We start from the raw sequence: 127,795 nt of genomic DNA on the forward strand, positions 1-127,795 counted from the left end.
TAAGAAAATAAAAATAATTACTTGTAAAAACATTTTAATGATAATCTCATTTTCTTCCCCCAGTTATGGAAAACAGCATCAGATTATTATTTAAAAGTTTGGGAGCTAATGAATACACACTGAACTGATAATTGCATTAGCGTCTCTTGCCTCTGTATCTCACCATCAACACTGCTAAAAGCCCGCAATCCCTTCTGCATTTCTAAGACTTTTAAAAATAATATTAGAAATTCAAACTGAATTACTAATTGTGCCTTAAGGCAAATAAAATACTAAAATGCAGTAGCATAGTTAAGTCATAGACTTCCTGGTCAGAAAAAGTAACGTACATCAGGGGAGGAAGCCTTTATCTGTTTTAAGTATCTTTCTCCTTCCTCCCACTCCATCCACCAACACTCGTATCGTATATGGGCAGTGACTAATAATCCTGAAATTAAAACATGCCAAAGTACTGTCATGAAAAGTATGATTGCGTCGATGTATTTTGTTAAGAAGGACAATGGCAGAAGAATGGTTTGCACTGACTGCAACTTCTATCACAGAGGATCAAATATGCTCTATTTATTCCTGCCATTCAACCACAGCCTTAAAAAGGGACAGCCGCTAAATAACTGGGACAAATAATTTGATACCCATCAGGACAATCTGGAAGAGAACAGAAGTAGTCATTGCACTGAACACGTTCTTGGTGTTCATTCAAACCCTGGTTAATGCTCAAAGAGAAGACGACTCAGATCCCAGCAAGCACAGTGGAAATCAAACCTCCCAGCACATGGCAGCAGCCTGACAAATTGTTGTTTGTATCACCTACACATATCAACCCACAACTTCAGAGATATTAAATAATTACACAGATGCCACAAACACATACATTCCCAGTTTCATTGGAAAAGTCATGTCAGTTATATGGGACAAGAAGAAATCCAAATTCTTTTTCTCACCATGGCATCTATCATCTTTTGTGCATTGACAACTGCTCAAAAAAATCAGTTGCCACACTGGGGAAAAAACTTTCCGGTCAACTGTTAAAAAGAAAACTCTAGAGCAGAGTCAGCTTTGCGTAAGACAGAAATCCTGAATGCTCAGCTCGCCTACAAAATCAGAAGAGAACCTCTATATAATTGATGGAATGATTAGTTTAATTTATATACACAGCTGCTTGTGACTACCTGAATCAGATCTGCTCAATCGTTTGCATTTCAGCCACTAGAGGGAACACAAGAAGAGGGACAGCAGGAAGAAGGGTGAACTAGAAAGCTGGCCTTTTTGCTACCCATAAACATTCCTGCAGAAAGTGGGAAGCTTTGCCAGAGAAGCAGCCACTACTCCTGCAGCTACCAGTTATGACACTGACAGAAAATGATTCCTCTAAACAAGAACCAAGTGTGGTCTGATACTGTGCTGTGGTCCGAAAGCAGTAGGTAGGTCGGTCTAGTGGGCTTGTTGCTGCTGATTGTGTGGCCAGAGCCCAGTTACCAGGAACCGGCCAGAGCCTCTTCCATTTCTGGAAGCTGCCTGCAGGGATCTGAAGGTCAGATAGCTGACGAAAATCAGGATCATTTTATCACAGCTGCTTGGTCAAACTATAGGCTGAGTCACTACTCACAAACTGAAGCAATTCTCTTTAGAACATTATTTAAATAACTTGGGAGGAAAAAGAGGAACAGTACAGTTGTTGCCAGTGCTCCCACTCAACAGCTAAAATACAAGTCAGGCTGAACTGCACAATAGACAGTCTTTGATGCCCAAAGACAGCAGGGTGAATAGAAAACCAGAAAAATAACTTTCCTTCTCCTAAGCAGAAAATATATGATATTTTCTAGCCACCCATTACTAAATTAATGAATTGAAAGATGGAGTCCCAAACAGGGTAGAAGAACAGCATCCTGGAAAAAATCCAGCATTGTCTTTTCCAGCTGCTTGTGTGAGGTTAACAGGAGGACTGACTTCTATTGTGGGAAATGCCCCACTCAAATCTTTTGTATTCATTTTTGACCAACAGCTTTAGTCACTGGGGAATTATCAGCAGCCTGGTAAAAGTTCAAAGCCCTTTGTGTGAAGAAAGATGGGTAAATGGTTACGAGAGGAGGGTAGGGCAGGGTACAGAGTGGGGGAAGAAAGGAAGTGCATAGAGATGGATGAAGAGGAGAAAACGGCAAGAAGATCAAGAGGAGGGAGGGTACATGATACATGAAAAAGAGGAAAGAGGGATGAAAATAAGAAGGAGAGATGTACTACAACCTATTTTAACATAAGTTCTCAAACAGACATTCATGGAGCTCTAGCTGATGGTGATTAAGAGAAAGGTAAAGAGTAGTTACTAAGAACTAAAATATTAAAAGAAGCTGAAATAGGAATAATAATTCTCCTGGTAGGACTTTTGTCTTTGAGCAGTTGCAGTTACAGTTACAATAAGGAAATTACCAAATCTGAGTAGAAGGTGCATTTCATAAGACAGGTCTTTCATGGTATGCTCTATACTATGAATTTGTCTCTGTAATCCATGCATCACTTACAGATAAGAAAGAAAATTAAAATCAAGCAAGGAAAGGAACAAAGATGTAATATGAACAAGAAAGCAACACACAAAAATACCTAAACCTGCTGAAACACATTAGATTAAGTTTTAACATCAGTTACATGCATGCTTGCTAGTCCACACTGTTTTTAGGTTCAGAGGTAATGCTACTGACCTGTAGACCTCAAATGGTTTAAAGTACACCCAAAAAACATCTTTCCCCAGCCCTCTTTCAGTCAAAAGTACTTTATGGTTCCTTTAGCATGAACTACAGGGAACAACTGGGAGAGTGTTTCCTGCAAGAGAACTTTTACTGTAGAATTTGTTTGCAAGTCAGTCTGAAACCGCCTAGCTTTACTAACCTGCCAGATAGATACGTAAGGCGTTATCATCTCCTAAAACACTGAATGAAAGGAAAGAGCAAGAAAGAAGCTGAATGATTGATTGTTCATTCCATTGCTTTGACTGGCTGGTTTGAGGCTTGTTCTGACATGTCTGGACCCTTTTATTGTTCTTTTTAAAGTTTATTTATAATGTCATATTTTAAACTGATAGAAAGGCAGCAACAGTGCTTTGGAAATTCCAGATAAACTGTACACTTGACATTTTGAATTCAAAAGAAATTGGATTACAATTCAGTTGCAATTAAACATACAATTGTGTTATTCCTTTAAAAGGCACAAGCTCTAGCAGCAACATCATCTTGCTAGTGGCCTCATATATCACAGGAGAAAACATAGGGTAGTTTTCAACCCTAAACAACTGACTTATAACTACTTATTGATCTGGTCTGACATACTGAAACAGAAGGAAACCTTCATATTTCTCTCTTTACTAATGCAATCAGCCTGTCCGAGCAACCAGGAACTTTTACTTAAAGGCTCTGTCAGCACAGATCCATAAACACCTCAGTGACTGTAACAGGATCAACCCAGTCAGCACACAGAATCCTATCAGATTTCTGTAAGATCAGGATCAAAGATTGTCATGGTTTAATCGCAGCCGGCAACTAAGCACCATACATCTCCTCGCTCACTCCCCGGCAGTGGAATGGGGGAGAGAATCGGAAGGGTAAGAGTGAGAAAAATCATGGGTTGAGATAAAGACAGTTTAATAAATAAAGCAAAAGCCACGCATGCAAGCAAAGCAAAACAAGGAATTCATTCACTACTTCCCATCGGCAGGCAGGTGTTCAGCCATCTCCAGGAAAGCAGGGCTCCATCATGCATAATGATTACTTGGGGAGACAAAACGCCATCACTCCGAATGTCCGCCCCTTCCTTCTTCTTCCCTCAGCTTTTTATTGCTGAGTATGACATCACATGGTATGGAATATCCCTTTGGTCAGTTGGGGTCAGCTGTCCCAGCTGTGTCCCCTCCCAACTTCTTGTGCACCCCCCGCCTACTCGCTGGTGGGGTGGTGTGAGAAGCAGAAAAGGCCTTGACTCTGTGTAAACACTGCTCAGCAGCAACTAAAACATCCCTGTGTTACCAGCACTGTTTTCAGCACAAATCCAAAACATAGTCCCATAGTAGCTACTGTAAACAAAATTAACTCTATCCCAGCCAAAACCAGCACAAAGATACATACCCCAGTGAGCAAGATGTCAAACTTGCTACCCTAGTATGGGTTCCATTATTAGCAGCGGGATTACTGGCAAGGGCTTCAGTTCAAGCAATGGAGCATCCAGATTCTCACAATGACTGCTCAATTCCGATAGTGCAGTCCAACCTCCAGACTTCTGCTTAGCCATTCAAGCCATACCTCTTCTTGTTTTCTATCACAGTACCCCATTGCCTCTCACTCTGCCCAGCCTTTCTCTGCTCTTAAAGTGATACTCTCATCTTTTGAGGTGTTGCAATACCCCTAACTTCCCTATCTCCCCCCTTCCCGCATCCCTACTGAAATACCTTTTTCCCTTGTCCTTACCGCAGTACACTCCCACAGTACATTCTTATGTCCTCTACCTCCTGAAACATCCATACAGATGCAGTCCACTGCCATGCGTTCCCCAAAACCCACACACAGGTACACAAGTGCTGCCAAGGTAGTCAATACTGAATAGCTAGCTAGCAGTACACTGTAGCTCTTAGGTGCTGACAGGACAAATTGTATTGTGAACCTCCCATGGCTTGTAGACCATATTCTCTGCCTATTTAGTTTAGAGTAGAAGTTTCAATTTCTGTATCAGTGTGCCCAGTTGAAAAACATGGGTCAAAGCTCTTTACAACTACGAATCATTATTCCAGAGAAGGGGCCAAGAGCAAAACACAGCTCTGCCACCCAAAAACATTGCTGAAATCTGCACTCATTCAGTGATCACACAGGCCATAATCCTGAAATGCCTCTAATGCCAGCAGGGATAAAAATTCCCCTTTGGCACCTATCCCTATACAAAATGAAGCGAGGCCATGCTTAGGTGACCGGAACTAATGGAGCAGAATGGGTATGAGTACCCTGTCAGCTGCCTTTATATTACAGATAACAGAGGAAAGAACTACCACCAGCGTGAATATATTCATCACTACTAAGGGAACAAGAAAAAAAATACTAAGCAGCACCAAACCCCAAACATATTTGCTTCCATATATGCTGTTTTCTCTATTGAAAGCTGATACAGATTTTTTTTTCCTGAGACACTGAAAGGTTTGCTCTACAACTTATGTTTCAGCAGAGTAAAATAAAAAAAAATATGAAGAGTAAAACTTCCCAGAAAAATCAGAGAAAATGAGTATGTGTTTGTTTTGAAAGACTTCATAGCTTAATTTCCTCAGGCAAATGTAATGTGTAAGGGTTACTTTTAATGTGAGAAATAAAATTCCTACTGGCTACTCTCTGAATGTACCAAATTTAACAGGAAGTGACAGTTATGCCCGTTTTCTTGCCATTGCTTTACTATCAGAGCTTATCTTGTTAGACAGTGTCCTAAAGATACAGACCTAAGATTTCCAGAAGGCAAAAAAGATAAAAAAAAAAAAGAAAAAGGGGGGGGGGGGGAAGGGGGAAGATAGCAGAATACAAATAAAATATTTTAAACTATGCACTCTACCTAAATATTCTTATTAGTTTCAGCCATTTTAAGTTCTTCATCCAGGTAAAACTACCCACTAAAAGGGTAAGACAAGTTTCATGCTGCAACTGACATTGACTCCGTTGATACACCATGAATATATCTAACCAACCAAAAAGTACTTCTATCCATGTTACTAAAATATGGTTAACGACATCAAACATGAAAATAAAACTGTAAAAATTATACTTCCATTTTAATTCTGTCAGATAGATGGCATGAAACTACCTCATGAAATTTACAGCACATTTTGGTGCTTAGGTGAAAAGCCAGTAAAAGTCATGTTGATCCTCTTAACCTCACAAGGGAAGTCCATAAAACTTCACAACTCAGTTGTTTGCTCTGTTCCTCACTCACAGGATGATACACAGCATCACTCCCTTCGAATTAATAAGCAAGCAGAGATGCAGAAAATTACTAAGAATCTTTCTTAGTAATTTTATCCCAGAAAGAAAGACCAGAATGCATCTAATACATGGAAAACCTGGAAGGAAATTCCCAAGAGGTGTACAGCAAGTGATAAAGCTGGAAAAATTAAGTGTCCCTTGCAATCATAGACACAACAAAAAGCCACTTTCAGTTCCTCCAGCCCACCTGTTCAAGTACTGGAGGCAAAACAGGAAACCGAAATCTCCACAAAATGAAAAACGATGAAGCTTTGGGTTTGGTGGGGTTATTTTTTTGCCTTTTTTTTTTTTTTGGGGGGGGGGAGGGGTGTGAGGTGTTGCTTGCTTGTTTGTTTTAAATAGGAGCATGATTCTTTCTTGTCAGAACAGTCAATACAAAGGAGTAGAGTCTTAAGAGAGTCCTTGGATATTATGCAGTTTATTCCTTCCAAAGCTTGCACAATTATTTCACATCGGTTTTCATTAGTCTGAATCATGACATCATTGTGTACAGAACTGGGTTCACTGGCACAATCTGGATCTACTGCTTAAATTGCTCTGAAAGCAGATATGATAAGTCATGTTTTTGAACTAAAGAAATATAGCCTTCTCATAGAATGTGTAAAGAGAGAATTCTTTTGTTAGCTGTCAGTGGGATTTTGCTATCTCTGTTAAATATATAATGGTTAGTGTCATAACAAAGATCAGCCATCGTGTTATGGCATTTATCTTCATGAGTGAAGAGAGGAAGGGCTACTGTGATTTATTCCATCTCTCCTCATGAGACGATTAATGTCATAAGAGATTAGTCTTCAGTACTGACTTGTACACAGAATAAAATACAGGGCTGGAGTGGGATGCTAGGCAGTTTTAATTGCCACAAGTTTGGAAGCCCACATTACTTACAGATGGTACAGTTGACAATTACTCATCTAAGATTTTCAAAAATAGGACAATATTTTGCAGTTCACTAACTCATATCCATTTTGTGTCATTTATTTGTTCAGTCCTTCTTATCAGTCTTTCTACATAGTCCTTTCTCCCATCTCATCACCTAAGTCCACCCACACTTGTTCTGTTAAATACACTATTTACTGCAGAACTGAAGTCCATACTGGTGGTTTATAGTGATGTTTGGTAGCATCTGTTTAGAGATTTGAAAAATACACTATTTAACAACTATTACTACAAAACATTTGTCACAATACAGGCAGATTAGAAAGAACATATAATGGCTCTGTATCTGTGTTTGCATTCATATACATTCATCTGTGTTTTGCATTCATATATCTTCTCAGGATAGAAGCAGCAGCTTTCCTCAAGTTTTGACAAAAGTTACATGCTCACTTCTTCCCAGGGACCTTGCAAAGTAATCTGACCATCCTAAATTTAAGTTAATAATATTTCAAAAGCCTATCACTTCAGAGAAATGCGCACAGAATATTTTGTTTCCATGCTCTCCACTCCTTCTTATGAAAGAAAATACTTCAGATAATACTGTGGTGGAAAAAAACATGATAAGCAAAAGTTCTGCTAAAGAGGGAAGAATTATTTTTCCTCCAAAATGGAACATGAATTGTCCGTATTTTCTTAAATTCTCCTTTTCTGGATACTGCTAAATCATGCCAAGCCAGGTAAACTTTAATCCTCGATACAAAAGTTTTTTTCTGTTAAAAACAGCAATTCTTTACCATTGGTTTACATCAAATAGAACACATTATTAAAAAGCTCTCACCACAAAGAGTTATCTTTATCTAGGCTTCTCAAATATTGACTTAAACATTTTTATCAAGCTGTTAATCACATCCACATATAATGTGATCAGCAACTGAGACCAGCCCTGACAGTGAGACCAGGCAGATAACAGAGCAACATTATGGCAGGGAAGAAGTATCATGAAAGCTAAGGACATTTCATATTGATGGTAAGTGGATAGGAGAGAAAAATCAATGGGTCCTCATCAGTACAACTGTCTACCAGGTGGATGCTGATTTCCCTTAGAGATTTAAACCAATAGGAGCAATCACTTGGCATAGGTAAACAAATTCAATAGGACCTCCAGCCTTTAAAGAAGAAAGGTGAACTGTAACTTCAAAACTGGAGTTCGTAAGGAGACAAAATGCTGATTGTTAAACCAATAGTTTGTAATCAGATCTCAAACCAAAATACAGAACATGTCTTCCCCCATGGGGAGAAAACCTGAAAATGTTCAGGATAATCTGCAATTGCTGTGGAGGCTCCTAACTCCTGACCCTGCTTGAAGTCATTATTCCAAGCTACAAGACTGGCTGACCCCTCCAAGTCAAGCTGGACAAGCACTGACCAGGTTACAGTGAGAAACGGCCATCAGCCATACACATGATGCAACTACCATCACCGAACTTCAGAACCACAACAAAGCAATTGGTCAGCAGAGAGGAATCACAGAGGATTTTATAAAGGAATATAAATACAGAGACTTCTCATAAAGCTAGGCTTCCTGTTCAAGACAAGCTTCTATTTTTAAGGGTCCTTAATATCACAGCATATTTTTTATCCTAAGACCCCTCACTATACACTGAACAGATTCAACTGTTACCAATCAGGGCGGTAATTATAACTCAAGAAAAGCAAACCAAGAGAGAGTAAAACACGGCTGTTATACAGTATATTCAGTGATGGGTTTTATTCTTTTTCTGTGAGCACCAACAAACATACACATGAGGATCTGAGTTTTCCCAAAGTCACATCTCCTCAGCAAATGTAGCAGTAAAAATTGTTAGCTCCTAGGAAATGCTACTGGTAAATAAATTCAATGTCTATGGGGTTTAGGCACATCATTTTAGATTTAATGTTTTAGAAGTTGATAATAATACCTGTTTTAGCTATATCTTCCATTTCCCTCCAAAAATAGCTAGCAATAAGCGAACAGAAAAATGAAAACTGTTTTATGGAAAACTTACACTGCCTCAACTTGGGCTTCCAGTGTAACTACTGAACTCATACTGTATCTTTGAAACAATGAGAATTAATAATGAGATTAGCCTTACAGTTCAAATCCAGGAATGCAATCTTCCTTTAACTGTGCCAGAAAATCTCATCCAAAGACATAAAATTATACTTAGAAGATTTACATGCTATGTCCTCTGAGGTTAAAACAAAAATAAACCAAGGTGTCCAGAATCACAACGAGAAAACTACCACAGTCTCATATTCAAGCATTACGTCAGACAGACTTTTGGACATGGAGATTCTAGGAGATTTATTTTTTTTTGCTGCTCTAGAAATAACCTGGGCAAGATAATTTGAAACCACTTCTGAAAATTCCAACAGGAGATCTTACTACCAAGTGGATGAGAGCGTATTTCAGAAGACAAATCAGTCTTTTCAATTATTTCAAAGGATTACTTATAATTTCAAAAATACTCCTTTGGCTGAGATAGCCCATAATGAAATTTGTTCTAAAAATAAACAGAATGCAACATAATCAAAACATAGTATTTCATTTCCAAGACAAAGGCCCTGTCTTTTACAGAGGAGAGAAGACAGAATTTTTTCCATCTTGGTGTTTCATTGTGATCCTTATACTCCCAAAGTTTGAGAAGGAGCCAAACTTTAAAGATGAAGGTTTGGGGACGTTAGCTGGTTATCCAATTAAGTGAAATGGTAGAAAAATAAATAAACAAACAAATGAAATGCAATTTTATCCTAGAATTCAGAAGGGTTTTTTTTTCTCCTCATTTCTTTCATTGTCAGTCATAGATTTTTTTTCTTCCTCTCTTCAGTATATTTGCTGTTCTACTTCTCATTGGTACAAGAACATCTCCATCTCTTCTTCACTGCTTCCCAATGCAGCACTATCATTTTTCTCCCCAGGATTACATCAGTATCACCCAGGCACGCACTCTTTTCACCACATGACATGCCAACAGACATAAACCCAGTTTCATTCTAGTCTACTAATCCCAGACAACGTATGCAAGTACTAAAAGTAATAAGCTTCATAACTATTATTATGTATGTATGTAGCACTTAAAACCTCATTTTTTTCAGAACATTAATCCTCAGAATGCTTTCCCCAGATCCCTTCCCTCCCCCTCCACACCCGTATTTTTCTATAAAATTAACGCCAACATTTAACAACACTTTAACTAACACATGAAGCTTCTTGCCATAACAGCTCTAAGAATGTTGATAATAGCAAACAGGTGCAGTGATTTTTAAATTTTTTTAAACCTCTTATTCTCTTTGCAACTCTTTCAGAAGTGTTTCCCAACCACCATGCATATATACCAACCTCAGTTATTTAGGCAGCCACTTTTGTAGATCTGGCTCAGAATGAAGACAGGAGCATTATTTTACTTTATTTAACATTCCTTTAAATAGCTTGAAACATTCTCCTACAGCTCAGACACTAATATGATGAGTTAGCGCATGAAAATTACAGTATGAAATTGAGTCTGTCCTCATTAAGGATAGTTAAATTTGACTACACAGGCAGAGATTTTCTTTTTTTGTTGTTTTTTAATTTAATGGAAGTGTTAAAGATTTAGAGAATTATAGTAAGATGAGAATGTTTTGATAATGTGTCAAACAGTCTACCTCCAAGCAAAGTAGGTAACCCTACAAATTAATGGGGACAGAAGTGTTCTCTTTTGCAATGGAACAATTATTTCATTAGACATTAATCTACAAAAAATTCTAACAGGTCCCTGAAGAAAAAGAAAAAAAAAATCCCACTTAGGCCAAACTAATTTGACAGATTAAGATATTTTAGATTTTTTTTGGTTGGTTGGTTGTTTTTTCTCAACAGCTTAAAAGACAATACGACAATGCTTTTCTGATCTAGCTTCCAAAATCCATACAAAACATTCTTGATCAACTGCTTTGACTCTATTACTCCAAAATTTTTTCAAGTTTTCCATCTTCTATTGAAATTTTCAATCCATAGTTCACAGACCAGTTGAAAGACTATCTTTTTGGAGTCCATGAAACACAACAGCTCAAATGATTGCTCAGACACTGACTTTATCCTCAAGGCGTTTCACCCTGCGCACTCCTCTTATTGCTTATCTCTTGCACTGTATCCTGCACCCTTCAGTCAGTCAGACATCTGTTTGTTCACTTCTCCTACGTTTATGATCTCTTTCATTGGAAAACTCCCCAGACAGCCCTATATAAGTTCTGCAGTCTCCTCCTCAGGTTGCTGCTGTGGGCCTGGAAGCTAAATTAACAACCCACAATGGTTACAGTGAACATCAACCATTTACTGTGAAGGGTTGATCATAGCACAGGTACTAAAAAGTTACTAAGAGGTACTTAGTAAATGCAACAAGCATCAGCAATGCATGTATACAGCATGCAGTAACTTGTACGGCCAGACTGACAAAAATCTCTAAATTTACCTTGTGAAGCCACAGTCCTCTCATTCTTAACTGCTTCTAGAACTCTAAAAAAGAGCATGTTTTAACATCACAACCACCTAGTGGGGCTTACCATCGTTGGAACACTGTATCACAAAGAGCAGAAAAGATCCTTCTTCATAAGGTAACTGCAGTGTTCAAGCCAGCTTGAAGCAGTAATTCCACTTTCTTTCAGTATTTGCTCTTCGGGGGCCAATCCCATGCTCTAGAAACCACTGTATTTACTAACAGACTTTTACTAAGGACAAGGAGCATCAGTCCAACACAAAGACATAGGGTTGGTTATCATTGACAAGTTCCACTCAGATACGTAGGTCTCATTCCAAAAGCGATAGGGGAAATTGACAGTGAGTCAGCTGACCCCTGAACACTGACCGTTAGAACAGCATTTTAGGCTGAAGAATTTGATTTGCCAGATGAAACAACCACACAGCTGGACCAACCCAAGAGCTGGGAGCAGTGTCCATTTCTTGCTGTTGCTAACTGTCTACCCAAAGGATGCTGGGGCTCGTTATGGGCAGACCAAAAGTCCCAGGCACATAGACTTGTTTCTATGATTCTCCCAGTCAGTCTCGCAGGGCTGTAACCCAATACTTGACATGATATATATATATAAGATTTGGGCTGCTAAGTTAGGAATTCGAGGGACCACATCAAAACATGCAATCCTTATTCTGTCCCCCCATCAGATACTTCCTACTGGGATACCTGGCAAAAAGCACTTCAGCTATTGCCCAGGAGATCACCGTTGTACTGTGATCTATATTCAAAGTCTCCAGCTGCACAGAAGTACTGGGCAGGGTGAAGTAAATCATCACAAGAATCTCCACCGTTATTTTAAAAGATTAGTAGCCTTTTAAAAGACAGTTCATGCTCTATACCACTGTTTCCCCTTTCTTGTCTGTGATCTGGCCTGATGGACCCAAGCACTTGCTGAACCGTCCAGCCGTTCTGCTGACGTGTGCCTACCAGACAAGAGATGTTTAATAATGCAACACAACTCGACAGCACAGCATCCCGGGAACAGGACAAAAGGAAGACAAACAACCTGTTTGACAAGGATTGCCAATGTAGCAAAATTGGCTACACAGATTTTTCTTATTCTTGGCCAAAAAAAAAAAAATTGTTTCAAATCAGGAGACCTCAGTACAAGAATCCGGGCCAATGCTTGGTAGTCCCCAACATCTTCAGGAAGGTACACACTTGTGGAGCTATGGGTCATCTTGAAACCAGTAACAAAAAGGTATTAACATACCTTCAACAGTAACTTACTCGAAAATGTCTTCAACAGCGATTTACTGAGCTTATTCCACAGCTAGAGAGTGAGCCCCACTAAGTTATTATACTTTTTTTTTTAAACAGAAGATGAGTGTGTGCAAAATGTCTCAAAAACCTGCATTATGAATGAAACAAATTATGAAATAGATTAGAACGCATTAAGCACTACTGCTCTAAGTACGAACCTGCTGCAGCATTGCTACGTCAAACTGACAAAAAAATCCAGAAACTAAGTCCAAAAAAAGCCTTGAAAAAGCAGAGAATGTGAATGAGCACCATTAAATGGATACAGAATTCTCAATCTGTACAAGAAAATTGATGTTTTCTGTCTAGTCACTGTCAGAAAAAACGAGGTAACGATGTATTTGAATTCTAAATCATGCCCATCGGACAACTTTTCATAATCATTTTATTCTCTTAGTTCTCCCATTTTTTAAGTAGGATGTGAAATCCCACAAGACCAGATTCTGGCAAAGGCCAGAGAAGTCCTAGCTCCTATGGGTAATGAAAGTTAGCAAGCAATTTTATTGATTTCACAAAACTAAAACTAATTTGGGGCATGTGACTTATTTTCAAGTCTAAACAGACAAGGTGACCTTGAGGCCCTTTCCAACTTCATCTCCTATAATTATCGGTTCTATGATTATTGATGTATAGCTCTAATCAAGATGCTTTTACCGCTCTAAACACCGAATTCCAAAGAGGTTCTTGTTGGTCTTACATGTCTAGAATTTCTAAATGACAGAAATGCCAAATGAGATGAAAAAAGCTGGTGTGATCAGAGAGTGTGATAATTTTGAGATAGCTGCCAGAATCTTGATCCAGAAGAATGACAGCAGGCTATGGCCAATAAGGGTCTATTTTTCCCATTACCCTTGGTAGGAAATATCGGCAGATAGGGGTAGTGACATGGAATGTCACATGCTTCTCTGATACAGCAATGCCAATAGATATCCCAGCAGCTGGTGGATCACTGGGAATTTTGAGGCATAAAAAGAATTAACATTTATCCAGAAATAGACATCAATAGATGTATTGAAACATCTGGATGTGGAATTTGTTCAGTTAAAATTGATGGAACTGAAAGAAAAATAACTGAAATAGAAAGTTATCACTTAATGAAGGATGAAGTTAATACTTTGGCAATACAATGATAGCGGTAGAGCCTCATCTTTATAAAGAAGTTCATGTCGCAAAGGCAAGAAAAAAATCATTTGGGACATGAAGATTGACTGTGATTTACTAGACTCTGTAGACATTTCACACGGCATCTCATCAACTATAGTGAATCATTACACATAGTTAGGCAAGTTCTCAAGGCTGCTAAGAATCAGCTGAAATGGAGTAAAACTTTGACCTTCAAAAGGTTGATGTACGCTTTGGTTAAGGCTCTTTTCCCTCTCTAGACATCAAGTTATACAGGAAGCTAACCAGGATAAAGCAATATAAACCCTGACTAGAATGACTACTTCACTAAATTCCTGATCCTGTCTATACTTAATGAAGATCACAACAACAAAGAGAGAAAATAGCTTCGGCAATAAGTTCTCCAAACCAAATAAAAGAATCACAGAATCATTAAGGTTGGAAAAGACCTCTCAGATCATCGAGTCCAACCACCAACTCAATACCACCATGCCTACTAAACCAGGTCCCTAAGCGTGTCATCTACATGTCTTTTACATACTTCCAGGGATGGTGACTCAACCTCTTCTCTGGGCAGCCTGTTCCAAGGCCTGACCACTCTTTCAGTAAAGAAATTTCTCCTAATGTCCAATCTAAAACTCCCTTGGTGCAACTTGAGGCCATTTCCTCTCGTCCTATCATTAGTTACTTGGCAGAAGAGACCAACACCCACCTCACTACAACCTCCTTTCAGGTAGTTGTGGAGCACGATAAGGTCCCCCCTCAGCCTCCTCTTCTCCAGGCTAAACAACCCCAGTTCCCTCAGCCGCTCCTCATAAGACTTGTGTTCCAGGCCCTTCACCAGCTTCGTTGCCCTCCTCTGGACACGCTCCAGCACCTCCATGTCTTTCTTGTACTGAGGGGCCCAAAACTGAACACAGTATTCGAGGTGCGGCCTCACCAGTGCCGAGTACAGGGGCACGATCACCTCCCTACTCCTGCTGGCCACACTGTTTCTGATACAGGCCAGGATGCCATTGGCCTTCTTGGCCACCTGGGCACACTGCCGGCTCATGTTCAGCTGGCTGTCAACCAGCACCCCCAGGTCCTTTTCCTCCGGGCAGCTTTCCAGCCACTCTTCCCCAAGCCTGTAGCGTTGCCTGGGGTTGTTGTGGCCCAAGTGCAGGACCCGGCACTTGGCCTTGTTAAACCTCGTACAGTTGGCCTCAGCCCATTGATCCAGCCTGTCCAGGCCCCTCTGCAGAGCCTTCCTACCCTCCAGCAGATCAACACTCCCACCCAACTTGGTGTCAACTGCAAACTTACTGAGGGAGCACTCGATCCCCTCATCCAGATCATTGATAAAGATACTGAACAAGACCGGCCCCAAAACTGAGCCCTGGGGAACACTGCTCATGACCGGCCGCCAACTGGATTTATCTCCATTGACCACAACTCTCTGGGCTCGGCTGTCCAGCCAGTTTTTTTACCCAGCGAAGAGTGTACCTGTCTAAGTCGTGAGCGGCAAGCTTCTCTAGGAGAATGCCGTGGGAGACAGTGTCAAAGGCTTTACTGAAGTCTAGGTAAACCACATCCACAGCCTTTCCCTCATCCACTAAGCAGGTCACCTGGTCATAGAAGGCGATCAGGTTGGTCAAGCAGCACCTGCCTTCCGTGAACCCGTGCTGGCTGGGCCTGATCCCCTGGTTGTCCCGGACATGGCTCTAGCTCAAGATGTTTGTCTGTCAGGGAACACTTTTGAAGTTGTAGTTGTTTAGAAAATGTTGTTATCTGTAAGTCAGACTATGCTCTATAGGATGCTACTGTCACCCAGAGGTTAATGATCTCTAGAGTTGAGCCTCTACAAGCAGTGAGGAGATTCTCATCATCACAGGCTTGGCTAGACCAATCTATGTATATAGGAGGGCAAGTTTTAAAACAAAGTATGTAATGTGTGCCTTCTAAATAAATTACTTTCTGATGCTCCAAAATCATGAACAATAATCTAGGACATGACCTGGAATGTCTTCTACAGAGAACTATAGCCCAATCCTCTTAACGAGTCTGTGAATGCCCCTGATGATTCCAGAGAAACAGACTGAACTGTGGTTGCCAATCCTGATAATGTTGTCAGACAGAAACTAAACTCAATGCTACACTACAAAACAAGTCTCCTCAGACACCTGAGATACAGGATGCCACATCAGACTCAGAACCTGCAATGTAACAGCTGGATCCCATTTGTTAAAAACCTCACCTAAAAGGTCCTCCAATATTGAGGAAAGCCACATACCAGGGCCCACACAGACTTTGTCCTGCTGAGCTCAAGCCATTAAAGAGAGCTGAACTCTTAACATTCAGATCCTTCCCAGTTTCCTGTTCCAGTGTCAGAAACACCAGAGTTTGTGTAGACCAAAGTGAATAGTGCTGCTCCAGACCCCTCCAACACTAAGTGCAGTCCCCAACGCGAATCAGTGCACTGACACCAAAGAGGCTCTAGGAAGAAGGCATGCACTGATTCAGATGGCTTATTAACTGTCTCCTAATACTCATGATGTCTGTACTAAAGTACTATAGTCATAAATGAATATATTTAGGTAGTGGTCTGCTTAAGGTATGATATTCAGAAAGACGTAGGTCATCCCTTCAAACCAAGATTAGCTGCAGGTAAGAAGGTACCTCTCTACCCTTTTTACATTCCCAGCAGGTACATCTCCTCCCAAGAAAGTAACTCCAGCAATAGGATACTATCTAGCAGGACTTCACAAAGACAGAGCAGCCTCAGAGGGCCAGTACATCAATGATTTGGGTTTCTTTGGGGAGGGTGACTGTCATTCAAAGTTGCTAAGAGATTAAATGGGCCACCTATGGCCAATCTGTTGTCCTTGAGCAGCATGGGGATTTGCTACCTGAACTAACAGGATGAGCAAATGGGCTGAACCAGGATGTGTTGCTTAGAGCTGGCTCTATTCCAGGTTGTTGTTCTGCCTTTGCATTGGAAGCTGACTGTTCCAGAGTGAAGACTAAGATATTTGATTCCTTCAGTCTGTAAGTTCCTCAAAAGGAGGATTTGGTCAGTTGCAACAGGAACTCATGGAAACATAATGAAATAATTTCCACAATCACATCTTCTCCCAGGTCTTGATAGCAGAAAAGGAGGCCACTATTTAGTTATTGTTATTTACAAGGAATGCCAAGATTATCATCATCACACCCAAGAAAAGGGAGAACATTTTGAAGCTTACAACATTAAAAAAACAAACAACAATTATTACTCCAAAGCCAAGAGGTCAAGTTTAGCAAATGACTCTCCAAGTGACTGTAATCCGCTGGTCACAGTATAAAGAACAAAGAAAGGCTCCAGCAGGAAGTACAGTGGTCCAGACTAGGATGCTGCAATGACATGGTTTGATCCAGGGAACTGGTGAACTGTGCTAGCAAATCCAAAGCAACCTAGTTGTGAAGGGTGGGTAGGGCCCTGGGTGTGGTTAGTGGAAACTACTTCACTGTGATTCCATCAGTTCCACATGCAACTGACCAATGACAGGAAAATATTGGTTCTTCTACAAAGAAAGGTAAGCCAGGAGCCATTGGAAGCATTGACTATAACAGTGAGCATTAAATCATACCTTAAGGCACTGAGAATGCCTTCACATTGTTGAATGCTCATATTTAGGTTCCTGTAAGGGTTTTCTCCTATGTTACCCTGCTTTGATAGAAATGTGACATTACTGAGAACAGATCCCATTCCTGGGTTGGGTTCCTGCCTTTCTAAAGGTCTGTGATGCCAAGGGTCACAGGGCTGCTCAAGATAAGAGTTAGAATCTCGTTCCTCTCAGTCTGCCCTAGAAGAATGCAAAAGGTGAGCTGAAATAGATTAAATTTATATTTTATCTGTAGATCACCTTTTAAAATAAAAAAATATTAAAACACACTAATTTTTGTATTATTTCATACTAACAAAATAAAATACTGACACTTAAAACACAACCACAGGAGGTTAGAAAAAAAAAAAAGTGCAGGTTCAACCTTGTCTAACAAGTGCAAAAATTACTTTGAATAAAACAAATTGGAGGAAACCCTAGAGCAAACCAAAATAAAATATAGCTCTTCAAAGCAGCATTGATTGTGGATCAAAGAAAAAGGCCATCAAAACTTCCCAAGCCACAATGTTTCTGCATGTTAGAAAAAGAATTAACTCAGAACAAATATGGAAATAAAAGTAGGTCTCTGTTAAGCCAACAACAAAGAAATCCTTAATACCATAAAACAAAGTTATGTCAAATCTCCCATTTTTAAAGATACATGAAGGTCCTTTCACACAATGCTTTAAAATGTTATTTATAGTAACAAAAGCGAAGACTTAAGATAAAAGTCAAAGGGATTATCATCAATGGTCTAGCTACACAGAAGTTACTCTTCTAATTTTTTGTTTCATTTGTGGTCTTCAAATATGAAGATGTAATGTAAAATACTTCCATACCACTATATGATCTGTTTCAACTACATTATCTTAGCAGACCAGATGAAGCAACAATCAGCTTTTGGACAGCCAGCCACATTAAACAGCAACATGCAAGCTAAAAATTCCAACGGGCTTTGGTTGCTTTTCAGCATCTGTTTCCTTAATTAATTAGTATAATTTTCTTAAAGTTTACAGGAGCAAGAGAACAACTCTTAATTAAGAGCTAGATCCTGTCTGGAGACTAGTGCAAGAAATACAAGAATTAAGGTATCGATATTACTCACCCAATATGCACGTCACCTGAACCATGAGGACTCTCCATAGCACCGCAAAGCACATAATCTTCAGTAACACAAGAAAACCTTTTCTTCAGAATGAAATTTGGAGAACAAAGAGAAAAAATACTGGAGAGGAGATCCTACACACGAATAACCCAACAAGCACTACTGTTCTCATTCTTGGGATTTTCTTCTGCTTTATTGTCAGCTAGTGGTAGAGACTTAACTGAACTGTGTTTCAAAACACCTCTTACAGGAAAGAGAGGAGGGCCATAATAAGGGCAAGCTATTCATAAAAAATCTTTTTAAAATGTTACCATAAATTATCACCCTTCATAGGCAGATGTTCTATGCTTCATGCATACATTGAGCTCTGCATTCCCAAAATAAGCAGCCTATACTCATTTTGTTCAGGCCTCTCTCGCCTTTCTATATCACAAATAACAAAGGATTGTGTCTAGCAGTCAAATGATAAAAGTTGGATCACTGCTACCTACTTAAAACTGTTATCAGTTCTTGTGTGACAGAGTATCCTTGGACACCTTTTGTTCTCAGTATTTTTCATTTCAATATTTTTTATGCAGTATCTTATGGCATGAAATTATTAAAAGGCAGAATTCACTATTTCAGGACATCAGCAACTCCTTGAGAGTCCTTGTGAGTTTTAAGAACAGCTGAAACTAAACGGATACAAGTTTTTTCCACTGAAAGGAATCATTACAAATTCTTTAAACTAGTGTTTAACCTTTCTATTCAATTTTTATGAGTTCCACGTATGACCAGAAAACAACAACACAGTTTCATCAAATGAGGATCAACTGAAAGAGTAAAGATAGAATGTTTCTCCTCCTTCCTTTAAAGATTTTCTTTTGTTCTCGTTCTTTTAAGTGTTCTGTCTTAGTCTATCAGACATAAAAAGCAGAAAACTGGTATGGAGATAATGCCCAGGTCGTACATAAGCATTGCTGTAGTGTGCTGCAAAATATAAAGTGAGTTGACATATCAGGTCTACATCACATATATGTCCTTTGGCAGGTTGTAAAGACAGGTTGCAATTTTGTCCATAAAAATGTGTGTTCTACAAAATGGGTTCTGTAACATGAACTGTTAGTGGTATGCCACCATTCCACTGATCCTGCACATGCGTTCATTTCTCAGGAATGCTTGTAAGCTGGGCTATGCCTTGCCCTAAGATAAGCAGACTTGCATGAGGGAGAAAGCAGTGTGTCACAGAGAGAGAGATTCAACTCTCTGCAGAGAGACTTCTTCCACAAAATGCAAGTTCCAATACAGGACATGCCAGTGGCTCCTGGTTTACTCCCTGTATCACATACACAGTATTTACAGCAAGAGCTGAATATAATGGGAGTCCTTTCCTGCTTACGTTTTAAAAATTAAGGGAACAGCTTGAAAAAACACTGCATTGCAGGAACTTAAGTTTTCAAAGACCCTTTAATCAAATACCAAAAAACAGTAAATGCAACACTGACTGTCAGTTTGGAGCCTCACCACTTAGACTTACACATTACAATATATTTTAAGACTGTCATGTAATATATTTTTCTAAAGTACTTCTGCATGTTTCATTGTGAATGTGGGAAATGGAGAGCTGTGTAATGATTTCAGGCTCGAGTCCAGTTTTTGTGCTCCTTTTTATCCATAACTATTACATGGTGCATTATGAGTTTCAATATAGATTGAATATAGAGACATGACCATATCCATTTCTCTCATAATTACTGTGAGAGAAATAGTAATAGAGAGTGAATGAGGAAAAAGTGTAGCCACAGAAGGAAGATGATTTTGTGACTATGAAACAGAACTACTATGGAGACACTGTTGGTATCATAACTGCCTCTCCCACAGATTTCCTGCACAGCTTTGAGTAAGGTACTTAATCTTTCCATGCCTCAACTCTGCATGGGTAAAGCAGAGGTCAAAATACTTAACTTCACAGGCATGTTATAAGTATAGAAACATTTACGTTTGGGAAGCTACTGGGTGTTGCTAATAATAGCTATGTATGTACAATAAAAGAAAAATATATTTTAGCACTGAGTTTGAAAGCTGTATAGAAAATGAAGTATGGCACCTCACATCAAACAAAGAAAATAAAATGAAAAATCAGCAGCTCTCGTGAGCGAACTTAAAGTACTTGGGAAACTAGCATGCAAGTATGTCATTTCAAGTCTAGATTGTAATATATGAACATGCACAACAGAGTGAAAAAGCAATGCCAGCAATGTTACCTCTGTCCTTTCATACTTTTTAGCACTTCATTTTGAAAGCCCAATATTGTTGTAATGTAAGAGCTTTTGTAGAAAATTTAACACCTAAATATCCATACATTTGCTGTATGTATTAATTCAACCTCTTGTTCCTAAAAATAATTCAGCAGCATACAATTTTACAACATATTGATCTAAGTAATTCACGAGTTGTTTTTTGTGAGTAGGTATCAATCACTTCATTGTTTACTTGGCGTTGGAAAGAAATTGATTTAATCAAACCTTGCAGTAATACGTTATTGATGTATCCCAAGAAAACGAAGTCATAATGAACTATCAGGGTCCTAACATAAAACACTGTAAGGAGTGGCAATTTTGGCTTCAATCTTTCATTCTGATTTGCAAACATATGTCACTGTACAAGCAAAGGCTGTTGCAAGACTGTAGTTGGTGTGAGCAGCACTATGTATCATTCACATAATAGACTTGGGACAAGCTCTCCATAACTGGGCAACCCCAGGAGGCTAGACAAAACCACACTGTGGACCTGGTGTATCTCCACCACTTATATACAGCAGTGTATCATTTTTACTCGATTTTAGCAAATCATGACCCTTCGAGTGGGAGCGTGAGGTGATATGACATCATGAAAATAAGAGAGAGTCTTAGTCCTTCTCCTCAGCACTGGCTCAGCCTTTGTTCTGCAGAGGCTTTAAACTTTTCCATATATTGGACCACATGGGAATAGCAATTTTACTCGATACACAATGAAATTCCTTTATGCACATTCGTCAAACAAAATACAGCTTACAGTGGCAACTGCAGCAGCAACTTGAAAGAGTAAAGTTAGAATAGCATTTGATGTATTTTATAGACTTCTGAATACATGTTGCCAGTTTAAAGCATGGAAGAACAAGTACTGTAGCAACACCCACTGCCAAAATTATTTTGGCAACGGTGAGTGTTTTACTGCAGTTAAACTTTTGTTACAATCGTGAGAAATACGAGAGCACACTAGCGACACTGCCATCAGAACATCTTCACTGAAGCCGCATTATTACAAAATGTTGTAGGATGTACAGTGAGCCATATCAGAATTTAGCACTGACCAAGCATAAAAGAATACCTCGGTACAGCTTACAGAGACATCTATAGGTAGTGCCTAATACTTTATAATTATTTATGTGGGAGAGGGAGGGTGAACTTCCTACGTAGGAATTCATACAACAAGGTGAAAACATTTTTACAAGAAATGAGCTTCACAACTAAACAAATAATAGTAATAAGATATCAATACCCATTACGAAGAACAGATGCACCATTAGCACAGACATGTTACTTAAGTAATTAAGTCTGTATCAGAGATGGATAAAGGATAAAATTGGTGTAGATACAAAAAGCAATATAACCAGCAGCCTGTCTTTCTAGCTTTGTCATCTTTCTACGCACTCAACTGAAGCTGAACCAGACACAACTTTGCAGAAGACACACATAAAGCGTGTACAACCATACATGCTGTATTGTGCATAACTGTTTGTTGTAAAATTCCTAGAATAGATAGAACCCATACATACTCTGAAACTGAAAAACAACATAAACAATGTGCTCTATTACACTTAGCAAACAATAATACGGAATCATGAAAACAGATACAGTAGGGTAAGGGAGACAGTTTCTTAATGAAGTGGGAATGGACTAGCTCTCCAGAGCCACAGAGCCTTTCCAGAAGTGGATTCGATTGCCCTGGATATTTCCCCGCTCATTGGGGGAAGTAGAGAGGGAGAAGGGAAATCCCAGAACAGAGTTCTCTCTAACGTCCTCACCCCTCACCCCAGTCCTCCTGTCCGCACTAAAGGGATGAAAAGGCAATTCCCAGATATTTCACTTTTCCCTAGAATTCAAAGGAGGGATTTTCTTGGGATATCTGATGCATGAACTTGCAGAGATATAAACAGTCCCTGGCTATTTACACACACACATGCAAAAGAAGAAAAGAATAGGCATTTCCTCACACATACACCGAAGAAGGGATGTAGCTATTTCTCCTCTCCAGGCGGGGACTGTACCTCCAGCTCCGGCTCACCCACGCCCGGAGCGGGCTGCCCCGGCACCGCCGGGGGGAGGCACCCCCTCACCAACAGCCCCCACCACACACACACAGAGGCACGCCCGAGCTCCCCTCACGCTGGGGCACCCCGGCCTCTCCCCTCACACACTAACTCGCACACGCACAAGCTCCCTCGCACTCTCCCTCCCTCCAACCCCTCGCACTCGCACCCTCCCTCTCACACACACACACTCCCGCGCAGGCACTCCCTCACACTCGCAGACACTCCCTCGCACACACACTCCTTCACGCTCCCTCACACACGCACGCTCTGTCTCTCGTTCTCCCTCTCACACGGAGTCCCTCACACACACTCATTCTCCCTCACACACAGTCTCTCGTTCTCTCTCTCCCCCCCTCCTTCTCTCCCTCCCTCACACGCACGCTCGCCCCAACGGCCCCAACCGCCGGCAACAAAGCGGCGGGCAGCGCGCCGGGCTGGCGGCGGCGGGACGCGCGCGGCGCGCGCGCGCACACACACACACACACACACACACGCATACACACACACAATGCTGCCGCGGCACCTACCAGGCGGGCAGCCTCGGCCCAGGTGCGGTCCTTCTTCTTCCTCTTGTCTTTCATGTTTGCATCTCATTGAGGTGGTTCTGGGGGGGGCGGGGGGAGGGCGGACCGGGGGGGCGGGGGGGCCCGGAGGGGTTCCGCACGGACAATGATACGGTGACACCGAGCTCTGGAGCCCCCGGGGCGGGAGGGGCGGGGGAGGAGGAGAAGAAGGAGGAGGAGGAGGAGGAGAAGGAGGAGGGGAGAGGGGGCCGGGCCGGCTCGGCTCCCCGCAGCGGCGGCAGCGGCGGCGGCACAGCTGACAGCTTGAGGGATGCTCCGCTACGCTCACAACAATGCACTATGACGTCACGCGGGGGAATGGCGCCCGCACCAAACATCCCCGCGGCGGCGGCGGCCGCCCTCGCGAGGAGGCCGCCCGAGAGCGCTCCCGCCGCCAAGCCTCGCGAGAGCGGCCGCGGCGCCGCTCTCCCCCCGGGCTGGGGGCGGTGGGGAGGGGAGCGCGAGGGGGGAAGGGTGGCCGGCGGGGCCGGACTACGACTCCCGTGGTGCAGCGCGGCGGGCGGGGCGTCTCCCCGGGGACGCGGCGCTGAGGGCGCTGCCGGGGCGGGGGCGGCGGCCGGTGGCCGCGCGGGTCGGCGTCGTCGGTTGTTAGTGTCGGCGCCGCGGCTGCGGTTGGGGCCCCCTCCCACGCGTCGCCCGCAGGCCGCTGCGTCCCCCCCCGTGTCACGCCGAACGCGCGTTCGGTAAACCCAGCCGAAAATAGGGCCCGGCCCTCCCCCGGCGTGCGACCTCCTCGCTGGCGCTTACCTACGGCTGGGGCAGCCCGCGGCCTCGGCGGGGCCGGGCCGGCGGCGGGCCGGCTGCGGCGGGCCGCGCTGAGGGGAGCGCCGCGGGGCGGCTGTCGCGGCTGCCGGCGCGGCCGTTCCCGCCTGTGCCCTCCTCGCTTCGTTTCGACCCGCGTGCCGAAATCTGACGAACCAAACCCCGGCCAAATGGGTGCCAGCTCGGAGGGATCCCGCGGTAGCGTTTTAACTCCTTTTCTTGTCGGAACAGGAAAGAACATCTTCTTGTTCCAGTGTAAACAAAGGAGTTGATGTGCTGCGCTCGTAAAACTGCTGAAGGATGTTTTCTTTTATTGGACGACCTAGGATTAAGATACCCATGAAATGCGAAGCAAGGGACTTGGCACTCCTTCCTGAGTTGCAGGATACTGTGATGTGGGTTTTCTCTCCTGTTTCCTCCCCTCCCCCTAATATTAAAGTATATTTGGAATACTCTTGAAATATATCTGGCGTTTGTTGTTCAGACTGAAATGAGTTAAAAATTATCCCGGCTTTTCTGTATCCATCTGTTTGGTCCTTGCTCCCTCCTTCCTCTCCCAGCAACACCCCTGTTCCGCCTTGCCTTCTTGCCTTTGGTGACATTAAACCTCATTTTCCCACAAGTGTACAGTTTACTGGGGAAAAAAATAAAATCACTCCCAGCTACCACAACGCTCAGGCTGTTTTATCTAGAAAAGGACCGGGGGCAGCCCTGAAGGAAGCAGAAGTGGCGACCTGATAGCATTCCCAAAACACTCTCGAAGAGTGCTCAGATGGTGTACAGTGTTCCGGCTGCAGACGCATCCGCCTCTTGCTCCTCATCTTTATGTTCTAATTGGAAATGATACATGGAAGATAGTTCTTCACCATGACACCTTTCCAGATTTCATAATTCATTCCCACTTAAATGAAAATAAAAACATTAACAAAACAAAGTTCTATTAAACAGCTGCTTCTAAATTTAGTTTTGATTCCAGGCTGTATAGTATTAAGAATTTGAGTACGCCTCAGAAGCGTTCTTGAGAAAAATGTTGTTGCAATTGGAATGTTTCAGGTTCAACAGTTAGGTTGTGTAAAAATTTTTACAATCATCCAGTTGTTGAAACTACATATCCCTTTGTTATTAATTGAATACCTTCTTTGTCACCTTAGTAACATTTAGAAAGGAAATGCTTGCTATTAGTATCACTTCTTTGTCTATGTTTTGTTTCTTTGACTTTGTTTTCTGCCTTTTACGTCTCAGTCCTACTTCCTTTTTCTTCCTTTTGCATTTCCTCACCTTTAGTAACTTTCTATTCCTACAACTTACAGGCTTCATTCACGTCTCATCCCCCGTGCTAAAAGCCTAAATCTGTAGTAATTAAGTACCTCATTAACACTGCCTTTGAAATACCCTCATTATTTTCAGTATTGAAACTACAACAAAACAAAAAAGCGTGGGCATGTTTATCAGTCACTCCCATCATAAGTGGCTGTTTTAAGACTGGAAGAAATGTTCTGCATTAGTTCCTCATCTGTTCACAGGTGGATGATGATCCCATTGTTGATCCAGTTGCTTCACGTACATAACGTGAACTTCGATGACTCAGGAAAGCGCTGGTGTTGCAGCGTTGGTGTTTGACAGAGGAGGACATTTGTCAGGTAAAAGAAATTCAGGGAGCCTCTAAAGCTAATCTGACTTTGTGGATTGTTTTTGGTTGGCTTGGTTGGTTTCTACTATTTAGCCTGTTGCAGTCAGGATCAGACTTTCATTTCATATTTCGATGGACACCTGGAATAATCTTTTTAGTATTACATCCTTTCTATTTGGCTGGTGAAGAAATGAGACTAGTGTCTGTGCTGTCATTTAGTTCATTTGCATCATTCCTATAAAGTCCAGGTGCTCCTAAGCTCCTTCTGTTGTTCACATGCAAATGGTTGGAAATCATATACTTACAGTTAACGGCACTGACTTTGCTGGAGAAAGAACACCACTTATGCTGTTTGCTGTATCTGAGTAGAGCGCCGGTGTGCATTCTCTATGCTTTCATGATGAAAAAAAAAAAGAATCTGTGCTCCTGAAATGGATTTTTTTTTTCTGCAATAAATGTTGTAGCTGCATCCAATAAGGATTGCCAGCATACACAGAAACCAAGTGACTCAACAGAACAGTACACTGCTGCTTTAAGGGAGTTAAAAATCATGTGTAAGTCTAGAAGCACAGCAGAAAAAGGTCAAGTTCAGCTTATGGAAGAAAGCATTTCCTATTGGTTATAGACAGTATTTACTGCATGAATTGGACCTGACATTACAAGAGATCATAACCGTTGCTTCTCTAACTGAATTGGCAATAGGAAAATTGAGAAACAGTGAACTGCATTCAAACTGCAGCCACTGAACTATGGCTAAAAGCTCAGCATATGTAACACATATATGTGTGTGTATATATGTGTGTGTATGCGTGTGTGTGTAAATATACTACTGCTGTCTCCACAGCACAGTGTAAACCACATTGGATAACCTGCAAATACTGCAGAAAGATGTTCTATTAAAATATATCATGAATTTCTACCTAAGCAATATTTGTGTGACCTTACAGTGCCAGATGTTACTGTTTTGACCACGGATGGAAGCAGTTATTTATTATGGATGCATTTGTGTCCAGTTACTTTTTCTTGCATCAGAAGAACGGTCATATGCTACTAAAATAACATTGGACACTGGTTTCTGAGCTTCAGTACTCAGTGAATGCATTTACCTGCAATGCTATAGAAGTTTGACACTTGACATTATCTAGTGAGCTACCTGAAGAACATTGCTCGTGTTGTTTCCTGCATAGAAAAATGACTTTTGATATGTACTGCTAAATTTTTTATTGTGTACAGTAATATTCCTGTTAGGCAGAAATCTGTGAACTGCACTACATATGCAAGTGTGTATATATATATGCATTGCTTCAATACAATGAAACACTGCTGCAATACAAATTCCAGTTTCAGCTCTTATAAAAGAAATAGTATCAGCTATTACATGGAAATGCCACATGTGTGCAGAAGGATTTATTCACAGCATGACAATTCAATCTAATGTGCCACTTTTGCAATGGAAATTATATTCTCTACAATTGAATGAGAGATGCTGAGTTACAAGATAATTAAAAAAATAGCCCAGAATGGTACTAATGGAGACACTGCATTTTCTGAATTAGTTTCAGCACAGTGGTGACAAAAACCAAACCAGAATACTTGGTTCTGTGTCGACTTAGGGAAGCCAGACAAAGCCATTGTGATTGACAGTTAACCATTTACAGATACTGACGTCATAGTTGCAGAGTATGTTTTCTACTCTTGATTTAAAGAATGTATTTGCCAAGCATCCAGACAGCTTGAGTTTCACAGCATTTATTACACTTAATGGAACTTTTCTCTTTTAATCATACGCCATATGGACCTGAATCAACATCCAGAGCTTTTCAAAATATGTTAATAATTCTTAATAACAAGCCCGGAATCTAGTATTATCTGGATGATGTTACTGTATTTGGAAAGACTCCCGAAGCTGATGAAAAAACCGCTACAGGCTGTACTTCAACATGTCAATACAGGAGGGCCGAAGCTGAATTTTGCTAAATACTAAATCAGATGCACAGAGTAGTCTTTTCTTGAGCTCGTCATCTCTCCATTGGGATTGGAAAAGGTCATAGAACGTGTAGAAAAGCCCACCCTTCCCAGAAAAAAATAAAAAGAATTACAACCATATTTTTCAGGTCTCAAATCAAGGTGTACCTTGTCTATTCCTAACTGTGCAGCGCTTGCAGAATTGTTAAGAAGAGTACATTGTAAAATCTAAAATTTACCCGAGACATATCTCACCATAGCAAATTTTCAAACAATGAAAGCTTTGACTGTGAATAGCCAGGGTTTATACTGGTGGCTTCAGTGTTCACCACAATTGTCATTACTTTTGTCTCAGACCAGGAGTGGCCAAATACTATAAGCGTAGGGCTATTTCCTTTACTCCCTCCTAGCCCTCCGGCAGCCAGATAAACACTCGGGTCGTTTTTATGGCATTGCAGCTGAACTAATAAACCTGATTGCAGCTAACCTGAGATCCACTTTGCCCTCCCAACAGATGAGCAGTGGTACCCCCAGCGTGGAGAGCTTACCAAGCCGTCACCTTCCAGTCAGACTACCTCCAGGCAGCACGTCCCTCGGCCATGCTGGCCATCTCTTTTTCATACTACGAATATGGAGCCGCTTTTCCCCAAATCCATGGGGACAATTTGTATGAGAAGACCATTGTGTTTGAACCATGAACAGTTTACAAGATACCATAAAAGTGTTGGAAAGAAAACATTTCTTTGTGTATATACTACAGAAGAGTAGGGAACCTGCCTGTGAGGCATTACACTCCAACTGCATACAGATCACACCTCCCGGCAGTTCTGTTAACGACAGAAAGACTCAGAGGAGCAGGAACTGTCTGCAGATGGCTAGCAAGATTACTTTGATTTTTATAGGACACAGTTTAGTCAAATCAAAACCACAGCAGCTGATAGTTTAGCTCATCTGCTCTTTTTTAGATGCTTATCTAGTTGATTGTATGGAAGTTGCTGCATGGATTATAAATATGTTTGCTGCAATTACAGGAGAAAAATTTAAAGCTGTTTGCTTGTAGTGTCTGATTTAACAGAAATTATATATCTTCCTGTCTAGGAGGTGATTCCGGAATTCCAAATGCACGGGTGCTATTCTAATACCGTGTTTCAGCCTACAGAATGAACTTCATCCACAAGATAGCAATGTAATGAAATGTCACCTCAAGTTATATGGAATTTTAAGGAATTGTGACTGTATCCCAAAGGAATTACAAGCAAAATTTATACATCATGCTCATGGTAAGTCTCAAGTTGTCACAACAAACCAACAATTACAGGACAAGTACTGGTAGCCAGAACTCGATATGAAGGACTGAAGCTTAATACTAAAATCACTTACCAAAATTAAGACAAGTGACTCATGCAGTACCATTACAGCCTACCCCTTACGTTTTTTTCTCCATGAATGACTGACATCACAGCCCCTTTGGGCAGTTACTCTAGCAATCTAGCTATCTTTCTGTGATAGACAACATCATAAAATGACCAAACAGAGCATTTACATTGTGTGACATCTGCTGCTATAATCATTCTTGTCTGTTTTCAGCCAAGACTGAAAGCTGGAAGAATTAGTACCATTTAACTTCTTACAATGTGCAATTTTTTCTGGGAATATATATAAAAGGTCATCATCAAGTCACATTGAAGCTGATGAAGAACTAGAATGTTAAGGAGAATTTTGAAAGAGACTTCACAGCTAACCTGGAAAAAAAAACCTTGGAAGACCTTCTGAATGGACTAATTACAAATTTGATGAGTAACATACCATGTAATCACATAAATAATTTCCTAAACTAATGCCTGGAGAGCTACACACACTGAGTTAAATGCTGCTAGGTTGAGGATCTCTAAACCTGCTGTAGTAGCACAGTCAGATACAAAACACACAGTCCAACAGCATGAAAAGTAATAAAGGTCATTGTTGTACTACGGATCTGCAATTCAAATTTGGCTTTGTAAGTGCAAAACCCTGGAATCCTCTGAAGAGGGGAGTCAGCGTTTATGTTGTCTCTCAAGCTCATTGGGGGAAAAGGACTACATTCGTATAAGCTACCTTTGGGATAAGTACACACCTGCTTGCACCTGCTTGCCAAGGGCAATTTAGAAATATTTTGAATTGTTTGCGCTTAATAGGTTGCTTTCCCTCACCCTCTCTGCATTATAAGACAAATGAACAAGATAGAGTGGTCAGCCTTCTGCTAGCTGCAGATAACTATCTGCATGCATCAGAAACTTTTAGACAATTAAAAAAAATAGACATAAAATGTTAGTTTATTAACACCACAGACTTCTTAAAAAGGAGAATGCTGTCGATGCAGTATTGGTGATAAACAGCAGAGGGCATTTTTCAATTGCGCTGATGTGAAAAAGCAAATTCAGTCTGGGGAATCTCTTTGTGTGTTTAGTCTAGGCTCTTGCTGCAGACATGGTAGTGGTTTTTCTCCTTTGCTGCTCCTTATGGCTATGGAAACAACCATCAGTTATACCACACAACATATGATACTTTGGCACAGGTCAATAAATAACTCTGGTTTAGGTATATTATATTACATTTCTCTATTTGCGCTGTGCTGACTCTGAAGGAACAATAACCATCTTCTCTCCTGAAGTTAGCAGAGGAATCCACATGTGCTTGGAACGACTCTGCTGATTAAGGCCCCGGCTCTGCAAGAGACCCTGTTCACACCAATACTTGCAGCATCAGTGCCATTTTACATAATGACTTATATTAGCTATTTAAATCTAAAAATTATAAAAGCCAAATGAAGACCAAATAAAATAGTTAGTAAAATGACAATATTTTCTTATTATCAGTAAAAATGTATGTGTTGTAATCTGGGGCAGGGGCTGATCTTTGGGAGTGTGATTGTAGTAAGGTAACCACATCAAACATTGGTCTGTAGGCATCACAACAACAATAATATATATATTTAAGTTAAATGATGCACATTTGACTTATATACTCTTTTTAAACTGTTAAATAATTTTTAAAATTGCATGAATATCACACAAGAAACTGAGAGTCTTAATTAAAAACATACTAGTCAGAACAATGAGGTTAAAAATTTTAATGTCACAGTATTTGGTGCTTGATTTCTTCAATCGTTCTTCTGTTTTCATTCTCAACTACCCTCTGCTATGTATCTCAGATAAACTTATGCCCACACTAGGACAATTCTATTCCTGTGAGCCATCCATTTTCTATACTCCAGCATTCAATCACAGATCACTTATACTCAGACCTTTAAGAAATAAAGAAAATTAATATTTGATACCACCTTTTGTCTTTTGTAAGAAAGAATTTCCCACTATAGCTAAGAAGTAAAACTTTCATTTCTATTTGTATATACAGTTCATCATGCTCATTATAGGCTACAAAACCAAATTAAAATATAATATCAATACTGAGCATATGACACATCACAGTTTAGTTGGCATGTATTGGCCCAATGATATTTCAAAGTTTAAAGCAAGATGAAGTCTAAAGCCCTTACTGTTCCCAGATCTATACCTTTTTCAATTTAAAATATGTGAGTAGCCCACTGAAGTACATGAGACTAGTTGTGTTAAGGAAATGTTTAAACGTTAGTAGAACCAGGCTTCCAGCATGGCAGCAGTTAATACATGTACTGGAAACTATTTGGCTGGATTGCTGAGGGCACATGGAGGAGACACATACCTGTGTTGTCTGGATCTGCTGTTTCTTTGTAAGTTATTAAAAAATCAGAAGTGAGTGTAGCACTTTTCTAGTATGCCTAACAGATCTTGTAGTAAGATATAGGGATAACTTACAGAAATTAATTTTTGAATTCTCTAATCGCCAGATATTTTTTAAAAGCATCCTTTTAAAAATGTGAGTTTATAAAGTTAATCCTGCCTTAAGAAAGTTAATTTTAAATAAGCATTTAAAAATTAATTAAACACACATTCAGATTATTTTGTATGTTCTTCTAGAAGAATTAGCACCTATGGACGTTCACTGTCAGTTCTATAAGTTACCTACATAACTACACTGGGTTTTATATAGCCATTGTGAAGTTCATGGATTGGAAACACTTTCACCAAATTATGACAAGCTACTGGAAGGCTAATTTGGAAAATTTAAGGATTTTCATGGCAGATGACTCCTTTTTTTAGAGCCTGAGGTTAGAGCAGGGACAGGAAGTAAAGGTTACAAGGCAGATTATAAGTAAGTAAGTATGCAATTCGTAATAAAGGTTTGTGGACTGTGAGCTTTGTAGATCAATCACTTCAAATAGCTGGCTTTTAGGTTATACTCAACAATTATAAGCGGGAAAACCTGTAAAGAAGTTATTTTGGGAAATGAAAGACTCTAACACAAGTTATTAACAGGAGAATATCACTTCTGATCAACTGCTTTTATAGCTGACTAGGTTGGTCTACTCAATTGGCATTTAAGAGACAATTAAAATAATCTTATATTTTCTGCATTCATCCTGCTAGAATTTATTAAAGAGGAAAGAAAATAGTTATGCATAATTACTGAAAATGGTTGCAAAAGAATAATATGCTGCATGTACAGCATCTACTCTGCCTTTATGAAGGCCAGCTGTTTACATACACATGGGAGAAGTAACAAAAAATAAGACTTTTTATACAAAAAGGAGCAATTGCCTTTCTTTATTTGATTTAAAAGTTCTAAATTGGTTATTTATAAAAAACAAGGTAACTGGTACAAGGAGTGCATTATAAGCAGTTTTTCAGAGCATAGGACAATGTTCTATATTAATAAGCATTGTGGGAATGAAAACATCACTTATACAATTCAGATATAATGATATTTCAGGTAGATAAATTGGAGCGTTACAGCTCAGCAGCAAAAGGCATACTGTAAAACTTCCTTAAACAAAACACTACATATGCTGGCTAAATTCTTAGATGGAAATTTGCCATTGAGCAAGGGGCCAGCTCACAACCTATACATCATTTACATGGCGTGCTGCATGGCAGTATACGTTAGCTATTATGCAATAGAATCCTATAGCAAAAATACAAAGATGTGTTTTTAATCTACCACCTGACAGAGATTAGTGCTGTTTTTCAGCTGATCGGTACTCACTCAGCAGCCCAACCACATACACTGCAGCTGCATCCAGTCTCAGGTCCATTCAGCCTATAATTAAGTGTGTCCTTGCAATTTCAAAGAAAAATTGTTCATTTTCAGTTTTCCAAATCAGGAGTCTAAGGTTACTAAGAAGTATACAACACTGTTCCTCTAATTAACTTTTTTGAAGACCAGTTCTGTAAACATTTACATGGGGGATTCATTTCATGCATCCATGAGGTGATCATAAGAAATATTTCTCGTGCTTACAGGCCAAGAAGAGGCTAAGATGCCTGAATTAGACTTAGGCAGAAATGCCGTAATCCAAAGTCACAAACCCTAAAGCTTTTCCCCAAGATTTTCCTTGCCTGGAAATGAGTGAAGTCCCGTGGAGCCTGCCTGTTGTGCTGCCCGTTCCATGCGTGCTTGCCACCCCACTGCTTCTGTGCATGCCTTCTGTGAGCAGCCAGGCAAGGCACCTAAAACTCTCCCTTAGAGGTAATAAGCAGAGTATGATGGGACTCCTGCTTACATTTAGTGATGTACTGACCGTCTACTTGTAATGAAAGAATTTAGCAAGGTGCCTAATGCTCCATCTCTACTTCTGAAAAATAGGAAGGTATTGCCTTATTTAGTAACTGTAATGTTGTAGTTATACTTTTAAAAAGAGTGAATAAGCTAGCTAGAATATATAGATTTTCTTTCATAAGATCAAGTTTCACTTAAAATTACTCCAGCTTTACTCTTGTGGTTATCCAGACGTTATTAAAGCATTTTTTCTTTTGGCATTTCCTCTGTGGGGAAGAGATTGGAACAAGAGTTTCAAGTTCCAAAATAAATGGAGGATGGTTATTCTGGTCTGAACAAGAAAAACTGTGGTCGCTGTAGTCAGGACTGCAAACCAGATTTGGTTTAAAAAAAAATCATACGTGAAATCCCACAAGACATAAAAGAAGGGTAATGTTTAAATTGAGATGCTGCACTATCACAGAAATTGTACACTCAGATCCTGGCTCTGCTGCCTCTTTGAATCCCTGAAGTCAGTTGCTTTTTTCTCTAGCACAGTTCTCCGTCTCTAACTAGAGATATTAATATTTCATTTCTGCCTCCATTTGTCTTCCTTGCTTATTCAAATTGAAAGCTTGTCAGAACAGGGACTGAAAATCTCTTGGTATGTATACATCATGAAATAAAGTGGAAACCTGATCTTGGTTTGGTCTCTCAGGCTACCATATGAAAGAATTTATATATATTTGTACATATATTAAAGTAAATGGCAGTTGTATGATGTTTGAAAAATACAATTTTCCCAGTGTAAAATTATTACCTCACCTTTTTTTCCATAGAGGTATCTAGGGAAAGCCAAATGTTGAAATGTGGCCTGTGAATAGTCCACTCTGTCAGACTGAATGGGAGAAAATTGTCAGCTGGCCAATGACAGCAGTTTTCTGGATATTTTGCACAACTGGAACATCACAAAGATATGAACCAGCAATAATTTTATCAGACTGCAAAACTGACTGAATTTCGCAATTCTGTACAAAGGAGTTTTCAGCACAGATCGAAACATAAGAATAAATTATTGTACTAGTGGCTGTATATCCTTTCTAAGGAGAATTCTCTTCCTCTCTCTGTTTTTAAATAACAAATATTAATTGTATGGCTGGATTTTTTCTTTTCTAATAATTCCATTTTCTGAGGAGTTCAAGACTCTCAGAACAGTGAGGTAAATTGTCATACCTCTGTTCAGTTTCAAAGGGCCCCTTAAACTTAGATCTTCTCAGCTGTTGCAATTTTGTGACTGAAAACCACTAAACCAAACATTATTAAATATAGTCAAAAGGTTTACATTCAGGTGAAGTTGATCAGGTTTAACTTGAAGAAAATTACTCTTCAAAAAGTTACTCTTTACTGGTTACAATATGAGATACTGAAGAGAAATTCAGCCATAGATTTAGTTATACTTTCATTACCAGAAACTGTGGAGCCAACATGGTTTGCTTTACTTATATAACTCCTATACCTCTGCTTTCCAATGTGGAAACCACACAAGCTGATTTCAAAGTCTAGAGGTAATGAATAGGTCTACGTTATTTTTATGTGATTCCAGGGAGAGGTACACAACACTGCTCATGCTGTTTGCTTTGTCCCCAAATAAATATATGCACTTTTACTACGCAAAGAGGTGGGTTTTTTTCATCAGCAGTGAGAGGGAAAAGGTAAGAGGACACTCGCCAGATTAAATAATTTTTTGTGATCAAAAAGGGAGGCATAAAAAAAATTACATGTAAAATGTGATGTCTTGACTCTTTTAGCTGCCATTTTTCCATTTTTTCCAGATTGTTATTCTTTTAAAATTCAAATTCTTAGTATCCTTTGAACATTGGCAGTAGTGTTCTATCTTCTACATTTGGGGATTTCAGCTTTCAGAATATTATTCCATCTGGAACTTATAGGTTTGACCTTTTTTCCTAAAGGCCAGATTTCAATAGCTTTCCAGAGTTCAATAATCCACATGGTATATTTCTTCCATATTTTAACAGTCTCAATGTGTTCCATAATTGGTTGATTAAAAATGTAAAAACGTTGAGATGCAGTACAGTTTGCATTTATGCATCTATGATATTTATACTTCAAATAGTTCCCTGACATTTTATTTGGAAACTGATATGTTCTTCTTCCAAATAAATAATTCAGATAATGTATTACGTTTTTGTAACTCAGGAATGAAAGTCAATACTATTCATAGTGCTGTTGACATGCCTTCTAGTAATTTATGGAATAATTATGACCATATTTGGGATATGTCTATTCCCTACATTTCTGATTTGTCCTCCTCCAATACGTCTTGACAATGTTGTTGTAATTCATGTATATTGTACAGACTGAATATATTTAAAGACAGACAATTCGTTCCAGACAAATACATTAAAAACATAACACAGCTGTTCGGAGCTCACTTTCTCCATGAGACCTTTACAGTAGACATTTGGTTAGTAATGAAGGAATTCTGCAATTCTACCCTTTATTCTTAGTCCATGAGACCACGAATGGTAATTTGTACTGAATCATTATCTAAATCTGTTTAAGCCTCTAAAGAATTCAGATAATACATATATGAAGTGCTTTATTTCAGGAAGTGGGTGGTAGGCAGCATTGTACATATATGGAAATAATTCTTCAATAGCTTAGCCAAACTTTATACAAACATCTAGCCTTACTTATCATAATTTTCTCAGATTTTCATTTTCTCAGTTAAAAGAACTACACAAAGGTATAAACTTATTTCCTCTTTAGTGTTTTTAATAATTCTTCTTATGATTGTATTTTACAAGTGTTTTAATCTTAAAAAAGTGTCATTCATGTTGAAAGAGAGAAAATATTTCAAAGAACAACACAGAGAACTTTCAACTGACGTTAATGCAAATTTAAAAATGGGGAATTAGACTCAAGGGAAGAAAATCGGTGGGAACTTCATGAAGTCAGTTTTTTTTCCAACCCCCACTATATAACCTGGGAATGTTGATTTTACACATCTTGTTGAAATTCATGCTTCTGTAGTACATAGCTCATGGCTATCATTCCATGAGCCTTAGAATTTGTGAGAGCAGCAATATTAACAAGTAAAAAGCACAACTAATGCTTGTCAACGCATGTAACTTTTTATAAACCTACATGCATGTTGTGATTCATTATCATCTAAAAGCAGAGTTCCATCAGAAGTGACATGGCTATTCACTTTGTGAAAACAGCTCGTTTTAGAAATTTCATTAGAAAGTAACAGATTTGTCATGTTCTCTGAACTGAGTAACTGAAAATATAATTAAAATATCACTATTGGGTTTATTAGAGTCATAAACTTAATTAACAAACTCCCTTTTGTTTAAATTGACAATTTTATTCAGGAGACCATTGATAATTTATTTAAATTAATTCCTCATGAAAATTAAGTATTAATTATGAAGTTACTATTTCATAATGGTACCATAAAAAATGCAGATCAGATGCAGATAAAGATTGGCATTTTTAATTGTTTTTGTGTGCTACTCATTTTCTTTCATCATAAATGAACACTGGATTACTTTCAGTGATTAACAAGAATATCCCAATTCTATTAGAACTTTTAAAAACCTTTACTATTGCTAAAATGTATCTTGTCACAGTTAGCTGGTTATTCACAGAATTAAAAGAATAATCAGTCTCTGAATGTTGATCAAAAACTCAGCCCAGAGAAAACATATATAAAAGAATCAGAGGTAGACTACTGTCATAATTACATACTATTTGGTAAGCAGAACTGTTATTAAATCCAGAGTGGCAGAATAGGGAATTTTGACTAATTTTACTGTAATTATTTAACGTGATTTTTATATGGTAGGAATTGTTTATATTTCCTTTTTCTCTCTGGTCAGAAATTTTTCTTGTAGAAAGCCATGGAAGAGACTCTCTGATTTGGGAGAATCTTCATTATTTAAATGTAACAGAAATACAGGCAGTACAGAAATATATCTGTGCTCCGTGCATCAAATATATTAATATATAAGCTTCCTGTACCAGTGAATGTTTTAGATTATTTCCATATATATAACATCTCTAAAAATTACCAGGGACAATGTTATTATGGGAACACTAGCCTTTTTTAGAAACAAACTGCAGAACAAATATTACTAATAAATTGGGAGATCCACAAATGAAATGTGATAGGTGATGTATTTCTTTCTGAATGCTCACATAACCAACAGAGCATTACTTTGTGTAGATTTTGTTTCGTAGACTGTGAAGTCATTACAGAAGAGCTATTCAAAGAAATGAAAAGATAAATTTGGAATGAAATATTTTTGGGTTTTGAAAATATCATCTCGGTGTCGAAGCAAAGGAGGTCTACAACATCAACAGGAAATAATTGACTTTATTAAAGGAAAAGGTTTCAATTTGATACATATTTTTAAATACCATGTTGCTGGAAATATGAACACTGCATTTGTAGCTTCTGATTTAGAATGCCATTTCATTTTATTTGAAATAAAAAATTCAGATTCCAGATGCATCTACTTTCACATTTTATTTCACGTAACTCCTTCATCAACCAAGCACCTCTTCCCAAGACTCTGCTGTGCTTCCTGTAGACTGAATCTTCAGCATGCTTCTGGGTTCTGACTTGTGCTCCAGCAAAGTAGGTCAAAATAAATCAAAGAAAATTCTGCTGCTGTGTTTCTCCACAATGTAACGAAAACCTTCAGAATGCTTTTTCAAAATCTGTTACATATATATTATTCAGTTTTGCGCTCTCACCAGATACTGTACTATGAAAATATACTGCAAATAGAAAAACATAATTTTATTGTTCAGTAATATCCATGGCGATAATGATGTGAAATAAGAATGCCACTTTCTCTAAAACAAACGTTATCAGATGACATGCATTTTAGACTTATATAAAATGTCCACTAGATTAAAAATTCATTACATTCATTGTAGAGATTTCTGAAATTCAGAAAAAAATCTCTTTCATTATTGAATTCCTTCAAACTTTTCCTATGAGGGCTATTTTAATAAGAGTTCAAACTATAAAGTATAATTAAGGGCATAAGAGCATCACTGGTGTGAGTACCTGGGCTATTGTCAGTACGCATGATTTAAGTCTTTGCATTATCTAGGAAACATGCTGACAGTTAGAAAACACAATTGCTTTCTCACAAGTCACTGAAGTGTAAGATGTTTAATCTGCTTTCTTCTTGAAAGCCAATCAAAACTATGCAATTTTAAGACCTTAGACCTTCTGTGACACAGGTTTTGAATGACAGTTCAGATAGGGGAGATGTGTATTTGAGTATATCAGTTGCAGTCTGAAAAACCTGAAGAATGTTATGAAAATTATTCTTTTTATCTATCTTTAAGTGTTTTCCTGAAGTTTCATTTAAGCTATATAATAAATAATTAAAAATATTATCACTTGCCATAAATGAGAGATAAGATGAAATTATTGGCAAGACTTCAGCTTTTAGAGAGCTTCCAAGTTGTTAAACACTTTTTGTTGCCAGGAGTACACTTTGGAAGGTATTTACATTGGCTGTTTTTCTCATTGTTAAGATTATTGTAAATTCTATTAAAAAAAAAATTGAAGAAGCATCTCAAGTTTACACCACTGCTTTCTGCTGCTGTTGTTATTGTATTGTGTATAAATGTAGTAGCAATCTAAGATATATTCAGGAGCCTGTCCTGGTTCAGTATCATCTCACAGGAGTGCTTAGGTAAGGAAGGGATCTTAGGGAAAAAAAATGGAAAGAATACGTATGTTTTTCCGCATTAATTGTAATAGTCTTCCAGGTTAAAAGTTTGTTTAAATGATATGTGGTTTTTTTATGTGTGGAGGTGTGTATACATTAATTCACACATTAGTCTCAACTAAAGCCTGTGGAAGGTTTGTCTTTGTCCTCGGTGGGCTTTGTATGCCTTTTTGGATAAAGATTCATGATACTACATTGTTGCAAAGTAAGAATTTTAAAAAGGGAAGTAATGACACTGAATCAATGGAATAGCAACTGGTAGTGGTTTTGCTAATGGGTAATTTCTAGATAGGAGTGCTGACAATCATGTAGTAACGTACATATTTCTGGATTATGTAGAAACACAGATCCATATTTTAATATTTCTTATATACAGATGTATTTCTTGGGAATAAACCAAGATCCAAGTCCTCAGCTGGTTTAAATCAATGTTTGTTTTTGCTTATTTTCCTAAAATTGATTTTTATACCATTTTTAAGTCTTAGGTTCAGAATTTTCCAGTCCATAACTTACCTTTAAATCAATATAAAGGCAACCATAGTTTTACAAACAGTATTATGTCCTTCCACACAGTGATGCATTTCCATATCTATTATTAATGCTTTGGTTGCTACTGTCTGTTTTAAATTACTTTGTGTATATTATGCCTGTAGCATGTGTTTGTGTGCATTATCTTCACATGCCTCATCTTGTTTTCCTGCTTTGATCTGAGTGAGGAACTTTTCTATTTAAATTCACGGCAGCAGCTTCTGAGTTATTAACAACTCTGTCACAAGAATTTGCATCTCCCACTTCATAATGGTCGGAAGACAATGTCTGTCTCCCTGTACCATGTATTTTGATACGAGATAGGATCTTTATCAGTTGTTCAATACGAACTAACTCGACTGAAGTGAGAAACTTTGTTCCTCTAGTGACAGTTTCTTTTAGGCTTACAGGAATCAACAAAAATTGGTTAGATAGAAAGAGGTATATGAGTATCATGCAGAATTCCTGTTACAGTTAGAGAATGCAACAGAGATGGCATTTATATACATAGACAAGCTAACGCTGTAAAAAAGTTTCTGTTGATCACAGAACGTGCATTTCAGCACACGAAATGTTACAGTTTTGTGAGAGGCCATAATAACTGTCATGTGCAAGGGTATTAGTTTAGGCAGCCAAGACACCATTTCTAAGCATAATATTTGGCTTTCCAGCATTGTCATAGCTGCAGTCTGTTCTAAAGAGAGTTGCATGAATAATTGAATATTTGCCTTCTCAGCCAAAGTGAAAAATATATGTGGTGGGAATGAGTCATAAAAAAACAAATTTGTGGCTTTTCACACTAGGGGAAAAAAAAAAGTTTTATGCTAAATTAAACATACTGTTTGTTCTGTAACACAATTTTTATTTTCAGGCACTTGAAAGAAAAGCAAAGCATAGACATCCACATACACCAAACGGCTTCTATTCAGTAACCCAGTAATGAAGCAGCCAACCCACATGCAAGAAAACCATATCTAGTGTTTCTTTCTACCTGGAGGAGCTCTAACTCGCATTTTCAATCCCATGAGGGATTAAAACTATGCCTCACCAAATCTGACTCAAATACTTCATAATTTCACACAGAATCACAGAATAGTTGAGGTTGGAAGGGACCTCTGGAGGTCATCTGGTCCAACCCCCATGCTTAAGCAGGGCTAAATAGAGCATTTTTGAGATCATAATAAAAAATGTGAGACTTATAATTTGGCGGAAAACCCTCTCCCTCCAGTTTTCGTACGAAGCTCTTCTCCATTGCTAGAGTAATGATTTGAAGTGGCTTGTTTTGATTGCATTTGACTAGTCTTTTTCAGTTATTAATGTAATTTGAATAATTACAGCACATCATTATAAAATTGACAAATACATTTCATAGAATAGTCTATAAGATCCAATAAAACATCCCTCAAAAAATCTTCGTTGTGTCCTTCCACGAACTTTTATAAAACACTCTTGCTGTTAAGTGCTCTTGCCAATGAGACAGCTGCTTTGGGGTGTTATTCATACCTTGCCCTGAAATGTAATTGCAAAAACTGGGGATGGGGCAGCAGTAGTATATCGTGCAGTACACTTCATTTTCTCCCACCCGATGTATCACACGATGACCTATAAGTGTGATACAGGAAGAACTTAAACTTTCCTCCATCACAATAGGAGTTTCTCAAAGTTGCAGAATGGGCAACTCATTATGCTAAATATAATTAATTTTGCACTACTTGGTTTGTAGAAAGCAGACATTATGAAGTGAATCTGGGACACAGATTCTATTTTCCCACACAGGACAATACTGTGTTATTAAAATTTTGCATAAAGGCTGAAAATGTAAAACCTCTTTAAAAGGCAACCTCAGGGTCTGGTTTTGTTCTGAAAATGTACTTAATGAAAATGGTGCGCTGCTAAACAAGTAAATTTTCTACTTGAATCTGCTGATACATTTGTAATGCATATAACGAGCAATTGGGGGCGGAGGTCAGCTTTATATATTCCTGTTAGCATTGCAGGGTGAGTAGGACTATCTTGCTGCTTACACATTGCCAAAATTTGTGTTAAGCTATAGTCAGTTATACTTCGCACATATGTAATTAAAGGCACTACTTGGACATCTAACAATTTATTACTGATGAAGTATGAAAAGGAAGGAAAAAAGAAGGGAATAAAAGCTGGTTTATGTTACCAACATTTTGGTTCAAGGCAGTTTCAGCCACTTACACAAATCACACTGGGCAACTCCATTCCATTTCTTGAGATGCAGCCCAGAGAGGTAGCACAGGAGAAGGGAGGTTGTTCAGTGTAAACTCCGGTGCTGACGTTTTGAGTTGTAGATGATTTTAGGCACCTCGTTCTAAGTGAAAGCATTGGGTTAAGTTCCTGGTTACCAGTTTGGTGTAGAAATAGTGCTATAGATGCTGGCCTGGTACCTCTTCTGATGTGGCTTAACATATCTCCGATATTTGTTCTTTCATCTTCTCCATTAGTGGAGAAGATATATAATGCTGTGTTTGCTTTTTTAATTTTTTTGTCATATGTGTACAAATTTTTCACTTACGTTGCAGAAGGGACGATTAAAGAAGTGGACCCTGAACTTCAGTATCACAATTCAGCATTCAGTGCTAAGAGCTTGGCGTCTTACAGCTTCCGTACGCCCTGGTGCAGTGTATGTAGGCTGGAAAAAATGGCACACTTGGTCCCACATTTTCAAATTTTCCCATTCTGCAACACACACCATGCATACCATCTGCCCTACCTTTATGGATTGATCTAGCATATGTTTTACTGACAATAACAGAGAAAAAAATATTAGCAGTTTTGGACAGTGGAAGAAGCCTACAGAAGAGTAAAATAATCCATATTTTAGAGTGTGGTGCCTTTTTGCAATATCCTCTATTGTGTCTTGTTACATTCTCTGGATTATAAGTTAAATCTGTGAAAAATTCACAAAACAGTGACATATAGTACATCTTCAGGATTTTTCTTGTTCTGTTAAGGTCCTAATTAGACTTCAATGAGCATGAAAGGTTATAAGACAGGTGTAAAGAGATGTTCACTGGAAATACTTGGTTGGTATTGCACTAACTAGCAGTTGACGATCTCCGTGGTTTTTTGCCCGTCTTATATATGCCTATAATTCCATAATTGTAAAACTTAAAAATGTTTCTTAATATACCTATACATGAGTAAAACATTATGTACTTAGTCCAGCTTCTTTTGAGCAACTTTTAAATCCTAACTTTTAAAGCGTTTAACTGTAAGAAGAATCTTCATGCTATTCTAAGAAAAAAAAGGCACTAGACAATGCTTTCTGTGAGATTAATGAATATGTTAATACATTCTTGAAGCTTTATTCCCATTTATGAATAAATTATGCAGCTAACTACAAAGACACTCAACTTTTGGGTAAATCTAGTTTTTACTAACAGCATCTAAATTTTTCAAATGTGTCAGATTAGCTAGCAGCTAGCTAAATGATTTTTTTCTTAATTTGTTTAAGAAATCTACAACTAAGGATGACCACAGTACTCTTATGATAGCAACCAAAAGATTAGACTTTGTTTCACAATAGTTACCAAGATCAATAATAACTACTCCACAAGATCAAACACAGTAATGGTGAAACTTGTCATACATTCGTGACTCAAAAGAGCTCCTTTTATTGCTTCAAGAGTGGTTTCCTTTTTCCTTGGAAAAGCTTAGAAGAGGGCAGAAACTATGTATTGCCAAATAAGTAGAGATAAATCAAAATATGAGAAATACATGCAACAGCTTGGGGATCTGAAGCCGTGGATTTAGCCTGGAAAAGTAAAAATGCAGTATCTATCACCTTTACCTATCTCCTTTCTTCAGTCTTGGTAAAGATAATTATCTCAGGGTTAAAACTGTGATTTCAAAGCCTATAAAATATCTAGGAACATGATATTTCTTCTCCTGATAACTGCTGCCCCACAGCTTTCCTGAGTACCGAAGGGTATTTTTTTGTTCTCTGTAAAAGGGTATTTATTTTGAGATGCCTATTTCAATGCAACATCATTAGAGAGATAAGGGTAGTTTTGAATTCCACAGAGTGCCAATGCTATTAATTCCCCTCATTGCATGAATCACAGAATCACAAAATGGTTGAGGTTGGAAGGCACCTCTGGAGGTCATCTGGTCCAACCTGCTCAACCTAGAGGCATTTGCCCAAGACTGTTTCCAAACAGCTTTTGAATATCTCCAAGGATGGAGACTCTACAGCCTCCATGGGCAACCTGTGCCAGTGCTCTGTCACACTCACAGTACAGAATTATTTCCTGATGTTCAGAGGGAACCTCCTGTGTTTTGGTTTGTGGCCATTGCCTCTGGTCCTGTCACTGGGCACCACTGACAAGAGCCTGGCTCCATCCTCTTTGCACCCTCTCTTCAAGTATTTATACACATTGATGAGATCCCCCCTGAGCCTTGTCTTCTCCAGGCTGAACGGTCCCAGCTGTCTCAGGCTTTCGTCAGGTGAGAGATGCTCCAGTCCCTTCATCATCTTTATGGCCCTCTCTCCAGTATGCCCATGTCTTTCTTGTACGGGGCAGCCCAGAACTGGACCCAGTGCTCCAGGTGTGGCCTCACCAGTGCTGAGTAGAGGGGAAGGATCACCACCCTCGACCTGCTGGCAACATTCCTCTTAATGCAGCCCAGGATGCCATTAGCCTCCTTTGAGGCAAAGGCACGTTGGTTTTACCTGGCCCAGTTTTACTAAAATAAAAACTACTTACATCTTTTCTTCACTAAGATGATATTGAGGAAGTAAGGTGGGGTAAGGTAAACACTTCATCACCCCTCTTTTTTTTTTCTCATTAAAAACATATAGGCTGAAGTTAAACATACTAGAATGCACGTAAAAACACAAAAAAGTGATGAGAAGGACACAGAATGCAGGGGAAAGTGATTTTTGGATTGTCTCCTAAATTTCTCTGACTTTTTTTTCCTGATATGGTACAAGGTGTCAAAAGAGAGAACAAAGGGCAGTCTAAGAGTAAATATCAGCGAGGCACCCTTTGCCTATTTCTCTAATTTAATTTTAACCTCCTACCTTTGAAATAAGAGAAAAGTATAGAAGGCTGAGCATATACTTGTCATGAGAGAAACCGATTTAATTAAGTCCCATTTGAGCCCTCTATGAGTCCCAGTCTCTACTTAAATTTGAGTGAAATGGCTTTTCACATCATTACACCGTTCTGCAAAAATTTCTAGGAGTGGATTGTAATAACCAGGACTGGCAGCAACCGTGGGGACTGGTCTGGACCAGGTTGGTTAGTAGCTAATAATTTATATAGGAAAGAATTAAACAGGCAAGGATTGGCTTTATTCTTCAAGATCCTAGTTCCCAAATTTTGGACCTTGGAGCGCTGTCAACCAGTATAAATTTTCGTTGCACAATCAACCTCAGCAGCAAAGTTTTAACTGGAAACCTGCAGAAGCGGGGTGATTTCACAGCACTGGCCATGCAAGCACCCCAAGTTGGGGAACACCGGTCTGGCAGGTGCGGGGCACGGAGCTTGTTCCGAGTTTCCCCGGGGGATAGAAGGCGATCTTTAAATAGTGTCTTCCCTGGACGGAAAGAAAGACGGAGAGCGTGCGGGCAGCCTGGCACCCCCGCGGCTTATTTAGCCCCCGCAAGAAGTAAGAGAGGTGCGAGGCTGGGGTGAGCGACCCCCCGCCACCCCTCACCCCCACCGCCCTCCGGCGGCAGCTCCCGGCCGCGCCTCTCACACCCCCTCGCCCACCGCCCGCCTTGGGCAGCCGGCGGAGGGCCTCTCCTTCCTGCTTCCCCCGGCGAGAATCGGGAACGGCCTCGGCCGGACCCGCCGAGGGAGCCACGCGCCCCCGCGGCTCGCCCGCCGCCCCCTCCCCCGCTGCCGCCGCCGGTTAGTCCCGCGCGCTCGGCCCTGGCCGCGCGCTGCCGCCGTTGCCAGGGAAACGGGCTAAGGGACTCCGGGCAGGACGCGGCGGCGGCGGCAGCTGGCGGCCTGCCCCCCGCCTCCCGGCCGGCGGTGGCGGGCGCCCAGCCGGAGCCGTGAGTACCGGGAGGCGGGGCTCGGCCGCCAGCCAGCTGTGTTGCCGGCGGCGGGCTCGGGGGGTGGGGGGGCGCAACAGGTCCTCGGCCGGCCCGGCTCGGTGCCGCTTGGCGTCCGCACGGAGGGGAGGCGGCGGGGGGGAGCCACGCCGTTGCCGCCTCCCGCTCAGGGCGGCGGGCGCAGGGCTGCCGGGCTCGGTGCCAGGCGCTCCTAGTGCGGGACAGGTGCCCTGAAGTTGTGCTTTATCGTCCTCCAAGCGAGGGAGCGGCTCGGCGGGTGCTGCTGGCTGGGCCCCGGGCCGGCGTGGGAGGGAGGCGGGAGCCGTGGTGGCGCTGTGCCTGTGGCCTCCGCCGCCGCGGAGGATGTGCAGGGCCTTCGTCCCGTAGCGGCGGGCGCCGCGCCTTCATCGCTCCTTCGGAGTTTCGCTTGCGGCCGCGAACGGCTCCCTGCCGGAGCCCAGGGCGGCGTTACCTTACACAGGGCGGCGTTTGCCACGTCCAGTTCTTCACTACGTTGTGGTGGCAGAATAAGCCAAAGTAACGGTCTTTGTCTTCAGGAGGTTGCACCTTCGGAGGTGTCTGATTGAAGCCTGGGAAAGTACTGAAGTGGAGGGTACACCCCCCGCTGCAGAAACATTCGGGCATCTCTGCTCTGGGAAGGGGTTCAGTTAGAATGGCTTATTGGGGCTTCCAGAATTAATTCACTTTGCATCTTGCAAGGCTTGATGTAGCAGCTAAAGCATCTTTGAGAGATCCGATTTTTCAGCTTATATGCCTAAATAGGCTCTGCCCTCTTATTGCTGAGTTCTTAACTGATTCAAAGAATACAATAAACTTTCTGATATATAACTTAAAAGAGTTTTAAGCCTGCCTTTTCCAGATTTCAAATACATAACAAACATTTTGCACAGGCTCAAGAATGTGATGAGTCACTACTGAAGAGGAGACTGATTAAAAATGAAATTTTTTTCCTCTGCAGAGGGTGTAGTAATTATTCTGTCTCTTTTTTCTCTCTTTAAAAAGCAAAATATATAAGGCTAGAAAACACGGAAGGACTTGGTATGGGAGTTATTCCAGAATTTTACTAACTTCAAAAAGCTCTTGGGGTTTTTTTTAAAGAATAGAATCTCTTAGTTTCACTCCATAATAACACCATGCCAAAGTAGAATAGACTTTGACAAAGATATTTTGAAGACCTTATGGAAGGAAGAGGTGGCTGTTATGACAATGATGATGATTGACCTCTAATTTCTGTCTGTCTTGTTATTTCTTTGGAAAAATAATTAATGAGGAATGGGGGAATTCATGACAGAGAAGGTTTAGTGGACTTGTTCTAACAGCTCATAGGGTTGTAACGTTTTGGTCACAGTCTAGTCACGGGAGCCTAGGTGAATATATTGATGAAATATGTAAAAAAAATTTATGAAGCACTGTAGGCTTGACTTGTGCTTCAGCAGAATATACCCCAAGCAGCAATCCCTTCTTGTTTTTCTGTATTGATCATATTGAGATGTATATTGGAAGCTGAGGGGTTGGTCATGATCCCAAATGAAAATCCAGTATGTGATCATTTTGGTACTGATCGAGTTCTTTCAAACTGCCCTGACTGGAAAACTCAATATGTTTGCTAACAAAATGAGATCCTTTTTGAATATGCTTTCAGGAATTCAGAGATTTACTAAGGTTTTGGAGGTGTTTGATTTGCAGTCCTTTAAGATTATTCCTCATGGAGTTGTAGCGTGGCTACCTCTAGTGAGATAGTGCCACTATTAAATAAAGAAATCTACAAAAGGGATATATGTGTCTCTTAAGCCTTCTTCTGTACTGAGGGGCTCTGAATGTTTGTAAATGCTCTCACCTTTTCAGAGCATACAGCCTATGTGAGATTAGAGTTTTATGCTGGTAAAATACCTGACTTTAAGATTGGGTATTACGATGTAGATATGATGGTCTACTTCATAGGTAGCCTTTTTAAGCTTTTTTGTAAAGAGTTTTCAGATGGAGTTAAATAAAAAGAGGACATGGTAGTAGTAACTGCACTCTAGATGATTGTTTCAAGTTTGATACCTTGCATAATCGGGCAGGTAGGTCTGAAACTGTCAACATGAAGACAGAATGAGGGAAAGTGTCCCCTTTTGAAGGGTGATGTTAGAACTTTTATTTCAATTTGGACATGAGACAGAGAAATTTCCTATTCCTCTTTCAGTACTTCATGCAGTTTTGGATGAAATTATCATTTGGAAGATTGCTATCCACACTAACATCAAAAGTTAATACTGCAATAGTGGTCCAAAATATTTGCTATCATATTTTAAGATCATATTTTAAGAAGTTCTAGTGAAATCAGCCTAAATGACAGTAAAATTATTTTCTGTGATACTTACAAGATGGCTACTTGATGTTAAAAGAGAGTTTGGAGTAGGAATAGAAATCGAATGGTTAAAAATGTTCATTATTTATAAAGTGGTAAAATCTCCTAATACAGAGAAGTCTACTTATCTATTCCAGCTTTCTGTGAGGTTCCTGATTTTGTACACTGTTATGATCTTTGTAATAATTGCAGTATGAAACTATTGAGTTTAGATAGTATGTAGGCAAAATGATTTTAACTGATTTTGAATTCTGTATCTCAAAGTTGGACATTAGATAATTTACAGAATTTTTCTGGTTTTCTGAGTCAGTTGCCTTCACAGTGTAAACAAGAAACAGCTTAACAGCGAGTACTGAAAAAATCTGGATTCTTAGGCTCTTCCTATTTAACTTCAAAGGGCTTGTCTATACACAAAACTTGTGCCATGAACTGTGATGTGGTAGGTAATGCATTACAGTAATTCTCCTAATATTAGGCTAACTACATGCATCTAAAAGGGCTTTGTACTGGCATAGTTTATCACTGCCATTAAGGAGCGTAAAGACTCCCCTTAAAGGATAATAAGGATTATGCCAGTCTGTGCATATGGATAAGAAATTAAACTCTCTCCCTAGGAAAAAATGGGTGTTTATATGACCTTTGAACTGTGTACATGGTGTGAACTATTATGTCTTGAGAACAATTCTGTGGTGAAGCAGAAATTTAGAGACAGAGTAAATCTAGCAAAAAAAACCCCTTTCCTACATTCTTTTTACTCAAATATGTAATAAAATCTCATATAAAATTTTTAAAAAATTATTTATTTATTCTTTTTACTGTGTGATTTTAGCTTTGTTTGAAATTTTAAGTTAATTACTGAATCATGGAGCAAAAACACTGAGTAAAGGTAACGATCACATTTCCTAGATAAAAAGTTTTATGGTTTAGGATGTCTCATTTTGGAAGGTAGCTGGTGTTAAAAAATTAGCTTGAGCAAGCAGCAGTTCCAGTCAGCTTGGGGATATTGTTGATTTTGTAATTGTCATTACCTTTTTAGTCTTTTTTTTTTGTTCTTTTTTCTATTTTCCTGTCATGCAGAGCTTTGTCTTGGAGCTGTCATCTTCTAAGGTTGTATTGCAGGACAGGTACAAGAACGTACTTTTAATGTAGCTATATTGAATTGTATAAATTAGTCTTCCCTTTAATGTTGAATCCTTATAAAAAAGCAGTCTGAGACTGTATAATTTAAAAATATTTTTCTATTCATTTTCTTTTTGAACAAGACCTCTATATAGCATCAAGAATTAATTAGCTGCTAAGATCTGAGCAGTGCCACAAAATACATCTTAGTCCAACTGAACAAGAATGTGTTTATAGTTAGTCAGCCCTTGATTGGGAATTTGGCAAGATCTTCTCTACAAACTAGAAAACACACAGAAGCAATTTCATATTATTTAGTAGTGGGTTGTGTTCCCTTTTTTATTTTAAATAGATTGTATGATCCTGCCAAATTTTCAACTCATTTTGTTTCTCTAATCTTTGCAACTGAACTATTTATATAATATACATAATGGCTAAAATTACTATTTAACTTCAAGTCCCTCTGAAATATAAAGTAATAAAATACATACAGCTTAAAATGGGAAATCAAAGAGAGATGGATCAGCATTTTAGAATGTTTTATCTCCATTTTTTCTCTTTGAAAGAGCATAGTATCGTCATGTTAGGCACAAACCATGTCGTATGCATGGCACTGTAGAACAATGGAGGTACTCTGAATAAAACTGACAGCAAGGGCTGTGTCTCAATTTGGACACAATGTCTTGCTGGGAGGAGCTGCAAGCACTCTGGAGGACAGGATCATTTGGAATTTGAAATGATCTTGAGAAGTCAGAGAATAGGATGTAAATCAGTAAAAACAAGTACAAAGTACATAATCAGAAATAATGTGTACGGAGGAGAAGAAAATGCTAGGTAAGGTAGCAAAAGACTGGTAGGTTGAAGCGCTAAACATGAAAACCATCATCATGCTGTTGTGATAGGAGCAAGGGTTGTATCAGGATATGAAACCAAAAGCATTGCATAATACTTGCGTTCTTCTTAGTACTAGTGAGGCATCAGCTGGAAGGCTGTGGTCTCCTTAGGATATATGCCTGGAAAGACCTGGACCAACTGGTGAGAATTTGGAGGAAGAGAGTGGAAAAACAGTTGGAAGGTATAATCTCTGGGCAGGGGGTGTGTCTGTGTAAAAAATTAGAAGAATTTGGTCTGTTTAGAGTAGAGAAGGAAAGAGATAGCAGTTCTTAGATGCTTAAGAAGTTGTTTACAAGATGAAGGCAATCTGTTATTTTCTGTGTCCATATAGATACAACAAGGAGATTATATCCACATTAGGATGGCTAACTAATGGCAAGGATGGTTAAGTTTGGTTTAAGTTTGCGTAGACATCTGGTAGAAACTGTCACTAAAAGATTTTAAAGCAGATTTGACAAGCATCTGTCAGAAATGGTTTAGATTTAGTTGAAACTGCCCTGGATCTTTCAATCCATGGAGTCATTTTTTGCAAATGGAATCTGTTTTCACGTTCTACTACACTTCTACTTCACTAAAGAGAAAATAAAGTTTCTACCTAGTTGGACCCCTTCTGTTCTATCACAGAACTTTCTAAAAGCTCAATTAAATAATCAATTTCTTTTTTTCTTTTACAGATCCTCTGTAATTTTTACTTATATTGTCCCATTCCAGTTTTGGCAACTAGGCTTTGTTAGTCTTTTTTTTCTTCCCCTTTAGCTCTCATTTACTTTGTCATCTTTGTATCTTTTTACTAACTCCCTTTCCCTACTGCATAATATGTGTTTTCCAGCTTTGCTTTGCAAGCATCTTTCATTCCTTGAATGCCCTATCCCATCTGCTTTTTTTTACCATTGCCAGCACCCTCACACTTTGTTCTTTCACTTGCTTTTGTCTTTCTATGTTGTTCTTTATTTTTTAGCATATACAAGATGTCATCTTTTTCTCCTTTATCTGCATTACTTCTAAAATAGTGAAGTTTAAGATCCTTACAAAATATAGTTTGATGGAAAGATTATGAAATAAATGAAGGCAGTCACTTTAGGCAGCCTCCAATTAAAGATGGTTTTTTGGTATAAGAAAACAAAGTGTATGCTGTCACTGTATATGATCTGCCAGTGCCTGTCCTCCAGTAGCGTTTGTCTATTCCAACCAGATTTGACAGATGGGTAGGAATCTCAAAGCTACTAAGTTCTTCCAAGTTTCATGAAAATTGGCAGCTAAGTAACGGGAAGAAAGACGCAAATTATTTCCTTATCTGAAAGAAAGGAGTTATAAATTAGCCCTTTACATAATGTGTAGAGTAGCAGTCAGCTGACTTAATTGAGTCGTGTCTTGGTTAGCCAGCCAAGCTGCAAACCGGTCCTATGCACATGCCCAGAAAGGAATACCAAAGGAAGCTGTGTCAGTCATGCTCAGTGACACTGAGAGGAGCTGGGCTTCTGTGAGGGAATGTTGCACAAAAATCCATGGAAAACCAGACTTTACTGATTCTAATGTCATGGGAATGCTGGGGTGGTTTTTTTGGCTGTAAAATGTTTTTAGCGTTTTTTCTCTGTTCTTTACAACATCAGTGAGGCCATCACTTAATAAACAGCAATTATTTCAAATAATAATATCATCTTTCATTCATCCATTATTCCTGTTTTATCTTCTTTTTTTTGGAGAACCTGTTATATCCTTCAAAATTTGTGGATCAGTTCCACCAGTTCATTAAGACCTTGACCCATTCATGCCAGGAAGGTCTGAAGAGATAAGGTAAACCAAAAATGGTATTGCTGGTACTTGAAGCTAGAAGCATGACACTGTATGCTAAACAAATTCTTGGACTTTTACTTTGCATTTCTTTGTTGCAGTTTATTGGCTGATTACAGGTTTTTGTGCGATGTATGTGACAGCTTAAGAAAAGACTTTTAAGTTTCCAAGACTTAAAGGTTTCAAGTAGAGATGATCTCTCTGTGTTTTTAACTACTATTTATTTGTCTGTTTATCTGTACCAAACTCCTTCTGAAATTGTTTGTTTGTATTTCTGAATATTAAAATGAAAGGAACTGATGGTAATGAACTTGATAAGTATAAGGTAGCTCTGAAACAACAGAATCGGAACTAAATTATTGAGCAAAGCTAGAGAAGGGAAAGGATGAAAGAATTATAGCGTTGAAGTAAAAACATAGAAATCCAACTGTCCTACTGTTCATCGGACCTGTCGGGTTGTGGGTTTGTTCTGGGGTTGGGGTTTTTTTGAGACGTTTAAGATTCATTCTGGGAGCTGATAAGGAAGTGGAGAGGAGTTTGTAGCTAATTCACAGGCTGGTTGAATTGAGTTAATTTGTTCCTGCTGAATGCATGTTTTTTAATGCTGCTGAGAAAATTATGCTGTTGTAAGGCTGAGTGTCAGCATGCCTAGAGTGCTTTTTCCTTTTCTACTATTTCTTGAAACTAAAGAAACAAATAAATTTATCCTTATTCAATGAGAACTTCATTGCAAGTGAAAAAACAAAATAAGTTTGTTACAGGCTGTTGCTGTAAGTTTATTTTTGCTGAAGTTTCTTTAGCCATTTCTGGATGTTTGACTAATAATGTATTTATTATTCTAAAATAGTATTTTGAATTTAATGACAAAACCAGAACTGGCTTAATTATCAATAAGTAAAAAGATAGCTTAAACAGTATTTAACTAAATGGATTAATAGAATGCGAGAAAATATACTCTAATTATAAAAGAAAAGTGAATGAGTGAATTAAACAAGAATATGTTGCGTTATGTCTATAAATACTTGATCTAATTTTTTGTTTCTTCATTACTCTATTTTTAAAAAATGGACTTCAAAAGTGTCTTCATTTCTAATGCTCAGAATAAGAGATGTGATTTGTACGAACATATGCAGCAATTATGCCAAAACTAAATTTCTTCAGTTCTGTGGTTACTATGGTAACCAATATTCACTGTATTTCATTTAGACATATACAACAGAATGGAATATGGTAGGTTTAAGATTTAATAATCTTTGCAAAAATATTGTGCTATAGTACATGATATTTTAATTATGGGTAAGGGGACAGATCAAATAACTAACATGCTTAGTAGCATGAACATTGGTAGTAATCATCTTTAAAACATATTTGGATGATTCTTGTGGTAATAGAATTTCGGGTGCTCATTTCTAACAATTGAATTGAATTCGTTTTTTGCTTGAGCAGGGATATTATTCCTACTACTGTCAGGTCTCTTTGACCTCCCAGGAATAAGGAAGAGAATAGTAATTCTCCTATTGTTTTGTTTCTGGTCTTGGAATGTGTGAGGAAGGACACTGAAATAGTAGATTAGGTAGCACCTTTAGTCAGAGATAGTTATGTTTGATGTGAACCCATGTTGCAGAATGTGAGCAGCTCTTAATCTTAAGGTATTTATTTTCTCAGTACTAGTTGGTAAAAGTGTAATTCCTCTTTTCTGATTTGTGTCAGAAAGGTGGAACTCAAGAATATGTAGAGAAAGACAAAGTGTATCATTCATCACTATGGCACAGAATACCTGGATTTAATTCCCTTACCTATTACAGATTTCCAGTCCTTGGTTTTCATCATATTTAATTGTCTGTGGGTTTGTTTGTTTGTTTGGAGTTCATATTTGCACTAAGGTCTGTGGAAAAATAATTGGGATTAAGTTTATTTGAATTGTATACAATCTAGCTGGAATGAATCACAAGAAGAGTGGAATACTGGAAAAAAATCAGATTGATTTTGATACAGAACTATTTCAGGTATATGATAATAGTAGGATCTCAGCTATAATATTTTTAGTTTTGGATACCATTAGAAGTTTTTGAGAGTACATTATTTGACCTTAATTCCCTTCTTAAAGCTTAAAGTAGCTGGTATAATGGACTAGTTCTTGGGATCTTGTTCCTGTGAAAGGAATAAAATACAACAAAGAACCTAAGGAATTCTTCCTGTCTTTTGTTGCTTTTAATAATAATTCTAATCTTTTTATTAGAGTTGGTGGTTTATATTAGCCAGCCTATCAAATTCTACATGAAGCCTTCTTTTCAAGCGTGAGACCTGACTATCACCATAACACATTTCAATGCTGCAAAGTGCTATTTGAACAACACTGTGTGCTATTTTGAAACATCTGCACTAATTGTAGTTTGGGGGAATAATTTCAGGGACATTAATCCCTTTCTGCGTATTCTGAAGTAAACCTGGGCTGCATTTCAGTGGTTAAAAGGATTCACTGCATTACTTGAGGACAGGCAGAAATTGTGCAAAAAATTCTAGGACCCTAAAATCAAATGGTAAAATGCTGTATTTGCAGGAAGTTAACAGTTGGAGGTTAGGAAATGATAGAATAAAATGAAGATTGTTCATGGAGTGTTAGCTCCTCTTAACTATGAATTAGTTTATAATTTTTATTTATGCTGACTGCATTTTGGGGAAGGAGGAAAAATTCCAACACAAATGGCATAGTCACAGTGAAGCAGGAATCAGTGAGAACATTTTAAACAAAATTCTTCTGTGATTTGGCCATATCTATTGTGCTTATGAAGTAGATAATCTCAATTTGCACTTAGTTTACTTAATAGTGAATTAGAGTTTTAGTGAAGAGGTAAGTATGGGAGTTGATGAGAAAAAGGTTCTTACAGAATAAGCTTTTTATGAAGCATATTTATGAATATCCCAAGGCTCTGCCTGGGGAATGGCATTTATGATGAGAAATAGTAGTACTAGCTTATGTTACGTGGATAGAAATTCTAACATCTGGATTCTGATCTCTTTCATTGAAAAAATTTTATTGAGGATTTTGCTTTTAACAAAATTTTTTTAGTTCCTCATCCTTCTATTTGAGATGTTGGTATTAGAAATTTATTTTTATCAGCTGACAAATTATTTCTGTTATAGTAAAGTACCAAGAAAGTAATTAAAATGTTGTGTGTGTTTATTTTAGCTTTAGTCATATTTAATAATATATACAGTGTACATATATTTTTATAAATAGATATATACACGTACCTGATGAAAGATTGACAATGCTTTTTTTACTCCTTTATGGAGTAGCATACAATGACTTTTAAAAGGTATACTGTAGTAATATGATAACATAGTGGTTCCTTTGTCAGAGTGAGAAAGTTAGTTTGAATTCTGTAGAACAGTTTGTGCAGAATAACACTTCCTGAAGGTCAGAGGTAGAATTGTGAGTGCTAACTCACTGGATTTGGCTTATTTTTTCTGGATAGGACAATATAAAAGAAATTTTTTTGTTTCTATTTTGATAGCTACAGCTGTGAAAATACATAGTCTAATATTTGTATATATTGAGGCTAAGATTTTCAACAGATACCAAATGAACTACGTGCTGACTAATTTTTTTTCCAAGCCTCAGACTGAAATGATACTTTTGTCATCAACTGCAGATTTGTCCAATATACTTTTTTTTCGGTGGGTTGTTATGTACAGTGGAATGTGTCTTTGTGTTGTGTATATGAATCCTTACCAGGCAAGTGATGTTCTCACCTTTTTCTTAACACATGCTCACGTATCAGATAATAGCCTGTTCATACCTTGTTCCGGATGTATTACTGGCTATATAAGCAACAACAAATTGAAACTGTTCTTAAGCTTTTTTTTCTGGATTTCATCCTTTTGTATGTAGTATTTTTCTCCTTTCTAGAGCTATTCTGTCTGTCAATACTTCTTTTCTTTGACTTACTAAGAGTTTCAGATTCTTTTATACTCCTTTTTGGAGCTAATATGGTCCATCTGGTCTGACTGTCAGGATGAGCCTGTAGGAGAGTAGAATATCACTTTGCAGAGTCCAAGAAGCTGACATCATGTCAGATATACAGTTAAAAATTCCAACTTGCCAAATTGGCGTATTTCTTTGAACAACATTGAGTCCCGCCATTGGCAATAATTGTTTCAGGAAATTGAAAAAGCCACCAAACTTGGAAAAAATAGGTATTAATGTGCAAATAACATGCAAGAATGGCTCATATAATACATTTTCCATACATTTCCTAAGGAGAGTTGCATAGTTGAAAATGTAGTGACTTGAAACTTTGTTATTTGTATTACGAACTTTATTTAATTTTAAAAAATCTTTTCCATAGCTTTAGTTTGAAAGGTTTTGTTGGTATTTTTCAGAGTTTTCAAGTCAATTAGTTTGTTATGGTAACAGAGCAATAATGCTGTCTGCATTGCAGTGCATGGAAGTTCATTCTTCTAACATCTCTTCGGAAGAGACTTGAGTTTGAGTTTCATGGATCAATAATCTGAGGTGTGGAAAGTGTGAAGAGCATATTTTGGTCTTGCTCTTTTTTTTCTCTGCCCATCCATCCAGTTGGACTCTCAGGCAACTATTTTCCATTTCAGAGTATTTGGAATAAACGTATCTCTATTTTTTAATAGTACTACTTACAAGAATATGGAATGCTAAAATCTATGATCTATGTGATATTTGTTTCCAGTATTTTATATTGATGAAAACTGTAATATAGGTGTTGGGTTTTTTTTGCTTTTTTACTAGTCAGTTTTTGTAGGTCGATAGTAGTTGGAAGCCACAATTTACTGTGGAGTTCTAGAATGCCAGTTGCACAAGTTGGGGCGGGTGGGGACGGGGGGGTGTCCACCTGGATCTCTGTATAGCAATACAGTTATTTGTCAAATGTATGAATTTTAAGGGTGATAAAATATTTTGGTAAATTACCTCAGCTTAACGTCCTGAGGCTTACTTATCTAAGTTTTCAGCCAGTATTATTTTTCTGAATTATGTAAATTATAAATAAATAATGTTGGTTTTGTTTATTGTAGTAAATCTGAGTTACAAGTTTATATGTAAATAGGTAGATTATTTTCCTCTCATATTTATCTTCTGTCCATTGAGACGAGAGTGTTTCAGACTACAGGTTTATAGACCTCCCTTCCATTGACAGTTTTTTAATTAAAATTCGTCTCATAGGTTCTCCATTTTGTTTTTTCACATTTTTCTAGTTAGTGTTGGTTACCACTGTCATGATAGGCTTCGAAATAACCTGTATAATTTAAAAACCCAGGCCACATAGGTTGAAATTTGGCGGTCTTGTTTTTCATTTGCTTTTTAACTGTAATTTCATTACTTAAATAGGATCCACTGTGTGATTTGTACTGCCATCAACTGTTTAATTGCTGTTTTTCCCTTAGTAGGAAAAGTGAAAATGAATTTGCTAACCTTTAAAAATACTGTAGATATATCATTGATGAATACATTTTCTTGCTGATGAAAATAAGAATTTTTGAAATGTGTATATGTGTATGTATATATGTATATGTATTATTATTTTTCTAATCATTAGGCTGAAAAGTACTACCAGCAATAATGTTTGAAACACAGTCATTTTCCTATTCTTCTAAGGACAGTAATGGGCCATCCCAAGGTACGTCAGGTATGTCTTCTATTATACAGTTTTCAAATAATTTAATGAAGGGCTTAAATTTAAGATATAAGAAATTATTTTATATTTTGTATTTGTAATATTATATAACACTACTCCTCTTTCTTGGTTCTTATGTCACGCTGCTTGAAAAACCTGCATACAAATGATGAATTTGTAGACTTTGAGTGTCAGTTATTGACTTACTGGTGTCACTCCATCCTCTAATGGTAGTTCAGTTTTCTATCTGAAAACAAAATTGGCTGTATTTCACTTGTCATTTAAATTTAATTTTTAGATTTTAAGGAAATGGTAAATAATTCCACTTTCTCACTGAGTTGTATTTCTAGCTTGCTTTTACAACGGGATTAGAAGACTTGCATGTATAAATATTTGCATTTACCAAGGAAGACCAAAGCAGTAAGAGAGTAATCTTTTTTTATTAAAGCTGTTCAAAAATTTCAGAATTTTTTTTAAATGGTGGTATTGTTTGTTGCATTAGTGATGTAAAGAAAATAAACATAATTTTTACAACAACATTAATGTTAATTTAGTAAAATGTAAGAGTAATAACAGTAGAAGCAACTAGGGGAAATTAAATAATGTTGGTCTCAAAATCTGAACTTCTGTGTTGTGCTTTAGAGTACAAAAAAGATACCAAGTCTATATATGCTTTGTTAGGATTGTGCTGTGTAGGCATCCTGTGAAGGTTTCTGGCTCTAGGAACAGGCAGAGCAAGATCCTATGAAATAGGTTTTGATATCCATTTTAGTGGGCTGTCTTTTCAAACAAAATCTTGCAAACCATCTTTTCCATTCCAGTAAGGCTGTTTATGATAAACTAAAGTTAAAAGAGCCTTATGTAACCTACAGACTTTTAACGTTTTAGGCTGACACTTTAATTAAGACACTTAAGAGATTATTCTTTTAAAAAAAAAAAAAAAACAACAAATCCCCAGACTGTATATGAAGGTTATCTGGTTCTACTTTACAGTTTAATCCCTATTACTGTTATTGTTATTTTTGGTTCATCTCCAAGGCACATTAAAGCATTGTATCTCCCTGAACATAATTAGGTTAATGTTTCATGTTTGTAGGACAGCTTCTTACACTTTTTAATAGCTCTACTGCTAAGTTTCAGTGTCTTGTTCCTGACACCTTTCATTAGTGACCTCTACAGTCAGATTCCCATTCTGTGTATTAATTAAATTGTTAACATTCAATAGTGTGTCACAGTATCATTTATTTATGTGGTTATAAGGCTAACAGACTTTAAAGAAAACATAATTGTGAAATCCACATGTTCTCGTAAAACAGTTCATTTATGTCATGTAGCTTTAAATTCCCAGCATGGGAACTACTGTTTTGGAACTTCATCCCTTCATAAGGTTGAAGCAAACATTTGCTGGAACTAAGTATTGTATACGTAAGAGTAGTCTAAACTTGCCTCTAAGGCCCTGTGACCTTTTCTGTTTTGCTCTGGGCATTTCTGCCACCTTTGCCTTTTTGGGTTCTGATATTATTTTACTGTTTGGACAAAATCCTTGCTGAGGACTAGCGTAAAATCATCAAACTCGATTCATTTGGGATGAATTATGTAAAATTAGTTATAGCAAATTGTATTTTGATCCTAGCCCCCTTTATCATGTCTCATCTCTTTCAAATTATTCCTTCATATTCTTCAAACATTTTTGAATTCCTCTCCTTGTATTTGAGATTGTATTCAAAAAGGAATAACATTTTGTGCACGAAGTGTGCATAGTAGTAGAGGGTACTGTTCTCTTAGTCAATTTCAAGACCAAAGCTTACCAAGTTCCAAATTAAAGGAAGAAAATCAGGTATGAGAAAATCTCACACATGCCCACACATGAGGTTTACCAACCTTCTGTATGCTCTTTCTTTTTCCAGATAAAAACAAGTGGATCACCACCAGGCAACGTAGCTGTGCTTTTGTAAATACTCCATTACCCTGCATTAACAAAGCTATTGCTCACATTCAAGAGTTAGAATTAAAGATTGAGAAATGCTTTCAACAGGTACATTTATGGTTGAAAATGGCCAAGTGCTTTTTATCTTTATAGGAATAAGTATGTTTTTAAATAGGATTACTATGTTGATTTTTGTAAAAATTTAACTTCATGTCATATATACTCTCCAAAATAGTGCCCAGCAGGTTCATTTACAGGTCATGATGTGTTTTTCATCTACTTAACAGTTGTGGCAAATCAAACTCTCTTATTAAAATCAATATGCCACAATATCGTAATGTAATATCAATATATCATAAAAATTAGTAAATTCATATATGACAATTCAGATGCACACAGAGTCAAGTTGCTTCAATGATATCAATTGTATGCAAAATAGTTTTTGATACTAATCTTGAGTAGATAGACAAATTGAACTGTCTGCCATTTTCTGTCATTTATAGTAAGCAGTGTTTTTTCCTGAACAGTACTTAACAATTCCTTGATTAAAAAATTTCTTTACTCTCATGTTGAGAGACATGAATTTGAAAATATTATGTTTCTTTCTCTAGCAATACATGATGTTTTCCTAGCCTATATAGATTTTGTGTGAATAGAAACGAGAATAAAGGGAAGCTAAAAAAACGGGTAGGTAGATGAAGAAAGAATGCAATATATACTGTTTTAAAGTGTTGTAAAATCTTCCCATTAACTTCTTTGAGAGCATGATTAGTATCATTTAAATAATTCACTTTTGCTGGAGAAGTGTTTTCCAAATGTTAATAAACTTACACTGCAGTAATAAGATCTGATCGCTGCTTGCACAGACAAGTTATATTTAAATAATTTATCTCCAATACCGACAGTAATGTCATCATAGTAGCACATCAGGAAAACTATCTTACATTAGTATTCCACAAACGCTGTTAAACACTCTGCAGGGAGATTTCTGCAACTGCAGCATAGATACTAAAAGAATCCAAGGTGCATGAACTACTGTTATATCTTGATTTACAGCATAAACATTAATTTGATAGGAAATTTTATATTGCCTCATTCACCTTTATTTAAAATAACATGAGAATACTGAAATGATTTTAATGTCATAATTTTGTCATCAATATACATGAATTAGATGGATAAGCATTGACATGTCCAGATGTTTATTCATTTTAACGTTAGCTTAAATTGTATGTGTAAGTCTTGTGCATATTTTCTACATCTCTTCTAAGTTTGTGTAACTTAGTATACAGACATTCAAATTAGGCCTCTAGAGGCCTCTAGATGGTGACATCATTGTAACTATGAGTCAAGAGGAGAAAAGGTGGGATTGCTATAGTATGAGTATTTCATTCTTAAAAATCAAAATTAGGCATATGTACTGAAATGATTATACCACAAATATAGGGAGTTTGGATTTTTCTTGTCTATATATGAATTTATTTACATCTATGCTGGTAAATTAAAATATTACCAGCAATGTGTTCCAGACATGGAAAACCTTATATCCATACTGTTAAATTCTTACCCTCCAAAACAGGATGGACATTATGCGTACTGCTTTTGAGGAATGGACCCTGACCCTTTACAGTTCCTGAACCGTGCTTGGAAACAGTTTGGGAATGGTTTGTGAAAGTGGTAATGTCCCTTACCACAGGTTGTACCAGTAGGATTCAGTAACAATTTAATGGTGTAGATGATCAAGTTGCTGGGCCCAGAAAACTTCCCTGGCAGTGTTTCATTTACTGTTGTAGACATAGCCCTAATGAAGAAAAAGCATGTGAAGTTCAGACAGAGTCTCTGCTGTAGTTTTGAGATTAAAAACAAACTACAGAAGTTAAGAGTGTAAATAGAATTAACAATATTAAGGGATTTTTAAAACACATTCTACAAAATTGAGTGATACATAACATGTGTGTACAAAATCTGGGTTTTATTCCCCACTGTTTGGAGATGCACAGTTTTTAGGAATTCAAAAACTTTGTAAATATTTTAAAATGTTAAAAAGCATTCATCTGTATGTACACTAATTAGATCCTCTTATGATACTAAATTCAGTGGCCTATTATGTTTTTTGTTAGGAAACAAAAGAAGTGTATAGCATCTGAGATGTATAATGGAGTTTATGTTTTGCTTTTGCAGTATGGTTATGTGTTTAAGGAGGAGAAAATACCGTGGTAAGAATCATACATACAAAATCATACAAAATAATGCATTTATTTTAATGTCAAGTAATTATTTGATGAGATGTTAGTCTGACTATAAAGTCTGCTCTGTGACCTGTAGAATTTTCCAAGTTCTTCTGCAACATAGAATACATCTAAAATAAGCATTCTTAGTGTCTGCAGGATCTAGTTACTTCAGAAGACCAGAAGTGTTTATGGAGAATTTCTCGTATCTTTCCTATTCAGTGTTTAATTTTCAAAGATTCAAGATGATCGCAGGTGTCACGACCCACCTAAGTGATGAATTTCTGTTGGTAACAGTTGTTCAGTTATTGATACTTCTGAAATTGTGCCAATTGTACCAGTTATCTGAGATACCTAAATATGAGTAAGGATCCTTATTTTAAGCTCTTGTTGCTTTAAGTTTTAGGTTAGAACATGACGTATAAGCATTCTGAATGTTTCTGCATACTTACTCTGATCTTTGTAAAGTTCTGTAAATACTGTGTACAATTTTCTGAATTTGCATTGAGGGTCAAATTTAGTCTCATTTCAGCTTGGCTACACACAGGGAGAGGACAAGTAATTAAAAAACGGAGTAGGAAAAAAGTTTGAATGAAACAGCCATTTCTTCATCACATGCTGTAATACGATGGGGAAAAAACCAAGATTTTTTTCATTTTTTTCTTTCCTCATTTTCCTATACTGCATAATGTTAAGAGTCTTATTAAATGCATTATTTTTGTGTTTTCAGTGTAGTTTTCCAGCTACTTATGTTTAGTTCAAAAAACTTATGTGTGAGTGTCAAAATTGCCTTGAATCACACTATAGTGTTTGCAACTATGTATCTTTAAAGTTAAGAGAGCAAGAGAGGATGCTTGTTAAAATAAAAACAGAACATAATTCCTAAATTAAAAATAACAAGTTGAAGAATTGTTTTTTCTACATATGTTTGCACTGGAGATACCTAGAATATATACAGAGTTGTTAAAGGTTATAAATTTAAAATGTAATTTTAAAATGTAAATTTAAAACATAATATTAAAACATAAAACTCATGTAGTTTTTTTCTAAATTTTACATCTTGGCTGCATGTATTTTGAAATGCACTAAAGAACTCAGACTTCTCCTAACCTAGGATACAATACAAGTGTATTTCAAAGCCAAGTACTCAGAAAGTACGCAAAAGAAGTCTGAATGTGTGATTTTAAATTGTATTATTCATGATGCAGGCTACTTGATGATGTAGTTCTAGTTACAAAGACTAAAAGAGGAGTTTGAAGAAGAGAATGTATCTCATGCACTGAGCTGCTTGTCCTGGCTGTTTTGCTTAACAAACCCTGTATTTCCCTGCATATTTTTATTTCATATCAGATATACCTATTGAGTTATTTTGTGTTTGCCTACTTACCTAACTCCTGTTTATCAAACTCCTGCGTCTAATTTGATATCTCTTCCATCACCAGGTCCCAGTTTTCCTGTCCAATGTCTTACTATTTTCCTTATTGCACAAAATTTTTTGTTCTATTCCCTGTAATTTAGATGTAGCTTCTGTTAATCTTGAAGGCTTCAATAGTATTTCTTTTGGTCTGTTTTTGGCATTTTGTCTCTTTTGGCTTTTTGTCTGTTATTTCTTCATGGAAAAGGAACTTTTTTGTAGAGTTCTTTAAAATATATATGTTCACATTATGCATATATGTGCGATGTAATGCTGTAACTGCAGATTTCATTTCGTCTTAGCTCCATATGAAGAACTTGTATGTGCTCTTTAAGCTGCACATGTGGGCATAAGCAGATGGTGTTATCCTTCCTCCCCTTGTTCTCAACTCCAGTAGGCTAGTGACCCTCTTAAGTTCACATGCGGGCTATGATTTGCTTGTGTTCTTCTTCGACTACTTGTGTTACTTCTTTCACCCACTTACTTGCAGGTTAAATTTGTCCTAATCTCATTTTAACAAAGCCCTCCTCATCTCTGCTTTTGAGTCTCGGAGATTTCAAAAGCTTTTCTGTTGGAAACTGATTAAGCCTTGTGCCTTGATTGTTTTTCCTTTGTATCTCTAAAAAATCTGTTTTCTTCATTGTTGACCCTCAAGTAATGACTTCACTTAAACTGATAAAACTGAAACTACATCTGACCTGCAGTGGCAATGCACAGATACAGCACTAAATGCTTCTGCCTCTTAGGAGAGTCTGGAAAGTATAGCATATATTGCTCCTGTATATTCAGAACTTGGAAAGGGTAACAGCTTTTCTACAACAGTTTCTCTTTCGCACATCCTCGGGTATGAGGACAAAAATTGAAGATCTGTGTAAGAACAAGATGTAAAGAAATCTGTTTCTTGTATTTCTGAAAAGAAATATAAGAAAAACACTTATATGGGAATTGTATAATTAATAATTCTTCTGTATGACTTGCAGTGTTTTTTAACAATTATTCCATTTAACTAGCCAGCATTTAAATGTGTAAGATTCAAGAAAGGAAATTTTGACTTAGAGAAAGTAATATTTACTTAACAATGCTAATTTAAATTCAATCTAAAATTTTTTACTGACAGTGTTTTTTTTCTACAGGATAACAAAACAGATCAGTGGTGAATCTATTGAAGATATCTGGTTATCATTATCCTCTAATTTGGATTTCAAAAAAGCTGATGTATCTTGTGAAGGTAAAAATATTTCATAATACTCAGTCTGAGTGGTAAAAGTTACTTATCCTCATTTAATATATGCTTTGCATTTGTAATAATAGTTGCTTGTTGCCTGCTTTGTGTCTTTTGTAAATGATGTATCCTTTGAAATCTGAGTGTCATCTGTCAAGCTGACACATACTTTTAAAATGTTACATTAAGTACTATTAAATCATCCTATTTGCAAGAAGATATTTTACATTTCTGTATTTAGATTAATACTGTATTTTAACCCATCTAGGATTTGAACCAGCTGAACAATTTATGTTGGTTGTTGGAAATTCTAGGGTTTTTTTTTCATTTAGTTTCTGTAAAACAAATAACTGCATTGCTGTTACAGGGTACTCATAACGTACTCCCAACATAGAGTTCTGTTTTTTACAGTTTGCATCTTTACTCAGATTATATGTTTTTGAATTAAGTTTTAAATATTAAAGAGATTGTGTGCAATTTTTTTTAAGCCAATGTGCAACCTTTTAAGTACTACTAGCCTGAGGCGATCCTGTCTGCAGTAAATTGTGTGATAAAATTTCTTTTGATGGCAGTGAAGCCAAAATTTCACTCCAGGTTTTAAGTAGTTGTCCTTCTTTTCAATGCTTGCAGGTTTTAATCAAAATAATTTAGGGAATTATTGACTGTGGAATCAAAATGGAAATGTCTTGGGCTCTGTAGCGTATATAATTCCAATTTTTTATAGATCAGAACAATGGATAATAACCTCAAAGATTTTTTATTGAAACAAATAACTGAGGCATTTTTGATAGCCAAATTTCACAGAATGAAATGTTGATGATTCGTGTGTAACACAAATAAAACAGTGCTGTTGAGATGTTACACTGAATATTCTTAGAACTCCAAAGACTTTAATGAAGTCATCGGTACTTACTTAGGAAAATAAAATGAAATAAGTATCCCTTAAAAATTGAGATGATTAGGAACTTGTACTGTTATTTGGATGATTACTTACCCAAGCAACGAGGCAAAGATGAAAATTTTGTACCATCTATATCGGTACATTTTTGTTGCACTCTGCATTGGAAATAAGCTGGAGGAAAATGCTATTGAACGTGAAAGTTCTGTTTGTAACCAGTTGTGCTTGCCTTGATAGATGCGAAGAGGCTAGCTTTATATTGAGAAAGAAGCTGGAATAAAGAGTTTATGTTTAAGCCTTCATAAGAAATAATTATCATGTATTTTTAAAGACAGCAATGTAACTAATTGTGCTTACTGTGGTGCATGTGAACAGGCCAACTTTGTGTTGAGAATGAAGCTCAAATAAAGAGCATATGATTAAGCTTTCATAAAAATATTTTTAATGTATTTTTAAAGGTGGCAAGACATTAACCTGGAAGCAGGAAACAGAAGCTTTGCTATTGGAAGTTACTGAGCTAATTAAGCGGCTGGAGGCTGATCGTGAGGAGGCAGAAAAAGCTTTGGAGTTGGAGAAACAGCGAAGGAAAAAGCTTGGCATGAAAATTGATTGTATGTCACTTTGGAGGCTTCAGCAGCTCCCTGCAGCTGTTCAAAAAGGTACTGGTATTGAAACTAAGAATATTTGTTATTTTGCAGTCAGTTCATTACCAAGAATAAGAATTATTATAGGACTATAGTTGTGTTTACTCTAATAGGAGTACAATATTTACTGTTCTGAATTTGGTATGTTTGAATATATATCCAGAAAAAAAATAGGGAATACTGTGGAATGTTCAGCATTGTTTGAGAAATAGCGTAAGAGTAGACAAGACACTCTTAAGATGATAATAAATACTCAGTTTGGGGCAAGGAATGAGAAGCTGAAACAGAGTTATAAAATAATGCATTTGAGTTAAACCATAGATTAAACCACAAATAAAAAAAAAATTGTTTTGGGAAACATTAAAATGTGATGAACTTGAATAAAATATTTACATATTTAGTAGGAATTGTTTGACGTAACCATTGATAGGTCTCCTTGAAATCACAGATTCTAAGTACGTTTACTATTACCTTTTGTGATGAACTGGCATCTACACAATAGAATTAAAGAAAAAAAAAAAAAAGAAGCTACTTAGCAGCTGTTTGCTGTTTGTCTTCTGACTCACGGTCAGAAGCAGGTACCGTCTGAACCTAGACTTATAGAAAAGTTGCGTAATTTGTAACAGCAGGTTCCCAAATGTAAAATCACAGGTGGTACTCTAGTGCATAGTCTGGTGCACAACATCCTGAGATCTTCGACAAATACCTCACAATCCAGGGTGTGGTGACAGTGCAAGAGTCTTCCTAACTGTGTTTGTTCATGGGTAAACACTGAGTGATAATCAGTGTATAATGGTGGCAAGCCAGTTTAGTCCCAAATGCTTTTTTTTTCTCTCTCTCTCTCTTCCCTCCCCGCCCCCGCCCCTGGAAGGCAAAATGTCAAATAGTGCATATCCCTCACAATATATGAGAACAATGTATGTTTGTTTGTTTGTTTGTTTATTTTAGCCAATGGCTAACTCTTGACTTGGAAACTAGAAACCTGTGTTAAGGTGTTACCAGTTTGCAGAGATTGCTTTCCTTAAAAGCAATTGCCTCTGAAGTACAATTTATGATGCCCTGAAAACAAGAGGAGGAGATTGAATAAAGAATCAGAATGAAAATTCATTGAGAGGTTAGAAACTGATTTCAGGAGAAAATCCTGTGGCAATGGAAAGGGCAATTTTACAGAAGCAAAGAACTGCAAGAAGAGAAAGTTGATAATATAATCTTCATTCTTCAGCACAGTAGTTCAGGATTTGAGCTGCAGAGATGTTACTTTTTACTTATTCATGTACTTACCTACAGTGATGCAGCTGTAAATAATTTTTGCATGTTGCTATACATTCCTGTTGCTTTTACTTTACTGTTTAGCATTCTCTATAAATACCAGAAGTTTGGAATAGTGGAATATAATTAACACATTTTCAATTCTGTTAATATATGCAATGATAAAGTATTTTAAAAAAACGCACAAAATAAACCAGCATGAAGTTTGGTTGTGAAAATTAACCAACTCTTCTCCCTTGATTTATCAGTGTGCTATGTCAGTATGACGTTGTCCTTGGAGTAAATTTGTAATTTTCAGGATTATAACTTTTCATAGTATTATGTATAAGACAAAAATTATGCTAAAATGGAATTGAGGATAAAGGGAAAAGACCCTCAGGGATGTTATAATTATCCCTAATCTAAGTATTACAAACCCAGGAGATTCTTAATTAAGAGCTTGTATGACCCATTCAGAGTAGACATTGTATCCTGTTATTTCTTCAGACTTCCCTTGATTTCCATTATTGCTAGTTCCTGCTGTATCTATGTCCTGTAGCACACCTATGTCAGGTTATTGCAGTGACATAACCTATCTTCTGAAATTACCTTCTCTGAAATATAACAAAAATCCAATGCAAAACACATTTTGTTCATCTTAAAGTTAGGTATCACTTTGTATGATGTAGAAAAGCCACTTATTCATACAATGTCTCTTTAACTTTTAGTAGCAATGAAATAATAATTTTGTAAATTTGTGTTTTATTAAAACAGCAAAATTTATCAACTGTTGAATATTCCACAGCTACTTCTCAGAGCCAGAGAGCCTTTTTTTCTCAGTAAAATGTGCTTCTTTCTCTCAAATTTATGGCAGTTTACTGCTCTTGAGACATTTTCTGATTTTTTTCTTATCTGATAATCTTACTTTACTTTCCCTAGTTTCATACCAATAATTTTTTCATATAGAACATCAGCTGCTGCAGGACACCATCTTTAATAAGCTTTTTTTTTCTGAGCAAAATTAAATATGTGTTGTCATTCAGTAACCAGTGGTCTAGTCACATATTTTCATTTTCCATCCATAGGAAATTCATGCCAAAGTCAGAAAAGTAAATGCAGCAAACTGAACTAAAAGACTGACATCCTTGTGGGTGGCAACATGAATATGTTTTGTTTGTTGGCTTTGAGTTTGTATCTTTAGTTTAGCTTTCTTGAAGCCACATTTAGTTCAGGAAGTGTCCCTGAACTGGAAATAGTTGGCATATTAACAGGATGTGTGATTTATACTTGCCCTGTTCTTCCTCTGCATCCACATCTGGTGCTGGAGACTAGAAAGCTCAGTAGAGCTGTTCTTGTGTTATAACAGCGTTCTCTAGATATGCCTTAAGGCTAGATGTTTTAATTTCCTTCATAAAAACAAAACCATCCCTCACTTTGAAGATTTGCTTGAATTATGTACTAGGATTATTAAGTATGAGTTTAAAAACAGTTCCACTGCTAATGCAATATTTGGTGATGTCTTTTGTAACCAATGTCCTTCAAAGTAGTTTACAGCAAAATTTTGCAACTCTTATACTTAGTTTTATGACAATATATTTCCTAATCTCACTGGGTATTCATGCTGTCACTCAGATACTCACATTTTGTTATGCTAATTATCTTTTTAACAGAATATGATATGTGTGTTCAAGATACCTTGGAGCTACAGTGGCATTTTGATTGTAAAAGCCATCAGCTGCGACAGGTACAAAACCAAATTCTTAAGACAGAAACGGTCAACAGAAAGATTCAGGAGGATATAGACTTCATGAAGAAACACAGCCCTCTGCTGGAAGAAAAGCTGAATCTAGAGGGTGAAGCTGTGAAGGATGTGTTACTGGCTTATGAAAAGGTAAACGCAAACAAAGATTCTTTTAGAACTTTTCCACTACATAGGTGCATACCCTTCTAGAGAATAGCAGTCTTTTGGAAGTACCAAAGTCTGTTATAAATTTTGTACACAAAGACTGTGAATTGTGTGCCCATGCTGCTACATATAGGCACTCAGTGCAGACAGAATCCAGGGAGGATAATGCTGTTGGCCTTTAATAAATGTGTCTTAAGCATATATGGAATGTAATTCTAACTTTGTAAGTTGATTTCATGTGGGATTTTTCACGGTAAAGGTAGAAGGCACATATCTGATATTTGCATAGATTCTTCTCAGATTTCTCACAGACATCAGCGTTTGTTCCAGGATATAGAGATGTTAGAAGCTATCAAAAAAATGTTTGTAAGATTTAATTATTTTTAAATGCTGATGTACATTTTTCCTACTTTATTTGTTGATAGTATTTATTGATAATAATTTTGATAATAATTCATTATTTGTTGATAATAAATGCTTAATGTGGATAATGTCAGGCTGAATAATCAAAGTTTAGTAAAGTTGTAAGTAGCTTAAAATTGATGTCTAAAAAGGGAGGGATACTCCGGTACTTCCAAGTACAGATTTTAGTACTAATTATTATATTTTCTGTATATTTTCTATAGTAACTTTTAAATACAAATCCAGAGATTAATCTCTTTTTCAAGGTACTTACAGTCTAAAAATGGTCTTTTGTTTGTAGGTGATCTTTAATAAATATTGCTTATTTTAATTTGTTTTATTTTGAACTTCTTATATTTTGAGGACTCAACAGTCATGTCAAAATACTTCTAAAATTAAAAAGAGTTAATTGCCTATTACACAAATAATATGAGAATTATCACAAATTAGTTCTGGCCTATGAAATAGCTCACAGTTCTATCAGTGTTATGAGATATGTTCAAAATACTGGCTAATTAAAATCAAGTTGGTTATTTTGTTTTTTATTTTGTATTCTTTTTTCTTGTTAATATCTTAGAATATATTGAATGCAGTTAAAATATTGAGGTGTGCTAAAATACAACTCAGGAAGTAGACTTGAAATATTTTTTTTCTAAAGACTATTTTAAATAAATACTTTTTTTCAGAGGGTTTTTTTCTTTCTTTCTTTCAAAAAAGTGACTCTACATATCATAAGAAGATAGATTTGGTGTTACTGTAACTTATTTATATATTTCATTTCAACAAAATTTCTAATTGTCAAATAAAATATTTATTACTTTTATTGTGCTCTAATTTATATGCTGTTTGTTACTCAGGTTTATTTTTTCCTCCCATGGCCTTAAAAAAGCAGCTGATGCTGATACTTAATTTTCTTTGCAATTAAAAGAATTACTTAATTTTTAATCTCTAGCTTTTAATATCCAGAGAACTAGTTTGAGCAGTGAAGTGCTAGATTATAATAAAGATTCTATATCATGTTATTTGTTTATATTTGTAATATTTTAAAAAGCAGAGACAGTAGACGTGCATATCTCTATTTGAGAGTTGTTAGGAACTGAGTGTCCCAATACTATTTATACCATTGAAGATGGTGTTCATTGTCTGCATTGTCTCAGGCCCCTCTTTTACATAGGTGACTGCCGGTCTTGCACATCCTGTAGGAGATGTTTAAGTAATGATTCTCTCAGATTACTGAGTGAAACCTCAGCGGCTCTTTTAGCATTATTTCTTTCTTTCTGCTCCAGAGGTCACTATCTTCCCATGGAAGTAGCCACCTTTTCACAATAACTTCAAAGTTTTGTAACAGAATGAAAGCCCTCTTTGCTAACATTTCTTTATGTTATGCAATTTTACAACATACATTCTGTTGTCTTTCGCTAGGATTGTATCTATTGCAGACGATGCAGAATTTGTTGTGAAGTTTTATGACATCACAAAATACTACTTCAACTTTAAACTTCAATTTTTAAACTGCAAAGAATCAGACAAATCTTGAAATTATTTTCTATTTTAAACATTATATATGATTTTTATATAACATCTTTCAGAAAAATTGTTTTATTTTCTTAGACATCAAAAAGGTATAGTGATGTTCATTGTGAACTCATGGAAATCCAAAAGACAATGAAAAGAATTGATGAAGAATCTGAAAAGAAGACAAAATCTATGTATGAGAAAATTAAATATACTGAGATGCTATTGAGTCAATACAAGTAAGAGCTATTCAATATGATATTATAATGTCTTGTTAGTTTTAATAGTGACAATCAAACTATAGAAAATTTGCTTTTAGAAATAATTTTAAATTTTGATTTTTGTAAAATTAAAATTAATAGATTTATACATAAAAGAGGTGTTTGCCTTGTTTGTCTTAGCTTGCAGTAGCAGAATAAGGAAGGGATGATGTCCAGAAATATACCCGAATGGAAAGTTCCATGAATTGACTCCTAAAGCATGCCATTTTTTCATTATTTTACTTACTTAGGAATTTTTAATCCCTTTGACAGAACTTTTTGCTATCGTTCTTATAGACTGCACAAATTACTTGCATTCAACATCAGCACTTATCATAGTTCCATAGTTATGTTATAATTATAACTTAATTTTGAACTTGCATATTAACCAGAACAATGCTATCCAACAACACATGCTTTTGAACTTATCAAAATACCTTGTCTTTCTTTTTTTTAGCAAACAAACAAAATTACTATAACTTCATTGGATTGCAAGGTAGCTTCTGTATGGCAATGACTTATGTTGCATTTTCCTCACTGTAACCTCTTGTCAGGCTATTAACCCCTGAATTATCAAGTAGAGCAATAGTAGCAGTAGAACACCACTAACGGCCAGTCACTCACAAGTAATCTCTCCTTTCTCTCGCTGAACATACAGACAAAGAGTCAGCACCAAGAATAGCTGTGCCAAAGAACAAGAATACCAAGTACTTTCATGTTTGGTAGGAGATTGCACTTGACTTTGCTGCATATGCCTATGGCTAGTTGCCAGGTTTTATCTGGCAAAGTAGCAAATGACACAGTGGCTCTTTTTCACTTGAGATGAGGAAAGCTTACAGGCATAACTGAAAGACATTAGTAAATTTTCAAGATCACCTTACTGGCAGTAACAGATATTTCCATACCGCAGCCATGTGACAGCAACTGGTTTTCAAATATCAGGTGTTTCAAAAACTGCGCATGGCAATTATGAAGCACATACATTTTGTAGTAAGTCATCAAATTTGGTCCATCCTATTCATTCTGAACTACCTAGATTCACTAGGAATTTATATGCCAGTTCCTTAAGTCAAGTTGTGCTATGCACTACCTGAGTTGGGACAGCATGCACTGTTTTGGTATTCCAGAGAGTTGATGTTAGAAAGTGCCTGAGGTACAGTACTGGCTGTAAACCTGTCCTGCTCACTGATGCTTCATTCAAGGCAGCAAGACTAATGCTAATGGTTGAAATGTACGTGCAAACTCGTGTCCTTGGTAACCTCATTTCAGTAGGTGTTAATTTCCCATCCAGCAAAACCATTGCCAGGGACTGTCCCATCTAAGTCCCATTCCCTGTTTCTTTTCAAGGATCATTCTCATGAGAATTCACTATAGAGTTGGCCTCATTAGTTTACCTAAGAGTAGTAAAGGAGCAACTACAGAGCTGAAGAGAAGTTTCTAGTTACAGAATTTCTTTATTTTTAAAGAAATCAGGGCTTTAGAAGAGTGTGTGTTATCTAAAGATACCTGTACCATCTCAAGTTAGTGCTGTGTCTCTTCTACAATCATTCTGTCTCTTCAAAATTAAGACACTGCAGTTCTCTTACTGCAGGATGTGTGTTTGCATACACTGATCCATTCAGCTCGCAGAAAGTACTGTGAACACAAAACACTCTGAATGAGCAACCACTTTCCTCCTTACTCCCTGCAGCTTTTATTGCTGAGCAGACATCATATGATATAGAATATCCCTTTGGTCAGCTGGGGTCAGCTGTCCCAGCTGTGTCACCTCCCAACGTCTTGTGCACCCCCAGCCTGCTGATTGTTGGGGCAGTCTGAGGAACAGAAAAGGCCTTGACGCTGTGTAAGCACTGCTCAGCAACAGCTAAAACATCCCTGTGTTATCAACACTGTTCTCAGCACAAATCCAAAACATAGCACCATACAAGCTACTATGAAGAAAATTAACTCGATCCCAGCCAAAAACAATATACTTACACATAAGCCCATTATAATTACTGCATTCTGTCAGTGAAATGTCTTTTCTAGGCTTGTCTATCATGGAGGCCAACACCAAATCCTCAAATAACTGAGTAGTTGTGAGAGCTTAGTGTACTGCAAGTGACCTTTTTATTTGATGTACCAAATAGGAAGAATTTTTATACTTTTTAACCTGTATGTAAACTGTTTTAGTGATATATGATAGAATAAAACAAGGCACGTAGTAGAATTTGGGAGTAAGGTATTTTGGTCCACTCTGTGAAGAGACCCACTCTCAGAGGGACATAAAGAACAGGTCATAGCTGCTGTAGCTGTTTTCAGTTGGTTTTAGATTTTCTTTTAATTTCTTTGTTCAAGAAATAGTTGGAATTCATAAGTGTGATTGTTTTGCTTCCGTTTATGTTGCTCAGTAGGCCATGGTAAAAAGCTGCACATGATTAAAATAATGGGGGTTGGTTGTATCATTTCCAGTTTCTTTAGATTATAACATCTCGGCGACTTTATTTCAAAAACTGATTAGTGCTCAGGAACTTGAAACACCTTTTTCAGACCCACGGAAGGAGTACTTACTGCCTGCCTCAGAATCTTACAAGTTAAGCCTGCAGCACAAAGTAACACTGACTTTTGCAAAACAGAGCACACTCTTACAGTGTGTTTTGGGGTAGATATCAACCTCAGGAAATCATTACTTCGGCTAATATGACTGGTGCTTTTGATGTCTGCTATCCAGGGAGATCTGTGCTTGCCAGTCAGCTAGAGCAGAAACCTTACTGACACATTCTTGAAGAAAGGAAGGTTGTTTACATGCAATAATCCTGTTTCCTTAAGAGACCATATCACTGTGGATCTCTTTGCCATTGGCACTAAACTGCAGAATTAAAGAAGGATCATAGCTCTTCCTGTAGTATGTTTATACTTTAAACTGGGAGCAGGAGGCATCCTGGGTAACATGAATTTACTTAAACGATGTTGCTGTTTGAGAAGTTCAAGTCTTGCACTCATAAAGTGTCTGTGCAGTTGTAATAAGATCCAAACTGTCTATATCTCAGTAAGGATGAGTCAGTGTAGGATAAAAAAAATGTATTTTTCTGTAAGGTGGATAGCTTAGCAATACTAGAGAAGTAAGTGTCTCTCTCTGACTTGTTTCTTTTGTCAGCATGTCTGACTTTTTCCTTTTTTGATTCTAACCTTTACAGTGAATTTCTTGGTCTTGTTTTTCTTGAGTTCAGGATAATTTTGACACCATATTAGAGGTATTTATGCTAATTATATTTTATTACCTCTGAGATTAAAAAGATTCACAGTCAACATGTTTATGTTTAGTTAACTAAAGGTTAACTTATTTCAGAGCCTAGTTTGCAATCTGGAAAGAATATTAGTATGTGAAAATAAAAATTGTAGTCAGAAATACAGCTAAAACGCAAGTATTTTATTATACAAAACCTGAGACCAGAATTCTGTAATACCAACACTTGTCAAAGCTGGAGTGACTTCTCGAAATTGCCATGTGATTCTCCAATTAAAGTCACTACATGTGTCTAAACAAAGGAAGAGGTGTGTGAGGAGTAGGAGATAATTCTTACTTTTGATGGATATGAGCCTGTGAATGCAAGCTTCACAATGTCTTCAGAATGTTTGGAATTTTAATTATAGCTTAAATATGTATATAGAGATGATCTGATCAAATGCTCATTAGCTCCTCCAGCTGAGAGAAATCAGACAGTATGGACCCTGATTCTGTCACTGGTAAAATTCATTGCAAACCTCATGTTGATTTGAATTATGGGAAAGATGAGGTCCTGAGTGAGAAGTATTGCCAAAAATGTAGTGTGATTTATTACTATGTATTTAGATACTCTGCAAACCAGTTTAGTGTTTCACTGGCCTATTTAGTGTTCTGTCAAGTTGTCTAAATTACTAGCTGCTGGCAAGAATTGTTAGCAATGGTTACAGTGATCCATTGCTGGAGGTGATTTTATCGTGTAATACCAGAATAAATAATGTTAAAGGTATATGATTTCACTTTTCTTTAATTTTTTTTAACTATTCCAGCATATACCTACTATTAAACTTTGTTCAGTATCAATTCATATTTACAAAGTGTGGTCAGCAGTGATTTGTTATTCTCCTTTTGTAGGCTAATTGCTGTAGTTTGGGAGTCTAAGCCTTAAGATCTATGTGATGATAAATATTGCTGTGTATTGTGATCCTTCTTCACTAGCCTATATCCTGTCTGACTTTGGATTCTTACTTTATTCCTTCTTCCTATCTGTTTTCTAAAGCAACTTCCATTATTTTCCACATGCTTTCCAAAGACTTCTGTATTTTATGACCTTTCCAGGATGTCTTCTGACTTCTTTTCACTGCTGTGATATACTTTTCTGAAATGGATTGAAAGGTAATGTAAACTGTATTTGAAATTAAGCCATGTCAATGACTTTAACAAGGATGTCTTACTCTCATTTTTTATTCTAATGTTTTTCATCCTATTTCTTACTTAATTTAACACCTTCTTAGCTTCTTTAACTGTGCTAAATGTTGAGTAGACTTTCCGAGTGTTTATGGAAATACGTACATGTCTTTCTCAATTTCATACAGTTAATTTAGAATTTTAAGGTGTACTGATTGCTTAATCTCTCTGATCTTACACTTCTTTTGAGTTTGGACACTAAATGGTACGTGCTGTTGTGTTCTCCAGTTGCTTAGTTTGTCTTGAAATTTTTCGTAGTTTCTTAGTTCTTTTTGGCCTTGCTTATTGTAATCGCATTATATGGAGACTTTTAATTTCACTACTCCTTGCCGTTTCAGATAATTTGTAAATATATCAAAGCAACAGATACGGGATTTTGAAATACTGTGCTGTTGACCTATTCTTTCAATGAAAATTGATCATTTAATCTTACTTCAGAATTTTTTCATTAGTATTAGAATTTTTCGTTTCACCTTCTGACTATTTCACTTTTTAATAGTCTTTTATGCAGGATTTTGTTCAGTTCCCTGTAGAATTTTGTCACTGTGTAACAGCCGTCCTCTTGCTTAGCAATTGTAGGGCAGTGTGGGCACTGTTTTGTTTTTGTAGTCTTGGTGGAAATCAAGGCTCTTGAGTTTGTTTCATGTGCAAAAAAGAAAGTGTTGTGTTTTCCTGTAACAAGCCCTTGTTCTGAGGTGCATTAAAATTGCTTTACAGGACCTCTTTGTTCTTTTGAAACAAGTCATAATGTAAGTAAAATCCCCATGACAATGGCAATAGGTAACTAATACCGGAAATTCATCATCTATACTGGTAGAAATACACCACATATGTTTTCTGTTTCACCTAGTTAAGTGGTTTCCTATTCACACCACATGACAGTGATGTAGACTGTTGCGCACTTTGCAATCTGTTTTGTTTGTGTGAATGTAAATTAAACTAAAAATGCTAATGATGCAAGTGTTTTTAGGAATATCAGCATTTACAGGAAAAAGTAGAATAGAAGACTTTTTTCTAACCCTCAGTGAAGAAATTGATTTTTTTTGCCTACCGTATCTTTTTTTTTCCCCCAGTCATTTGCTAGACTGGTAATTAAATCATACTTACTTACATTACAGAGGAAGTCGACCCTTCAGCTGCCATCTGAGGAGGAGTAGAATAACGTGGTATTGATAGGGATCAGAAAGACAGATTTGTGATGGCACAGACTTGAAAGACTGATCTGCAGTTGATACTCTTTTCTTTATGTTCAGTGCCATCAGTGAGAAAATGATGAAGATTGCATGAAACTTAAAATACTGAGGCTGGGGTACATCACACAGAACAGTCTGTTATTTTTACACATATTTGCCGTGGCTGGTAGTGCTGTATTTTTCTATGAGATTGTACTCAGAAAGTTGTAGCTGATAGGTAATATAAGAAAATTACAGTCTATACTTGTTACGTGTGTGTCATTAGAATAATTCCAAGTATCAATTATAGGTTTCTTTCACGGGTGCTGGGACCTAAGAAAGTAGAGGTGTTCAAAGTGTTAGGTTTCACGCTTGTGTTATATATATTCTGTGACATTTGGAATGTGACTTTGCAAATAAGTCTTTTCTCCATCACTAGATGGGAATCTTGGAAGCAAATAAAGGAAGAGTGTCTATCAAATAATCTTGTGGGAGTGGCTCTTGAATTAGTGATGAAGTCTCTTCATTATTGTTTTCTGTTGTTTTACTGTGTTTAAGTACGCAAAACTCGTTCAGATTTTATTTGGATTGTAATGCAGTAGATGTCTCTAAAATTCAACTATTGTTGGCCTTAGTTCTGCTGTGGTGGATTTATTTTGCCATTTAAGGCACACTTCGGAATATGTTATTGACCAAAATAGTTCTCTGGGGAGCATGGGGGAAACTCCTCTTTTCTGCCTGCTGAAACAATAATAAAAATAATGGACAAGCACCAGCAGTCATTGTAAAATTTTAACCTGATGTCCCTCTGTTTCTTCTGCCTTTCACCAAATCCATTCTCATACACAGCTGTAACAAAAGGCCTGTGCCTCTATAATGAGGCCTAACAGTGTCTTGTGGGAGTGTTTTCTTAGCGATTGTTGTAGTTACTATTATCTCTTTCTGTAATTATGGCCAGTTTTTCTTCTCATAATGCTGATAAATCTGCTATTCAGAGTGAAAGTAAAGTCCTTATCCCCTCCTTTGACCTTGCCTACTGTCTGCAAGTTCCTGTTTTACATGAGGAATTGATGTCAGTAAAAAATTTTCTTCACAAATGACATTTGTCCACAAGATGACAGTGCAGTGGATTGATTAAATGAAGATGGCTCTGAACTAGATTGAGCCTCTAGCAGAGAAAGAAGTTGACTCCTATTTCGTTTAATTAACCTGTGAGGTATGAAACAAAGTCTTTTGCTTAACTACACACCAATATCTGTTCAGAGGTCCAATTAGAAGTTGCAATGTTGGCAGGCTGTTTAAGTGCAAGTGAACTGGTAGCATGAGTAGTTTTGATATCTGGCTGAAATTGCATGAACCTGCCAGGGTAGATATTTTGAAATTCTGTCATGCATACCTGTTCAAGAAACGTAGTAGAGAATCAAAATAAATCTTTACTAATTCAGGTCTGCTTTACATTTTCCTTTATGGGGAGGGACTATCTTGGAATATTTCCAAATAGATGGATTCACTTTGTGTGTATTTCTATTAGGAATGAGTTAAAGCATTCTGAATTTATTTGGACCGAATACTGTATGAAGTTAAAAGAAACAGAGGAGAAGATTATAAAGGATGAAAAACACCTTGAGGAGTTAGTGAAGCAAAAAGCAGAAATCCAGGAAGATGCAAAATGTTGGAACAGCAAAGTGAGTCTTGAATATTTATAAACTAGCAAGTAAATGAGTATCTTTTATTGAAAAGTACATGAATGCCTGAATATTTTGTATGTTTAAGAGTTAAGGTCCTCTGTAAAAGTAAAAATACAAATACTGATTTAAAAATAAGAAGTGGTAGATTCTATAGAACTCTCATGTTCATTCTTCTGTTGTAGTATTATTTTTCAGCTTTATTTATTAAAAATATCATAATCATCTTACATTCCTTTAAGTAACCTAGATATTTTTAGTTGTTGGATGCATATCTGCTTAATATTGCTTATCATCTTAAATCATCTGGAAGAAAGTGTGCATTTAGTGGGACAGCATAAGTGTCCTCTTGAATTAGTAGATTTTTTGACCTGAGATGATGCATGATGCACTCTTACAGCATGCAGAGTGATACCCTATTTTACTTAAAATTCCTCTGTTTTCTGCTATATTTGTCTAGCACTCGTTTTGAAATCTTGTTGTACTTGGCAGTTTAAAATCTGAACTGGAGTTCCTTACACTGCCTGACTAGGAGTTTTCAATTAATTGACAGCTCCATATGTGGAACCAGTAGAAAATACCTAAAACAGGATTTAGATGCCCACCACAAACTTGTTATTTTTTTACGTGTATGTGTACATATGTGTATGTATGTATGTATAAATAAAGTATGAAATTCATTCTCTTGTACATGCCCAGTACTGTTGTAGTTTGTGCATCTAGATAGCTAGGTCCTGCTAAGGATCCAGTGGAATCCAGAATCTAGGTTTTCTGATTATCTAGTATTTTTCTGAGAATCTAGTATTTCTGAGAAGCTGAATCTACCAAGCATGCCCAGAACTTAACAAAAAACCCAAAGCACACACCCTGCAAAAGTAAAGATGCTTGCTTCCCTACCATCCTCCTTTTTCCTTAAGCTCCAGTGATTGATCCATCATTGAATCTCTGTATGAATCTGTATTAAGTCAATAGGTATATTGAGATATTAAGGAAAATCTTGATGCTGAGAGGACCTTAAGGTATTCTGCTTAATTATATCACATATGTCATTTATGAATTAGCAGGCTGTGAGTGTGTGCTTACTGATACTGTGAAGTCTAAAGATTCTATTTGGATACATCGCAATAGCAATGTGCATATGAATAAGATAGCATGAAATATCTCTAGTTACTAAGTAAGGATCTAAGTTTAATAGCCTTCCTTTTAAACTTATTTTTAATATATTGTTTCATTATTAAAAAGAAATATAGGAGATATTTGTATTACTTACTTTACAAAATATTTTCTAGATAGAAGATTTGAATAATAAAATAGCTGCCCAAGGAGATGAGACCGTAAAAATATCGGATGCTTCTTCTGAAGTGATTAAAGCTATAGAAGAATTAGTAAGTTTTTTATTGTTTTTATAGAAATGAAGTAAAAATGCTTGCATACTTGCATTTTTTGTGTCGGCCTGAAATAATTTCAACTTATGCTAAATGTGTCTTAATGTTTTACTGTTCATTAGAAATCCACCAGGGAAAGTGATCTACAGAATATAAAGCAAAAGCTTCTCAATATTAATGAAGCATTGGACATTTTGAAATGTGAAAATGAAGAACTTGAGGGAGAAAATGAAGATTTTTTGCAAAAATTCGGAAATAGGTAATGCCTGCAATATAAATATAAGAAGCAAGCATTATTTTTTCACTGAAAGCATGCCTATAAAAGTGAACCTTGCTTTTATTTTAAGTCTTAACATTTCAATAATTCAAAATCACTTCAGGCTGAAATTTATTATCTAACTTTTTTGCCCTTCACTTGAAAGGAAAATAACTAAAATTCTGCAAAAGACAAAATACATTCTTTGACAATTAAAATAAAACAAAATGAGGAAGATTCTGAAATTCTCTGTATGTTAACAGAAACCTCAGTCCCCAAAATATTTGGTAAAAACTTTTATAAATTTTATTTGTATTTTTTTCATATATGAAAATAGAATGTTTTGAACGTAGAATCTGAAATACTGGTTTTCTCTATTTTCTTTCAATTCTTGTAAGACATTATGCACGCATCTTTTGTAGCTCCTCAGTTTATTCATTCCAATTAGCTATACTTTAAACTATATTGTACATAATATTTTCTTTCAGTGCATTTATAATGTAACAGCAAATAAAATCAATTTTTAGTTCTTGAAAATAATTAGATTCTTATAAGTTTTGTAGAAATTTATGACTGAGTTGAATACAGACATCCTGTCAGAATGAAAACATTCCTTACTAGACCTCAAAAATTCCATACAAGAGATGTGGGAAAAGGGAGGAGATAAAAAGATGAAAGAGAGGAGAGGTATGTGCTCCTATTAATAATGCTCCAAGTTGGAGCTCACACCTTACATACCGAAGTAAATCAGTGATGGGACACAAATGGGTAAGAAACCAGGCTTCATTAGTTCTGATGTTGATGGAACTACTTATTGGCATTATTAGAACATTTTAGAATTAGTGCTGTAGCTTTACAAATTTATTATTTTCAATTTCATTGACATCTTTTTTGACGGATTAAAACTTTTATTTCATCATGCATGTAGGACAGTGGAGAGAGATCTTGCCTGTAAAACTGTACAGGCATCCTAGAAGGAATGGACAAGTTCACAAGAGAAATCCTTTGAGCATTATCTATTTCATATAGAATTAGTATTGTGAGTGTGTCCTGATTATTGTCCTTCTACATGTTCAGGAGTTCAAGAAATGCATATGAAAGTTTAGATTCAAGACCCAAAGAATGGTTATGACAAGTTCAGAGTAATGAAGGATTCCAGGAGCTCAGTTTATTTATGTCTTCAAAGGATGATCTTTAACTTCTTTGATCTGCCACTAATCTCTTGCTTTATATTGGAAATATTTTGCATGTCAGATCATTAGTCTGATACTCTGAGCCTTTTGTAGCCTCTCACAAACTTTCTCAATATAATTACGCTTTATTTTTCATTTTCCTTTCTGAGTACATTGTGATTTCTGTATGGTCTTTTGTATTAGGGAAGAATCACTGTATTGTATTTAATTGCTATATTCCATCAGAATGTGATTCTTAAAATCAACACATTGTCTCATGTTAGTCTAAGAATCAGAGTGCTTGTTTTGATTAATTATATAACAGAGTCCTGACATGTTACTTCAATAGGACTAAAAAGTGAGTGACTGTCCACCTCCTACTAGGCTGCAAGAAGATAGAGAATTGTCTTCTAACAATTCCTAGAAAGCTTAGTTGTGTATCTTTCCTATTTAGAATATGCAGTACATGCAAGAAATACATCTCATCATCACCTGAGATTTTAGGGGCATGCGCAGTCTAAATAGTCTCATTTCCTCTACAAGGTGGGTAAAAACCAAAGCTCAGCCACCCCCAATTCATCTTTATTGACTGAACTTCTACGTTTGTGTCCAATTGTTAGTACTTTTCTTTAAAGTATTTCTGTCATAGTTATGTTTTGGTAGGATTTCTAATACAGTGGTGAACTGAGAATATGTGTTGGCTTGTCTAAACAATTTTAATTTCTTTCTTTCACCTTTCTTTAAAACAATTCTTATTTTAGATTGGTTACCCAATAACCCTATGATATGAAGATTTGATCATAAGTATTATGTTCCCACTATGAAGTGCCAATTTTATTAAACTCCCCCAAACCTGTCTTCTATGGTGGCTGTCATATTATATAAGAAGGGAAAGTGTTCCTACAGTAGTAACTTAGAGGAGAGTCTCAAATGACATAAGGCTTTTGAAAAGAAGATATACTCCCTCAATTAAGTTAAGGCTGCTTTACTGGCTAAATAAGAATGTCTTCTGCATGACTTTTCTGAAGCCTGGGGAATGGATTTTAGACATAATTTTTCTTCTGTCCTTATGGAATTTTAACTGACTGCTTCCACTGATCTGTAAACATATGGTTTGTACCACGAGATGTGCAGTCTTCTTTGAAGACTTAACCATTTGGTGGGCATCATCTCATAATGCAAAAAATAAACATATGAAATGTGACATTTCTTTACTTAATCCCAAGTGATCTTTATTCTCAGAGTGTTTTTTTGAGCATTTCAGTTTTGTTTAGCAGAGATAATGTTTCACCTGCAACTACTTGTATTTCTTTTCAGAGGAAGAGGTAGCATTTCAACAATAAAAAGATGAGCAACCTGTATCTTTCATTGTCTCATATACTTTATCAAGAGTAGCGTTTTTGTAAGTGTAGCTGGACATCGTGAATTTTCTCTTCTGTCTCTTTCAAACTGACTGCTTCAGTCATACATAGATAAAACCTTATCATAAACAGTTGGATCCTGGATACAATGCGAAGATTTTTACGTCTGTTTGGTACACTCACTTCTCTCAGCCCTTGTTTATGAGACTCTACTTTAGCAAAAAGAAACTTCTTTTCTTACTTTGAAAGCTACAACCATTTCCCAGTCTAGACAAGTGAAGAAATTGTCCTCTTTGGTTCAGAATATAGCAGCTGCAAAAAAGCAGCTACTCTGTTTCAGACCTTCATGTGCAGCTGATAGTTCAGATGGTGACTCTAGCTTTTATTGGAGATTCCTTGAGTAGGAGTGGTTCTCGTCTCTCAAACTTCAGTACACTAATTTCATGTATTTTTAAAGATATCTGATTGTGCAGTGCAATCATGCGTGCATTTTCAGTCTGTCGGGACCACTTTCAAAACAGTTCTGTCATGTGGTGTTCCCACACCTTCAAGGCCTCCGCCAAGGTTGTTGGAAAGGGTAACAGGTACAATCTGTATCTGGATAAATGGCTGTTAAGACTTTAAAAGAAGAGGTTCTTCACTTTGTCCAAATTCTCCTAGTTCTTTTTTGTTCTCTGCATAGCTGGTAAACCATCAGTTGTCCCACCTATATCCTATGCAAATTCTGGAGCTTATTTGGGCCATATTGGAGTCATACGGACTCATAACAGACAACAGAATATATGATACCTTCTGTTAGAGTTTGCAGATGAAATCCATAGATTGATCACTTTCCGTGTGCCACTTGAGGAAACATGAAAATTAACCCTGTAATGAGGTTGTCAGAAGATACAAAATCCTTGGAGCATCTGGCATGTCTTTGGCATCCAAGGTGATCCTAACAGATGTATCTCTGCTACGTAGCTCAAAAGCGCAGGACACTATCTCCCAAAGAACAAAGTTTGATCATCAGTGCTCCAAAACTCATATCCTTGGTGACCACGTTCATATAACGATGGATAATAACAATATTAATGATATATATCAGCAAACTAGAGACATGGTATTCTCTCTCCTTTTCTGTGAAACGACCTATCCCTGGAATTGAGACATCTGGCATTGTATGTTCTCTAATTTTACTGAAGATGCTGACAAGTTACATTAAGCTGTGGGGTGGTTTTTACCATTTTCAAGGTCTGTGTCTGGCCGAGGTAACTCTTTTGCCTTGGGTTGCTATATTATCACTAGGTGTCTTGCTCCAAAGACAACCTGAGCTACTCAGGAGGTGGAGACTGCCAGATCACTTGAGCCCAGGAGTGTGCCAAGTCAGGGTCCACACTAAGGCTGGCATCTATATGGTGATCCCTGGTGGACTCAGGGTCAGCAGGTTGCCTAAGGAGAGGGAAGGTGGTGCCTAAGGAGAGATGGTTCCCAGAGTACTGGGATGACAGCAATGTGTGGATCGAATGCCAGACTAGGCTCAAGGCCACTGCTTTTATCATACGTCTCTCAGGCAAAACGAACAGTACAGCAGACAGAGAAAGCTGAAAGCAGCCATTATCAAGACCTACCAATTAACCGCTAAAAAGCTAAAAATTCAGTCTAGCACACTCTGATCAAATATGTCATTATCTTCCACCCCTCTTGAGCCCCCATGTTGTGTCTCAGAAAAGACTGGTGGGTGGACCACAGCCCCCACCCCCAGCATGGTGAGGTAGGGAATAAGAAGAGCAACATCTAAAAAAACCATGGGTCGAGGTAAAAAGAGTTTAATAGGGATGTGAGAGGGAAACCACAACACCCAAGGGATGCAAAAGTAATCACTCATCTCCTCCCACAAGCAGGTCAATGTCCAGCCAGTCTCTGAGCAATGGCCACCTTGGAAGTCAAAAAACCCCCACCTCCCTCTTCCCCTACCCCAGTTTTATTGCTGAACATGACATTAAATGGTATGGAATATCCCTCTGGCCAATTCCAAGTCAGCTGTCCTTGCTGTATCCCTTCCCAACTTCTTGTCCACCTCCAGCCTACTTACTGGGGGGCCAGAATGGACAAAAGAGAAAGTGCAAACACTGTTCAGCAATAGCCAAAACACTGGTGTGTTACCAACACTATTTTAGCCACTAATCCAAAACACAGCACCATGCAGGCTGCTATAAAGAAAGTTAACTCCATCGGAGCCAGACCCAGTAAACCTGTCCAGGGGATTCTGTACCTATTCTGAACTTCACTGCTGCTCAGAATTATCTCAAAGTAAGATTGGACTGGTCATTAACATCTCACTATCCCCACCTGTCTGAAACACTTTTGTTACCAATATCTTGTCGTTGTCAAGACCATAGCTCTCTTTTTACACTTGCATTGAACTTGAGGAGCATCTGTTGGCTGTTTTTTTCTCACCATCCTGTTCCTCATTACTTCTCACTAGTTTGATCTTACTATTTTAGTAATTGGTTTCTTTGTTAATATGTATTTAGCATCATGGACTAAATGGTCAGAAAGGTCAAAGATTTTTATGTTGTTATAATATTAATTTTCTTACTAGATTTGAAGGGGTTTTGGTTGCTAGCCAGCTCCTTTATTTTCACTTCGTGGTAGTCTCTTCCCATCCCCAGCCCACTGAAATCTCTTTTCTGCTTTTCCATCACACAGATCTGAAGAAATGAGGCAAGGTATTTTCTGTTACTAAGGATCCCATTTCATAGAGAGACTTAAACTTATTGCTCATGACTGTGATGGGAACACAGTTTAATCCATTTTTGACTTGTTCACTACTGAATCTTCCTGAGTACTGTTTCTCTTAATGGGGGGGGGGGGAGGGGAAGACATCCATACTCTGTTAGCTGATCCCCTTTATACTGTATTTTTTTCCTCAAATTACCTTATTACATGAACCAGGCAGTTGGTTTACAAGTTTTCTTAATCCAGCGTGTAGACTTCTTCCTGTCAATAAATGTAAAATCCTTGCCTCTTCTTACAGAGAATTAGCAATTTCAAAAAGTTCCTGTGTTTTTTCTTGATATGAGAGAGAGAGAGACACTTCTACCTCTTACATTTTCTAAAATGGATATCATATTCTCCTGGTATCTTCTCTGAAACTATTGAAGCGGGCTTGCTTTTTATAATCAGAAATGTACTTCAAATTATGTTGATGGTATTGATGAGGACATCTTCACACACACTGATACTGAGTGCTGTGCAGAGGCATCCAGAAATAGTGTTGCCTTTGGCAAAATGATCCTGAAGTAATTTTTTCCCAAAGTATTCCAAGACCTATTTCCAGGTAGTTTGTGATTGAGCTTAGAAAGATCTGAAATACAACGTTTATGCAAACAAGTATTTGGGTGGGAAAAAAAGTTCCAGTTACTGGAATACTTTCGGATTTGTTGTCCGTATGAACATTCAATCCCTCATCTGTGTTGCCTTTCCTTCATAGTATGTTAAGCATCTTGGATGAAAGAAGCTGAAGAAAAACTGTGCATTTGACCTGATATGTAATGGCTGAGTATATCTTACAGATACTATTACATCAAAAAATCTCAGGTCCATGTACTACACATAGTTACTGAATGTATGAAAGCTTAGGGGAAGAAAAATCAAAAACTTACCATGCTTCTCAAATGGGGACAGAGTTCCTGAGTAAGCTGCAGAAGCTATGATAAAATTTTCAACACCTGTACCTAGAGTGGAGTATGGAACACATGCACCGAAGAACCATAGTTCTTCTTTCAGCTGTAGTCCACTTGCTTTTCTGCTTGGAATATTTATATTCCCCTTGCATCCATGCTTAAAGTGTTTTGACCTCCAGAGTCATGGGTAGCCTTGTATGCATCAAAACAATTTTGCTCCACGTGAAAGGTATAGGAAATCAGAGTGGAAAAGTCATTGTTTGGTTCCTTTCATTTCTTTCCAGCTTCAGTACAGATCTGCTTACTCTGCACTGTTTAGATGAATTGCTCTTTTGCCTTTGGTATTTTGATATTTAAGTCTTTTTATAATCATAGACATTTTAGAAGAAATTTGTGAAGCCATTTAGTCATTACCTTCCCAAAAGCTGGAAGACTAGCTATACTTATACTCTTCTTAAGAAATAATCAGATTAATATTTTTTTAGGGTGTCCTGGTTTCGGCTGGGTTAGAGTTAAATTTCTCCCTAGTGCTGTGTTTTGGATTTAGTATGAGAAGAATGTTGATAACACACTGATGTTTTTAGTTGTTGCTAAGTACCTGCTAGTCAAGGACAGCTTCCATGCTCTGCCAAGTGCACAAGAGGATGGGAGGGAGCATAGCCAGGACAGCTGGCCTAGCTGGCCAACAGGGTATTCCATACCGTGTGACGTCATGCTCAGTATATGAATGGTAGGCATTCCTGGAAGTAGCGATCGCTACTTGGTTATCGGTCAGCGCAGGTGGTGAGCAATTGCATTGTGCATCACTCATTTTGTATATTCTATTATTATTATTATTATTATTTTTATTGTTATTATTATTATTATTATTATTATTATTATTATTATTATTATTATTATTATTTTCCCTTCCTTTTCTGTTCTATTAAACTGTCTTTATCTCAACCCACGAGTTTTTTTTCATTCTTACCCTTCCAATTCTCTCCCCATCCCACTGGGAGTGGGGGGAGTGAGCAAGCAGCTCTGTGGTGTTTGGCTGCCTGCCGGGTTAAACCACGACATAGGGTTTACAGTCAGTTGGGAAGCAGTTGGCTGCTTCAGAACTTCCCTAGTGTCCTGGTTTCGGCTGGGATAGGGTTAAATTTCTTCCTAGTGCTGTGTTTTGGATTTAGTACGAGGAGAATGTTGATAACACACTGATGTTTTCAGTTGTTGCTAAGTGCCCTCCTAGTCCAAGGACAGCTCCCGTGCCTACTGACTGAGCTAGGTACACAAGATGGGAGGGAACATAATCAGGACAGCCAGCCCAGCTGGCCAATGGGGTATTCCATACCATGTGACATCATGCTCAGTATATGAAGGGTAGGCGTGATCCAGGAAGTACCGATCGCTACTTGGTTATCGGTCAGCGCGGGTGGTGAGCAATTGCATTGTGCATCACTAATTTTGTATATTTTATCATTATCATTATTATTTTCCTTTTTTTTCCCTGTTCTATTAAACTGTCTTTATCTCAACCCACGAGTTTTTTCTCACTCTTACCCTTCCGATTCTCTCCCCGTCCCGCTGGGGGTGGGGGGAGTGAGTGAGCGGCTGCGTGGTATTTGGCTGCTGCCAGGTTAAACCGCGACAGTCCTTTTTGGCGCCCAACGTGGGGCTCGAAGGGTTGAGATAACGACACATCTGACCCGAACGGGTTAAAACAAATTTGTTATAAGCATTCATTATATCAATTTAGTACTCGATGTTCACAATGTTGATTTATTTGCTCTCAGAGTTTTTGGATCTGTTCTTGCAGTTGTGGTATATAGCACCTTACTGGCTGTCTATACTGCTGATTATCAGTTTTTATGTGGGGTTGGTCATCTCTGGGAAATGGATTAAGGTCATTGCTTTGCTATACTGTGTGACCTGGCTTTATGTTATGATAAAATTATTGGTCACGAGCCTGTACTCAGCACTGCCATCATTCCTGTTCTTCAGGAGCTATCTTTTGGAAACTATTAATAATTACACTTTTTACGTCTTCACCTCAGAGGATGAATTTAGGGGGGAGACAGGATGGGACACTTTCTCCCACTTGTTCACCTTCCCCTCCATATCTTCAGAAACTCCTTTTTCTTCTATCCTCTTCATGAAGACGTCCACAATATTCCCTGAGAATTTTGAATATCCTTGGGATGTTCAAACGAGCATGTTCATATTGCTATGTCTTCTGAATGTGGTTCAGGCCTTGTTTAGAGTTAAACAACTCTTCAGGAATACTGTCCAGAGATCAACCCCAGCAACAGATACAGTGACTACTCAAACCCCCACGACAGGCACTGTAGCTCCTTCAACCCGCACGGCAACCACTGTGGCTACTCAAACCCCTGCGACAGGCACCGTGGCTACTTCAACCCCCACAACAACCACTATGGCTACTCAGACCCCGGCAACAGTCACTACAGTTACCCCAACCCCCGCAACAGGCACTGCAGCTACCCAAACCCTCGCGACGGGTACTACAGCTGAACCAGAGGACCAACCGTCGCTGGTATCCGTCGCCCCTGTACAGAAGAAGAAATCTTTGAAGTGGAAGTCAGGTCGTGTAGAAAAGGATGATGGAAAACCAGGGCCATCACGAGGAGGGGAGGAGGAAGAGGAAGAACTCATAAACGAGACGGAAACCACCCGATCCTTATCCCTGAATGAGTTGCGAGATATGCGGAAAGATTTCGGCCGTCGTCCAGGCGAGCATATTGTTACCTGGCTGCTCCGATGCTGGGATAATGGGGCCAGTAGCCTGGAATTAGAGGGGAAGGAGGCCAAACAACTGGGATCCCTTGCTAGGGAAGCAGGTATTGACAAAGCAATTGGAAAAGGGACACAGGTCCTCAGCCTCTGGAGGCGACTGCTGTCAGGCGTAAAGGAAAGGTATCCCTTCAAGGAAGATGTTATATATCGCCTAGGCAAATGGACCACTATGGAGAGAGGTATCCAGTACCTGAGAGAACTAGGCGTGCTGGAGGTGGTTTATAGTGACCTGGATGACCCCCTAACACCCAAAGATCCAGATGACATCCAGTGCACGCGACCCATGTGGCGGAAGTTGGTACGGAGCGCAACAGCATCGTATGCCAGTTCGTTGGCAGTACTGTGCTGGAAAGAGGAAGAAGCACCAACGGTGGATGAGGTGGTTAGCAGACTTCGGGATTTTGAAGAAACTATCTCCTCCTCCCTTGTCTCGGCTGTAGAGAAACTATCCCGAGAGGTCCAGCAACTCAAACAGGATATGTCTCATTCTCCACCTGTACGGACCAGTATCTCAGCCATTAGGAGTCAGCGTTTTTCTCCTCAAGAGAGAGGATATAGAAAGTACACACCACGGGGCACCCTGTGGTTTTACCTGCGTGACCACGGAGAGGACATGAGGCAGTGGGATGGAAAACCTACCTTCATTCTAGAGGCACGTGTACGTGAGTTGCAAGGAAAAACAATCACACAAGGGGGTTCTCCCAGGAAAAATGCTGCTCCAGTTGTCAGGAAAAGCCTGTCTCACGACGGTCCAGTTTCCAGTGAACAGTTCCCCAGACCGAGTAGAAGGGCTGATCTTACTTTGGATTGTAATTGCAATGAAGAAATTCTTGACTCACGTTTGCAAGAAGTGAGAGATGGATACTATGACCAGAACTAGAGGGGCCCTGCCTCCAGCCAGGTGGAGGAAAGGGACAACCGGGTTTACTGGACTGTGTGGATTCGATGGCCTGGCACATCAGACCCACAGGAGTATAAGGCTCTCGTAGACACCGGTGCACAGTGTACCCTGATGCCATCAGGCTATAAAGGGGCAGAACCCATTTGTATTTCTGGAGTGACAGGGGGATCCCAAGAGTTAACTGTATTGGAGGCCGAAGTGAGCCTAACCGGAAATGAGTGGCAGAAGCACCCCATTGTGACCGGCCCAGAGGCTCCGTGCATCCTTGGCATAGACTACCTCAGGAGAGGGTATTTTAAGGACCCAAAAGGGTACCGGTGGGCTTTTGGTATAGCTGCCCTGGAGACGGAGGAAATTAAACAGCTGTCCACCTTGCCCGGTCTCTCACAGGATCCTTCTGTTGTGGGGTTGCTGAGGGTTGAAGAACAACAGGTACCAATCGCTACCACAACAGTGCACCGGCGGCAATATCGCACCAACCGAGACTCTCTGATCCCCATCCATGAGCTGATTCGTCGACTGGAGAGCCAAGGAGTGATCAGCAAGACTCGCTCACCCTTCAACAGTCCCATATGGCCAGTGCGAAAGTCTAATGGAGAGTGGAGACTAACAGTAGACTACCGTGGCCTGAACGAAGTCACACCGCCACTGAGTGCTGCTGTGCCAGACATGCTAGAACTTCAATATGAACTGGAGTCAAAGGCAGCCAAGTGGTACGCCACAATTGACATTGCTAATGCCTTCTTCTCCATCCCTTTGGCGGCAGAGTGCAGGCCACAGTTTGCTTTCACTTGGAGGGGCGTCCAGTACACCTGGAACCGACTGCCCCAGGGGTGGAAACACAGCCCTACCATTTGCCATGGACTGATCCACACCGCACTGGAACAGGGTGAGGCTCCAGAACACCTGCAGTACATTGACGACATCATCGTATGGGGCAACACAGCAGAAGAAGTTTTTGAGAAAGGGAAGAAAATAATTCAAATCCTTCTGAAATCTGGTTTTGCCATAAAACAAAGTAAGGTCAAGGGACCTGCACAGGAGATCCAGTTTTTAGGAATAAAATGGCAAGATGGACGTCGTCAGATCCCAATGGATGTGATCAATAAAATAACAGCCATGTCCCCACCAACTAACAAAAAGGAAACGCAAGCTTTCTTAGGCGTTGTGGGTTTTTGGAGAATGCATATTCCAAATTACAGTCAGATCGTAAGCCCTCTCTATCAAGTGACCAGGAAGAAGAACGACTTCAAATGGGGCCCTGAGCAACGACAAGCATTTGAACAAATTAAACAGGAGATAGTTCATGCAGTAGCCCTTGGGCCAGTCCGGGCAGGACAAGATGTAAAGAATGTGCTCTACACCGCAGCCGGGGAGAATGGTCCTACCTGGAGCCTCTGGCAGAAAGCACCAGGGGAGACTCGAGGTCGACCCCTGGGGTTCTGGAGTCGGGGATACAGAGGATCCGAGGCCCGCTACACTCCAACTGAGAAGGAGATATTGGCAGCATATGAAGGGGTTCGAGCTGCTTCGGAAGTGGTTGGTACTGAAGCCCAGCTCCTCCTGGCACCCCGACTGCCGGTGCTGGGCTGGATGTTCAAAGGGAGGGTCCCCTCTACACATCATGCAACCGATGCTACGTGGAGTAAGTGGGTCGCACTGATCACACAACGGGCCCGAATAGGAAACCCCAGTCGCCCAGGAATCTTGGAGGTGATCACGAACTGGCCAGAAGGCAAAGATTTTGACATATCCACAGAGGAGGAGGTAATACGTGCTGAAGAAGCCCCACTGTATAATAAACTACCAGAAAACGAGAAGCAATATGCTCTGTTCACTGATGGGTCCTGTCGCCTTGTGGGAAAACATCGGAGATGGAAAGCTGCTGTATGGAGTCCTATACGCCAAGTTGCAGAAACTGCTGAAGGAGAAGGTGAATCGAGCCAGTTTGCAGAGGTGAAAGCCATCCAGCTGGCCTTGGACATTGCTGAACGAGAAAAATGGCCAGTACTTTATCTCTATACTGACTCATGGATGGTGGCAAATGCCCTGTGGGGGTGGTTGCAGCAGTGGAAGCAGAACAACTGGCAGCGCAGAGGTAAACCCATCTGGGCTGCCGCGTTGTGGCAAGATATTGCTGCCCGGGTAGAGAACCTGACTGTAAAAGTACGTCACGTAGATGCTCACGTACCCAAGAGTCGGGCTACTGAGGAACATCAAAATAACGAGCAGGTGGACCAGGCTGCAAAGATTGAAGTGGCTCAGGTGGATTTGGACTGGCAACATAAGGGTGAACTATTTATAGCTCGGTGGGCCCATGACGCGTCAGGCCATCAAGGAAGAGATGCAACATATAGATGGGCTCGTGATCGAGGGGTGGACTTGACCATGGACACTATTGCACAGGTTATCCATGAATGTGAAACGTGCGCTGCAATCAAACAAGCCAAGCGAGTAAAGCCTCTTTGGTATGGGGGACGATGGTTGAAATATAAATATGGGGAAGCCTGGCAGATTGATTATATCACGCTCCCACAAACCCGGCACGGCAAGCGCTATGTGCTCACCATGGTGGAAGCAACCACCGGATGGCTGGAAACATATCCTGTGCCCCATGCCACTGCCCGGAACACCATCCTGGGCCTTGAAAAGCAAGTCCTGTGGTGACATGGCACCCCAGAAAGAATTGAGTCAGACAACGGGACTCACTTCCGAAACGCCCTCATAGACACCTGGGCCAAAGAGCACGGCATTGAGTGGATCTATCACATCCCCTACCATGCACCAGCCTCCGGGAAAATCGAACGATACAATGGACTGCTAAAAACTACGCTGAGAGCAATGGGTGGTGGGACATTCAAACATTGGGACACACATTTAGCAAAGGCCACCTGGTTAGTCAATACCAGGGGATCTGCCAATCGAGCTGGCCCTGCCCAATCAAGACTCTTACGTACTGTAGATGGAGATAAAGTCCCTGTCGTGCATATGAGAAATATGCTGGGGAAGACAGTCTGGGTTACTCCTGCCTCTGGCAAGGGAAAACCCATCCGTGGGATTGCTTTTGCTCAAGGACCTGGGTACACTTGGTGGGTGATGCGAAAGGATGGGGAGGTCCGGTGTGTACCTCAAGGGGATTTGATTTTGGGTGAAAATAGCCAGTGAACTGAATTTTGATGTCAACTGTTACATGATATTGTATGTCATTATTTCTATGATATAGCAGTGGTATAGCAGTGAAAATCACCCAGATTAGTGAAGAATGAACTAACTCCAATGAAACCGAGCGAAGTGCAACGATGATAGAACTGGACAGCGCAGCAGTACCGAAATGAGAACTGGCTTCAAGATGCAACGGCCCAACACCGCACACCATCTCCTCGGCCCTGAAAGACTGTTATAACAGATGGAGCCCAAAGTCATGGACTAAATGAACTCAGTGGACATTTTAGAGGGATAGTCCATAGACCGAGGGAATGATATCTGTGCGTGCATATATATATATGTGTGTATATATAAAGAAAGATAGTGGTGGTTAATTGAAATGTATTAAAAAAGATGTGAGACCTAAGCACGACGTAAATGGTATGGAATAAGGGGTGGATACTGTCCTGGTTTCGGCTGGGATAGGGTTAAATTTCTTCCTAGTGCTGTGTTTTGGATTTAGTACGAGGAGAATGTTGATAACACACTGATGTTTTCAGTTGTTGCTAAGTGCCCTCCTAGTCCAAGGACAGCTCCCGTGCCTACTGACTGAGCTAGGTACACAAGATGGGAGGGAACATAATCAGGACAGCCAGCCCAGCTGGCCAATGGGGTATTCCATACCATGTGACATCATGCTCAGTATATGAAGGGTAGGCGTGATCCAGGAAGTACCGATCGCTACTTGGTTATCGGTCAGCGTGGGTGGTGAGCAATTGCATTGTACATCACTAATTTTGTATATTTTATCATTATCATTATTATTTTCCTTTTTTTTCCCTGTTCTATTAAACTGTCTTTATCTCAACCCACGAGTTTTTTCTCACTCTTACCCTTCCGATTCTCTCCCCGTCCCGCTGGGGGTGGGGGGAGTGAGTGAGCGGCTGCGTGGTATTTGGCTGCTGCCAGGTTAAACCGCGACACCTAGGGAAAGTGAGTAGTTAGTTGCCCAATGACCTGTTGTCAGTATTTTAGAATATGTGTTACTTTCTTCAGGTAATTTGTTTCTGGTAGATAATTCTTCTTCCTACATAGTCTACTGTAAGTGTTGTTCATATGAGGATGTTATGGGGCATATGGAAATATTAGAAGTGCTTCATTAGGAGAACTGCATGTGTTATGAAGTATGTGATTTGTAAGTTTCTACACATGGAATTTGCAAAATTAAGTAATCTATCTCTGACGCAATAATTAATGAGACCTGTTTCAGAATCAGGTCACAAGACCATCTGTAGAAAAACTTCCTGTTTTGAAAGTGATGTGGCTGTGGTCTGAATAGTTCAAATCAGTATTACCAGAGACTATAATACAGAAACTGTAATAACTAACCAGAAACCATTACCAAAAGTGTGTGGAAATGATTTGTTCAGGGACAGATTTACAACTGAAGTTTCATCTGGTAGTCAGAATATCCTTAAACCTCTCTTTGCTGGGTGGAGTATTGTAATTATTTCTGATCCTATCTAAGTATTTGGTCTTTGGTCTCACGGCATCACATACTGTACCTTCACAAATTCGTCATTTGCCACTGATTCTTCATAGCATTAGTTTCTTGACCTCCTTCATCAGTCTGTCTGTAACTGGTAATCCACTTACAGTTATAACTCTTGTAAGTTGTGATTATATCACAGCCCTGGTTACTGCTCACATTGGTATTGTTGGTCTCCATCTCATTGCTAACCTCACTGGTGTGCAGGAAAGTGTAATCAGTGTATGTGACAGAGGCAGACCTGTGAAAGTCTAAAGAATAGAACTATTATTACTATCTAATGAGATGGCTCCTAACTAAATGGCCTCAGACTTGGAAGTACCAGAGTATGTCTGCTTTCATGTTGCCTCCCTTCAGCCAAAAAATCTCTCTTGCTCTTTCTTGTTATCATCTTTGATCATTATCATCTAGGGAAGATTTGGGCCATTCACATGTGTACTCTTGGCTATATTTTTCCTAGCATGCTTGTAGTAGATCTTGATCATCTCCAATGTTTTAATTCACAGGGAACAAGATCTTTTAGATCTCTACAAGATTCTTTTGTCTCAGCAGCTGATAAAAGGGCTAGGAATCCTTTGTATTTAAGGACTGTCTAAATCAATAACTGACTATGCAGCACTTTGTACCCTGGGGCAGCCTAAGGCGATTTGATTATTTAGAGGTTGTAGGGAAGCACCAGCACCAGTGGTGTAGTGGTATCATGCAAGATTCCCATTCTTGTGACCCGGGTTCGATTCCCGGCTGGTGCAGGGAACACACCCATCCTGTGCAGCAGCTGCAGCCGTACAACTTCTAAATAACCTGAGCTGCCCCAAAAGTCTGTGGTAACACCACTGACAGTGTCAGATGGTGGAAGTAGTCCCTCCTGTTTCATGTAGAGCTCAGTTTTTTGGTAGGGCTATTACACCTCCTGCAATATATTTGTAAAAAGGAAACCTCTAGGTCATATTTTGCATTTTGGGAAGATCACATTGCAGTTTCAGTTCTGTTGGGACTGAGTTCCTGTCTCCATCAGATTGGTCAACTGCTTGGGAATCACAGTAAGTTGAGTCTAGCTGTGGACAATCTCTTAATAGAGAAAGGGCAATTGTAATACATACTACATACATATGTGTTAGGTATAGTTCATCAAGATGCATATAGGCAATGTTTTCTGTTCTCTTGCTTTGTGTTTCTGTGTTACTTGAATTTTGGGAAGGGAAATCAAGTTGCTGTGGGCTTGCACTGGCTTACAGGTTTTTCAAGGACTGTATAGAAGATACTGCTGACTTTAAGACTATATTTAGGAACCAGCAGTTCACATGCACTGAAAGTGGAATGTGCAGAGAGTGTGTGTGCGTGTGCGTGTGTGTATGAAATAATCCATGAAAGTTAGTCCTTGTGCAGTTAGAAATCTTTGGGTTTTGTAAGGTAAATTATGTTTCCATCCTTCAACTAAGCAAATGACACCCTGTATTAAAGGAGCTGATCTTTCAGAGAAATATTCTGGCCACTAATTCAGCTAAGGAAATGTGTGATCAGTGCTGACCTGTTGTGGGTTTGCAGATTAAGTGTCAGAAACAATGTTATATTCTGTGCAGTTCCTTACAATACCATTTAGGTTTATCATTCTAATTCAGCAGATACTCAGTGGTAGTAAACAGTTTATTTTTCTGTGATCTGTTCTTCTACAAAGAAATATTTCATTGAAGAATATTAAGTTCTAATGATACAGAGGTTGTATTCTGTCAGTCAAAGTAATATCAATGTTTACCTGTCGTTTTTTTGTATTTGATTCAGTTTGGTTTTTTCTGTGTAATCTGGTAGTCTAATTAAACAGTTCACTTCTACCGAAAGCTTGTTTGTATGCAAACAAACTAAAATAATTTTATGTGACCTAAGAATTCTGCAAATAGCAACATACTTAGGAATTTGAATTCACCAGCTGTATGACTAACCTGTACCACTGCACTGGTATGAAGTACCCTAGACATAATCATTTATTATAAGATAGATGAACGGAGACTGTGTGACCAATTTCAACACTTCCAGATAAAAGGGCTGGTTTTGCCACTTTCTTCTCATGCAAAATTGATAATTTTATATTATATTTGGGAAGAGGGGCCCAAGAAAGCTGGTTAATGTTCAAGGATCACCTCCTTCAACCTCAAGAGCAGTCTATTCCACTGGATAAGAAGTCAGGCAAAAATGCCAGGAGGCCTGCATGGATGAACAAGGAGCTCCCGGCAAAACTCAGACACAAAAAGGAAGCATACAGAAAGTGGAAGCAGGGACAAGTAACCTGGGAGGAATACAGAGACATTGTCTGAGCATGTAGAGATGCAGTTAGGAAAGCCAAAGCCCAAATGGAATTGAATCTGGCAAGAGATATCAAAGGCAACAACAAGGGCTTCTATAATGCATAGATCATAAAAGGAAGACTAGGGAAAATGTGGACCCATTGCTGAATGAGGCAGGGAACCTGATGACACAGGACATGGAAAAGGCTGAAGTACTGAATGCCTTCTTTGCTTCAGTCTTTACTAGCAAGAGCCAGCCTCCAGGAATCCCAGGTCCCAGAGACCAGGGGGAAAGGCTGGAGCAAGGAAGACATACCCTTGGTGGAAGAGGATCAGATTCAGGGAATACTTAAGCAAACTGGACATACATAAGTCCATGGGCCCTGATGGGATGCATCCACGAGTGCTGAGAGAGCTTGCTGATGTCATTGTGAGGCCATTCTCAATACTCTTTCAGTGACTGGGAGAAGTGCTTGAGGACTGGAGGAAGGCAAATGTCACTCTTTGTTCAAGAAAGGCAGGAAGGAGGACACAGAGAACTACAGGCTAGTCAGCCTCACCTCAATCCCTGGGAAGGTGATGGAGCAGCTAATCCTGGAAACGAGTTTCCAGGCACATTTCACAAGGACAAGAAAGTCATCAGGTGTAGTCATCATGGATTCACCAAGGGTATATCATGCTTGACCAGGTTGGTAACCTTCTATGGTGAAATGACTGGCCTGGTAGACAAGAGGAGAGCAGTGGGTATTGTCTACCTGGACTTCAGTAAGGTGCTTGACACTGTCTCCCATTAAGATCCTCATAGACAAGCTGTTGATGTATGGGCTGGATGAGCAGACAGTGAGGTGGATTGAAAACTGGCTGAACGGCCGAGACCAAAGGGCGGTGCTCAGTGGCACAAAGTCAAGTTGGAGGCCAGTAACTAGTGGTGTACCCCAGGGGTCAATATTGGATCCAGTCCTGTTTAACATCTTCATTAATGATGTGGATGATGGGGCAGAGTGTACCCTCAGAAAGTTTGCTTATGACACCAAAATTGATGGATAAATGGGCTGAGGCCAGTTGTATGAGGTTCAACAAGGCCAAGTGCCAGGTCCTGCACTTCAGCCTCAACAACCCCATGCAACGCTACAGGCTTGGGGAAGAGTGGCTGGAAAGCTGCTCAGAGGAAAAGGACCTGGGGGTGCTGATTGACAGCCGGCTGAACATGAGCCGACAGTGTGCCCAGGTGGCCAAGAAGGCCAATGGCATCCTGTATCAGAAATAGTGTGGCCAGCAGGAGAAGGGAGGTGATCGTGCCCCTGTACTTGGCACTGGTGAGGCCACGCCTTGAATCCTGTGTTCAGTTTTGGACCCCTCACTACAAGAAGGACATTGAGGTGTTGGAGCGTGTCCAGAGAAGGGCAACAAAGCTGGTGAAGGGCCTGGAGCACAAGTCTTATGAGGTGCGGCTGAGGGAACTGGGGTTGTTTAGCCTGGAGAAGAGGAGGCTGAGGGGAGACCTCATCGCGCTCCACAACTACCTGAAAGGAGGTTGTAATGAGGTGGTTGTTTGTCTCTTCTCCCAAGTAACAAGCCATAGGATGAGAGGAAATGGCCTCAAGTTGCGCCAAGGGAGGTTTAGATTGGATATTAGGAAAAATTTCTTTACTGAAAGCGTGGTCAAGCCTTGGAACAGGCTGCCCAGGGAAGTGGTTGAGTCACCATCCCTGGAAGTATTTAAAAGATGTGTAGATGTGGAGCTTAGGGGCATGGTTTAGTGGGCATGGTGGTGTTGAGTTGATGGTTGGACTCGATGATCTTAGAGGTCTTTTCCAACCTTAATGATCCTATGATTCTATGAAAATGGAAGGAGTGGCTGATACACTGGAGGGCCTTATCAGAGGGACCTCAACAGGCTGGAGAAACGGGCTGAAAGGATCCTCATGAAGTTCAACAAGGAGTGCGAAGTCCAAACACCAGGCACCAATATATGCTGGGGGCCACCCAGCTGGAAAACAGCTTGGCAGAAAAGGCCCTGGAGGTCCTGGTGGACACCAAGTTGAACATGAGCCAGCAATGTGCCCCTGCTGCAAAGAAGGCCAATGGTATCCTGGGCTGCATTGGGAGGAATGTTGCCTGTAGGTCGAGGGAGGTGATCCTTCCCCTCTACTCAGCGCTGGTGAGGCCACACCTGGAGTACTGTGTCCAGTTCTGGGCTCCCCAGTAGAAGAGAGACGTAGGCATACTAGAGAGAGTCCAACAAAAGGCCATGAAGATGATGAAGGGACTAGAGGATCTCTCCTATGAGGAAAAGCTGAAAGAGCTGGGACTGTTCAGCCTGGAGAAGAGAAGGCTCAGGGGAGATTTTAATAATGTATATAAATACCTAAAGGGAAGGTGCAAAGATGTTGGAGCCAGGTTCTTGTCAATGGTGCCTAGTGACAGGACCAGAGGGCAGAAACCAAAATACAGGAGGCTCCGTATGAACATCAGGAAAAACTTTTTCATTGTCAGAGTGACTGAGCACTGGCACAGGTTGCCGATGCAGGTTGTGGATTCTCCATCCTTGGAGATACTCAAAAGCCATCTGGACATGGTCCTGAGCAACTGTCTGTAGGTGGCCTTGCTCGAGCAGTGTAGTTGGACCGGATAACCTCCAGAAGTCCCTTCCAACCTCAGCCATTCTGTGATTCTATGATACAGGTTAACAGTAGAGATATATAGGAAAACAAAAAAATGGATACATATAATTGTTTGATATCAATGAATTATCAGGGCTTATAGACATGAATAAAGAGTCTTTAAAATTTTAAGGAGGAGCCTGGTGCTTTCAACATCAAATAGCAGGATGATAAAATACTGCTTTTGATTTTAAAATGTTTTAGCTTTACTTACTCAGTAATGGGTTTTACTTTTATTTTAGTTAATATACTTTATAAAAAGAAATGTAAAATTGGCTTATTTCAACAGTTCAAGAAAAAAGAAGGCGTATCAGTCAGAAGTGGAAACTATCTGCAAAAGCATGTGTAAGATTGAAAAGCAAATAGAAGGACTAAATGAATCTCGCTGTAATGCTGAATTGTCCTACAGTGAAAAAAAAAAAGAGTATGAGGACTTAAAAAAAGCCAAAACTGCAGAAGAAATCTCCTACAAGGTATATTTTTTTATTTAAATTCATTTTTTAGAGTGGAAGAATAGAAAATAATGATCTTTGTATCAGAGAATTATTGGCAAGCAATCTAATATTAAAAAAATAATAATTTAAAACTTATGATTTTAACTGTGTATTTTTAAACACTTGAAAACTAGCAAATAACAGTAATCTCTGGAAGAGAAAATAAATTGGTTACTAAATGGTCAAAGGTAATGGCAGACTAAAAAGTAAAGTTAACACATTCTCAACAATACAAAGATTTTGTTATTCCTAAGTGATTTAAAATGAATACTAACAAATAACAATCTCATTCTTTATGTAACTAAATGATTAGAAGAATTTGTAAATCAATATAGTTTTACTTGATGCTGAATGTAACCATTGCAAATGAAATGCTACATGAGAATAATTATTTAATTATCATTTGGATGTCATTAGTTATCTAGAATTGAAATTTTAGTTCATCCTTACATAGAAGCCTTGCGATGACTATGAAGACTTACAATACTTACAAGGCTTTTGTTTTTTCACTTTACATAATTCTTAATGAATAATATTGTACATATGCATGCCGCTTTAAGGATCAATGTTATTGCAGGATGTTAGATTCAGCGTTCAGATACATGGAAAGAAAATAATATGGGGAATTTTCAAGGATCTTTTTATACCAGGGAGATATAAATGGTGTTTTGCATATTTTTCACTAGAGATCTTCTGCTGTGTGTAAAATTGCCTGGAAGGAAAGACTTTCACAGTTTTATTTTCTGTAATAATTTTAGGATTTCCTAACTTGTAATCAGTAAAATTAAGAACATTAATAGTATTTTCGTGGTTATAGGATGCATTGGTATATTAGGCACTCCACATGCTTCCTGCCTTCCTTTTCACCTACCTGCTTGCCAAAGGTAAAGGTATGTCCAAGTACCAGACTCTGCTTCTAAAAAGAAGAGAGGAATTGTTGGATGTAATTTAAGACAGAGCCAAAAAAAAAAAAAGCTTATAGAGCCAAGGTAAAAAATAGTAAAACATAAGCTAGAGAACTTCAGAGCTGTTTTCAGAATGAATAGGAGTGAGTCAGTTTTGTGTTTGTTAAGGTCTTTCATAGTACCAGGTTGTCTTCTCTTGGATCAAATTTATAATCCTGGCAATATCTGAATTCGCACCATGTAGTTTTGTCCTATAAGTTGTCTTTTTTGGTATATTATGCTGTTTTATAGCCATATGTTTTAATACTAAATTTGTGTGACTTTCCTGTCTGTTTGTATATAAATTTGCCAAGCACCATTTTCTCCACATTCTCAGTGTTGTGTGCTGAAATATTTACAGAAATGGATGTTCAACTGTACAATCAGGGGAATCTACTATGATTCTTCTTATGGTTTAAATATTTAAGGATGCTAAATATTAGTCTAAGAAATCAGGATTTTAGAAGGGATTCAGGCAAAGTCCCTGCTTATCTGCTATCCTACATCCTATTTTTTGTGTGTCTTAATTTATATTTTCCCTTTAACTATTAAAAATTAATTTAGAATTGACGAATTTTTCTTCCATGAATTTTACAGTCACATTTTGTTTTTTTGACATCCACAACATTATGTGATAAGGACTTCAACAGCTTTGTCATGTGTTGTGTGAAAAATTACTTCGTTTCTTTATTTTCTGCGTAGCATATACTATCTTTCTTTAATGCCCTGGTTCTTACTTTCAAAGATGTATTGGTCAGTCATTTCATATTCGCTTTCTACATGTCACACATGACTTTATAGGCTTTTATAATATTCTTCCTCTTTTTCAAGCTGAAGACTCCTAATCCATTAATTTGTTTAATGAATGGAAACTGTCCCATGTCTGTCATCCAGTTCTGTTTTCCAGTTCTGTTATATGGGAGAAGAGAATAGAGTATTCAATATGCAGAGACGCATCTTGGGCATATATAGTGGTATAACAACGACTTCTGTTTTGTTCTGTCTTCCTTTTCTAATAGTTCTTAACATTACATTTATTCTCTTAAATGCAGTGGAGTATTTTATTCTTCATGTTCCTGTTTGATTACTAGACAGCTCGGAGTTCAGCATTATATAAAGTGAAGACTTTGTCCTAATGTACAAACTTACATTAACCTTCATTGAATTTTGTCCTCTGTAAATAAGAAATCCAGCTGGTTTTACTAAGTCACCCCACAAAATCCCCCATTTTCCATATTGTTTCTGAAAAAATTGGAAACCACAGGATCCAGCATGGATACTTGCAAAACCCCACTGTAACTGCCACTCTGAAAACTTGTAATTTATTTCTACTGTAGGTCTTCTGTCTTTAAATGCATTATATAATTATGTGAGGACTTTTATCCTTAACTCATGGGAAATTAATTAGGGAGTCATTCATATAATACTTTATCAAATACCATTTAGGAGTCCAAGTAGACTGTATCACTCAGATATCTCTTCTCCACATACTTCTTAAATCCTTCAGAAAACTGATGAATTTTGAGGCACTGCTTCCCAGTCATGCTGAGTCCTCTCCTATGCATCACATTTTCTGTGTGTCAGCTAATTCTTTTTTTCATGATAATTCATATTATGAGTTTGCTTCTTAGGACTTTGAAGGTTTTATTTGTTTTGGCATTTGAGCTTTTTTTCCCCTATCATGTTCTGTTTTCTGAGTGCTTCATGGTAACTCTGTCTTTAAGTGCTTCTGATCATCTGTTAGCCTTGCATTATCTCTAGCAGACTTCCTATCTGATGGGTTTGGAAAAGGACTTGTTTTATGTCCATTGCAGGTTTTTTCAAAAACTCTTATTTAGCTTGCCTGATGGTATTTTTAGATTTAAATAGGCAAAGTTCAGGATTTTTTCTGTTTTCCTTTTTTTATACATAATTTCAACTTTTCTGTCTTGCTGCTAATAGCTTCCCTTCTGTTTAGTGGCGTTGATTTTCTTTTTGATATTTCCAAAGTGTCTGTCAAAACTTGGCTTGCATGTGCTTTGAGCCTCCAATATGTTACCTGTAAGTAATCTCCATCTGACTTGCAGGTATTTTACTTTTTTAGCTGTTCCTCATAAAGTTTTTAATAAACTCCTCTAATTTTATAAAAAATTCATTTTTAAATTTGACTACAGTGTTACTTTTTGGATTTTATTGTTCCTTAAGCTCTCTTCTCAAGTCATAGTGTTAACATCCTGGGCATGTAGTCAGTCAGAAATGTGTCTCAGAGCTATACATTTATGGTTAGAGATAGAATTTCATTCTGTAGGTATTCTGGTTTACTTGTTGGCACAACTTAACTTCTCCATGAAGCCATTACTAGTGGTCAGTGATAAGATTGCTTTCCAGCACCACTCAAATTGCTTCAGTGACCTTGTTAATGAATACCTCCATTCCTACCACTTGCAGAATGACCATTCTATCAATAGCTTTAAGTTAACATTGCTATATTTAGTCTTAGTTACCATAAATTAGCAAAAGCATTGTGTCTATAATAATTTAAAGCATACATATACACATGAAGACATACACAGGGAAGGTGACCGGTTGCAAGAGCTATTTGCAAGGTAAAAGTTAGTGTGAATGGAGTGCACAGAAGCTAAGATACCACTACCTAAGCAACAGTTGAATAGTGGTGAATTTGGAATATGGTCATATAAATGAAGGTGCAATTTATAGTTGACTGCCTGGTCTCTGCTGATATTCTATGAGAGCAATTACCCCCTGGTGTGTCTGAAAAAAGTTGTCTGTCTGTAACAACCGGTTAAGCTGTATCCTTGGGCTACTGAATAGAGTGAAAAATATATTCATGCAATCACCAAGTGTTATCGTTAGCATTCAAAATATTGCTGCATTTTGGAGAGTAGTCCAGATGCCACAGTTTGTCTAATAGACTCAGAGATTTGGATTCAAGTAGACTATATGCATATGTGGGCAAGGAGGTGTGAGGGGGAGGGTCGGGCCATGGGCATGAGTTGTTGCTTGGAGTTATCCTTGGGGCAAATGTATAAACTTTCATCTGGAAAAAAAGGTTTTTACTCATCGATTACAGGATATGTTTTCCACATGAACACTGATCTCTGTCACTTCTATTTCCCTGAATTTCCTAATAATCCTTGGGATTGGGGGTTGAGAATATATGGGGATGTTTGGCACCTGGTTTTGTGTTTACTTATGTATGTGGCATGTGGGAGATGTTTATGACCTCCTTATGCAGCATCCTCTCTCTCCAAGTCCTGATGGCATATGCACTTCCAAAGTGCAGCTATGGATGTGAATAAAACATCTTGAATAAATACATTTCAATAATAGAATTGATTGAGTTCATTTCTTACTTTATTATTGGCCATGTTGTGCCTAATTTTGCTTAAATAATCAGTTTTCCACTCCCTAAATTCACTTAAAAAGGAAACAGAAAGCCCTAATTAGGGTTTGACTTAGATTGTAGTCAGGTATAGTTGTGATGGTCTGCTAATCTGACATACATTAAATTAGAGGTTTTCAAGGCGCAAACTATAATAATGTGCTATATGACTGTTATCCTAGAAGTGATATGAGTAGGATAATCGTATAAGAAAGGGCTAAAACATGTTCAGATTTTTACTAGAAATTACAAAAAAAGTCTCATCGTATAAAATATAGAAGACACTGTGATTTTAAAATTTTGAACATTTGATGTTCAATATCCATTTAGGTAAGCCTAAATGTGTATTTAATTATTACGTTACCAAAAATAAATTACATTAAATCTAGAAAATAGTGTTGCTTTTCTTATAGTATGGTCTATATTTATTTACCTCTTGTGCCTGAGACGCTTTTGTAATTTCCTTTTTTAATATAGTTTTATGATAGTTGAGAAAAAACTTAAAAGCTATGCTCATCCGTACTGTGATGTTAGTGTTAAATTTTCATTGCTGTTGTCCATTAACTTGTTTTCTTATGCGTTGTATATGGCTTTTTTTTCCCTAAGAATTTGGAGTGGAATCTTAAAAAAGAAATTCAAGTTCAAAAGGGAGTTTGGAAAGTGACTCAGGTAAACATGACAGTAACCATTTTACTTCAAATCTAAATTGTTCTTCTACCTTCTTTTTACTTCCTACCGTGAATTAACTTTGAGTACCTTGTGACCAACTCACATAGAAGGCTAATGGGTTTTGCTAAGTAATGATGCCTGCTGTTTAACCACTAGGAAAATTTAAATACTCATGAAAACATGAAACACTTTAATTGTATCCCAGTTATTCACAATAATTTCCAGTTTGCTTTAAAAGATAAAAAACCTTTAGTAATAATCTGTATATGCAGTGATATTATCATTTGAATTTGTATAGCTTTCTTACTTCAGTTTCTGTAAAAAAATGCAGTCGGACACGTACCATACCATATATTGATGTATGCATATGTAAAGTAGGGTGGCCCTAACATCATTTATTTTCTCCTGATGTGAACTGCTGAATTCACACAACACACTTTGGTGTCCCTTTTTCGATTGTCAAATGTAGCTCTTTTCTTCTGGACTTCAGTGATGCTTTTCAACCATCCTCAGCAAGTGTTGATATTTCGTCAGCTTCTCTGACTGAAATCCCAAGTTTGGCATCACCAAAAGGGGTATTCCATCTATATCCATCCTTTGGCAGATGGATTCCATCAGCTGTCTTCTGCAAGAGCATGGATAATGGTCATATTCAAACTGTTGTAAACCAGGTATTAAAGCCTCAAGCAAGACACCGAGTGGAAGCTTCAGGACTATTTTCTGAAGAAGTCCTATTCTCTGTATTCATTGTCACCAGCAAGAGATAGGAGGCCTTAAAGTGGGGTTGTCAGAAGCTCTGGCTTCTCTCTGAGCAGCAACTTTCCAGAGGTCACTCCTTCATTCCCTATGATGCCAGAAAATCAAAGTCAATGTTTCCTTCAAAGTTTCAGTCCAGTAACACAGAGACCTTTATGATACAGAAGACCTGGCAAAATCAGCAACTGCTGAACTGGCTCTTGGTACTGACCTTGCTGTTAGCGGTGCCTGCTTGCAAGATAAAGGCAAGTAATAGATTTCCAGTTGATATTGTTGGGCACATCCTGTGAGGAGATGGGATACAGTGATAATGGCCGTGCCACCTTTGAGCTGAACCAGGTGCCTTGCAGCAAGTAAAAGCGTTGCCTTTTTCTTAGATAAAGCTTGATATCAGATAAACAATACAATTAATGACTTTCTTCTTATCCAAGATCCCTCTAATAACTGGAAAAGATCTCCTGTGATGCATCATTAGCACACCAGTGTATAACCCACCCTGAGAGCCCTTTCACAGTTGGTAAGTGAGTGCCATTGAGATCCATCTTTTCTTTCCTATGGAGACATGTAATACCTCTGGGAAAAATATTTCTACTGTTAATGCTCCCACACTCACCATTATGAGATAAAGGATTATTTGGCTCCATTGCTCCTTCCTCCTCATCCTGAGATGAATACTCACGTGCTGTGAGTGCTCTGATGTTGGATTCTGATCCAACATCATGTGGGATTGAAAGAACATAGCCAGAACTGGAGGGAGACATTGCACTCTTTTACTGCAAGTCCTTGAGTCAGAAACCCCCTTTGGCTCCTTTGGCAATGGTCTCAGATAGGAGAGATTTGCTCTGAGAGATATTAGAGGCTATTTTTCTTTAGAATTGAATGTTGGGTTTACTGTGATGACCGGAAATCCTTCTGAGATTTTTGTTCTTTTTTTTTTTTTTTTTAATGAGAGAGAGAAGTCTGAATCCTTTTTTATTTGCTTCTGGACAGTCACAATCTCCATTTTGCTGTTGTTACGAAGCTTGTTCTCTTCCATTCTGTGACTTTGAACTGTGCAAGAGGTCAATAGCAGAATCTAGTATCTACATCTCCCGTTTCTAGAAAGACAAGCCCTAAGAAAGATATTGCAGTTCCTGTTTGTCCCAGATATTAGCAGAAAGTGTGGAATGTTCTTCTTCTAAGCCAGGTGGTGCACAGGGTCTCCATTACATGCAGTTGTGGTTGATGCACAACTTCCTTTGATTCTCAGACTTTGCTTCAGAGGAACGTTCAGGGAACGTTTCTGGCCTGACTGCCACAGCATGACAGGCTTGATTTGGTGCTTCCAAACATCTTCCTCCCTTTTTGGTATTCAGTACTGATCCTTTTTGATTATTCATTGAAACTAAAAATCTCCTCTCTTTCTCTTGATTCTTGGTAAAGATTCTTAGTGGCAACTTTAGCCCACTTCTTTCCTTTTACAGACAGAAACAAAAGAACTCTCTCCTAATGGGAAGTAAATGTTGTGCTCAGAACTGCTTTTTTCAGGATAAAGAGATTCTTGAGATTGCATCTTGTACTTCTTTTAAGGTGGTTTTAAAGTTCTGTTTCAACTAAACCTATTTTTTCTATTTTTCTTCCAAAGCCTCATTTCTCTGGGTTAGACAACCTTCATATCCTTGCTGTCAAGAGGTTTTTTCTTACTAATAGGACAAAACTTGATGATGTCAAAGGATGTTGAAAGTGCAAAAGCTATCATTAACTAGTGACTAGTTAATGATAATGCAAAAGCTATCATTAACTAGTCAAAGTGCATAGCAGTTTAGATAAGACTCTGTTCTGAGATAGCCAAAGGGACTGTCCTAATGCCATCTGAGTATAAAGCAACAGAGATCCAGAAATGTTAGTGGTTTTCTGGGAAGCTTGTCCCTTGCACCTACCAACTCTGTTGTCACCGGGAACATTATCCATAACTTCACCTAATATTGTGCCATTCTATAGGAATTCAGAAATTATGCTGCATTTACTACGTGAAACACTCCTGGTAAGAATAACTATGTTTGTAGACCATGATTTAAAACTAGATAAAGGATTTATTTGCCACCTAGCATAATATTTTGAAAAGAGTAAGTCACATATGTGGTCATTTCTTGCCCTCTTTCCCATAATTTTCTTGGCTTATTTCACTCTGGAATTCAAAATGTTGCCAGCTGTGTTCCACTTTAAATATATATAGACATATGTGTATGTGTGGGTATCTCTCTCAATATCAGATATTGTGTATTCACTCTTTGCTACACAGATAAATAATTATTTCAGTTCAAGTGATGGTGAATTTGGGATATTAGAAATTGTAGGTTTATGTAAGACCTGTCCATTCTGAAGAACACAACTGCGGGTACATAATATTTCTCTCTCTTTCTCTTTATTTCTTTGGGCAAAGGGGAGAAGTTTGGAGTGGGTGTATGCTGGGTCTTGTATTTCCCAACCTTGAAGGGTGTTCATTGATTTTGCAAAGATTTTGTTCCTTTTCACTCTGCAGTGATTTCCTTCTCTTTTTTCACTCCGTGTTTTTTTTTTTTTAAATCTAGGCACATGCCTATGGTGATTATATTTCCCATCAGAAAAGATTTTCACTCTTGATATTAACATTTAGAATTTTAATTCCTCTTTTATGTAATTCTTTTCTACTATTTGCTTAAATAGTACTGTAAATTCATTGTCTGCTTCAATGTCATTTTTATATTTCCTAGTGTTTCTTGCTGATTCCTGTGCTGTATTTGTGTTTGCTAGTTCTGCTGGCTATTCAGCTTTTCGTATTCAAAGGCTTCTGACGTATGCTGACTTAATGGCCAACTTTTCCTTCATCTTGAAGACATTTGTAATCACCTTATGATGTATTATGTTAACTTTTGGTCTATTCATGGTGTTTACTTAAGAGTAGAAATGTTCTTTCAGATTTTGATTTTTCATGTTCTACTTCTGTTTTGAAATAATGAAAGCTAATTCTATCTATGTTTTAATAAACAGGCCAGGATTAAAGCAATATATGATGAGCTAGAGGAAAAGCGAAAAGAGAAACTCAAGAAAAGAGAGGAAGATATGAAGAGGGTAGAAGAGATTGAGAGACAAGTAGCTGATCTAGAAACAAAATTTAAAAGAAATAAAGATGCATTTAAAGACAACCATGAGGTAAAAATAATAAATTCTGGACCACTCACTACCATATTTTTTTGCCATTATTAGGAAAAAAAAAGAGGAAACAGAAGTCCGTAGCTCAGAAGAGTTGGATTTTGCAGCTGTGCAGTTGTGCTGTGATACAACATAACAAAACACAACATAATTCCTTATTTTTGACCTTTTTGCTTTCTGTATTAGAAAAATCTTTCTGTCTCTTTTAACTTCTATGGTCTGTTTTCTTACAAAAGGGAAGACTGTTTAGTACTTGCTTGTTTTCTTTGTACTTCTTTGCTTACTTATAAGCTGAAGAGAGCAACTAGTGCATAAGCCCCCAGCCGCGGCATGCTGGAGGCCTTCTTCGCTTCCCTGCTTTATGGGTGATACTGATAAAAATGTTTTTCCTTTCTCTCATGAAAGGTCTGTTTTGTATAATAAGAAAAAGAAACAGAAGATTTTTGTATTAAAAACAGGTCCTCAACCTACTTGAATTGACTTAATTACTACACTCTTCTTTTCCAAGCATTTCCTTTGCTTCTGGTAGAGCATTCCTACTGTTACAGTATGACATGTTTTGGTTGGACCCTCTATCATCTTGAAAGTATGGCCGAAGAGCCATTTTCCTCCAGTTGTCCAGTGATGACCTAGTAGCCTGTTCCTGATATTTGCAGGGTATACTAGTGGTGTTAACCTTCCCTGAGGTTAAGACCTTGGGAAAATTTTCAGAGAAATAACCTTTTGTCCAGACCTGCTCAAAAGAGTAACAGGAATACTAGCTAAACTTGTATGACTGAGAAACATTTCTTTCATTATTAGACTTTCCTCTATCAGATCTGGTGATTTTTTAGATCTTTGAAAGCTTTGCTTATATGGAGTGCTACAACAGTGGTAATAGAGAGCAGAGTGCAAAGTGGACAATGTTATCTGAATAAATTACTGTTTGAAAACAAGCTATTGCAATGATGGATGCTTTTCAAAAATACCTGATAGTAAGTAGATCAGTTCACTAATAGTCCTACAAACATGAGACCTTAGCTAGGTAGATGATCATTTCCTTAAGCGATGCTCATAGTTGTATGTCGCCCTGCCACCTCAACAAACATTTGTAGAAACAGACTTTATTATTCTGAAATGATGTGCATATATTCAAAACCTGAACCCTAGTTTAGTGCAAGATGTAATGTCTGTACATTATATCGAAGCAAAACCCTCAAACAAAACCATTCAGTCTTTCTTTTGCAGAATTGTTTGGAATGTAATTTATTCACAGATTTTTTTTTTTTTTAATTAAGAGCATTTCCATACCTTTGCTTTATCCTTTTTGTATGTCTTGAGCAGGTGCTATTCCTTTTCTTCTTTTGGGAAATGGCTCTGAAAACAACTGGAAACATGGGAAAAATTTCAATTGTTTTCAATCTTCTATCATGAGTGAAACAGAGTTTGGCTTTCACACTAGTAATTGTACAAATCAGCAACACTGAAATTGGGGACTGTCCTGTCATTATGCTTAAATGAAGCTTTGCCTACTACTCAAAACCTTTGTTCTATATGCCACCACGAAATATGTGCCAATCCTTGCAAACAAGTCCTTCCAAATGTGAGCTGCCCCCCACTGTATGAATAAGCGGGCATGCATTGTTCACTGTAATGAGGTATTTGAAGCTTCCCCTTTTTTGGCAAAGGAAATAAGTGTCTTAGGGACCCGAATTGAAAATACAGTAATCAGTGTGAAAGAAGCAATTATTTCTCAAGTGTCTGAAAGAGGAGGGTATTTTCACTGGACCTCATTGCCAGAAAAGAAAAAGCAAAATGTCTTCATTTTTCTTTCCAAATCAATAGGAAACAAAACTAGCTATTGATGGTTTATGTCCAGAACTAAGGATAGGAGTTTTCAATAAGCCATATGCTTGTTATGGAAAATTCTCACAGTCAAGTAAGATCAACATCTTTTGAGCCTATTCAGTTTAGATACAGGATTTTTTATTTTTGCTCAAATCCCAGGTACAAGAATTTCTGCTGCCTCAGTGAGAAGTTGTTTGTTGCAGAATCAGTCTGTAGGCTTATAGTTCAGTTATCCAGCTATGAGTAAATAGCTTGTCCTGGGAGATTGTCTTCTCCAGTTTTTTGGTGTTATTCTATTTGAAGGGTTCTTGACATAGACTGCATGTGGCAATACTTCACCGTTTTTGGAGGAGAGGTGGAGGATGTTGAATAGTTTGAGTTCAAATAATGGATTATGTGATAGTTTATTTTTGATGCAGGATTAATAAGTCAAATTGAAAAATTAAAAAAAAAGATTCCTCTAATAGCTAATAGTATTTTCAAAACAACGCATTAATGGCAGTGACTAATGTTGTTAGCCCTTCCCCAACTAAAACAAAGTAGAAACAATGTGACAAAGATCACATCATTAGTTTCCTGGAAACTTAGAGAGGTGTGGTGTAAGTTATACATCATGGTCTGTAGCTTGTTTTAAAAGCTTGGAAGCAGAGTTTGCACAAGCAGATTTGTATGTGAATGATATGTGAAAGATATTAGTAATTTCAAGGAAAAACTTTCTCATTGATTAAAGGTTTAAACTGTTGTTTCAGAATGGAAATATTAATACCTATTTTCATATTCTTTGTTATATAGTCTAAATGGAATTTAAATCTTTGAATAATATAACTATTATACAATTTATACAAGCATATTTAGTAATGTAAAATTTTCCTTATTACATGTATTAATAATAATTTCTGTCATTTAATATTTGGTGCTCACACTAATGATACAAATGAAATGAATACAATAGACAAGAACTCCTGCTTTTCTTGAGGTGCTACTTAATAATAGAATGGATTAATGAAAAATATAAAAATGAGATACCCCAATATTTTATTTTCTTTCTTCTTCCTCCTGTTGTTAGCTGTTCTTAGCTGTATTTTTCATGAGTTAGTGATAATAAGTAATAAACATTTATTTTGCCCTTTATACAAATTCCATGGAAGCTATTCCAAATATATATTTTGATTTCAGAAATACATTTCTAACTTTCTTGGCAGAAAGAAAGTAAAGAAACATGGGGAGCAGAGTAGGCAGTGGTATTTTACTGTAAGATGGTAAACACTATATGAAGTAGCAGAGATATTTTCTATTTTAGAGGTGCATTTTTTCATTCAAAGCATAGAATATGTAAACCTACATGGAAAAATGGGTATGGAAGGGAAAACAATGGTAACTGTTAAAGTATTTAACGACTAATATATTTTCTAATTTCTATAGAATGTAGAACAATTACTTTTGAATACTAACACGTCTGTTTATGCATAAACTTTCCAGAAGCTCTCCTATTTGGATCAGAGAGTACAAGAGCTAGATAAACAGCAGAAGCAAACTGAACAACAACTGGAACAAAAAAGAAGTATCATGCAGCAACAATTAAATGATATACAGGTGAATAATATAATGCTTGTATGGCTTTTTTGAAGTATATTTAATCTCAAAGGTTAAGCTGTCATTTCTACACAGTTGCCTTGGAACTATATACATACATACAGTATATGTACTATTTTCTGTCTCTTGCTTGAACTAACCTATGAGGTCCATAGCCTTGAGACAGCATAAAGTACAAAGCAAAATTGATATTGGGGTCATTGAGAAGTCCTTTGCTTTCTTCATTTGCTACACTGGCTCAGATTGCTTGAGGGGCTTTAGAAATGCAATGGAGAAAATCAATAAAGGACGAAAAAGATTCTAGTATAATAAGAAGTGCCTGCTGATTGCGTGTTTGCTCAGCAGATGGCATCTTTTTGTAAATGATGGCTTATATCTGCTGTATCAGTTACTAAACTGTATAATCCACCAAAGGGAATTATTGAATTTCATTATTGAACACTATGCTTTATATAAACATGGTTATAAGCATTAGAAGAAACAAACATTTTCTTTCTAAGATTCTGTTCATTTTTATTATTCTTTCATATGCATATTGTATAAACTTAAGTTAGCTATTACAGTATCAAAGATGAGTCATATAGATTAAAAAAAAAAAAGAAAAGCTTTCATGTTGTTCAGAGTAGCTTTCATGAATCCAGTAATTTCTATTGGAAAACTCTGAGACTTCCTATATATGACAGAATCTTAAATTAAACATTGGGAAATTCATTGATTCACACAGTTTTCTAAATTTGGCAGGGAAGACAGTTTATACATCCCTTTCTGTTAAAGATTGTGCTCTACCAAACTGCATGTTTACCAATAGATCTTAGAACATGTGGAAATGACTGATGAGTCAGCATACAGATAATCAGTAATTCTACAATGCTTTTCAGTGCATCTATTTCCTATACTTTTTTGTTATTATTTTTAATGCTGCCTTTCCTAGTAACTGTAAATAACTGTATCCATTAGTTACTTGAGCAATATTTGAGTTGGTGTTCTGGAGGAGTATTAAACGAGTGTTCTGGGTAAGTGGAATAAAACGATGTACAAAGACTATTTTATGACATCTGTAGATCTCCGAACTGGTAACAATACTTGGATACTGTCGTGATTTAATCCCAATCGGCAACTAAGCACCACACAGCCACTCGCTCACCCTCCCTGCCCCTGGTGGGATGGGGGAGAGAATCGGAAGAGCAAAAGTAGGAAAATTCACGGGTTGAGATAAGAACAGTTTAATACCTGAAATAAAATGAAAATAATAATAATAATAATAATAATAATAATAATAAATTGTAATGAAAAGTAAAACAACAAGAGAGAGAGAGAGAGGAACAATACCCAGGGAAAAAAACAAGTGGTGCAGCCGCTCACCACCCTCCAACCGATGGCAGCCAGTCCCCGAGCAGTGATCACTGCCCCCCAGCCAACTCCCCCCTGTTTATATACTGAGCATGACATCATATGGTATGGAATATCCCTTTGGCTAGTTTGGGTCAGCTGTCCTGGCTGTGCCCCCTGCCAGCTTTTTGTGCATTTCCAGCCTTCTCAGTTGGTAGAGCATGAGAAGATGAAAAGTCCTTGATTTAGTGTAAGCACTACTTAGCAACAACTAAAACATCAGTGTGTTATCAACATTATTCTTCTCATACTAAATCCAAAACACAGCACTATACCAGCTACCAGGAAGAAAATTAACTCTATCCCAGCTGAACCCAGGACAGATACCTTAAATGTTGCGTTCTTAGAGCCTGATACAGTTCCTTGATCACAGCAATTGAAGTTTTGCAAAAAGGGGGGCTTTATAAAAGGGGCTCTATAAAAGTTATTTTTAACAATAACTCATATGTCTAGCTGTGCAGGGTCACACTATAGGATTCTGTTAATCATGTTATATTGTTTTTAAGGAAAAGTTATATAAAGTTATATTCAGATATTTTCATGTTTTCCTGTGATTTAGACATTGGCTTGTTTAAAGCTTGTCCAGTATGTAGCTTAAATGATGTTATGGAATAAATGGCTATGATTCCATAGTATTCTTAGTATATAGTCTCCAATTTCAATTGATCAAGCAATTCACCCAATCCTTCATAGTTTACTTATTTTAGGATAAGATGAATCACACCCTGGAGGCTTCTGCATCTCACCATTGAATTTGAAGTGACATAGTTTGGTCTGCTGACATTTAAATGTCTAAAAGTTAGATACCAAGATAAGAGCATATGAATTCTACCCTATAAAACACCAGTAGTCTTCTTCAGCAGCTAAGAAGAATGAAGAATACTGTTCATGTATTGAACATCTGAATAACGAGGTGCCAAGGGACTCATTCAGCTTAGGCAGGATACTGGACTCTTAATCACTAGAGCAAGCCATAAGGAGTGGATATTCAGTCTATCGCTACTTGGATCACAGAACGTAGAGTATCTCACCATTTTTATTTGTTCGAAAACCTGATTGCAAATTCTCTATCTTCTATAATAGGTACCTGATTGCACTGACTCAATGGCTAGTATTCCATATGCTTGGAAGCCAACATTTTCAGGTTTTATTTGCCTTCTTGATTAAAAGGTCCTGAAAAAAGTGCAGGAAGTCAAAGAGACAAAATTCTTCTTCATTGGAAGTTTTGTTCTAACACACCTCATAGGTGAACCTAACTCTTTGGCAAAAAACATGTCATGGCTTCTTTCTGTACATATTTATATCTGGCCCTAATTTCTTAATCATCTCAGATTTCATTATTTGTAAAGTTTAAGGCCAGGACAGATCTTACAGACATCCTGTATATCACGGGCTATCACATTTCTCCAAGTTCTCCTGGTACTGAGCCTAAAACTAATATGATTTTTCCTCAGAGGTTTGAGACTCTCTACGGGTGGTTCAGTTGCATAGGGATTTGTGTTAATTACCATATCTTCATTTTATTTCTAATAATTCTGTGTTCCTGTAAGAAACCCGAAATTTCCATCTAATCCTATACAGGTACATATTACACTTTCACGAAGTTCAGAGGCCTTAAAAATGTCATGTTCTTGTGGTACCTTGCACACCTTCATATCTGTGCTAACATCTGTTACAAAAGCTTTGATTACTCATTTTTTTACAGCTGCCTTTTAGGTATACCTCTAAGAAGCACTTCTTTCATAAGGAAAAAGACCATTAGACTATGCCTCAGCTACTGCTTCAGCAAAATGGGGCAGTATCTAAAGAAGGAATTTTTAAAATACTGACATTTATTTAAATATTGTGATGCATTCTTTGCCTACTGAATTGTGAGGTCTTGAAATTTGGTATTTATACATGTGTGCACTTAAATTATATGTGTATATGTATATATATAAGGATAATCAAAAGGTATTTTCCTCCCTCTTAATTTAACCCATTTACATAGCTGCTTACAGCCCATTAGTATGGGTTACAAAATCTAATGCAGCAAGACCACTTTAGAAGTATCACCCAAATAGAAGACTCCCACCTGTTTATTACTATTGAACTGATACAGTGCTTTATATTTACCTTATTCATGGTGGGGAAGCTGCAGCTTTGTTTACCAGATACTGTTACTCTTGAAAGTAGAGTTTGCTTCTGTCATGAATCTTTAAATTTTTGGGGTCCTGTGACTGTCAGTCACTTTTGGAATGAAGAAGACGCTGCAATTTAATCTCTCTTCTGTAGAATAGCAAGTTTAGTGAAAACACTGTTTTTAATTTAAAGGTTTTCAGCAGCTTAATGTTAGCCTCTCTTTGAGTTGTGTACTTGTAGCTGAGGAAAGTAGGCAGGAGTTCAGGAGTCTTGTTTTCTGTGCATTAATCCTCCACTCTCTGGAGTACAGGACAACTATGTTATGAAAAACTTGACATCTAGAAGAGGAAAACTCTCTATTTAGGCAACTAAATGAATAATGCCAGAGATAACAACTAAGCCATGTTCTGCCTGGAGAATATCATCTAAAAATACTGATTTTTCCTGAAAGTCAAGTGGTTTATGTATCTGCCTAAAATAGTGTTACGTCTTGTAAGTACTTTGATGGTAGCAATAAAAGCTGCCAGTGAAGACGCTGACTCTGCATACACTGAAACAAATAGGACCAGATTTGGGTCATATGTGAAAATTGTTACTTTTCACTGTCATTAATAAAGTTTTTGCTGTGCAAGCCAGTGCTTATTTGCAAAACTTTTATGTATGAGAGCAAAAATAAAAGAGAATATGTATTTTATGAAGGCAGTGACCTACAAACATGCATACATTCATATACAACATAGGCAACTGCAGAAATACAAGTGCAATAATAAAATTTATGGATATATAGTAGAAAAATTGTGCAACAAGTTGGACAACTGTAACTGGATGTGAAAAGCTGTGCTGTTACAGAAATGCAGTTATTCCAGTTGCACTAAGTGCTTCAACTGCCCCTTCTGAAAGAAGTTGTTTCTTTGGGTATACAATTTCATGAATTGTTGCCCATAATCATGTGCTTAAAATACAGTATTTGGAAATCCAGCTCTGCCTAGTTTACATGTTATGTATGCTTTAATTCCCAGGAAAAATTTTCATTTGCTTCCAGTCAAATTGCTGAAAACTCTCACACTACAGAAAATTTAAAAAATGAACTTAAAGAACTAAATGAATTATGGAACATGAAGCAAATGCAGATGGAAAATACAGAAAAATCTTTCACTGATTTCTGGTAAGACCTACCTATTATATGAATTTTAAAAGATAGTTTATTATTTTTATTGAAGTAATTGAGTAATTCCACTTTATTACTATTACTGAAGATGATAGTTTTATTATTTTATAGTATTATTTATAGGAAATATAATGCATTTTTCATCAATAATTTGAGAGTATTTTTGTCTGATCACTGCTTGTAGTTTTAATGCATCTGTAGAAGTTATTCATGATAAATTGTCTGCCTACCAAATTGAATTTCGGGCATCAGAATTACTTTCGGAAATCTGATCTCATTCATGGTCAGTTGCATCCTTAATTAATGGAGAATTCCACACACTTTGTGTTTTCTCTGATTTAAGAAGTATGGACTTACACTTACTGTGACTGATGAGTCCTGAAAATAGTCTCAAAGGGCTCTATCCAACTGATAATGCAGGCTGCCTTCTAGGCCACGCAAGCCTTGGAGTGCCGTATATACTGATTGCACAGCAGGCTTACTCTTCAAGGATAAAGGTGAACCTGCTGTGCAGTGTCAAAGAGAAAGCAGCTTGAATTCTTGAATTGTACAGGACGACTAAACTGTGAAAAAGTGATCCTTGCATCATTATACTACAGCTCCCTTTCTGTGATCTCATTCACTTACGTACTGTCAGTGTTGAAAGATCTTTGAGAGATTATTCCATGAAATTCTTGACTGGGGGGAAAAAAATATTTTTCTGTGTAAATTTTTTAGCTGGATATGTGGCACTGGATATGTTTTTTTCCAACTCTTAATTCAGACAGAATGATTCAGAGGGACCCAATGTGCAGTGGAACTTACTGAACTTTAAGAACAGAAGACATCTTTCCATGACTGAAAATCTCTTCTTGTTTTCCACAGCTCTTTAGCCAGTAGTCAGTAGTTTCATATCAGTGACATGTTATATTCAGACTCAGAGAAGAAAGGGATAATATAAACACAAAATGGCACTGAAAGTTCATTCCAGTAATTCATTGTTTCTACATGGCTAAGAAGATCATCTCTCTTTCAGAGAGTAATTTTCTTGCAAATTCTCCAATTTCTAGACCTAAAATAGATAGTAATGAAAACTTTGCATTTTTCTTGAGAACATGCTTTTAAAGATCTCATCTAGTAGAAAGAACTGTAAAGTCAAAAAACCTTCTAAAAAAACCCTCTGACTTCCAAAGTACACATCCCAATGGCTAGTATATTTTCCTTCCTTTTTGTGTTTCTGTGAACACGGAAGGTACAGCACACGGGAATTTCTCCATCATGTGACTTGCTAAAAACTGACAGCATGCTTATGCCTTCTGGTTGTCAGAGCATTCAGCCTCTCTGTGCTTGAGGGGCAAAGGAGAAGAAGAGTTTGGGGTTGGTGGTTTTTTATTTCTTACTGTTTCTCATTAGTGAAGATTAATGGTGACAATATTCAGAAAAAAAAATTCTTTCAGGCTGATCTACCTTCTTCTATTAATGTTTCCAATAATCTGACATATCGCATGGCATTTCATCAATCTATCTTAAGAAAGTCTGCTCTAGCCATTTCCTGTTATATTTTGTGTTATGCATATAGTTTAATATTAAATGTACTTATCTATTTGTACTGATCTTTCTTCTTTTCATAAGAGTTCTGATACCTGGCTGACTTTGTAGAAAAGCTGGGAATAAAGGATTAACTGTTTTTACTTTTACTCTTGGCTATTTCCATTTTTGGCATGTCATCAGGCTAATACTAGCCTGATCTGGTGGAGAAACTTGAGATGAAAGAGTTCCTACTTCTGCTTTTAGTCTTCACTATTGTCCTTTTATAGGTACTTCCTAGCATCGCTCTCTGAATAACACCTCCTTGACTTATTGTTGCTTACCATTAATGCAATAAAAACACTAAGTAATAGCTAGTAGAGTGAAATAGAAACATTGACACAATGTTATCAAAATAACAGTAATTTGAAATAAATACTTTTTCCACAATAAAACTGATTACAAAATTGAAGTGTACTGCAAAATCTAGTCTAACCTACTAACCAAGGGAAAATTATATGCCACAGGTATCCGAATTAGAAAGCGGCTTATACCAATTTGAAAAATTGTTTTTGCACTCTTGTGCATGTCTTCATATCTGAAATTAAGAATGAACATGAAATACATTCACTCATTTTTTTCAATCGCAGTAGAGTTTAAAATCAGTTTAAATTAGAAGGATGATGAGCAAATCCTGTGAACTTAAAGTTTGTGTGAGGAGCATCCTTACCTGTATTGGAGCCCCTACCATTTATATGCATCAGTTCCCATATGGTGTGCCTACCTCCAGTGAGAAGGAAATAAGGGCAGGAAGCAAGTTAAGGGGATGTACTGGAGATTAGGAAGGCTGGAAGGGTGTTTCAGTGAAAAGGAACTCTAGGTAATTTTTGATGGATCCCTTAGCCTGTCTTTAGAGAGGTTTTTGTAGACGCTGATTTAGAGGAGGCCTAATGTTCTGCAAAGGGGATTGTTGTTCTGCAGGGAGTCTCAGAAGAGACTGTGAGGAAGATCTTGTGACCTCCAGAATTGAGAACTAAGTTCCAAAAACTCCTAAATATATCTGTTCTATCAAGTATCAGCTAATCAATAAGAAGGAAAACAGCTTATTATTGGTCCCAGCTGTTCCTAGCTTGACAGCATACATGGCTCCTGAGCAGTCAGCGTAATCTTTACATGACAGATTTTTCCCCTTCTCAGACTGTTTGATTTGTTTTAAAATTTAAAAAAAAAAAATTTAGTGTTAAAATAACATTGAGTTTACACAACAAAGCCTTAAAATTAGAAAAAGTAGGCTTGTCTCTTGAGTTTCTTTTTCTGTGTGCACATTGTGATACAGTCTTTACTATGCAGCCAACTGTTACATTACCTACAAGGCTCTAGTTTAGGTTATCTGGCAGAAAATCAGTTAAAAATACTTTTTCTTTTTTTTAATATGCTTCTGTCTAAAAGTAACAGAAATACAGATCCTGAGAGAACAGAACGTTAGTACAAAGTGAAAACCTCTGAAAATGTCTTAACTTTACGTATTTCATATGTACAGGTTAAAGAAACCATACTAGGTATGGACAGAGACAGAAACAAAATATTACACAAATGGTGTGAAGCTCCCACTTCCAGTCCCAATAAATAATAAAATAGTGGTTACCCAATATGGCATTGATCATGGGCTCATTCTGTGTCTCAGAATATCATTATTCAAGCAGATACTTTACACGTGGGAGTGAAACAATCCATTCTCTAGAAAGTTGTTTTAAAAATGCAAGCTGTTTTTTAAAATTGTGAGAGTTATGTATCTCAATAGACTCATTGGATATGGATTGATAGGCAGAGTGTCTTTAAGTGGTCTAAGCATTCATGATAAGCTCCGTCATATAGCTCTTCGGTTTTTTTGAAAGGGTATAATTATTTGCGAGAAGACTCTGTCTATTTTATCTATTAAAAAATTAAACATTAAACCTGTAAGTAAAGACTAAAAAACAGTATAGCAGAATATCTTGATTACTTCATTGAATATATTTTTTTCTTTCAAAGGAAAAATTTAAGTCATGTGATGTTTAAGCAGCAACATGTTCAGATGGTATTTAATCATCTCCAAGATGAGCTAGCAGAATATGAGAAAAGGTTAAAGCAGAAAGAAAAAACATATGGAGAGTTACTACAGATTAGAAAGAAAAACCTGAAAGATTCAGAAGTGAGTATTAACAGATCTGGGTTTCTTTATGTGAGAAGTGAAATAACTATTTCGTTAGTTCTGACTCTTTTTAGGTCTAAAAAGGATACCAGTTCTATCAAAAGTTTGAAATAAGTAGTATCTTCTTGTCCATATGCAAGTGTTTCCATTGAAATAATTGCTGTTTGTCTGTGGTAGACTTCTTTATTTCTATGAATAAAGAAGTAATTCTAGGAAAATTATAAAATTGTTCATTTGCTTTGGCACTTTTAATTTTTCATTAATGCTTAGAGCTATTGTATACTTTCTCCTCCATGCTTTCTTTTGCTTTGATTTGTGGATACCTCTGGGAAAGAAAAGACAAGACAAGACTTCTGCTAACTTGAAAATCTTTTTCTCCTTTTCACCAAGTGCTCAGTAGTAAATAAATCTCAGATAATTTTGACTAAGATCAGCATCAATAAGTTTCCATTCCTTTTTAATCACTTACGTACAAGAATAGTGCTCAGTGCATGCAATCTTCTTGATAGTGCTGCAGTCAAACTTTGGTCTTTTGGATAAAGCTGTTTCTGAACTGTCAGGAGCTGCTCCATAACAGGACCCTCATCTGGATCTTAGATGCTGTGATTGATACCAGGCAGGTGGGAGCCAGAGTCTGTGTAGATGTAACTGAGGAATCAGAGGTATCTGAAATAGAAGTATAAAATACACAGTGGTAATAACCACAAAATCTTCAGAGAAATCAGATGCAAGTACAATTCTCTAAGTTCTTTTCTGTATTATTTTCATATTTAAACTTTTTTTCCTAAGAAAATGGATAATTGCCTAGTTTCTCATGTATAATTTTCTTTGTTTTTACATGAAAATGATAACATCAAAATGTTTCTCCTTTGGGGATACATTCCCAGATTAAGATTTTTGCAATTGTAGCTGTGTTAAAAATAATTAAAATACTCACTTTTGATCTTGTGTTCCTTACTTTTATGCCCATCATATACTTTTCTCAGTGAGCTTAGAATAGTTTAGATAAAGTAAGCTACTCAATTACCTTCTCTTTAGTATTCACTTTTACTTCCTATATCCAATGTGTTAATTAATGTTGTTGTTTGTTTTCACAAAATCTGTACTGATCACAATATGAAAGAAAGGTAAATAGAAACAATAAGAACATGTTTTTTAAAAAATATATTGCTACTTTATTACTTTTTACAGGGATGCTAGTCCTTTCAAAATACCATATTTGGCTCCTTTGTTGTGTTAAATTAATCCCGAGGTCAAAAATACTTGCCAGTACGTTGACTTGCTCATCATCACCTTAACTTCAAAAATAACTGTAAGAATAATTTGGTAAGGTACCTTTCTTATCTCCTTCTCTAGGACATCAAGATTTGTTTTTCCTAATGTGTCCTGTTTCATCCTGTCTCGTCTCTTCTCCCATCTCCTTTACATATTGAGTTATGGGTACTGCATGAAGTACAGAGCTCTTAACAGTATTTTGTTATTAAATTAATGTTGGAATTATGAGTTTATGCCAAGCTTTTGGTGGCTAAATGTAAGTAGAAATATTATGCTGCATGCTCAAGAGCCTGTTTTACTTTATACTGGAACACATTGCTTGTCTCTGTGATGACAACTCTCTGTCTAGGCCTAGAGCTGGAATGGAGGGACACACTGTCACCCTTGGAATATTTACCTTGTTATTACCTAGTCATTTTTATGTCATTCTTCATTATTTTTACGGAAAATACAGATAAAAGCATTTATTCACATCTATAAAATTCAAACCCCATTTGAAATTTTTTTTTAAAATTAAGAAATAAAAAATAGAATATGTCCTAGATGTTTATATTACATCAGAAAGTTCTCTTTTTCTCTGCCTCCTCACATCGAGTTCATTTACTCTCTTTTTCTGACTAGTCAGGAAAGACTAAATTGGTGGTAATAACACCAGCAAAGCCAAATATTCTTTCAGTGCCTTATGGACAATCAAAAAATTTCAGCAGGGTCTTCAGTTTACTACCCAACAGAAATGGGCAGAACACCTAATACCAGTGGGCGGAGGAAGTTTTTGAGGGCATTGGAACTAGGATTTGCAGGCAGGCTTTTCAACGAGGCTAGCTGTGATTTGTGGAAGCTGGGTCATAGCTTTTAGAAGGATGACCAGTGTGGCTCTCTGGAAGAGGTCACTTGGACAGCTTTCGGAAGTTTTCCCTGACAGTAAAAAGTCAAATCATCTACCTTGCTTTGGTATTGAATGATAAAGGTAAATTTTATCCTTTAATTGGGGTTGAATGAAAAAGCATTTTAATTCTGATTTTTGGATTCAACAGTTTCTGTAAAAGTCCTGACTTCAGGTAATGTGGTACAATGGTTATGAGGCTTTGTTACCCAGGGTCTGGAGATGAAAGCTGGTTTACTGAAGTAGTAATGGAGCATAAGCGTTAGACCAGTTTTCACAGTCTTTGCTTCTCTGAGTCTGAAGCTGGGTGAGACCATTCAATCCCCAACAGATAGCTAATTCAATAGGAATAGACTAAGCATATTTTTAAGGTGAGAGATGAGTGGCTGAAAAAGTAGTCCTCACAGGGTTAACCCCCATGGGGAGAAAACAGTAAAAAAGCAATGTCCTAACTTCTGGAGTACAGGGTACAGGAAGAGGTTCAAGAGGTTCTGATCTAGGGTTTCTAGAAATTCTAGTGAGATATTATACTGAATGAGAACTGCCTGTCTTGATAGTTGAAAAAATTAGAATACTTTGTTCCAAGTGTCATGAGTACAAAAACTAAAAGGGGATGTTTCCTATATAGGCTGTGAATATATGTGGTAATGTCGTATGTATTCATAGCTAAGGTGAAAACAAAACCTCAAGCAACTCAACATAAGTTGTATCTTTTAATTTGGGAGAAGTGCTGTTAGATGCTTTGGTTGATTCAGGGCCAGATTTAAGCAGGAAAACAAACTCTTGACTCTGAAAATGGAAGGTTAATTCTTCTAGTAGTTCCTTCTACTTAAGGAGAAATGCAGATGTACATGTCAATACAAAAAGCTAACAGTACAGTTTGGAGGTTAGAATTAGCAATCATCCTCATTATCTCATTTTTAAAATGGACAGGTATGAGCCATTTCACTTTATGCAGAAAAGAATGATGCAGTAATAAATGGAAAGGCCAGAGAGATTGAAAATCCCAGCCTGAGATCTATGAAAAGGTCCAATAAAATGTCTTTTTTGTGGTGACTTGTAGATTTTGTGGGAGTGAGTAAAAGCCAGAAAGCAAGAACAAGAGGAAGGAAAAACTTTTTGCCAAGAAAAAAAGGTTTGAATAGCTTGACAGGAAAGGGATAGAGAGTGATATCTTTATTCAAGCAAGAGGTCCTTCTCTCGGAGGCTAGATGGGACTGTTAAATCCATAAAGGAGATTAAACAATCTCTTATCAAGAGATAAACTGGTCAGAAACTAGATGAGAAATTTGGCGAGAAAACTAGGGACCCTTGTTGTCAGCATCATGAAGGGAAATGGAGTTGAAGAATGATCCTGATATGGGAGAATCTGCATAAGAAACTAGTGGCTTCAGCACAGATCCAGACAAAGAAAGAAATTTTGTGGGGCAACTCTTGTGGTGCACTGAGGGATAGAAACCGCCTATTCATGATCAGGACTGAATAAGATGAGAAGCTGAAGAATCTATGTGCCTGGTTCTTGCAGGAACACACATCATGTGTGATTTGGCTGGAGAGCTGAGTCACTGATTTGCAGACTTTCTGTCTTCGCACAGGAGAAAGGGCTGCCACGTGATAAGACTATGGCACATGAATGTAACAAATGTCTCAGCTAAATGCAAGGTGTGACTTTTGTTTTACTAACATGTGTGCTATTAAATGTGGCAAAATTTACATGTATAATGATGAAGTTATACCTTATAGGCGTATTTTATCACTGTGCTATTTGTAACTACTCTCATAGCATCTCATTACCTTATGTTCTACAGAGACAGTACAGTCCCCAAACTATCGTATTGTATTCATTGCTGATTCGTGCTGTATTAAACACACAGATAAGAATTCTTTGACATAACAGTTCATAATGAGTGCTGGATCACATTCAGAATGATTATGTTGTGCCTTGTATTCTTAACCTCGAAACAAGCCTGCTTGCTCTTATTTTCTGCTGCTAATGTGATTATTGTACTTTCAATTAAAGTAACTGTAAAAACGATTACTATGGGTTTTGAAGATTGAGCAAGACATTTTGAATGACCAAAACTCTCTTGAAATGTGAAAATTCGTCCTCATTATTATTTGCTATTGGACACATGATAATATAATTCAGAAGTGCAGATGTATAAATCTTTAAATGCAGACATCTGTATATACAGACTTGTACTTTTGATAAACACATTAAATGCTGTTACCCAAAACATTAAGAGATATACTGATACTTTGAAATTCTTTTTGCTTTGAAATAGTAGCACTATCGTAACTTCTTAACTCTATTAATTAACATTAGTCTTCTGCTTAAAAAACCTTACCTCCCAATAATGTTTCTAGATTTTCTGTTAATTTATTTGACTGTTGCATGATACTGAAAAAGAAGATGGTAATAAGTCGATATTTCTTTAGCACTGTACCTTAAAATTGCACCAAGTTCAGCAGTGTTCTAAAACTGAATGAGAATTTCTCAGATATATAAAAGGGCATTTGGAAATGCCTTTAATGGAATGACAATATTGTCTCCTTATCACAATGCAGAAAGTTTAAAAGAGAGGGAATATACTTTAAAAAAAATTTTTACTTTAGATTTTATAAATATTAAAATAAGTTTTGAATCAGTTATTATTAAAAAAAAATGTTTAGTCTGCAAATGTTTGATCAGAATGTTTTTACCTTAACTTAAATGTTTTTCATTTTAAAACAAATCAGCGTGTTCCTGTGAGCACTTTCTTTTTTATAGAAGAGCATTTTCCGTCTGGGGAATGATATATCAGAAAATCCATGTCCGGTTCTAACAGCTAGTAGTGATATGTTGTTTCATCAGCTATTGAGAGTATTACTAATGAAATAATCTACAAAATGGCATATTTCAGAAGGGATTGTTATAGAAATATGATAGTATACTGCTGAAAGCTGAATTAAGAAATAGGGAAAAACAAAGTTAGATCCAGGGGGCTGTTTATCATCATGGTATTAGGTAAAATCCGCTGGGTGTCTTTTATCATTTACTATTCATCTATTTAGGTTAGCTTTTCTTCTAGTCATTCTTTTCAGTCTTGCTGCACTAATACCTTCACAGCAGTTTCCATCTCTTACTTTCAAAAAATACTGTTAATCAATATTAATGTTACTGAAGAGCTTTGTTACAGCATATCCATGTAAACACAAGAGTTACATTTGAAGATATATGACAAAAGAGGGGTTTTTTTAAAAGCTAGAGCGCCATTGCTCCCTTTAGGCTATTTTGTGTGTGTGCGGGGTAAGGATAACAAATAGTCTGGCTATAAAATTGTCTTTAATTAGTTGACTCAGTAGCTTCCAACAGTGTGCTACACTGGTATGTGGGACTCCCATGTTACAAGATAGACTTTTGAATCTTACTCCATGCTCCTGGGTAGTCTTAGTGTATCGACTTACATGCTGTCCTGTGGGAAGTGCTGGCAGTATTACCCAAATAACCATCCCACTGATTTTATTGGCTCATAGGGAAGTCATATACCTTCCCTTCTGAGGAATATGCATAGCTAGAGGTTGGGTGCCATGACAATAATAATACTCTGAGTGAAAATCAAAGGCATGTAGAAGTGGAAGGTTAATAGAAATTTTAAAGGATAGTTTTATGTTTCTTCATTGAAAAACAAACCATATGCATAATAATTAAAAGCAAATTAACCCTCACTGTATTTTAAACAGCATCAGTGAGAACTATTGTAATGGTCTAAAAATTATTTTTTAAAAATTAAAACAATTATTAATTATTCTTTCTACAAACACAAAGGCTTTTTCTAAGATTGCAAATGAGTTGGATTGTAATTTCTTCACTCATAATATTTCAAAAATACTTTGATTTTTGCCAAGGGTGCTGTTCTAATCTGCAATTTCCATTTTCTATTATGGATGTGGGAATTAAAAAAAAGTTTCCCACAATTTGTTTTCACGTAATCTAAAATCTAGTGGAAATCTGAAACATGCATATTGAAAAATTGTAATTAATGCCTGGAAGTGCAACTGCATGGAATAGTAGGAGGATGTGGGTAGGCTTGGGAGCTGAAGAATTAAGTGAAAAATTTCAGACACGGGACATTGCATTTTGTTAAGATACAGTCTCCAGTCCTAGAAATCTTTTCACATCTTTCGTTATGTCTTTTTCCCCATAATGACAGAAATTTCAAAATATGGTAATAGGTGCTAGGTGGTATTTGTTTTAGAATGTCTTAAGCGTCTGTGCTGCTTTATTTTTTTAAGATGAAGTAAGCATTTGTACTTATAGGGCCGTAAGTTCATAAAATGACTTTCTCAATTTTCAATTGAAGTAACTGAAAAACAGTACACAACATTAAGTATGCAAACTGTTACCAGTTTAAAAATGTTGGACTGTTTTTGTTGTCCTGCAATCTGTATGTCTCTGCTGATAAAATACTGTATCTGTTCTTAAGCAACCCACAAGGCATGCCACGTCTCCAACGCAGTGAAAGCAAATGCTGAGATTTTTATATTTAGGTACAGTTCCTTTTTATGTTTTAATTTTACTGGTGCCTTAGAACTACTGTTGTGGTAGTTAAGCCTCCATCTGGTTTGAAGGCAAGATACTGGTGTTTTGAATATTCTGTTTGTACTGGACAATTACATATGAGAATTTTACCTCGTGCTTGCATGAAGAAGGA

The 127,795-nt window shown here is 37.7% G+C and overlaps 2 protein-coding genes, 1 long non-coding RNA gene and 1 other non-coding gene across 4 annotated transcripts in view; 3 read left to right on the plus strand and 1 right to left on the minus strand.

Moving 5' to 3' along the window:
- Window positions 1–23,772, minus strand: part of ASXL3 (ASXL transcriptional regulator 3) — a 135,077-nt gene extending 111,305 nt beyond the window's left edge. The window contains exon 1 of the mRNA XM_075141911.1: window positions 23,390–23,772. Within this exon, the coding sequence (XP_074998012.1) occupies window positions 23,390–23,443 (54 nt within the window). The 5' untranslated portion in view covers window positions 23,444–23,772. The remainder of the gene's footprint in view (window positions 1–23,389) is intronic.
- Window positions 23,257–24,669, plus strand: LOC142078795 (uncharacterized). The gene is made up of 2 exons (XR_012672349.1): window positions 23,257–23,411; window positions 24,440–24,669. It is a non-coding gene; the product is annotated as an uncharacterized LOC142078795 (long non-coding RNA).
- A 28,479-nt stretch (window positions 24,670–53,148) lies between these two features.
- Window positions 53,149–121,057, plus strand: CCDC178 (coiled-coil domain containing 178). The gene is made up of 17 exons (XM_075140719.1): window positions 53,149–53,166; window positions 57,510–57,599; window positions 59,495–59,622; window positions 61,696–61,730; window positions 64,290–64,384; window positions 65,735–65,935; window positions 68,839–69,059; window positions 71,088–71,230; window positions 78,405–78,558; window positions 79,848–79,943; window positions 80,066–80,202; window positions 100,022–100,205; window positions 105,159–105,221; window positions 108,987–109,148; window positions 112,455–112,568; window positions 117,098–117,243; window positions 120,784–121,057. Exons 2-17 carry the CDS (start codon window positions 57,533–57,535, stop codon window positions 121,055–121,057), a joined length of 2,220 nt encoding a protein of 739 aa, XP_074996820.1. The 5' UTR covers window positions 53,149–53,166; window positions 57,510–57,532.
- On the plus strand, window positions 95,469–95,539 carry TRNAG-CCC (transfer RNA glycine (anticodon CCC)). The gene has a single exon. It is a non-coding gene; the product is annotated as a tRNA-Gly (tRNA).
- Window positions 121,058–127,795: the final 6,738 nt, after the last annotated feature.

This window comes from Calonectris borealis, chromosome 2, assembly GCF_964195595.1.
Source record: "Calonectris borealis chromosome 2, bCalBor7.hap1.2, whole genome shotgun sequence".
Lineage (NCBI taxonomy): Eukaryota > Metazoa > Chordata > Aves > Procellariiformes > Procellariidae > Calonectris > Calonectris borealis.

Bases quoted from the DNA above. Each gene is read 5' to 3' on its own strand.
- CCDC178 (XM_075140719.1), top strand. From the start codon at position 57,533: ATGTTTGAAACACAGTCATTTTCCTATTCTTCTAAGGACAGTAATGGG. The intron at 59,623-61,695 runs GTACATTTATGG...TTGCTTTTGCAG, and splicing joins TTGAGAAATGCTTTCAACAG to TATGGTTATGTGTTTAAGGA. The intron at 80,203-100,021 runs GTAATGCCTGCA...TTATTTCAACAG, and splicing joins TTGCAAAAATTCGGAAATAG to TTCAAGAAAAAAGAAGGCGT.